Here is a 144,179-nt window from a genome sequence, read left to right on the forward strand (position 1 = left end):
CTGGCTGCTCTCTTGGGTCCAAAGAGTCATCAAATTCAGACCCATCAGGAATTTCCAGAACATTCCATATCTCTTTGCTGTCCTTGTCCTTTTGTGATGCTGTGAAAAATTAGGCATGTGTATGAAACTACATGAGATAGCATTTGAGCATTTTCAAATGTATAATATATGATAATAATAATTAATAATGTATATTGTCTTATCTCTGTATTGCCTAACTTTACCTTAAAGGGACCCTATCAGTTAGACACAATTTTTTCTAGGTACCATGTCGGCATAGCCTTCAGAAAGGCTATTCTTCTCCTACCTTTTGTCGTCTTCTCCGCGCCACCATTCACCTATAATCCTGTTTTTTGTCGGTATGCAAATTAGCTCTCTCGCAGCACTGAGGGCGGGCCCTAGCGCTCAAACAGCACTGGGGGCGTTACCCAATGCTGTGATAGAGCTATCTCCAGTGCCACCTTCATCTTCGTCAGCAGTGTCCTCTTCAGCCTCTTCTTCCAGCGTTGGCTTGTAACTTCTAGGCCTTGGGCAGAGCAGAATGCGCATGCCCACAGGCCACAAGAAAATGGCCGCTTGCACAGTATTGTAAGCGGCCATTTTCTTGTGGCCTGTGGGCATGCGCAGTCTGCTCTGCCCAAGGCCAAGAAATCATATAGAAAAGGAGCTTCTATCTGACACATATGCAAACCCCAAGAATATATACTCAGCACCCACAACAAAAGAACATGGGGTCCAAAGAAATGCAAGTTAAATAAATCAACAATAGAAAATACAAGGCCTAGAAGTTACAAGCCACCGCTGGAAGAAGAGGCTGAAGAGGACACTGTTGACGAAGATGGAGGCAGCGCTGGAGAGAGCTCTCTCGCAGCATTGAGGACGCTCCCAGTGCTGCGAGAGAGCTAATTTGCATACAGAGAAAAAACGGGCAAACAGCGGTGCGGAGAAGACGACGAAAGGTAGGAGAAGAATAGCCTTTCTTAAGGCTATTCCGACATGGTACCTAGAAAAAAATGTGTCTGACTGATACGATCCCTTTAAAAAAAGGTTGTCCCATTACAAAGACCTAGCCCCTATTCCACAGGATATATGTCTCACATTATTGCCAGTCTGAGTGCTGGGTCCCCCTGCATTCTGCCTATGAATGAAACACCAGTGCGCTTGCTTAACTTGCGCTCCATTCACTGCTATGGGGCTGCCGACACTGGTTAAGCAGAAATGTGGGAGGTCTGAGAACTGCAGTCCTGGAAAGAGTATTAAAATACACATCTGTTCTAGGTGTTCATTTATGTGTAAAAAACCAAACAAACCTGAAAGCTAACAGAAGGAGCCTTCTATTTTTATATTAGCATTGCTGTCAATGACAACACATACAAACAGAAAGTTTTCCATTGGAATCTTCCTCTGTTTAAATGTCTGTTGTCCTGATCCCTTGATAAATCTGAACATTGGGTAAATACATCAGAATAAAACCAATCTAATACTAAAATTACTTTCTTTGGCTAAATTATCAGTACTTACAAGTGCTAACTTTTTTTTCTGGCCTTAAAGGTCCAATATCTCCTGGATTGATCGCTGAGGATAAGGACTGTCCCTAAATGGTAAATTCATTAGAAAACACTACATTAAAGAAAAGGGAAGCAAATACATTAATTCTGTACAAACGAATGAAGGATAACTACTCTTTCCTTAAGCAAGTTAGGATGTTATACAGAACATATTTAATTGTACAAGTTATATGACGCCATGAGTTATGTACTATAGTTTTCACTGTTTGGTAGACACTAGGAAGTACCTCAGTAAATATAGACAATTTACTATGCCTTCATCAGAAAACTGCAATTAGCTTACCTCATTGCTTGGGATCCAAGAGCAGGAGATAACAGCTCTGAAAGCAAGAGTAATCCAGAGAACTCAGCCCCCCTTCCCTCCAGAGAGAAGTGGGTCAAGTCTTTCGACCCAAAATCAGATAACAGGCCGGGTCCCATAACAACATTGTATAAACAATCGGAAGAATAATTTCACATAGCAGGGAAAAGATGCAACATTTCAAAAGCAATGTGTTGAGGAAACCTCTTTAATTTACATAGGCTAGCAGTTTAGATATAAAAATACACAAAATATATTGGATAGATAGATGGCAAAGAGATGTAAAAGCATGTGCAACCTGTATTTAATAGATTTAGATAGCTTTGATTTCCATTCAAAAGAACAACAGTAGTGGCACTCTTATCCAGACTCCACAAACTATTCATGCAGCAGTAAAACAAGCATAGCCAAGTACAGAGCACAACAGCAATGGGCCACTTCGCGCTACACACGCTTCTATGCGCTAGTTCGGTCTGTTACTGTAGAATAACGTCTTTTGTGATATGGCCAGTTGCTGATGTGCGCTGTACCTGGCTATGCCTGTTTTACTGCTGCACGAATAGAGTTTTTGGAGTCTGGATAAGAGTGACGCTGCTGTTGTTCTTTTGAATAGACATTTCTTGCACTGAACAGTGTGCCCCTGGACTGACTCGCAGAGTCTGTGAGATAACTACTCCTATGAACATGTTTTTGTATTGGACATAAAAGTGAGCAGTGCCTGCCATATTTTCTTTTTGTGGTGCTATATACCTTTGATGCTTCATTCACATGACCGAGTGTGCCGTCTAAGCAGGGCACCCGATACTCTGTTCCGATCTGAACAGAATGACATCGGAGTGTGATCCAAAGGCCCTCAGCTAAAAAAAAAAATCATCCCCTCTTGATATGTACGCTCAATTGTGTCCATGAGGTCTAACTATCTTTTGCGAATCAGTAAAGCCAGACTGACACTCTAGACCACACAGTGTAAACCAGAGGTGGCAAAATTTAAAGACATATTCCCATTCCTAACATGTCAGTTCCTTATAATACCACTGCAGTCCCTAAATCCATTACACATCGTATGGAGAGTGAGTAGTGTGACTCATCATTGCCTCTATACAGAATAATGGCACCCATCACTGTCACCTCACAGTACAATGATCCCTATGAATGCCTCCATACAATATAATGGTCATGCACTAAGAGCACCACTTCATTTACCTTTATGTCAAACTACATTAAATTTCTTTCTAATTATTCATTTAGCATTTCAGCAGTTTTCAACCTCTATACCTACTTCATTTTCCTCCTCTTCTTCGGCATTGTTAAGCAAGGCAGACAAAGCTTCAATAGATGATATTGAGGAAAATTCACTCAGAGACTGCTCCATAACCAAATGATATCCTACAATGATAAAGCAATACATAAATAATATGATACACAACTTAAAGACATATTCCCATTCCTAACATGTCAGTTCCTTATAATATAAGGTTTGGAAGCATCTTTTCTTACAATTCTCTGTTTCTATCTAAAAAAGTGTGAATAAATGAACAGCTGGGTGTTACTAGCTGGGGGTGTTCCTGTCTGATGTTGTACATTCAGTGCCAGACTATACCGGGTCAAGGGGAATGGTAACTCCCAGTTCAACCCTTCTTCATTTTCAGCAGCAATAAAATAGGAAATGGCAAAAGGCGGAACTCTAAGAAAATTAATTATTTCATAGGCCTGGTTCACATCTACATTTGCAATTCCGTTTGGAGAGTCTGCTTGGGGACTCCCGAACAGAAACATATATGCATAAAAAAACCAGTTACCTAGAAAAACACGCGGAACCCCATAGACTATAATGAGGTCCGTGTGGTTTCCGTTCGCTTCCCGCATGAAACATGTGGAGAGAAAAGTGCTGCTTGAAGGACTTTTCTTTCCACATGTTTTGTGTGGAAACCACACAGACCCCATTATACCCTACTAGCATGAGGACCCGGCTTCACGTGGGTATATTTCATTTTTTGTTTTGTGTAGGGGCGCAAGAGGACTCCCCGAATGGAATACCAAATGTGAATATAAACCAGGCCATAGGGACATTAAGTATTTACTAAAAGAAAGATATGTCAAAAGAGGGGACAGATCTTATGTAAACAATCAATATGTTGATATATGCAGAAGCAGTGACATTCAATTCCTAAAACATATGAGTCAGATGCAGAGTCTTATAGTTACTTTCTATTAGTACAATATATTATACAGGCTATTGTGCCCCCTAGTGTTCATGCCCCAGTATGGGACTAAGAAAGAAAAATACAATAAGCTCTCACTCAACTCCAATGATGGAAATATAAAACCACTATTGCGATTTTTCAGATTTACACGAAAATTTCCGAAACTAATTTTTTATGAGCAATTTCAGTTCTGAAGGGGATTATTTAGGCCTATTAGAAACCCCCATAAATCACCCCACTGCACCTCTCAATTTAAAACAGCATATCAGAAGTTTAATAACCCTTTAAGCATTTCAAAAAACAATATAGAGGTGAAATTTAGACATTTCATTTTTTTCAATAATAAATTCATTTAGCCCTAAAATTACCACATTCACAAAGGGTTAAAGGAGAAAATACATCTCACAATTTGTTATGAAATTTCTCCTAAGCACAGAAATATCCCACATGTGGGTGTAAAGTGATGTTTGGGCACAAGGCAGTGCACAGACGGGAAGGAGCATCACTGGTGTCTGTAAAGCAGATTTGCTGGAATAATTTTCAGGCACCATGTCCCATTTGCAGAGTCCCTGGAGTACAAATACAATGGAAACCCTCCAAAAGTGACCCCATTTTGGAAACTACACCCCTTGCAGAATTTATCATGGATACAGTGAAGCGGGGAAATTAAAGGGATCCTATCACTCAGACTTGATTGTTTTCTAAGTACCACATTGGAATAGCCTTAAGAAAGGCTATTCGTCTCCTACCTTTCGTCATCTTCTCCGCGCCGCCGTTCGCCTACAATCCCGGTTCTTGTCGGTATGCTAATAAGCTCTATCGCAGCACTGGGGGCGGGCCCCAGCGCTCAGACAGCACTGGGGTCGTCCCCAATGCTGCGAGAGAACTCTCTCCAGTGCCACCTCCTCTTCTTCAGCAGCGTCATCTTCAGCCTCTTCTTCCAGCCTTGGCTTGTAACTTCTAAGGCCTTGCGCAGAGAAGACTGTGAATGCCCACAGACCACGAGAAATTGGCCGCTTCCAATACTGTGCGAGGTAGGAGACGAATAGCCTTTCTTAAGGCTATTCCGACGTAGTACTTAGGAAAAAATCATGTCTGAGTGATAGGATCCCTTTAAGCTGGTGGCAAATGGTGGAGTGGACATTAACTTGGGGGGGCAGATGGAGGGTGAAATTAAACTGGAGAAGAGGACATTAAACTGTGGTGGTAGCTGGAGGGGGACAAGTCTGCCTCTAGGTGCCCCCAGTTTAATATCCCCGTCTAGCTGCTCCAGTTTAATGTCCCCCTCTAGTTGCCCCCAGTTTAAACTGGGGCACAAGGAGAGGGACTTCTTATTGTGGGGCAATTGGAGGGGAACATTATAATTTAGGGGATATAATGTTAGGGTAGGTGTAAGAGCGTTATACTGTGTAGGGGGCACAAAGAAAATGAATGAGAATGGGCGGAGTCAATGTAGAAGTGGGTGGAGGTAAAGTTACCATGGTGAACATAGCGCGCCACACATTTTGTCCTTCTTTCTGTCCTTTGAAAGGTGTGACGTGTACAATTTGTTCCAGAAAAACGCTCTCGTATGACTCTGTTAGTTCACACGTAAATAACGTGTGGCTTATTTTGGCACTGTAAAAAAAAAGCTTCCTAATTAGAAATCTTTTTTTGGACCTTGCCAAGCTTTTTTTTTGTAAAAACAGCTTAAAGAGGACCTTTCACCATTTTTCCCAAAGGCAGTGTTATATACTGCCGGAAAGCTGACAGTGCGCTGAGTGCAGCACACTGTCGGCTTTCCCGATCTGTGCCCGGTGTGAAGAGCTTACGGTCTGGTACCGTAGCTCTTCTATGGTCATATGGTCTGACCATTAGCCAGGAACGTCCTTCTGCCTCGCGGCGCCTATCGCGGTGTGCTGTGGAGCGGGGAGGAACGCCCCCCTCCCTCTGCTCACACAGCTCGTCTATAGACGAGTATTATCAGGAGAGGGAGGGGGCGTTCCTCCCGGCTCCACAGCACAGCGCGATAGGCGCCGCGAGGCAGAAGGACGTTCCTGGCTAATGGTCAGAAACGCCCTTCTGACCATAGAAGAGCTACGGTACCGGGCCGTAAGCTCTTCACACCGGGCACAGATCGGGAAAGCCGACAGTGCGCTGAGCTCAGCGCACTGTCAGCTTTCTGGCAGTATATAACACTGCCTTTGGGAAAAATGGTGAAAGGTCCTCTTTAAAAATCGGTCTTCCCCTCACTAAACTCTCCCCTCTATAATCTATTCTGAATGCAGCAGCCAGGCTCATCTATCAGGCTAGACGCTACAGCGATGCCTCTGGTCTGTGCCAGTCACTACATTGGCTGCCTATTCAATATAGAATAAAATATAAAGTTATCACCCTCATCCACAAGGCTCTCCATAATGCCGCACCTCCATACATTTCTTCCCTCATCTCTGTCTACCGCCCAACCCATGTTCTCCGTTCACTCAATGACCTAACACTTACATCCTCTATTATCAGAACCTCCCACGCTCGTATACAAGACTTCTCCCGAGCTGCACCACTTCTCTGGAATGCTCTACCCCGGACAATCAGATTAACTACTAATTTCTACAGTTTCAAACGCAAACTAAAGACGCATCTTATCAGACAGCCCTATCACAATGTCTAACGTAAACCCTTAACCCTCCTCTGTCTCCGCTCCCACATTTCCCCACAGGATATGATGTCATCTCAGGATAACTTTATCTGTCCAAGCTCCATCCACATGCTAAAGGACACGACTGTCGACGGCTCATAAAGTTTTATGTTTGTGTAATGACAATAACCTCTATTACAAAAGTGTCTGACCTCTGTATAAGCAATGCCGCCCCTGCTACCTCTTGTGTCACCCCCTCTACCTCATAGATTGTAAGCTCTTGTGAGCAGGGCCCTCAGTCCCATTGTGTGAAATGACTTTCTTTGTAATGTATCTCTCTGTCTGTATTCGAACCCTACAATTTGTACAGCGCTGCGGAATATGTTGTCGCTATAGAAATAAAATTTATTATTATATTTATTATTATTTTTTTAAAAAAAAGCCAGGCTGTTTTCCCCTCCTGTAAAGTGAATAGGCTGAAAAAACTGCGTTGCGTTTTTTTCCGCGTGGTTTTTTACAAAAAAAAAAAGGCGTCGCTTATTTTTGCAAAAAACTGCGCAGAAAAAAAACGCACGGTTTTTGCCTCCCATTCACTTCTATTGCTTTCTTCAGGCGGAAAACGCCTGAATAAAGGTCATGTCGCTTCTTTTTGATCCCGCTGTCAAAATCCTCCTCCATGTCCCGTGTGAACTAGCCCAGAGCTGATGAATGAAATTTTTTTTTAAAAAAGTAGTGGCTTTTAGGGTCAGTTCACACGTGAAAACCGCCTAGCTTATTTGTGCGAGGTAAAAAACCTCGAGGAGTTTTTTCGACGCTGTTTTTTGCATTCCACGCGGTTTTTGACGAGGTTTTTGACGCGGTTTTCGCTAGCGGTTTTCGCTAGGGTTTTTTTTTCCTATATGTGCTATAGAAACTGCAGGCGAAAACCGCGCGGTTTTTTACCGTGCGGTTTTTGCCTCCCATTCACTTCTATGCAATTCTTCAGGCGTTTTCCGCCTGAAGAAAGGTCATGTCGCTTCTTCAGGCGGAAAACGCTAGGAGGAAAAAAAAAGCTAGTGGTCTACATAGACCACCATGTTAAAGGAGAGGTTTTTGAAGCGAATTCCGCTGTCAAAAACCTCCCCTTTGCCCACGTGTGAACTAGCCCTAAGAAGGCATGAAAACCGCATAATCCCTATGGTATATTAGAGAATGTAGTCCTATAGCCTATCCTATGAGCAGCTGAATACATTGTACAATACTTACCTCAGGTAATTGTGCGGTCAGCGGTCTGAAAAGAGTTTGTTTCTACCGCGACATCGTTACTAAGGTAACCATCAGCTTCCGGTCCTGTCTCAGAGGCGGCTACAGAATATGCCTGTATGTTCTTTACAGACTGGTAATACAAATGATAAGGATACAACAATAGAAACATCCATAACTCCCCTTATAGCAGCTAAATTCAAGTCCAAGTTCTTGCATCCAAAAACGGCGAATCACTATACGAACAGGCACTAGCTAAGACACCTTACCATATTTGATTCAGGCCCTTCCGGATTCACGTGCGTCTCTGACGTGTGGGACGTCTGCGCGCTGTTTCTTTAGCGCCAGGAGCCGTGGGTACCGTTCACGCGTAGCCGCCGGTGGCTTCCGCCTTGGGTACGTATCGCTTTGTTGGACTCTTCGTAGTCTCCTAGTGACCATGTTTCCGGCTCATATCCGTCATGTGGGAAAAGTGCTGTCAGCCTAAGGTGGAAGGCAGGAGACATCTAGCTGGTTACTTGTCAGACTGCTTGTGGCTGCAGACTGCTGGGTTTTCTTGTCGCCTCGTGTCCCTATGCTTGGACTCAGTTCACATTATTTGTGTGTGCAAGTAAATGTCACATTTTGTCCTCGGGTGCTGTTTGTCATTGTGGAGCCTTCATGGCAGATCCCATCAAAAATGTCAGACTCCATTGTAGTCAGTGGGGTCTGTCATGTGACCGGCTGCGGTACCTCTGTACCATAGGGATAGCACTGGTGGGATCAGTCTGGATACATTGGATTTAGGGTAATGGCAAGCCTGGATTGCTAGAAAATGGATCGGAATAACTTACTGAGCTGTCAGAAAATCTATTTAGTTGGTATCTGCGTCTATCCGTATTATTAGATCCCCAATGGACGATCTTCCTATTTACTCTCGGTTACCAGGAGGATCTGTTCGTGGTCGTGTAGTCACTTACCTTCGTTTAGTTCATTTTTATGTTCTGTTTGACTAAACATTAAAATTATTATTTATTTATATAGCACCATTAATTCCATGGTGCTTTACATTTGGGGGTTACACACAATACACATAATATACAGGTAGATATAATACTAAGGGCTAGTTCAGACATGGGGCACCCGCGCGGGTTTTGACACAGAGAGAGACGCGGCGAGCCTGCCCTAAAATCACATCTGTTCAGTCAGGCTTATCACATGACCTGTACATAGTATAGATGTGGACGTATAGAATAACTCTTTTTATCCTTCCTACTCTGTTCCTCAGATCCTGTCCTCTCCATCTAGAAATTACACTGCACTCCTTACATTTAGTTTCTGTTTATTCACAGATTCTGGCTGATGACGGGTTCATACATCTTCAGTTACACAACCTTTTCTATTAAAAGATGGCTGGACCATTGTAGCAAACAAGCCCTTTGACCTCTTGTATCCCTTACCTCTTCATAGAATTTAACCACTTCAGTACCGGGCCAATTTGTGGTCCAGGACCAGACACATTTTAGGTTTATTATGTATGTGCGGTTTTGAGGTCTGTAAAATTTTTCTCGTATGTCTTAGTCAACTAATTTTTGCGTCTTTTTTTCGGGGACACATAGGGCTTTATTTTTATGTTATTTTTATTTTCAAATGTGTTTTAATTTTTTTTATATCCAGGAAAATATAAACAAAATAGGAGGGAAATTGTGTCTGGTTTTCAATTTATAATTTTTTTAAAATTTAATAACACAAAGTGTCACTGAAAAACTTTATAATATAGTTTTTCCTCTCCGATACGGTAATTTTTATTTTGTATGGTGTTGTCGGGGGTGGGGCTATAACCTTTAATAACGGCGTTTTATTAGTGTATTATTTATTTATTTTTTTATTTTATTTACATTTTTTTAAAACTTTTTTATTATATTTTTATTTTATTTTTTTCCCAGATTGTGTCCCCATAAGGTGATAAGAGACCTTTGGGGACATCTGATCACTTTTTTTTTTTTTGTACTTGAGGCTGATTTCTCCTATAACTGAGGCTGCTACATTTAATCTCAGTTACAGGAGAAATCCAACCTCTTGCACACTGCTACATGGTATACAGAGCTGATCTGAGTCCTGTAGGACCCAGAACCTCTGGCAGGACACTGCTCCCGGCAGATCACATGTCTGCCGGGTCAGAGGGCAGCTGATTTATGGCTGCATCCATAGCCATGTATACAGCCTCATTGAGTGCTGTATACACAGCGATCCAGATAGCAGAGCAGGTAATAAACCTTCCCTGTTATCTCTCTGGGAGCTCCGGCTGAAGTTACAGCCGGCTCCTAGTGAAAGCAGCTACACGATCTCCGTGCAGCTGCTGTGTTCTGGTGGACGTACAGGTACGTCCTGGCAGAACTAGACAACCACTATCCGGACGTATAGAGTCTATGGCGGTCCGGAAGTGGTTAAGCTTTTGCCAGTTTGATGTTTATTTTTGTGTCGCATTGTAATGTCTCATATTGTCTGTCCATGTGTCCTCTGATTTGTAAAGCATTACGGAATATGTTGGCGCTTTATAAATTTATTATTATTTCTATAGTAAACTAGTAGAATACCTGCGGTTTCGCTCACAGAAAATATGTTAAGTTGTTGGTTATGCTGGCTAAAGTAAAATTTTCAGTGTCACACTGTAATTGACATTTTCAGAGTGCTACAGTAAATCTTTTTTTACACTTAAACATACCTCCAAACTTTTGAAGTAAAATAAGAGGGACAAAATGTGTGCCGCACTATGCGCGACATGGCAAATTTAGATCCTCCCACTTTTTTGTTGACCCCGCCCATTCTCCCATTCTTTTTTCATGTGCCCTCACACAGTATAATCCTCTTACCGTCACCTGTAAATTATATGCCTCCCTCCATCTCCATCACCCAGTTTCATGTCCCCCCTTCATCTGCCCCCTAGTTTCATGTCCCCCCCCCCCATCTCTGCCCCCAGTTTCATGTCCCCCATCTCTGCCCCTGTTTCATGTCTCCCCTCCATCTCTAACCTCCCCTTCATCTCTAAACTTTTGGAACGCCTGGTTTATTCTCGGTTAATCCGTTAACTCTCTGCTTGACCCCTTACAATCTGGCTTCCGCGCTCTGCACTCTACTGAAACGGCTCTCACAAAAGTCTCTAATGATCTACTAAAGGCTAAATCCAATGGCGACTTCTCTCTTCTTATTCTTCTGGACCTCTCTGCAGCTTTTGACACTGTTGACCATCAACTTCTCCTCACTATGCTCCGCTCAGTCGGCCTCAATGACTGAACTCTCCTGGTTCTCCTCTTATCTCTCAGACCGCACTTTCAGTGTATCATTCGCGGGCTCTGTTTCCTCCCCTCTTTCCCTTGCTGTTGGGGTTCCTCAGGGCTCGGTCCTCGGCCCCCTGCTCTTTTCTCTCTACACAGCCCCCATTGGACAAACCATCACCAGATTTGGCTTCCGGTACCATCTTTATGCTGATGACACCCAATTATACACATCTTCCCGTGACATCACCCCTGCACTCATACAAAACACCAGTGACTGTCTCTCTGCTGTCTCAAATATCATGTTCTCGCTGTATCTGAAACTAAATCTCTCCAAGACTGAACTACTACTGTTTCCACCATCTAATAGATCTGTCCCTGATATATCCATTGCAGTCTCAGGCCTTACTATAACTCCTAGGCAGCATACCCGCTGCCTCGGGGTCATATTTGACGCAGACCTTTCCTTCACCCCTCATATTGAATCACTCGCACGTTCATGTCACCTCCACCTCAAAAACATCTCCAGAATACACCCTTTCCTTACCAGAGATACACTAAAGACACTTATTGTCTCTCTGATTCATTCTCACCTTGATTACTGTAACTCCTTACTAATCGGTCTTCCCCTCACTAAACTCTTCCCTCTACAATCTATTCTGAATGCAGCGGCTAGGCTCATCTATCAGGCTAGACGCTACAGCGATGCCTCTGGTCTGTGCCAGTCACTACATTGGCTGCCTATTCATTATAGAATAAAATATAAAGTTATTACTCTCATCCACAAGGCTCTCCATAATGCCGCACCTCCCTACATTTCTTCCCTTCATCTCTGTCTACTGCCCAACCCGTGCTCTCCGCTCACTCAATGACCTAACACTTACATCCTCTATTATCAGAACCTCCCGCGCTCGTATACAAGACTTCTCCCGAGCTGCACCACTTCTCTGGAATGCTCTACCCCGGACAATAAGATTAACTCCCAACTTCTACAGTTTCAAACGCAAACTAAAGACGCATCTTTTCAGACAGGCCTATCACAATTCCTAATGCACAAAATTGTCTGAACACTGTATAAGCAATGCCGCCCCTGCTACCTCTTGTGTCACCCCCTCTACCTCATAGATTGTAAGCTCTTTTGAGCAGGGCCCTCAGTCCCATTGTGTGAAATGACGTTCTTTGTTATGTATGTCTGTATCTGAACCCTATAAATTGTACAGTGCTGCGGAATATGTTGGCGCTATATAAATAAAATGTATTATTATTATTATTATTATTATCTCTGCCCTAGTTTCATTCCCCCTCCATCTCTGCCCCAGTTTCTTGTCCCCCCTCCATCTCTGCCTCAGTTTAATGTACCCCCTTCCATCTCTACCCTAATTTAATGTACCCCCTTCCATTTCTTCCCCAGTTCATGTCCCCCCCCCCCTCCATTTCTTCCCCAGTTTCATGTCCTCCCCCCTCCATCTCTGCCTGCAAAATTCACAGCTTTGTGCACAAAGTCTATGGAACTGCCAAATCCATAGCTTGGAGGCCCGTGAAAAATACTGCAGTGTGCAAGCAGCCACGAAGGATACCACACAGGTTTTATCAGTGCATGTACATACATATGATCCATGTGTATGTATGCGTGTGTGCATGCACGTGTGTGGTCCGTGTATATATGTTTGTGTGTGGGAGCATGCGTGTGATCCATGTTTATGTATGAATGTGTGCATGTACGTGTGTTCCATGTATATGTATGCGTGTGTGTGCATGTGCGTGGGTGTATACACTAGTGATCATGTGTATGTATGCGTGTGATCCATGTGTATGTATGCGTGTGTGCATGCACGTGTGTGGTTCATGTGTATGTGCGCGTGTGATCCATATGTTTCTGCGTGCACAGAGCAAGTGTCCATTTGTGCGTTGTGTGAGTACGCATGTACTCTGTTCATCCGTGTGTGGTGGTGCGGTCCCTTTAGCAGCGACTCTTTGGCTCAACTGTTGTTTTCCTCTCAGCGCTTTCACTTTTCCCCATTATATGTATTGGGCCTAAATTTAGAGGTCCCAATCTCATGACAGGGGGACGCTAGCAAGATGTAACATGTGCAGTATTCTGCTCCTGTGGGTGGTGAGGGGGCGTGCCAAATTTCACCCAAATCGGACGAGAACTGTGGATTTGTATAGAGCAGACTACTACAGGATTTGAGTTTTATAGATAGATAGAGAACTTAAAACTTTCCTATCTCTTCCATTGCAGAATCAAAATGAGTGGCTTTAACTTTGGGACAAGTTCATCTAGTGGTGGTTTCTCTTTTGGAACAACACCAAAAACCACAGCATCAGCAGGACCTACTGGCTTTTCCTTTGGTGGTGCTGCCGCCGCTGCTCCATCTACAGGCTTTAGCTTTGGCACACCGACACAGACTCCTGCTTCGACGGCAGCACAGGCAAACCAGCCCAGTGGACTCTTTTCTTTTCCCACACAAGCTGCTTCAGCCGCACCAACGTCTGCATTTTCTTTTGGCGCGCAGCCAGCAACTACTACATCTGCCGGAGGCTTGGTGTTAGGGTAAGACAAGTATACAACTTTTATTGCTTTCATATAACTTTAGAGTCTGTGCCTTGGTTTATAACAGGTCCATTTTAAAGGACTATTCTCTTCTTGGGCATTTGTGACACTTCCACAGGTTATGTGTTCATCTCTGGAACTTTCACACCCATTTCAGTGGGTAGAGATGGCGTTGAAAGGAGAAGTATTTGTACATTTGCAGTTCTCTCCATTCATTTAATAGCTGTATTCTTTATTCCTCCTTACCTTTCTTGCCTTTTGCTCCCAATAGCAAACTTGACACTGTCTCGGTGATCATTTTTATTAACCCCATTAGTACTGATTGCAGAACTGAGAAGAACTGAGAAGATGCACTTAGCTTGTCTCCCACTTGGAAAAAAAATGGAAACCTGCTTAAAAAGCGGTTACATGTAGAAACCCATGGACCCCATAGACTATGGAGAGAATCAGCGGAGAGAAAAGTCATCCTTCCATGGCTTTTCTGTCTGCCGATTTAAGCAGAATCTAGGACAGAGATAAGCGAAGGCTACTGTGAACATTGCTATGTCATTTTCCAAAATGTTTAAAAGTAAAAGTCCACCAATAGGATTAAAAAAAAAAAATGGTGGACTGTAATGCACACCACCACTTGAGTGATTTTAATGAGAACAGCCGGATAGAAATCATTTGTTAGTATTCTTTATTTTTATGTATGCATGCAGGGATGCAGTTGTAGATCCAAAATCGCATGAGTGCAGGGTCCCAACCCGTTCACATCAGTGTAATGATGGACTTCACATAAAGTAACGTGCAAATAAATATCCCTTTATTCATCACAAGTGCATATATAGTAGAGCTGTAAAACGTTTTTCGGTCTGTACAATCAAGACCTTCTTCAGACTCTCTGTGATTGTCCCAAATAGGGCCTGCAAAACAAGTAGTAAGGGTTAGTCGCCCAGCAGGATGGCGTAGAGCTCGTGTGGTATGCGTAGTGCCAGAAAGAATAGCGCTATTCTTTCTGGCACTACGCATACCACATGAGCACTACACCGTCCTGCTGGGCGACTAACCCTTACTACTTGTTTTGAGACGATTGGTGTTGTTTTTTGTTGTTCTTACAAGTCTACATCTGACTTGTACATAGCACCCATTTCATGCAATGAGTATCCTTTTAGCACATGTAGGGCCAATATGTATTGGCTTACCTTTTTATTTGAAAGTATATGCTAGGTTCATACTAGCTTTCAGGTCTCATTTTTGGGGTCCAAAAAACGGAAACTATCCGCTTGAAAAGCGGTTACATGTGGAAACTAGATGGACTATAATGTGGGCAAGAGAAAAAATATAATAACAATATATAATTATATATTAATATAATATAATAACAATATAATGTGGGCAACCCAGTTTCCAGCTGAAATCGGCAGAGCTAAAAATCCTGCTTGCAGGACTTTTCTCTCTGCCTATTCTAAGCAGAATGGGGATAGAATCCCCGAACGCTAGTGTGAACCAACCCTTAGTTTATTGTGTTTACCTATGTAGAGTAAAAAAAAAAAAAAAAAATATATATATATATATATATATATATATATATATATATATATATATATATAGTTTTTTTTTTTTTTTTTCTGCTAATGACAACCCTTTTCATGTCTTTATTAGGGTATAGAAAGTAAAACTATGCCACACACGAATAGTTATATTGTGGCTGACATAGTATAGTTTGTTTTCTATCCATCTATCTATCTATCTCTCTATCTCTCTATTTTTTTGTTGTAATTGTATTAGGACTAAACAGTTTGTCTTTATTGTCAGGAACACTGGACCTAAATTGGGGCTAGGAGGAGCAACACAGCCAGCTACTGGGAGCAGTGCGCCCAGTGGAACCACTCAGACTTCTGGTTTCTCCTTTGGTACTGCAGTTGCTCAGCCCCTCTCAGCACCTTCAAATACTGGTGGTGGCATTGGTGTTGGTGGAATTGGCGTTGGTGGCATTGGCGGTGGTGGCGGCGGCTTCAGTTTTACTGGTGCTGTGACAACAACTATAGCTCCCACTACTGTAACTGCTACAACTCAAGCGGCAAGCAATGAAGGGCAAACACCAGGTATTCTGTATTTTCTATTTTTTTTTTTTTTTTTTTTTTTTCAGACACCATTTCAAAGAACATTTCAAGAAACTTTACACAAACAAATAGAACAGACAATTGTAAGAAATTGTATGTCTTATCTTATAGCGAAATGACTCTGCCCTTATCACGTTGTTTTCCTATGGCCCCCTCACTCTGATAAATTAATTTTGACTCTGAGTTTTTGGTCAGTCAATGAATGCAGGTCACATGACTCATGTCTGTATAAGGCTATGCGGGGGGAGGAATGAGCGGGAAGTGCAAGTAATAAGAGAAGAAACTTTGTCTACAACAGATGTTGTAGCTGAGTACTAGTCCATCACAAGCAAAGCAGCCTAAGGACAAGGAAAGTCACAGGTAGTGTCCTTTGCTGAGGCTGCTGATCGGTGCGTTGGGGACTTCCGCAGGAAGAAAATACTGGAGTAGTAGGACCAAATTGCTCTGGGAGGCACGGGGACCAGTTCAGTATGGTGGTGGTGGTGGGGTTTCTTGATTTTGTTGAGCTCAGCAGCCTGCGGCCCTGCGGGCTGTGTTTTGTAGAACTTGGCAAACAAATATGTAGAGGAGAATGAAAGGAGCCAGGCTCAGGGCTCAAGAAGCCACTGTAACATTGCTCAGCTACCTCAGGAAGAGGTGTACTGAGAAACTGCATTCTGGCTTGTCTCTCCTGTAGGTAGCAGAGTGCTGTGTACAGTAGCTGCTGTATAGTGAGCCCTGAGCCTGACTCCTTTCATTCATCTTCAAATCTCCCTGCCTGGACACTAGAGACTGGAATCTGCAGCTGCAGAGCCCTTTAAACAGAGTGACTTGAGCTCTGCGTGCTGCATATAACAAACAAGGGGACATGTGCACTATATACACTATGCCCAATTCATAAACACCACCAGCCCGTACACCATGTCCCCATACGCCCAACAGTGTAGTCATAGATTACGGATTTCTGTTAGTAACTGAAAGAGCTGCCAAGGATAGAAGCAAAGGAAGAAAGACCAGAGAACCAGATTCAGGCACAATTTTATACCATAAGGAGGCAAAAGAAAACTCTTATAGACTTGATTAACTTTCCAAGTGCTGAAAGAAAATGGAAAGTAGTTTAAACATGTAGTTGCGCTTTAACGAATACGCTGCCCAAATAGTTTGTGTGGGTCAAGAACCGATCTACGTTTTTAAAGTAAGCAGGACAAATACCTGCTCTTTTCTGTAACTGAAAGTGCCAGGCTAAAAAAAAACCTTTACAGTAACTGGCCTACCCTGATTGATAGATGAAGGGAATCAACTGTTGTTCTCCCACTATTTTACTTGTGTAAGGGAGAACTTGTCCACATGTTCAAAAATGTACTCTTAATAAGAATTAGTTTGACTCCAGTTCTCTGTACTGCCTTTCTGTATCATTGTCTGATTCTTTTCATGTGTTTAGCTTTTTGTATGGGAACATCTCTCGCTTCAAATATTTCGACTCCTGCCACTGCACCAGTGCAGCCTACATCAGGTCAGCCAACTTCAAACCTATTCGGAAAGCCATCTGAGCCGGCACAAGGTAACTTTGCTGCTCATCAATCATGTTGTATGTAGTAAATCTGTGTCTGAACACACCCGCAGTTTTTCCTGACATCCTGTTTTGTAAATTGAAAATTGAATAACCTCCGCCACCCCGATTAGCATTTGGAAAATATGTTTAATATGTACATGTATTTAAAGAAATAATCTTGAACTAGGGAATTCTAAGGCTGCCATCGTATTGATCATAGTCCTTATCTGTTGTACAGTTAGAAGCGGCTACTAAAATGTTGACAGATGCAGATGGCGCAACTTTAAAGGGCTTGAATGGGAAATTTAGATTAGCTTACTGAATCCAGTGGACTCTTGGTCATGGTCCTGGAGGTTCCAGCCTGGTTCTGACTCCTGGGTCATGTGACCGGAATCAAGGAAATCAAAGTCCACCAGTTCAAGTAAATTAATCTAAAATCCACGCTTGCACTGGGTACTCTGCCATTCAGGTCCCCCAGCGGACCCAAACTACAGAGAACCCGTCCCCTAAAACAGCGGTTACCCATGGACCCCATAAAATTCATGGGTTCCGAACCTTTTATACTGAAACAGGCAGAGATAAAAGTCCTCCATGCAGGACTTGCCTCTCCACCGATTCTGAATGGTTTTTGTGGCAGATTCTCTAATGGAAACTCTGATGCAGACGTGCATTTTAGTTTTTTTTTGTCTTACGTGCAGGACTTCATCTTCTGTTAAAAACAGTAAGTGTTCTGTCTGCATCCAGTCGTTCTGTTAACATTTAATTCCACCCATTGTTCTGATCCCGTATACAATTTGAATGTAGCCTGACAAATATTTCACACTTTATAAAAAGTTCAGTTAATCCTAAAGAAAATGACAATTGCAGCGTGGATGTTCCCATCTCCAAAGTTATACTGTACTTGCTATATACAGAGAGGGAGAAATTGGCCAATTTTGGGAAGAAGTACATCTTGATTGTGCGCAGAAAGAGTAATCAATAAATAAATGTTTGTTTGATACAGTTGGGACAGTCTTAGGATCAACAACATCATCTGCACCGAGCACTCTGGGACTTGGCTCCAGTCTAACTACAGCTGCATCATCACTTTTCTCAATTACAACCACAGCAGCGGCTTCAGGTATGACTGCTTTCACTGTCAATGTGTCAGTCCAACTTCTATCTTATTTATATAGCACCAACATATGCCGCATACTTTGAAGACTCACTATTGATCTGTGACTCACTATTCCAATGAGGGATCACACTCTAACACTCCTATCTTGTGTGTCTTCAGAAGATAGCCGGAGAACAGGCAAAAGAAGAAACTTTGTAATATATGTTATTTAAGAAATATGTATATTTCTCCCTTATCAAGCGAAGTTCCTTGTTTATAGATTTCGGGGGAGGGGGGGGGGCGAGTCACAAAATAGCTGTAGCTGATACACCCTGCTACATAAGACTTTACCACTGCTCAGAAGGAGGCAATAAATCTCCTCTCTATAGAATTGTGTTTCTGAGCTGGATACAGAGACTTTGAGTCCAGTCTTATTTTGGCACTCTGAGCATCATGAACTGCGAATATCTAATTAACAGGGGTGCCAAGTGTCTGTGATTTCAGAACCCCTAATCTAATATATATATTTGTAGTATGTCGAAGTAATAGGTTTATTAACCGGTTAAGGACCAGGCCCAAAAGTATGTTAAAGACCAGGCCTCTTTTTTCAAAACTGACATGTGTCACTTTAAATGGCAATAACTTTGAGACGCTTTAACTTACACAAATGAATTTGAGATTGTTTTCTTGTAACACATTATACTTCATGTTAGTGGTAAACACTAATCAATATTTTTGCATTTATTTATAAAAAAAACTAGGAAATTTGATGGAAATTTGAAAAAAATTGCAATTTTCAAAATGTGAAATTATCTGCTTTTCAGGCAGATAGTCATACCATCCAAATACATGAATAAATATTATCTCCCATATCTCTGCTTTATATTGGCATCATATTTTGATTGTCTTTTAATTTATTTTGGACGTCACAAGGCTTACAAGTGTAACAGCAATTTTCCAGATTTACAAGAAAATTCTCCAAACCAATTTTTTAGGGACCACTTCAGTTCTGAAAGTAATTATAAAGGCCTGTATAATAGAAACCCCCATAAATTACCCCATTTTCAAAACTGCACCCCTCAAATTATTCAAAACAGCATTTGGGATGTTTGTTAACCCTTTAAGCATTTCATAAGAATAAAAATAATATGGCAGTGAAATTTAGACATTTCATTTTTTTTCACTAATACATTCATTTAGACCCAAAATTAACACATTCACAAAGGGTTGAAGGAGAAAATGCATCTGACAGTTTATTGTGCAATTTCTCATGTACACAGAAATACCCCACATGTGGGTGTAAACTGATTTTTGGGCACACGGCAGTGCATGGAAGGGAAGGAGCGACACTGGGTGTTTGAACAGCAGATTTTGCTGGAATAATTTTCAGCGCCATGCCTTATTTGCAGAGACCCTAGAGTACCAAAACAATGGAAACCCCCCCAAAAGTGACCCCATTTTAGAATCCACACCCCTCACAGAATTCATCAAGGGGTATAGTCAGCATTTAGACCCTACAGTTGTTTCACAGATTTTACTAACATTGGGATGTGTAAATGAAAAATTACTAAAATGTCACTTTATCTCCAAAGTTTTCATTTTCACAAGGGGTTAAAGGAGTAAAAGCCCCCCACAGTTTGTTAAACAATTTCTCCTGAACACGGCAATACCCCATATGTGGCTATAATCTGCTGTATGGGAACATGGCGGGGCTCAGAATGGAAGGAGCGCTATTTTGCTTTTGGATGGCAGATTTTGCTGGAATTATTTTTAGGTGCCATGTCGCATTAGCAGAGCCCCTAGAGGACCAATACAGTGGAAACCCCCTAAAAGTGACCCCATTTGGGAAACTACACCCCCCACAGAACATATTAAAGGGTAGAGTGAGCATTTTGACCCTACAGCTGTTTCACAGATTTTATTAACATTGGGCCATGAAAAAGAAAAATTACTTTTTTTCCAACAAACTGTCAATTTAGCCCCAAATTTTTCATTTTCACAAGAGGATAAAGGAGAAAAAGCTCCCTAAAGTTCGTTACACAAATTCTCCTGAACACAGAAATGCCCCATATGTGGTCATAATCTGCTGTATGGGAACATGGCGGGGCTCAGAATGGAAAGAGGGCTATTTGGCTTTTGGAGGGCAGATTTTGCTGGAATATTTTTCAGGTCCCATGTTGCATTTGCAGAGCCCCTAAAGTACCAATACAGTGGAAACCCCCTATAAGTGACCCCATTTTGGAAACTACACCCCTCATAGAATTTGTCTAGGGGTAGAGTGAGTATTTTGGCCTCACAGGTGTTTCACAGATTTTATTAACATTGGGACGTGAAAATGAAAAATTACTTTTTTTCCCAATAAATCGTCCATTTAGCGCCATAGTTTTAATTTTGCAAATAGTTTAAGAATTAAAAGCCCCCCACAGTTTGTTACACAATTTCTTCTGAACACGGCAATACCCCATATGTGGCCATAATCTGCTGTATGGGTACATGGTGGGGCTCAGAATGGAAAGAGCGCTATTTGGATTTTGGAGGGCAGATGTTGCTGGAATAGTTTTCAGGGGCCATGTCGCATTTGCAGAGCCCCTAAAGTATCAATACAATGGAAACCCCTCAAAAGTGACCCCATTTTAGAAACTACACCTGTCAAGGAATGTATCAAGAGGTATTATCATTTTGAGCCTAAAATGCTTCCCAAAAATTTAATGTACAAAATGAAAATTGAAATTTTTAAAAATATGCCATTTCGGTGCCCAATACGTTGCACCCACTTTGTGTTGTCAGAGACCTGCACTCCTAAAACTATTAAGGGGCCATCCCGGGGGTCAAAAAATTATATATGTGGGTGTAAACTGCTGCTTGGGCACACAGCAGGGCTCAGAAGGGAAGGACCACTGTGCGTTTTAGCTTTTGGGGTACAGATTTAGAGGGACTTTCTGGGTGCCATGTTGTTTTTGCAGAGCCCTGGAGGTGCCAGTAAACTGGAATTCACCAAGAAGTGACCCCATTTTGTAGGGGCAATTTTAGGGTCTCTGCAAATGTGACATGGTGTCCAAAAACGAAGAATCTAAATCTGCACTCCAAAAGCACATATTGCTCCTTCACATCTGCGCCCTGCTGGGTACCCAAATAGCAGTGTATGCCCACATGTATGACACTGGTGTACCCCGGATAACGGACTTAATACCAATATGTGGGTAGAATCGGCTGTTTGGGCACAGCCGGGGACAGAAGGGAAGGAGCGCTATTTTGGTTTTTGGAGCACAGTTTGGTTTTTGGACGTCATGCCACTTTTGCAAAGCCCCTGAATTGCCAATAAAGTGGAATCCGCAGACATGTCACCCTATTTTGGACACTACCCCACTGATGGGATTTATCAAGTGGTGTAGCGAGAATTTTTAACCCTTGAGTGTTGCATTTATTTAGTTTCCAGAAATGAAATCGCAACTGATAGAGAAGTTAAAAATGAAAATTTTACAGATTTGCCATTTCAGCGTGCAACATGTTGTGCCCGACTTATGTCAGCAGAGACACTCCAAAAACTGTTAAACGGGTATCCCAGGCACAACAGCTTTTAGAGCGTTCATCTCTGATACAAGGTGGACACAACATATTACGCACTGAAAGGACGTATTCCTGGAAAAATGGTCATTTTCACCTCTCACAATCCGCTTCGTATTCATTTATGGATAATAAGTTATAGCAACACTTGGGGGTTAAAAATGCTCTCTGTACCCCTGGAGAAATCCTTCAGGGGTGTAGTTTCCAAAATAACGTCTCATATCAGGGGATTCCACTTTACTAGCGTTTCAGCTCTACAAAAGTGTCATGGCATCCAAAAACCAAACCGTCTGTGCTCCAAAAACCAAATGACCCTTCTTCCCTTCTGTGTCCGGCTGTGCCCTAATATCAGTTTATACCCACATATGACATTACGTGCATTATCCGGGGTACACCAGTGTCATACATGTGTCATAAACTGCAGTTTGGACGTACAGCAGGGCGCAGAAGGGAAGGAGCGCTATGCGGCTTTTGGAGTACAGATTCAGATGTTTGGTATCTGGACGCCATGTCATGTTTGTAGAGCCTGTAAGGTACCAGAAAAGTGGATTCCATGGGGTACCAGGAGTGACCCCATTTTGAAAACTGCACCCCTCAAAGAATTTATCAGGGGGTGTAGTGAGTATTAGTATCCCGGACGTGACTGCACAGCGGATGGCGAAGAGGGAATATATAAGCTCTGCGGAGGACATTGCAAACACCAAATTCCCTACTATGTCCCAGTAGCTCCTATGATTGGGGGAGTCACTCTGGGGGTCACTTTGGGGGTCATTTCTGGTGTCCGTTCCCTCATAAGCTGTAAATCTGGGGTGTCCCCTGATATTCGCTTGCACAGCTTATATATTCCCTTCCTGACGCCGCCAGTTGTATTCTAATAATTTGGCGATTTTTGAGGGTTTTTGTCTTCACATTGTGAGATGCTATATTTTCTTTTTCTGGTGACGCGGCCATATAAGGGCTTATTCTTTGCGGGATGAGATGCATTTCGTAATGACACCATTTTTGGGTGTCTACATCTTTATGAATACATTTTATTAACCCTTTTTTGCTGGATTTAAAAAAAAAAAAAAAATCAATCCTGGCATTGAGTTTTACTTTTTTAATTTTGCGCCATGCAGCGTACAGTATAAGTAACATGTTCCCTTTATTCTGCGGGTCGGTACGGTTACGGCGATACCTCATTTATATTATTTTTTTATGTGTTACTAGTTCTGCAGAGGAAAAACACATTTGGGGACATAAATCAATGTTTTTTGCATCGCATCTTCTAAGAGGCGTAACATTTTTATTTTTCGGTTGACAGTGTTGGTTGAGGGCTTATTTTTTGCGGGACAACCTGTGCTTTTTATTGGTACTGTTGTCGGATGCATATGACTTTTTGATCACTTTTTATAGCATATTTTGTATGGTGAGATGGCGAAAAATCATTACTTCCGGCGAGTTTTTTTCCGTTTTTTTTTCCCGACGTTCACCGTGTACATTAAATATTATTTCAGTTTTATTGTACAGGTTGTTACGGACGCGGCGATACCAAATATGCATTGCTTTTTTTAATTTTTAGTGCTTTTTTTTATAGAATTCATTTTGTATAGAAAAAAGGGATTTTTGGACTTTAGAACTTTATTACTTTTTTCATACACTTTTTTTTTTTTTTTTAAACTTTTTTTTTTTACTTTTTCATGTGTCCCTTTAGGACACTTGAATCAGTTGATGCTTTGATGAAAGCATCAGCTGATTCAGCACAGTAGCAGACAGGACACGAGCAGGACATGAGCCTGCTCGTGTCCTGTAAGCTGCAGAGGAAGTGAGACACATCGCTCACTTCCTCCACCGCCTGGCAGGATCACCAGGTATGTGGGGGCTCCGGTAGTCTGGGGTCACTGGCCAGACCCCAGACTACCTTCTACTGACATCGGCACCCCCCGATCTCGCCGCGGGGGGTGCCGATCACTTTCAAATATCGGCGGATCCCTTTCGATCGCGCCGTGATGTTTGACGGCGCGATCGAAAGGGTTAACACGTCCAGTCGGACTCAGTTCCGACTGGACGTTATGGAGGAAGGGGTTAGGTGTTAGTAACACCTAACCCCTGTCCCCCCCGCACCCCTCCCCCCGCCAGAAAGGTACCTAAAGGCCGGACGTATTTCGGCAATAGTCCGGTCTTTAGGTACCAGCACATGAGGCCGTAAATTTACGTACGGCGGTCCTCATGTGGTTAAGTCTACCATTTCTTATGCACAAGATAAATTTGAATTAAGAAGCTCAAACTTCAGGTATAGCACAACCCAACTTTCTGCCGAGACTTAAAGAGGACCTTTCATCAGGTTGGGCACAGGCAGTTCTATATACTGCTGGAAAGCTGACAGTGCGCTGAATTCAGCGCACTATCGGCTTTCCCGATCTGTGCCCCGGGTAAAGCGCTATCGGTCTCGCTCGGTTCCTCCCCGCTCACACTGTACAGCGCGATAGGCGCTGCTGTGGAGAAGGACGTTCCAGACAGACTGTTAGAAATGCCCTTCTGACTGTAAAGCGCTACGGTACCAGGACGATAGCGCTTTACCTAATAGAGATGAGCGAGTACTGTTCGGATCAGCCAATCAGAACAGCACGCTCCATAGAAATGAATGGATGCACCTGGTACTTTCCGCTTTAACCCCCCGCGTGCCGGCTACGTCCATTCATTTCTATGCGAGTGTGCTGTTCGGATCGGCTGATCTGAACAGTACTTGCTCATCTCTAATCGGGAAAGCCAATTTCAGCGCACTGTCGGCTTTCCAGCAGTATATGGAACTGCCTGTGCCCAATCTGATGAAAGGTCCTCTTTAAGAGTAAATTTGTTGGGCCAAGGCATCCCTGGCTAGGTCTTCTTTTTGTCCTATTTATGTTTGCAAGAAGTAGTGAAGTAAAGAAAGAACCATGTGGTTACTCTTTGTGTAAAAATTGTATGTGTGCTTCATGTTTACACCCCTTTTCCGCAGGAAACCAGCATATATAGATAAATAAATTCTCCCATATGTGCTTTATTTTGCAGCCGCCTTGACTAGTAAGCCACAGACTACTGTAACAGGGCAGACTATTACTACTGGACCAACACCTGTAAGGTAACCGAGAGACCAGGCTAGAGCCTAACCCACCGACCCCTCACACTTTTTACATGGGGAAGTTTTAAATATTAATGCACCCAAGCGATTAGTTTGTCCTCTATTAATGATGTAATTGTAGGCTTAGTGCCATATTAATATTTTGAGCAGTTACTATGTAGCAGCCTGCCATTACTACTGTGGGGTTTTATGGAAATATAACTGGACAAAACACATTGCCTTCTCAGCATTTATAGCCCATATTATTGTCTTTAACTGTTAACAGAAAACCTGTATGGACTACATAGACAAATTGCTTATGTCGTCATTAACAAGGAGTAGAAAGGTAAAAAGAGAATTTTTGAAAGATAAAAGTAAGGGATAATTCCTAGTCACTTTACTTTTAATTTGTATAACCTGCAGTTGGGTAACTTCTGCCTATACCTTTTGAGTCTCTTCATGGAGATGTATTTGGGTGCTTCCTGGCTTCCCGTCACTGCACTATGTTTTCCTTCATAATTGCTGTGCTACTGGGCATTAAAGGGGCTCGATCAGCAAAATTATGCTGTATGAGCCCCACACATTCAAGCACCGCTAATTATTTTAAACCCCCGCAAGCATGGTGGGCGGTCTTGCACTGTCAGACGTCATCTTGCTGTCAGGACAGGAGGGTGTCGCTGGAAGAAGAAAGAAGAGGAAGGCGTGACGGCAAGATGACATGGGACAGTGCACGACCGCCCACCATGCACGGTAAGTATCATTTGAATAATCGTTTTTAGGGTATTATTTTAAAACGGGGAGGGGGGGTTAAAATAAGATTAGCGGTGCCCGAATAGCCTTTTTAAAGGCTATTCAGGCATATGTGGGGCTCATACAGCATAATTTTGCTGATAGAGCCCCTTTAAAGAGAGCCCAAAATCAAGTCCAAAATTGCTCTCAAATTAATAGTACCACCTTATAGGGGCTATGACTAGGGACGTACCTCTGTAGCTATCAACCAGTGAAACAATGCAGAGAGTCATCTTTTTATGAGTTTGCAAATCATGCGGAAGTTTATTGGGTGCAGAGCTTGATTTGCTTACACATAGCTGTGATGAGGGCAGAGGCTCTAAAATGTCATTCACTGCTAAGAAGCGACATCAGGCAGCAATTTTAGAGGACAGTTGGAGCACTTTTGGCAATCTGTAGACAGATGTGGCAAATCAGGCCACCAGTGCAATTACAGGCTGAATTGTATACACGTAAAAAGGTGATTATTTCTGTATTGTTTCGTTGCTTTGTGGGCATAAACAGGTTGTTGTTAACTTGGCACTTACTGGTTTGGGAGGCATTCAGACATGACAGACTCTTTAAGTTCCATTCAGACAAGTGGGGGTGTGTATGATGACTGTCATTATTATTATTTATTATATTGTTTATTTATATATATAATATTTTATTGTTTATATTATATAATATATTTATATATTATAAAATATACAGGTAGCTATAATACTAACAGTGGCCGACTGGCACAGTGGGGTAGAGGGCCCTGCCCGCGAGGGCTTACAATCTATGAGGGAAGGAGGTAGAGACAGAAGGAGAAGGGGAGACTGTACAGATGGCGGTGCAGTGATAGTGTTATTGGAGGTTGTAGGCCTTCCTGAATAGGTGAGTCTTCAGGGCCTTCTTGAGTCCTGTGATTGTGGGGGTCAGTCTTATGTGTCTTGGTAAGGAGTTCCAGAGTATGGGGGATGCACGGGAGAAATCTTGGAGACGGTTGTGTGAGGAGTGGATGGGAGTAGAGCAGAGTATGAGGTCTTTGGAGGATCTAAGGTTACGTGTAGGCAGGTAGCGGGAGATGAGGTCAGAGATATATGGAGGGGGGGACAGGTTGTGGATGGCTTTGTATATTAACGTAAGTAGCTTGAACTCAATTCACTGGGCTATAGGTAGCCAGTGGAGGGACTGGCAGAGGGGAGCAGCCGACGAAGATCAGGGGGTGAGGCGAATTAAGCGAGCAGCACAGTTTAAGGTGGACTGAAGGGGGTGAGGGTGTTTGCTGGGAGTCCAGGGAGAAGGGTGTTGCAGTAATCTAAGTGGGAGATTATGAGGGCCTGGATGAGTGTCTTAGTAGTTTCAGGGGTGAGGAAGGAGCGGATTCGGTGGATGTTCTTGAGTTGAAGGCGGCAGGAAGTGTTGAGGGTTTGAATGTGTGACTTGAAGGGTAGGTCGGGGTCCAGTGTCATCCCAAGACAACGGACCCGTAGGACAGGGGTAAGTGTGTTCCATTAACTTCCATAGATGGGTCAGGTGGAGGGGCCATACAGGGTGGGGCGAAGGAGAAAGCTGGAGCAGAGGAAGGAGGCTACGGCCACTAAACATTTTGGAACTCTGGCCAGCAGGGAGGTAATGTCTGGTCCAGAGATGTATATTTGGGTGTCATCGGCATAGCAATGGTATTGAAAACCATGAGATTCTATGAGTTGGCCCAGGCCAAGGGTGTAGATGGAGAACAAGAGGGGTCCTAGGACGGAGCCTTGGGGTCTGTCATGCAGACCTGATGTCCTTAACTGGAATATTCGATGCGCTTAACCCCTTGGTGTTCGGCCGCTTACATGGAAACCTATGGCGGGGAGGTATTCGATCGAATACTACTTGCTCATCTCTAGTACAGACCCATGCTCCCTTTTACAGAACAGTGGCTATGCAACTTTCTCTCATTCAGTGAACACATTGCTATAAACTCTGTAGTGCAGACCTACCTTTATTTTAATTTACACTTTCAAAGCTTAAAACTCAATTTTAATATTTTGATAATGTGTTGACTTTCTTTTTTTTTTTTTTATAAATTCTTTATTTTTGAACCAGAAAAACAAAGCAACAAAACAAACAAATAACAGTAAAGGACTCAGGAACTGAGTTCGCAAAATACACATACAATAAATCCTATCCCACCAAGAGTAATAGAAGGCAAATCGTCGGCAGAGGAGGAAAGAGAGAAAAATAAAAGGGGGCAGGGAGGGAGAAGATCAGACGGGAAGGGGGGGGAGGAGAGGTAGGCGCCCCAACCACCAGAAGCAGGGACAGGGCCCACGCCGCCTGGCAGGGAAGGAAGATCCTGGTCTGAGAGGAGCTCACTGTGAGAGTGCCATCTGCCTCCGTTGCGAAAATGCAAGGCCCTCTGTCTGCCCGCCTCGCGCCATTGCTGGAACAGACCAGGAGATAGACCAGGAGGGAAATCCGGGTTACCGGGAACAGAGGAGACTGGGAGGGCGAGACCTGCTCTTTGCGAAAGAGCAACTGACAAACCCTGAGTGTTGGGCCAATAGTAGGATTAGATCTCAGGGATACAGTGGGAGCAGATGGAGAGGAGGACCGGAGAAAGCATGTTCCAGAGAGATCCATTGCTTGAAGCGGGAGTAGCGACACCAATCAAGCACTCTTTGAAGCATAGAAGCTTCATAGTACTTGCGGGGATCAGGAAGGCCCAGACCCCCCATTGCTTCGGCAAAGTGAGAACGGACCGTGCCAATCTGGCACTTTTGCCCTGCCAGGCGAAGTGCAGGAGGTCGCTGTACAACAGTTTGAAGAAGCTGGGGGGAATCTGAATCAGGAGAGTCTGTGTTGACCATTTTTATGTTTTTATTTTGCTTCACACTTTATTTAGGTGAACGTTAGTTGATGTTTTAGCAGGAATTTCCCCATTGCTACTTTCATGTTTGTTATATATGATCTGTGGTCACAGCCTAATGTAATTTTTTTTTTTTTTTTTGCTTACAGTAATACTCCTGCAGTTATGACTTATGGCCAACTGGAGAACCTTATTAACAAATGGAGTTTGGAGCTAGAGGATCAAGAAAAACATTTTTTACAACAGGCTACACAAGTCAATGCCTGGGACCGGACACTGATCCACAATGGCGAGAGGGTGAGCGATGAACGCTTAAGAGTCTATTGTGAATATTGATAAACTTCATTGCCATCTAATATCTAATTTCTTTGTTGTCAGATCACCGCATTGCATAGAGAGATGGAGAAGGTAAAATTGGATCAGAAGAGGTAAGTCAATGAAATTGTACAGCTTTCAGTAACTAGACATCCTGCATGTAAAATGCTATTGATTGTTCATAGAGGGGTGAAGTCGTCGTCTTCTGGGAATGAAGGGAAAGTTGGGTAAGGACATAATAGGGCCATGATGGCTGGAGGCTCCCACTGTGGTGGTTGAGCACCCTGATATCTATCTGGTCGTCCCCATTGGATGTGTGATTAGTACCCAAGAGGACATTACTCTCCTGTCCCAGATGTCCACCCTGCATGTCCCAGCTCCTCTGCTCCGGCCGCTTCTCCCAGGTCTCTTCCGGATTGACCCAAGTTGTCCAAATTTAGAAGCGTATCTATAAATCAGTCCCTACTGTGTGTAGAATCAATAAAGCCCGGGTTTAATTATTTCTTGCTTGTATACAAGACATTTATGTACAATGGGTTAGATTTATATGTGGCGTTTGTTTTTCTATCCTTCAGTCAATATTTTGTGCCATGTTTTTACTTAGAAATGAATAGAAGGGTTTTATCGACCAATTCTATTTTATGTAGGTTGGATCAAGAGTTGGACTTTATACTTTCTCAGCAGAAAGAGTTAGAGGATCTTTTAACACCACTGGAAGAATCAGTCAAGGAACAGAGCGGAACTATCTATCTACAACATGCAGATGAGGAGCGAGAAAAAACGTGAGTTGTTAAGGTTTGAATAAAGAGCCTGGTATTTTCTAGACATTTAGTAATGAGAGCAGAATCTGTAGGGATTTTGCAGCAAACTGTCAAAACAAAGGTCACATACGGGTTTTTGTTAGATTTACTGCAGATTTTACCCTATACTTTTTGAAGGGGTAAAAATCTGTAACATAATTGACATGCTGACAGTTTTAATTTATTAATAAATGGCCAATATTGCATATTGTTTCACGTCTTAAACAAGAACTTGATCAGTTGCCTGTCAGAAATGTGTTAAACACAATGGGGCAGATTAGGCTCAGTGGTTAGGCTTGCAGCGCTGGAGTCCTGGTGTTCAAATCCCACCAAGGGCATAAAACCATCTGCAAGGAGTTTGTATGTTCTCCCTGTGTTTGCATGGATTTCCATCCCATATTCCAAAAAAAAAAACATACTGATAGGGAAAAATGTACATTGTGAGCTCTATGTGGGGCTCACAATCTACATAAAAAATAAAAAAAACCACAATAGGGCAGATTAAACATGAAAAAAAAGCATCAGAATTCCAGTGTAATTGGCAACTTTACACTTGTATGTGTTTTTATTATTTACTATTTTTTTTATCTTTTATTTTTTTTGTTTTTGAATGTAGATTGTGAGCCCCATATAGAGATCACAATGTACATTTTTTTTGTATCAGTATGTCTTTGTAGAATGGGAGGAAATCCACGCAAACACGGGGAGAACAAACAAACTCCTTACAGATGTTGTTCCTGGCGGGATTTGAACCCAGGAGTCCAGCGCTGCAAGGCTGCAGTGCTAACCACTGAGCCACCGTGTTGCCCCCTTATTATTTACTATTTTCTATGTCCCATTGTGGTCCCTCCACAAACTATAATGCCTGATAGTGGCCACACCACAGTATAATGCCCTATAGTGACCCCTTTACACCACACCGTATAATGCCCTATAGAGGCCCCTCTACACCACACCGTATAATGCCCTATAGAGGCCCCTCTACACCACACCGTATAATGCCCTATAGAGGCCCCTCTACACCACACAGTATAGTGCCCCCACCACCACCAGGCAATATATTGCCTTTTGTGGCCCATATGGGTTTGTATTTTGTGTTCAGCAATTGTGAAATATTGCCAGCATGATTTTCATTGCTTTATAAAATTCACTAACTTAAAACTTTTTTGGATGGGGGGAAAAAAGGGTAAATCTTAGAGTGAAAAGTACAGTATGTTGCGTTAGTAAACAGTGGGAAAATAGTTACCAGAAAGTTGAGTATAATAATAATTTATTTAACTGTACTGTTTTTTTTTTTTTTTTTTTTTTTTTTTTTTAAAATCCCTTTAATTTCTCTTTCATTAACAGATACAAGCTAGCAGAGAACATAGATGCTCAACTGAAGCGTATGGCACAAGATTTGAAGGATGTTATAGAACATCTCAATACAACTGCAGGTCCTGGAGATGCCAGTAATCCAGTGAGTAGCTGCATACAGAACTATCTCATTCTAAAGACATGGCAGAAAAATTATCATGTGCTTCAATCGCTAATTGCTAATTTGACAATTTAAACGCCACACTTCCTAAATGTGGCATGCACCTTCTTGCCTAGTTTAACCTCACTCCTTTTCACCTACAAACTTGTGACAAGCAGAGCACATGTAACACAGTAATGCTAGGATCACACTAGCATTCAAGCCTCTCTGTCCCAGATATCGCTTAAAACCGGCAAAGAGAAAAGTCCTGCAAGGACCTGGCGGACCATATTATAGTCTATTGGACCTGTGGGTTTCTGCATGTAACTACTTTTTAAGTAGACAGTTTTTTTTTAAATTTAGGGTCCACAAGTTGACCCGGAGAACGAAAACCCAAATGCTAGTGTGAACCTAGCGTGAAAAGGCACAGGAATGCTATGACAATGGGGCAGGGGCAAAGCCATAGGGGGAGCAGAAATGGCAGTCTCTACTGGCGCTGGACCCTGAAGGGGCCCTAAGGGTCTCTCTGCCACATAATATGTACCATTATTCTAAACGGCACACAGTAAGTAGAAGCCACAATACAGATTTTGCACTGGGGCCCAGAAGCTTCAAGTTTCACCTATGACAGTAGATAATATTTGCGATTGACAAGCTTGGAACTTACGTAAGCCTCATTCACACAATAGATGTTATATGGCCCTCTTACAATTAATTGATTTCAGCGGGGTTATTCACATGACTGTTTTGACAGTCCGTTAAAATAGCCAATTGAAACATAGGACACGTCTTATTTTTGCCAGTTTTCGACGATTTCTCAATAGACCCCTGTCTAGGAGGGTCCTTTAAAACATTTACTCCACGGATTTGAATCTGCCATGAAATGGGCTGATATGCATCACAGTCGACTGAATAAAAATGTAATGTTTAGCTTCGTTTCTCTTCTACTTCCTATAATTCAGTAAAATTAAATAAGTGTAAGATTAGGACATATAGCTTGATTCTATTCTGTTAAATATGATGACGAATCGACCATGACACTTTCTCTGTATTTTGCATTCAAAGCTCCAGCAGATCTGTAAAATCCTGAATGCTCATGTGGATTCATTGCAGTGGATTGACCAGAATTCAGGTGAGTGCTTACAATAATTTGTCCTGACCCTCTGGGTAGTGCAGATGTATTAAAATGTCTTAGTTGCCTATAACAGCCAGTCCCAGCAAATCTTTAATTTTGTAGTAAGATGAAACACTGCACTAGTGGTTCAATATTTCAAATGCTCACACAGTGTAAGATCCATTCATAATGAGAGATGGTGATCAGATTAAGCAACCAAAACAGCTGTTTTTCGGTTCTCCTGGACCTTTTTAAGCAAGTATTGTGGATGGAATATGGAAAGGCATCCGAGGACCATGGAGACTGGATTTGTGTGATAGATTGCTGTGTTCCTTCCTACTATAATTTTGGGCACTAATCACTTCAGGGGCACCACTGATGCCACTCCAAATACCCATTTATATCATAAAGTGTGATTGGTGGGGGTCGAACACCAGGGATTATCTTTAAGAGATGCATTCAGGTGAGTTCAGCAGCCTTTTCACTAAGACCAGTGCTACACATTGTATAGGGGCCGTACTTGGTATTGCAGCTCAGCCCTATTTGTGTAAATGCGACTGAACTGCAGACAGGCCAAATGATGACTGAACTAGTCACTAGCCTGTGAAGTTTAAATGGCGCTCACCCAAGCATCTGATCTATGTGGGTTCCTAGATGTCAAACCCACATGATCAGATTTTGATGATCTATCCTAAGGATAGTTGTCTGTAGGTAAGGTAGTTTTATCTGTGCTATGGAGCAGAGTCTACTATTGTCTGCCAGCCTCCATAGTACAGGAAAGTACCTGTGGAGTAACCTAAGGGATGGGTGTTGGTTCTGGGTTTGGAACCAGCCACGAACCCCCTGAGGTCTAGCTTAAATTTGTGGTCACGTGATATACAGTCCATGTGATGAAAACACAGGAGCACATCTTGTTACCGGGCAGATTTTATATTACTGTGCTGTGACTGTAACTAGTTTTGGACCGTGGACTGACTTTTATCCACTGGAGGCAAGCAGAATAAGTGATAGCAAGCAGAAATCTGGAAAACTGAGGAATTGATACAAAAAATATATTGGACAATTGTACAACTTTTTTTATTTTTTATTTTATAGAAACTGTTAATATTGGTCTGAAATTGGTCAACCCCTTTAAGAATGGAATTGTACTGTACTATACTACTCTGTCCAAGTATCAAATTTGATTAATAATAAAGAAGTGTTCAAGGGTGTCTAGCTCCATGGTGAAACATATTAAACCAGCAACACATTTAGGCCAGGTTCACCTGACTGTAATGTCATTTCCCCATGAAAATTTGTCCTTCTGTTCTGGAGATATTTCTCTATATGGAGCTGCAGTGTTACAATCTGCTGTGCCCCCATACTGCCTTCTTTGTGTGATAGGGCCAGGTAGTTAAGCTGAAATCCTGCCTGGCCGTCAAAGGTCGTCCATTTAGGTGAGCCTGACCTGTGTTGCTGGTTTAATATGCTTTGATCCTGGTGACAGACTCCCATTACAACTATACTGGGAACAAAGGCATTTTCTCTAATTTAACGACTGTCCTTAACTTTATCCCTGTAGCTCTTCTTCATAGGAAAGTGGAGCAAGTGGCAAAGGAATGTGAGAGTCGGAGGAAGGAACAAGAAAGAGGATTCTCCATTACATTTGATTAAATAAAATATAGCAGATTTGTTAGTATCTGTGTGATTTTTCTGCTGTTAATAAAGTTGTTTTTTTTCTTACTTGTGATGTTTTCTCCCAGTTGAAATAATATATAAATATACAGTGTAAGTTTTTGTGTAATTTGCTGTTTTACATAATCCTACATTTACTATATGTTAAGTTCAAAAACTATCTAATTTTTGAAAATAAACTTGCCACAAAGTGAGCCTGTCATGATCCAAGTATGAGTGGCTGCTGTAAACTGGGCAGTCTATCTGCAGATCTACTCCATCTAGGGCCACACAATCTATGGTCTTTTTATAGGCATAGTTCATAATCATATTAGAGACTAGCATTTGCCCACGTGTAGTTGTTGGCAACGAATCGCCTGCGTGTTGGCTGTGGTATATCTCTGTCTATGCGCAGTATGGCCAGGTGCGTTGGCCCCCCTAACCTGTGGTGGGTGACTTACTATATAGTTGTTAGTGAACTGTATTGCTGATGTGTGTGTATATATGGTAATATATACTATCTATGGGCATAGGATAAACCTATGTGGTTTTGTCACCTCTGACCTTAAATCTGTGAATGGCATCCCCCCTTTTTTTTTTTTCTTCTTTTAAATGTAGATTGTGAGCCCCATGTAGGGCTCAAAATGTAAATTTTTCCCTGTCAGTATGTCTTTATAACATGGGAGGAAATCCACGCAAACACGGGGAGATTATACAAACTGCTTGCAGATGATGTTCCTGGTGGGATTCGAACCCAGGACTCCAGCGCTGCACAGCTGCAGTGCTAACCACTGAGCCACCATGTTGCCCCAATGGCATCCCTTTTTGAAACGTGGCTGTTACCAGAGAATAAACAGGGTTGTAAACGCAAGACACAAAAACTTCTTTCTGGACATGAGAGAGTAGGAAAGGTCTGAGGAGAGGCAACTTACCCAAATTCAGTTATGACAAACATTTCCACCCTATCCCATACTGAACTGACAGAACAGGAATCATGAACAATGGGGAACCTCAAACATGAGAGAAGGCCAAATGTTTTATAAAAACGGATACCATACATAAATTTGTCACACCTTTGGATCTGGGTGGTGTCCATCTTGAGTCTTACAATGTGACATGGGGTCAGAAGTAGAGATGAGCGAACAGCAAAATATTCGTTTTGAATAGCGAACCCCATTATAGTCTATGGGGAAAAATGCTTTGTTTCAGGGGAACCCACCATTCGACTCAGGAGGGTCACCAAGTCCACTATGACTCACCAGGAAATGAGGCCAATACCTCAGCAATGCAACTGGGACAGCAGGGGGAGCATGTCTGGGGGCATCTAACACGCCCAAGTCACAGTTTTACCCCACCAACTACACACTTTCCACACTCAAAAAAAAAAAAAAACCTATCAAAGTGGGAAAATACCTGGAAACCTTCTTTCTTCCCCAATTGGATGGACAGAAACCCAAATTTAAGCTAAAGAATCATTAACAAGCACCCCTTTAAATATCATTGCTCATGGCAACCACAGATGGAATAGGCAATGGGAAATCCAACAGTACCCACCCTGAACTGCCATTGTGTGTGTGTGTGTGTGTGTGTGTGTGTGTGTGTGTGAGTGAGTGAGTGATGTGGTAAGACCTTCCAAAATTCACTTTTATGGCCCTTAACGCGAGTCCTTCAAAATTAAGCTACAGGCCCTTAAGCTGAGCTGCCAGCAGAGATTGAGGCCCTTCAGATGACTTCAGCCTTCTACCTGCAGAGTTTTAGGCCCTTTGGGTGAGTTGAGCCTTGCACCAGCAGAGTATTAGCCCCTAAAATGGTGGTTCCAGAATAATCACTCATTGTGTGGGATTGATGCAGTGGATTGGACTGAGGACCCAGACATTGACCTTGATTTTGATTGTCAAATTTATAACATTTTGGCATCAAGTCCTGGGGGTAACTTTTATTTAGAGGACCGCAAAGGGGGAGAATTGGCTGCAACCACTGCTAGCGGTAATGGTCCTCTAACATTAGACTCTACATTACCGCCACAGTGGTCTGATCAGGTGTTAATAGTCCAAAACAACATGCTCCATGTTTTTTTAATTTTTTTTAACTGCCTCTGTTGTCGTAGTTCCTGTCCCCCCGCCCCCCTGCACAGTTATTGGTGCAAAAAATGCGCCAGGGAAGGTGGGAGGGGATAGGAATACTGCGTTTGCCTCGTGGTATTCGATCGGAATAGAATACCTCGAACGGCCTGATATTCGATCAAATGTGTATCTCTAGTCAGAAGGACTATAATTTAAGATTTTTGTATTTTTCTCGTTTTATTTTATAAATGTCACTTTTGTTCTCTTTTTGTATTAAACCATTCATTTTAATAGTAGTCCTGGTATGCACTATGGATCCATTGCCTGTTAAATTGTTTCCCATCTGACTATTAGAGAGATGTGTGCGTATGTGAATTGTGTTCATACTATCCACATCAATAGATGGTGGCAGTATGTGTGTGAATTATGCTCAAATTGCAGCCTGAGTGTAAGGGTAAATGAGTGGAGTGAATTAACCCCTGACGGCCGCACACACATTACTTGTAAGGCTGGTACATAAGTGACAAATACAGATACGAATTTTGTGTGTTTTATTGCTAGACTCTTAATTACTTTATATATTTTTAATACTAGTTATAAAAGTAAATCCTATTATAGAACATTACATAACATTAGCATTCTCCAGAAAATTATAAAATAGACATTGTAGCCAGCTTTTGTCTTTAAAGAACAGTTGTAATTTCATACATTGTGTCAGACCCTTCCTGGTGGTGTCCAACCAACCAGTGATTTTTCCAAATGCTGGGCAAGTGCCAGTGTTAGATGGTCATTGTGCTGAGAAGCAATGATTTGTATGCCTAAAGGCAACCCAGCCTCACTGAGTCCTAATGGGCACTGAGTAACTGGAAGTCCCAACACGTTAAATATCCCTGAGGGAGAAAAGAAGAAAACATTCGGTTATTCCAATTCTATGCCTTATCAGAAATGCAACAAAAAAACTAAATGGCACGTTCATCATACACTTAAGGATAGGAAGGCAGATCCTTATTGGTATAAGGGGATATTGTCACTTCTTGGGGAGAGACCACCATATAGCCTTTAGCACTCCACTTCGCAAAGGACCATGGGAAGAATATGCAAATCTGTCTTCCATGATGTAATTAGGAAGTCAGCTGCTGCCTCAGTATTGCAAACCAATAGAGGGCGCTCACTGGAATGTGCAAGCCTGTCTTCCCTGATGTAGGAAGACAGAATTCCAGTGAAACAACCCAATAAAGGTTGCTCCCTTTTGCATCATGCTCGACCTGCCAAGAGGCCTTTGTTTTGCAATGACTCTGGGATTATTACCAGGTATAGTCTCTCAATCGAGGACGGCCATTTCGATGTACTTGCATCTCATCAGCTCGATGTAGAGAGGACTATAACCTGGTAGAGGTGAGAGGCTTAGACAGGGTTAAGGGGATATTGTCACTCCTTGGGGAGAGACCACCATATAGGTGTGTGGAGACTTATTAAGCCTGGAATTCTGTCTTCCTAACTACATCAGGGAAGACAGGCTTGCACATTCCAGTGAGCACCCTCTATTGGTTTGCAATACTGAGGCAGCAGCTGACTTCCTAATTACATCATGGAAGACAGATTTGCATATTCTTCCTATGGTCCTTATCGGTATGTAATAGGATGGGAATTGTTTCAAGTACAGAAACTTCTGTGACTGCCTAATAATTCGGCACTTAGTCTAACGTGAACAGCACAATAAGTTACTGTCTATAGGTTCCTATTTAAGGGTGCTTTCACACTAAGTATACGCTGAGCTGATTCTGAACGTAAAACACGTTCAGAATCAGCGCGTACAAAGCAGATCCCATTCATTTTAATGGGAGCCGGCATATGAGCGCTCCCCATTGAAATGAATGGGCTGCTTTTTTCCCTATTGGTTTCAATGTGATACGTTGCTCAGTGTTATCAATTGGTTTTATTGCACAATATACACCACTCTCTTATATAGGGCTACTTTTTCTAAAAAATTTTTTTTAACTGTTTAACAATAAAGGTTAATGCTTTTAATACATGCCCTAGTGGTGGTTCTCAGACTTTTCCACCTTTTTTCTTTTGGTTTAATTTATTAGGGCTTATACGGGAACTATTTATTTTAGTTTTTTTTCCCCCATGTACGCCAATAGTGCGATATATCCATCTCTACACCAACACTATCACCACCATGTTACAGAGCACATTACAATGATAAACAAGCTTTTTGTTATGTATGGTAATTTTGTAGATTTGGACAGGAAACCCTTGAAGTATTATGTAAATTAGGTTGTTTGTGTATTGGGGGAGGTCTGGAGTGCGGCTTTTGCCACTGAGAACTCCACCATCTCCTGCCTACACCACAACATCACCCTAACTGATTTAAACATTTAAAGGGTTGTCCATTTTTGCCTGGTCAATCCCTTTAAGGTCTGCACCAACTGTCTAATTTGTATAAAACGGAAGAGGCTTTTCTCGAAATCTACAAAATGTTTTTATCACTACAATGTGCCATGTAACAGATGAAGCCCAGTTATGTGAACTCCTTCCTGCATCTTTGCTGCTAGTATCTAAAAATTGCAGATCTGAATTTCAGAAAAATTGTAGCTTCAATTTCAGGTAAAGAATAGAGATGAGCGAACAGTAAAATGTTTGAGGTTTGATATTCGTTTCGAGTAGCCCCTCAATATTCGACTACTCGAATCGAATATCGAACCCTATTATAATCTATGGGGGGGAAAATGCTCGTTTCAGGGGTAGGCAACGTTCAGTCAAATTATACCTACCAAGTCCACGAGCGAGGGTCGGGCTGAATCCTCCGTGCAGTCTTCTCCTTACAGCGTCCCCGCAGCGTCTTCCGGCTCTTCATTCACTCTGACAGGCATCGGGCCTGGGCAGAGCCGACTACGCATGCCCGCACTACAAGCAGACATGCGCAGTCGGCTCTGCCCAGGCCCGATGCCTGGCAGAGTGAATGAAGAGCCGGAAGACGCTGCGGGGAAGCTGCACGGAGAAGACTTCTAAAGGTAGGAGAAGAACCAGCGTTGATTGGCTGACTGTATAGCATTCGGCCAATCAATGCTGGTTCTGCATCAAACTTTTACATTCGAACAGTGAGTGGTACTCGATCGAGTACGAGTATTTCGAATACTGTAGTATTTGATCGAATACCTACTCGATCGAGTACTACTCGCTCATGTCTAGTAAAGAATTCAGGTCAAAGGTTCAGTAAAGTAGCTATAGCCAAGGAGATGAAACAGGGACTTATGTAGCATACTCTTCCATAGCAGTTTTTAGATCCACTGGAGCAATGTACAATTTTGCAGACACTCTCCACTTACCATACTTTCTAATCCTCCAGCTTACATCAAATTCACAACTTTAGTAGGAACTATTTTACCCCTTTTACCCATCTTCGGGTATGGTCATTGGCAAGAAAGGAATCTTTGCATTTACCAAAGGCCATTTTCATAGTCTGTATTTTCCATCAGTATTTGTTAAGCCAAGTTCAAATCTGCGCTTGGATTTCCATTTTTCTAGTCTGCTTGGGGACTCTGAAAAATGGAAACCCAATCCAGCTAAAAAATAGTTACCCACATAAACCTGCAGACCCCATACACTATAATGGGGTCTGTCGGGTTTCACTCCGCGTTTTTCAAGCGGAATGGTGGACGGAATCCTTGAATGGAACATCGCAGATGTGAATCCAGCCTAAGCCAAAAGTCCATACACTATATATACACTCTACAATACTGACCATGTGGAAATGGCCCTGCTCCTGTCTAACTCCTGTAGTAAAGTTTTAAAAACACAGATGCTTTCTTCCAGGACTATGACTTTTCTCCATTGACAGATAGCTATACCATGGATTGTAAATCAAAGCAACCATATTTACCAAAGTCTACAATGACTGGTCTTCTATTACCCCCTTTGTTCTCTTGTATAGTGATATTACCTGTAAGTTACTACACGTGATAGATCAGTAGCCATATAAATACTAACCACAATATGAAAAGTTAAAAGGCATTGCAAGAGGCTCATTGTGTTTTGGGGCTATCTTAGGGTGTGAAGGGTACAGAAGAATTCCATCATCTCCCAGTAGTGAATTTATTTCATCCTTCAGGTTTTTGGCTTTCTGGATCATTTTTGCATTTCCTTCAGGATTTAGGTTAGCAAATTTCTCGGTGAGAGCCAGACCTGCACAAACAAGAAATTTCACATGTTTATAACTGTACATAAATTCTGATATGTACACATATGAATATACACACGTTTAGGAAACTTCTGTGAAACTCTTCTCCATACATCTATGTCTTTCCACCTGCAGTTAAAGAGATTTATATAGACCCTATTCAGATGAATGGAACAGCTGCAGAATCTACTGACTAATCTGCATGTACATTTATTGATTTGTTATATTTTTACATTTATTATATAAGCATGTATATGGCACATTTACAACAAAGCCACACAATCAAATCAAGCAAGCTTTATCGGCACGTCCGAATAGATATTTGGCATTGCCAAAGCTAGTAAGGTGGGGGGGGGTGTTAATTCGGGGTATAACAGTCCATGGGGTCTCATCTTCTTCTTAGTTGGTGATGGCTGTATGGGGGGGGGGGGGGGCGTGATTTGGGGTATAACAGTCTGTGGGGTCTCATCATCTTAATTGGTAACAGCTGGACAGCGATCTCCACAGTAGACTCCTCTTCTCCCAATAGGATGTAGAGTTTCCTCCTCTCATCTGCAGATATGAAGTCTGGGATGTGGGCAGAGAATCTTTGGTAGTAGACGGCCCTGCTGGGTCTGCGTCTAATGGCATAGTCCACCACGCTGTTGCCCACGTGGGAGTTTAGTGTGAAGCGTCCTTTTAGAGTCCCCTCTGGAACGCCTTTCCACACTCACGTTTGTTGGATTTATATATTTGTGTCTTACAATGATTTATATTATTGTGGCAATGTATTGTGATTCCTCCAGGTACAGTTTTGGTGGTGTGTGCCCCGTGTGTAACCTTAGTTGGGAACACAGCTAATAGCATTACATTATATTCTACCAATTAATTTTATGTTTTAGGGTTGTGCTGTTTTCTATATATATTCTGTCTTATAATGATTTATGTTTTTGTTGTGATTATAGATCTTGGTAGTCCAAATACAGTTTTAGGCTGAAGACCCACATTGCGGAAACGCAGCTTTTTTGTTGCAGATTTTGCTGTGTTTTTTTGAGACATAGCCAAGAATGGCTACAAAAGGAATGGGAAATGTATAGGAAGTTCTTAGGGTCAATACACACAGAGTTTTTTGGCGAGGATTTTGACACAATCCGCCTCCAAAAAAAGCCTTACCATAGAGTTCTATGTATTCTGCTAGGTTTGGTTTTTTTCCCGGTAGTAGAAAAAAAAAAAATAAGCGATATGACCTTTCTTCAGGCGGATTCAGCCTGAAAAAGACCAAACGGGAGTCAATGGGAGGCGGAAAAACCGCTAGCGGTTTTTTCAAGGTCCATACACTGTCCTGGAGCAAAAAAAAAAAACATTTCCTAATTCCTGAAGCGGATTTTTTCCTCGCCAAATAACTCCATGTGCATTGACCCTTAGAGTGCATTCACACAGAGGAAAATGGTGAGGAATTTGTTGTGGAATTTCAGATTCAGTGTCAAAATCCTGACCAAAAAAACATGTCTGAACTCAGCCTTAGGGCCCCTTCACACAGCGCAAGCCCGCCGCTCATTTGGACATGTATACACGTGTCCGAGCGCGGCGCTTCAAAACAGAGCCCATTGATGTCAATGGGAAGCGTGTGTATATGCCGATATACGTGCTCTTTCCATTGAAATCAATGGGCTCTGTTTTGAAGTGCCGCGCTCGGACACGTGTATAAATGAGCGGCGCGCTTACGCCCTGTGAAGGGGCCCTTATACTGCTCCCTTCTGCTCAATCCTCATGGCTTTGGCTCAAAAAACCGCAGCAAAATCTGCAAAAAAAAAAAAAAAAAAGCTGTGGTTCTGCAACATGAGGCCTCAGCCTTAGTGTTCTAGTTGGGTGTGGTGTTGTTCTCTTCTTACATTTATCATCTATTATATTAACATTACATGCTTTTATATAATGTGTTGAATCCCTTCTTCTATAATCACCTACAGACAGCACCATAATTCTTTACCACCTCTGGAATGTTTTTCTTTTTCTTTTTTTTATTCCCTTCAAGAGGAGGAATTTTTCTGTCAACATAGCCATATGAGGGTTTACTTTTTACTAGACAGATTGTATTTTGGAATGGCACAATTTAATTTTATATAATGTGGGGCTGGGCAATTATGATCAAAACCAAAATAAAGATATTGAACATTTTACCTCGATTATAACTAATGATTTTCAGGCCATTCTCCTTTTCACATACCAGGACTCCAATAAAAACTACTTTGCATTAACATATACTGGCCCTCATTTGTTCACATGGGTTTGTTTGTTTTTTTTTAAATGCCATATAGGGATCACAATGTACTTTTTTTTTTCTATCAGTATGTCTTTGTAGAATGGGAGGAAATCTACATAAACACGGGGAGAACAAACTCCTTGCAGATGTTGTTCCTGGTGGGATTCGAACCCAGGACTCCAGTGCTGCAAGGCTGCAGTGCTACCCACTGAGCCACCGTGTTGCCCCCTCATGAGAACTAACTTGTCCCCCCTGCAGTACATCAGTAAAAGCCACAGTCAGATGCCTGGCATACAACCTCTTAGGGTTAGTTCAAACATGAGTTTTTTTGGACCGGAATTTGACGCAGAGACTGCCTCAGATTCTGGTCCACAAAAAGTCTAGCCACGACTGGATGCCAGTGCAGTACATCGGCATCCAGTTGCGACATTCCACCCCGGATTAGGCCCAAATGAATGGGCCTAGTCGGGAGGGAGGTGTTGTGAGGCGCATGTCGGTGAGGCGGAATCCGCCTGAAGAAACAGCATGTCCCTTCTTTTTTCTGCGAGCGGGAACAAACTGCTCACGGAAAAAGGAAATGAGGAGATCAAGAAAATCAACAAATCAAGAAATTGATTTCAATGGGAGGCAGTTTTTTGAGCTGCTTTCTGTCATGGATTCCGCTTCAAAATTCGGCCCAAAAAACTCTGTGTGAACTAGTCCTTAGAAGCCATAGTCACAACTGAGGCACAACACAGCTAGCACCCGAGTATGTCCAAGCTGCAGTGTGGTTGACTGTTATCGGCAACGAAGTGTTGTCCCCACATCATTTCCCCCTTGTTAATATGACACATTAGTACAATGTTGGTAATTCTAGTGATATGGCTCTTGCCTCCTCATTGTCTTCTGATGCTGTCTGCTGTACCGGTCACACCAGAGGGCTGTCCTGCTGTTTATCTTTAAATAGTGACAGACCAACTCTGCACTAAGGCTAGGCTCACATCTGCTTTGGAGTCTCTGCTGCAGATTCCGTCTATAATCCATGGAGAGAATAGTCCTGTATGGAGGACGTTCCTGCCCGTATCCGTTTAAAACCCGCGAAAACCCAACAGACCCCATTTTAGTCTATGGGGTCCATTGGTGACTGTTTTTTAGTGGACAGGTTCTGTGTCTTTTGGATCCCCATGCTGGCTGAACGACGGAGAGCCACCGCCAGTGTGAACCTAGCGTTACAGATGGTCTATCACTATTTAAAAGTTGAGTAAAATGCAAAAGAAATAGGTTTTATTCTCACCAATAGCCGGCAGGGTATGCTTTGACAAGCCAAACATCCACTTTAAGAGTTCCAAACTTGGCCACATAGAACCTCCATCTGCCATCAAGTCTGTGAAGCTCTGATGTAAAAGGAAAAAAAAAGACTGTTTTAATACATAGTTAAAATATATTATAATATGAATAGTAAAATATATTACAAAAAAGTAGAGATGAGCGAACACTGTTCGGATCAGCCGTTCCGAACAGCACGCTCCTATAGAAATGAATGGAAGCAGCTGGCACGTACACTTTGCCGGCGGCCGGTCGCTTAACCCCCCGCGTGCCGGCTACGTCCATTCATTTCTATGGGAGCGTGCTGTTCGGTGTTCGCTCATCTCTACAAAAAAGGCTTTTGGACAAATCGGTTAACTCAGTTTCATACAACAGTTTGTATAAACACTGCACACATTGAAGTATAGTGTATACCGTATTTTTCGGACTATAAGACGCACTGGACTATAAGGTTTTAGAGGAGGAAAATAGGGAAAAAAAAAATTTTGAAGCAAAAACTGGTAAAATATTTAATGTATGGGAGTTGTAGTTTTGCAACAGCTGCAAGGCCACATTGACAGGTGACCCTGCAGCTGTACGGGGACGCATAGAGTGTTTTTTTTTGCGGGTCCAGAAGTACTTTTTAGTTATACCATTTTGGGGAATATCTATTGCTTAGATCACCCTACCGGTGGTTTATGATATATGATTTTCTACTTTTATATATATATATTCTAGGGACAGGAGGTGATTTAGAACTTTTATTTATTTCATATTTTTATAGCTTTTTTTTTTTTTTTTTACTATTTTATTCCCCCCCCCGGGGCTTGAACCTGCGGTCACTTGATTGCAAGTCCCATAGACGGCAATACAACTGTATTGCCGTCTATGGGACATTCTGTCTATTAGTATTACGGCTGGTCATAGAGACCAGCCGCAATACTAATATAGCCGTGACAGGCCTGGGAGCCTCATTAGGCTCCCTGCTGTCACCCGAACAGGTCGGCTCCTGCGATATCGCCGCGCAGGAGCCGGCCTGCAACTTTACAGGTACCCGGGGGAGAAGGGGCCGCTGATACTGACCCGGCATCCGCTGTACTAGAGAGGCGGATGCCGGGGAGGGATAGACGCCGGGGCCTGAGACATCGCTGCCCTGCCCTGTATGAAGCCGGGGGACGGAGGAGCGGAATAGCATCACTCCTCCCGCTGCTGGCTTCATGCAGGGCAGAGGAGCGCAGCGATGTCGCAGGCCCCGGCACCTGTAATGGCATCTATCACTTGCTGGCTTCCGCCTCTCTATTACAGCGGATGCCAGGCGCCACATTCGGCCTATGAGACGCACCCATCTTTTGCCCCCAAATTTGGGGGGAAAAAAGTGTGTCTTATAGTCCGAAAAATACGGTATATGCCTCAAGACGCTGAACAGCACCACGTACCAGGCCCACTGGTGGAATCGATTGTAGGGTCAAACCCTACTGACTATATTTCTATATTTCCTACTCTGAGGTATCATAGTCTGGATTGAGTGCTGTCCAGAGATAGTTCATGTATCCGGGAAGGTTTAAGACGAGACTCCAACTCGCTATCCCCTAATTCTGTACCTCATCTGGGGTCACCCTCCCACCAATCTACCCTCACTATAGTGAGGAAGTTATAGCCTGTAAGTCTATTTTATTTGGGGGGGGGGAGGAGTACGTTCTACTGTGTTCTTCTGAATAAAATTGGAAGTCAAAGGCAACGCTTGTCCTTGAAATTCCAATTCATTTACACAATAACTAGATTTACTAATAGGCATACTTAGGCAGCCTGAGAATACACCAAATTTATAACACTGGATGATCAGGCATAACTTTAGATTGTGTAGTCTAAGTTTATAACACCTGTTTGGCACATCCACATTCGCTTCTTGCAAGTTGAAATTTTTTCAGCCCAAACTAGATGCACCAATATTTGCCATGTTTACATCAGTGTCTAGCTGTAACCACAATAGTAAAATTCTATCTATCTATCTATCTATCTATCTATCTATCTATCTATCTATCTATCTATCTATCTGTGTGTGGGTTTCCTCCCACACTCCAAAGATATACTGCTAGGGAATGTAGATATATATCTTATAAAAATGAATTTCTATCTGTCTGTCTGTCCTTTATGCGCGACCAAACGACTGGACCGATCTTCACCAAATTTGGCACACAGATACTTCAGGTGTCCGGGAAGGTTTAAGACGAGAACCCAACTCACTCGGACGTACCGTTCTGGAGATACAGCTTTCCCAAGACCCTGACCCCCCATTAGCCAAAACAAACCTGCAAGTCTTTCACTCATATTCCAACTGCCATACACACGGTCACTGCACATGTACAATCCAACACTGATAACCAAGCTGAGATACACGCATCAGAGGATTAGATACACAGATCAGCACACAATATCATATGTCAGAGGATTAGATACGCGCGTCTGCACAGTTCCACAAGCCGAAAGATTAGATACGCGCATTTGCACACAGTTCCACATGCCAGAGGATTATGCGCCAAAAGATTAGATACGCGTGTCTGCACAAAGTACCACATGCTGGAGGATTAGATACACAGGTCAGCACACAGTATCACATGCCAGAGGATTAGATAGACGTATCTGCCCACAGTTCCACATGCCAAAGAATTAGATACGCGTGTCTGCACACAGTTCTACACACCAGAGGATTAGATACACGCGTCTGCACAAAGAACCACACGCCAGAGGATTAGATACACAAGTCAGCAAATAGTATCACACACCAGAGGATTAGATACGCACGTCTGCACACAGTACCACACGCTGACCAGAGGATTACATATGTACGTCTGCACACAGCACCACACGCTGGAGAATTAGATACGCACGTCTTTACACACTACCACATGCCAGAGGATTAGATACGCACCACTGCACACAATACCACTTGCAGGAGAATTAGATACGCACATCTGCACACAGTTCCACACGCCACAGGATTAGATATGTGCTACTGCACACAATACCACACGCCGGAGGGTTGGATACGCACCAATGCACAGTTACACACGCCGCAGGATTAGATACACGCATCTACACACAATTCCACATGCCGGAGGATTAGATACAGGAGTCTGCACACAGTTCCACATGCCAGAGGATTAGATACGCACCTCAACGCATTGTACCACATGCCAGAGGATTACATACGCGCGTCTTCACATGCCGGAGGATTAGATGCGTACGTAGATACACAATACCACATGCTGCAGGATTTGATACACGTCTGCACACAGTTCCACATGCCACAGAATTTGATACGCACATCTGTGCACAGTTCCATACGCTGGAGGATTACACAATACTACAAAATGGAGGATTAGATACGCGCCACTGTAAACAATACCACATGGTGGAGGATTAGATACGCAGTACTGCACACAATATAACACGGGGAGGGTTAGATACATGTGTCTGCACACAGTACCACATGCCAGATGATTAGATACGCATGTCAGCCCACAGCACCACACGCTGGAGGTTTAGATACGTACGTCTATACAGAGTTACACATGCCGCAGGATTAGATACGCACGTCTTTACACAATACCACACGATGGAAGAATAGATACGCGCCACTGCACACAATACCACACGCCAAAGGATTAGATACACGATATTGCGCACAATACTACACAGGGAAGGTTAGATACACGCGTCCGCACACAGTACCACACACCAAAGGATTAGATACGTGTGTCTGCAGACAGTACTACTCACTGGAGGATTAGATACACGCATCTATACACAATACCTCATGCTGGAGGATTAGATACACAAGTCAGCACACAGTACCACACGCCGGAGGATTAGATACGCGCATATGCACACAATACCTCACGCTGGAGAATTAGATACACAAGTAAGCACACAGTACCACACGCTGGAGGATTAGATACGCGCATATGCACAAAGTACCAAGCGCCAGAGGATTAGATACACGCGTCTTCACACAATTCAACACGCCAGAGGATTAGCTACGCACCACTGCACACACTACCACATGCCAGAAGATTAGATACACGGCTCTGCACAGAGTACCACATATTGGAATTTTACTCCAGGTTTCCATAGCAACCCAGCCATTTTTCTTCACTGCTTTAAGTTAGCATTAAAGGGGCAGGGCGCTGTGGATGACTCAAGGTCACATACACACAGAGTTACTTCGGGTCTCCATAACAACCGATCGCAGGTTTTTCACTGATATCCGAAATGAGATTCTTATGGACACAAACACAAACAATATGCAAAATACACCAGTGCAAAACTGGACAATTCTTATGGGGCCACTACACAAACATTATATACATGTATATATAAATAAATACACACACACACACACTCACAATCCTTAGCAGCATACACACAGTCACTGCACATGTACACTCCAACACTGATAACCAAGCTGAGATACACGCATCAGAGGATTAGATACACAGATCAGCACACAATATCATATGTCAGAGGATTAGATATGCACGTCTGCACACAGTTCCACAAGCCGAAGGATTAGATTCGCGCATCTGCACACAATACCACATGCTGGAGGATTAGATATGCACATGTGCACACAGTTCCACACGCCACAGGATTAGATATGCACTACTGCACACAATACCACACGCCGAAGGATTGGATACGCACCAATGCACAGTTACACATGCCGCAGGATTAGATATACGCATCTACACAAAATTCCACATGCCGGAGGATTAGATACGCGAGACTGCACACCGTTCCACACGCCAGAGGATTAGAGACACACCTCAACACATTGTACCACACGCTGGAGGATTAGATACGTACGTCTATACACAGTTATACAAGCCGCAGGATTATATACGCACATCTGTGCACACTTCCACATGCCGGAGGATTATATACATACGTCTTTACACAATACCACACGATGGAAGATTAGATACGCGCCACTGCACACAATACTACATGCCAAAGGATTAGATACACGCTATTGCGAACAATACCACACAGGGAAGGTTAGATACACGCGTCTGCACACAGTACCACACACCAAAGGATTAGATACGCATGTCTGCAGACAGTACTACTCACTGGAGGATTAGATACGCATGACTGCACACAACACACGCTGGAGGATTAGATACACAAGTCAGCACACAGTATCACACGCCAGAGGATTAGATACGCGCATATGCACAAAGTACCAAGCGCCAGAGAATTAGATACACGCGTCTTCACACAATTCAATATGCCAGAGAATTAGATACGCACCACTGCACACACTACCACATGCCAGAAGATTAGATACACGGCTCTGCACAGAGTACCACATATTGGAATTTTACTCCAGGTTTCCATAGCAACCCAGCCATTTTTCTTCACTGCTTTAAGTCAGCATTAAAAGGGGCAGGGCGTTGTGGATGACACTGTTACTCAAGGTCACATACACACAGCTTTACTCCGAGTCTCCATAACATGCGATCGCAGGTTTTTCACTGATATCCGAAATGAGATGCTTATGGACACACACACAAACGATATGCAAAATACACCAGTGCAAAACTGGACAATTCTTATGGGGCCATTACACAAACATTATATACATGTGTATATATATATATATATATATATATATATATATATATATATATATACACATATACATACACACACACACACACACACACACACACTCACAATCCCTTGCAGTATATCTTTGGCGTGTGGGAGGAAACCCATGCATACGGGGAGAACATACAAACTCCTTGAGATGTTGTCCTTGGCAGGATTTGAACCGGATAAGAACAAATAGTATTTACCTCTCCTTTATTCCCATCAGAAGACATGGACGCCGACCATATCTGAAAAGAGTAACGCAAGTTGTATATGTTGATGGGCTGAATGCTAACTCCAAGTTCAGCTTCTAAATGTTTCACTACCTGAAGAAACACAAGTTTTAAATTTTATTTTCAAGGCAGATTAAAAACAACATTTATTTTTTAAAGTTCCTTTGGATCAACACTGTAGGGTTATAGATTGGACTTGATGAAGCTGTGTCTTCATACAATCTCATCTACTACATAGCTACGTAACAAACACAAGCAAACAATACATCTGTAGACAATTACAAATGTAACCTTTCTCCAAATATAATTTAATATTTTGCTGAGTTTTTAATATTTTCTCTAATCAAATTAGTGGTGACAGATTTTTGTCTTTATCAGTTGCCAATAGAGACAACCATGAATGCAGGAACTTTCTATGGTCTGGCACTTGTCAGAAACTCAGGAATGATGTCCATATTGTGGTCCGGTTATCAGGTAGGGACATGACATGTATTCTGGTACAACAAGTAAATCATGGCTTGCTTTCTGAGTACAGATTGTTCCTGCATCCATGGTTGTATCCATTGGCATCAGATCAAGACAAAAGTCTATCATACCTAAACTCTGTAACATTCTGAATTATTTGCAAAAATGATTTAATTGTCTTGAAATTTAAATAAATAAAGTTATATTCATAGGAAAAGTATTTGGTAAGTGATATGAAGTTAAACAGGACCTCTCAGGTCCTCGGGACCTACGGTTTTATATACTGCTAGAAAACAGACAGGCTCTCCCGTTATGTGCCCCTGGTGAAGAGCTATTGGCACCGTTACCGTAGCTCTTCAGTGTCAAAAGTGCGTTTCTGATAGTCTGTGAGGAACGCCCCTCCTGACAGTAGAGCCCATAGCGCTGTACTGTGAGAGGGGGTGTTCCTTACCGCCCTGCGATGACGCTGAACGGAGCGGAACGCCTTCCTAGTCTATGGACGAGTACTGTCAGTTTTCCGTACGCTGTGCTGATGAGATCCAACAGATAGAAACAGCGCTGTCCACAGCTGGGATTCTGTTCCTTTTGGAATAGATTTACTGGTTTGGCTAAACCTCGCATCATGGCATAAGACTTGTTGAAAAAATCATGCATGATGTTTAAGGGGGCTGTCCCTAGAGGGCAGCAAGCAGAGGCATTGCTTTCCTAATTACATCCTGGAAAACAGATTTGCATATTTCCCATAGAAGATAGTTGTTAAATGTACGACTGTTGGGGGTCTGATGGTGGGATCTCAGATTATGACAAGGGTTCAGGGTTCCCCAAGTCCCACCTCTATTATGCTGTTATGGAGTGGGTCTTCAAGCTGTTATATCAAATCTCTCACCTTCCTTTGTGCTTCCACCAACTCTTTATCCATTGGAGATACAAACAGGCAACCCCCATCATTCTCCATGGAGAAAAACTTCAAATTGCGCAAAGATACTTCTTTATCAAGAAAAAGCCTAAAAAAACCCCCCATAAATGAATAAATAAAATGAAAGGATTTCTTCATAAAAGAATAAACACAGATTATTGGTACGGATTACAAGAGACCATATAAAATATTATATTAGACTAGAGATCCAGTTCAGACAAATGTATCATATACAGTCTATACTCGAATATAAGCCGAGGCCCCTAATTTCACCACAAAAAACTGGGAAAACTTATTGACTCGAGTATAAGCCCGGGGGGAAGGAGGGGGGGGGGGGGGGGAAGGGGGCGAATGCTGCAGCTACTGGAAAAATTTTAAAAATTTAAATGGCCGGAGTTTTTGGGTGCTGTAGATGTTCGAGAAGGGGAGGGGGTGTTTTAGTTGTCTGTCTGCCCCTTCCCTGAGCTTGAGGACTGGTTTTTTTTTTCCCCCACTTGGAATTCAGCCTGGCTGAATATGGGGTATCTGCAGTGCTCCTACTGACCTCTTCCCGACGGAATAGGAGCACTGCAGATACCCTATATTCAACCTGGCTGTAGTCAGGCTGAATTCCAAGTTGGGGGGGGGGGGGACCAGTCTCAGGGAAGGGGCAGTTAGACAACTTTTTTTCCCGCTACGGCGTTTACCGTACAGAAAAAATATTTTTATAGATTTGTAGAGCGAGTGTTTTCGGACACAGGGATACCTAATGTGTATGTCTTTCACAGTATTAACAGTATTAGTTTTAGATGTGTTCTAGGGAAGGGGGTGATTTGAATTTTTAATACTTTATTTTTTATTTATTTTTTAAAAAAAATTACATTTTTTTTTTTTGCATTTATTAGACCCCCTAGGGGTCTTGAACCCCAGAGGGTCTGATCACTAATGCAATGCATTACAATGCTAATGCATTGCAAAAATCGTCATTTCTTTTGTAGGCTGCATAGAGCAGCTTGCAAAAGAAAAGCACTGCAAGCCGGGGAACATTTACAGAAGCGCTGAGGCGAATCCCCGGCAGGAGCGCTGAGGGGCGGACCTGAAGGAGAACCTCGGCTGGCCGGACCTGAAGGGGAACTGCAGCCGGCCGCCGGCAGAAGAGCTGAGTGTCTGTGTTCCGGCCCTGCTAGCAGAAGTACCGTAAGTGGAACGTGGCGATGCTGCAGGCCCGGCACCCACCCTGGTGTCAGTATGCCGTTCTGTAGCCGTAATATTGCTGAATTACCCTAATGACTCGAATATAAGCTGAGGCGAACTTTTTCAGCACAAAAACTGTGCTGAAAAACTCGGCTTATACTCGAGTATATATGGTAGCTGGTTTCCCAACCATTATCTGGAGAGGCTCTTCGTTTTCACTAAAGGACAGAGAACTTTAGAGAAGAATCTAGAAAAGCTTTTTCGATTTTCGTTTTTGACTCTCCGCCTTCCAAACCACATACAATTTTTTTTTTTCTGAGGGCTTAATATTAGTTATTATTTTGTACAATGTACTGGAAGGCTGGGGGGAAGAAAAAGAAAAAAAAAAAAAAAAGCAGAATTGGGAGGAATTGGAGAAAGTGCATTTGTGCTACATTCTTAAAGGCTTTGCAAAATACCAACTTTTGTATAACAGGGTGCATAAAGCAGCCTGTCATATAAATGAATGCCAGACAAGTCTGGGAGCCTTCAATAGGCTACCAGTTATCATGGCAATGGATCACCAACCCCAAATCTCATTCCAGGTGCTGGCAATCTTCTGCAAAATGGCTATGCCCAAGTGCTGCCGACAAAATGGTGCCTTGGTCAGCCTTGAGTGATTAGTGTAATACAGCGTACCCAGTGGCTGTGGTGTCTGCTCAGTTCTTGAGCGGCTGCCATATTTATATATCAGACATAATAGTATGACTCATGTCTGAAAGGGGTTAAATGTATTTGAAAAGGAATTATCACACTATATTAAATGGGCTATGGAATCACAGGACATGGATGTAATATCGTTTTATTGTCATTGGTGTGGCCTTAAATATGGAATATGCAGTTAAGTTCTGGGCACCAGCTCAAGAGTTGGAAATGGTACACTGGAGGGCCACAGAGCTGATAAGGGACATGGAGGACCTCGGTTATAAGTAAAATTAAAATAATTAAGTCAATTTAGTTTTAAGAGGAGGCGTTTAAGGCGAGATATGATAAACCTGTATAAATACTGTGGCAGTGTGACTCCTGGAGTGGCATATTCTCATCTTTAAAATGAATCTTAAAACATCAAGATAGCTGCATCCAGTCCTGAGATATCGCCATTAGTAGGGAGGATGTATTCGCTATATCCTCCGCTACAGAAGTGCCACCCTGGGAGGACGTAGAGACGACGTCCTTGGCAAGAAAAAAAAAGTTAAACCCTAGAGGCAGCAAGGCTTCTTCACTGCAAGGACTATAAATCTGTGGAATAGCCTACCCCAGGAACTGATCGCAGCAGCAACACCTGACAGCTTCAAAAACCTGTTTAAATGTTTTTTTTTTTTGTTTTTTTTTCTCCTTCCCGGCAGAAGACGGAAAGAGGTCAGAGCGGGTCCGGCCGTGAGCGTATTATGCTCTCCGCCGTGAAACCGTTTTTTTAAAACCGGACACAGAGTACTGCATGTCCGACTCTGTGTCCGATTTTAAAAAACCGGTTTCGCGGCGGAGAGCATAAAACGCTCACCAATGCTCACGGCCGGACAGCTTTCAAACCCAGTCAAATGAATGGGTTTGAAAGAGTCCTGCAGGTTTCCGTCTCCTGCCTCTGTTTTGTGCAGGAAACGGAAACCAGCAGAACGGAGACCGGGCGCAGATGTGAACGGGCCCTAAATAGCATGAATGCTTATGGACATATAGATGTAGCAGCAGTGGCGTAACTAGGAATGGCAGGGCACCGAAGACCCCCCGACACCGAAGACCTCGACCGACCCCCTCCTATGCATTCCTGCGCATTCTATTATGCCCCAATAGTGTCCCCTGCACGCAGTATTGTGCCCCAATAAGTGTCCCCTGCACGCAGTATTGTGCCCCAATAGTGTCCCCTGCACGCAGTATTGTGCCCCAATAGTGTCCCCTGCACGCAGTATTGTGCCCCAATAGTGTCCCCTGCACGCAGTATTGTACCCCAATAGTGTCCCCTGCACGCAGTATTGTACCCCAATAGTGTCCCCTGCACGCACTATTGTACCCCAATAGTGTCCCCTGCACGCACTATTGTACCCCAATAGTGTCCCCTGCACGCAGTATTGTACCCCAATAGTGTCCCCTGCACGCAGTATTGTACCCCAATAGTGTCCCCTGCACGCAGTATTGTACCCCAATAGTGTCCCCTGCACAGTATTGTACCCCAATAATGTCCCCTGCACACAGTATTGTACCCCAATAGTGTCCCCTGCACACAGTATTGTACCCCAATAGTGTCCCCTGCACACAGTATTGTACCCCAATAGTGTCCCCTGCACACAGTATTGTACCCCAATAGTGTCCCCTGCACACAGTATTGTACCCCAATAGTGTCCCCTGCACACAGTATTGTACCCCAATAGTGTCCCCTGCACAGTATTGTACCCCAATAGTGTCCCCTGCACAGTATTGTACCCCAATAGTGTCCCCTGCACAGTATTGTACCCCAATAATGTCCCCTGCACACAGTATTGTACCCCAATAGTGTCCCCTGCACACAGTATTGTACCCCAAGTGTCCCCTGCACACAGTATTGTACCCCAAGTGTCCCCTGCACACAGTATTGTACCCCAATAGTGTCCCCTGCACACAGTATTGTACCCCAATAGTGTCCCCTGCACACAGTATTGTACCCCAATAGTGGCCCCTGCACACAGTATTATCCCCCATAGTGGACACCCATAACCAATTATTATACTCTGGGGTCTTTTCAGACCCCAGAGTATAATAATCGGAGACCCGGGGGAATAAAAACATAAACACTGTTACTTACCTATCCCCCGGCTCCTATGCGGTCTTCTCTGCTGCCGTCCTTCTGCTATGACGTCGGATGTCACATGACCCGGGACGCAGGCCAGGTTCATGTGACGTCAGAAAGGACGACAAGAAGGAGGCCTAGCAGGATCGTGGAGAGTTAAGTAACATGTTTTTTATGTTCCCTTACCTCTCCCGGTCCACCAATCATTATACTCGGGGGTCCGAAAAGACCCCTTAGTATAATGAAAGCAGCGGTAGCGGCTGTCACCAGGCCCCTAATGTCCCGGGCCCTGTGGCAGCTGCCTCCGCTGCTATGGTGGTAGTTATGCCACTGCGTAGCAGAGTTAACCCAAAGTTCTACAATTGGTTAAACTGCTGCAGCGTGAAATCTCGCCACACAACAAAGCCATTAAAATGTATTTCCAATGATTTTTTTGTGATATTTTGTGATAAGATTTCATGCTGCAGTAGCTTAAACAATTGCAGAAGGTCGAGTTAACTCGGCTACATCTGTAAGTCTTTATTCATCCGTACTACCTAAGAATAGGACTGATATATTGTCAAAAATGTAGACCAAGTTTGTTTCTACTGTAGTTCTTGCATAATCATAAAGTGTTGAACCATAAGAATGCAGAGAATACAGCCTCCTATGAGAAGATTGCCTCAAGTAAAGGAAAGAAATCCATCATGATTCTAAAAAACAGAGGTTAGCTGAATATAACCATAAGTTACCTAAATCAGATGCTTTCAAATAAGCATTCACACACGGCAGCCATTAGAGTGCCCACGCTTAGTTATCACTCAGTTTTCCACAAATACATTGTTGCAGGATATCAATGTTCCCACAGCTCTTATTGGAGTCACCATGGTTCTAGGAAACAGCCATTGTCTTGATATAGACAACAATAAAACATTTTGCTAAGACTTTTGTGTCGGAAAGCATAGGGGTTTGTTCATAAAGGGCTCTGTGGCCTTCACTGTAAATTTAGATTATCATAAGAAATTGACTGATATACGGTAAAGTATCTTTTTTGTCACAGATATAGAGGCATCCAACTATAATTTGAAAGTTCATAGAGTGAAAGTGTACCTCACTCACTTTTCAACATTCTTTCCAGCCATCACTTTGAGGACAAGTGGGAGATCTACTGCATATCTACACATAGGACCAGTACACAAAAGTTCAGTACGGCAGCCATGAGCATCAGGAAACTGGCCTTGATTCGGCACGATACCTGTTAACAAAAAGGAGAAAAAAAAACCTTTATGTAAATGCCCTACAAGTAGTAGCTGCATGCATGGGGATCCTGCAGGGGGATTCTGGATCTTGGTGTACACTGCCCATTCAGATTTTCCAATAGGTAGCTTTGTCTACACTCTACAGGCTTCCTGACTAAGTTCTATCTAGAAGGTAATGTGATTAAGTATATGTCGAATTTACTGATGACAGACTCCCTAGAGGATAATTTTTCAATGTTTGATTGTTAGGGGTAGAATGGTGGAACCTCATAGATTATGAGAAGGGATCCCGGAGTCCTTTGGGTGAATAAAACGATACGGTGCATGTATTATGAACATCTGTCCATTCACTTCTACTGACCTGGCATGATGCTTTACTCAACCATCTCTCAGTTTCATTGAATTGAATGGAGCAGAAATCACATTTACACCACATTGCTCCATTCACAAAGGAGTCTCAGAGATACCATTTCTCATTTATGACCCAAATTAAAATTGAGATTAATCTGGTATTTTACCTTGACTATTATTAATAGCGATTATTTAGGCCATGCCCCTTTTACATTAAGAGTATGTGTTGGGGGAACCTCGGAAGATTCGCCTGGTGCTTTTATTTGAACCTAACAAGTAAGTGTTACTCACCTCTTCTGGGCTCCGGCATGACTCTCTGTTGTCTTCTGACATCAGGGACTGCTGAGGCCTGTGATTGGGCCTTAGCGGTCACATATCTCATGAAGCTTACATCATAATGCCACCTGAACCACTAAGGGAAGTCCCAAAAACAGTAGGGAGTCGCACCAGAGCCCAGGAAACGTAAGAAACACTGTTTGATCACCTCTCATGGGCCTTAGCTAATTATACGCTGGAGTCTGAAGAGATTTGTGCACTGAACTCCTGCCTCCTTGGCACAGTAATTTCAGGATTTAGACACACAGTTAACAGAAACATTGCAAAAGAAACATTTGTAGCTCTTATCAGTGCTGATGAAAATGAGAGGGAAGAGAATATAGATAACCAGGACTGTGACCTAGGCAACCAGCCATAAACAACAAGTTGAGAAATATATCTGTATCTTGCAAACAGAGAAAGATAGATAAAACAATGTATTTGGTAAAAGACTTCAGAAAGCTTCAACAAATCTAAATATGATCCGTGAGATGGGAATACAACTTTCACAATGTAACAATTCAACATTTTTCTGTTACTCCATTAAATCCTACCTGTGAAAGGCAGATAAATCTTGACTATTAATAGTAATTAATCTGATTTGTTTATACAGTAAAAGTTGTTTATAACTGGAGGTTTGTTTTAAAGCCCTCAGCAGTTCTCCATTCCTGTTTTCCCACCACATATTGCCTGACGTACTACACTTTTCTCTTGTTAAGTAGACTGCAAACTGAATGTCATATAAACAAACCCTTCCTGCTTTCCCCCCTTTCCACAATTTCTAAACACGATAAAGTGTATTTTACTAAAACCTCATAAGTGACATGTCCACTTCATCCACTTGGCTCTAAACAGCACATAGGGAGCAGGTTCTGACTCCTTATGTGCCCCTTATTGTACCAGTACTGTACTTACAGCCATATATATTGTAATGGAAGAGATTAGAAAGACAGCTGGCCTTTGCCCTGAACTCTTGATACAACCTGATCAAGGTTAAAATACATACAGGATGCTGAACAGGATTGTTTGCTCGATATCTAAAGAACAGGCAGTCCATAGTCCACTAGAATACCCCAAGGCCAAGTACTGGGACAATAAAGAAAACCTGTGGATGAACCTAGAACACAGGAGGCTCCAAACAAGCTGCAAAGAAAGTGGTGAAAAATGTTATTAATAAGGGAGTCGAGTTGACAACATATTAATACAGAAAGTGCACCCATGCTGTCAAGAGAGGGAGTCAGAGTCAATAACAGCCCCCTTCTCCTGTAAGCAGGGAAACCTCCACTGCTTAACTAATTATATGCTGCAGCCAATATAAATAAGGGATGTTCCATAGTAAGACTCCATCGCTGCACACCTGACATCGGAGAAGAGCCAGGGTCCACTGAAGGATCTCAAAACTGTTTGGTTTAGAATAGAAATGTGATTTATTATTAAATTATATCTATCTATATATATTGATCATGATGTGTGTGTATACGGTAGGTAGACTCCCATCATCAATGGTGTAAGCCTGCCTGTAAAATAATTTATGGAAGGGCTCGAGATTCCAGAATATGGAGACACTATGGCAACAAGTGGGAGTGAAATGAATAATAAATAAGGAGGTATATTTGCGCTACATTTACTAACCACATTTGCCTTCTCTAAAAAGAAAATACAAATTTGTTTGTTGTATTCATTTTTTGGCCATATTGAACAGCCTTAATGGGGTTGTCTGGGATAACTATAAAACTCTACACTAATCTAAACACCCTCCCCCAACTTAAAATTACATAATCAAAACTGTATAGTTAGCCACATTTTCTGATTATCCAGTGATAATCTGTTTCTACATTTCCAGAAACGGATGATCACTACTACTCTTCCCCCTCCCTCCATCCACTCCATCATATTTGCCTATCTTCTTCCTGTGTTGACTTCTTCGGGGAACAGCTCTTCCTCCCTCCTTTATGTCGGCAAGCATATGTGCTACAGAGCCAGAGTCTTAGCTTAGCACTGAAGCCAACAGTATATCTCTATTGCATAAGCTGGGGGCATGCACAGTAGAGATGTATTGAAGGCTATGGCACAGTGCTGCATGTTCCCTGCACAAGGAAGACAGGTAAAGTATAATAGGGTAGGGTGGTGAGCTGAGTGAGTTGGGAAGGGCTAGCAGTGGGAAGAATAGCTAGGAAGACAGGGAGAGGAGATTTGAGGGAAGAAGGGGAGGTGAGAGAGGGAGATAGTGTGAGAGCCTACAACTACCAGATTGCATTGCAGCAGGAAGCTACACCTGTAAACAAATGCAGAAGATGCTATGTGATCCCAGAGATACCCAGAAATCACTGAAAACATTGCTAAAGTTATATGGTGCACTTATTAACCCATTAATAGCACTAACAGACCTTTTTAAAGAAAAAAAAATTGTCTGGAAAATCCCTTTAATGACAAAAGACAAGATACAATGTCAGAGAGGTATTTCCATCTCCAGGATCATAACAGAATTTGTAGCTTGAGTTAGCTAAAGTGTTTTCCCCATACACATTTCTTTATCCTATATAGGTCTCCTCAGCATTTACTGCTCATTGCCTAAGTTTTAGACCACCTCACCTATCTAGCATCACTGCCAAGGTTGGTGACATCAGACTAGCTGAAAAAAAAAGCTAGTGGCACCCATTGAAGTCAATGGGAGGCTTTTTTTTCAGCGCTGAAAATTCAGAGCCAAATAAAGCTCCATTTTCCTCCATGTGAATGGACCCCAATTCTGTTCACTGGAGTCTCCATCAGCGATGCAAAGTGATCTCAGTGCTCTCTTCATCCTTATAGGGGCTACAACAATGCTTATGTCATCTCCATTTGTAAATTCTGTAAATTCAGAGATAACAGTGTGCTGGTGTTTCTCAGAATACAGTACTAGCATGAGATGTGCATCACACAAGACTTTGCCCACCCAACATCTTGTCACTGAAACCAGAAAATGGGGGGGGGGGGGGGGACACACATCTTAGTGGAGAAAACCCCTTTAATGTTTATAGTCATTCACATTTTCTTCATAAGTACACAGAAACTTTGTAATAGATCTTAGAAAAAAAAAACGCTTTTCCACTTCTCAAAACTCAACTCCACTGTGTCTCCTAATCAATTTAATTCACTGCTTAAAGAGAAGATAAGTAAGGAACTGCTAGCTGAAGTTTAACCTCTGTAATATTGTCTTTCTGATTCTCTATAGATTGTCCAGGTTAAATTTTTAAAGTTTAAATACGTTGGGGACAGAAAAAAAAAAAGTTACACATTCACCATCGCCATCCCACGACTCCAGGTTTGTGTGCTCTCCACTGATTGGCCTCAGTGGTTACATGAACTCAGCAAGAGGACCCGTGACGTCACCGGTAGTGACATTCAGGCCCTTCGCTGATTGGCCTCAGTGGTCACATGACTGCTAAACCAATCAGCGGCTTCAACATAACGCTAACAGAGCACATGACAGAGGAGGTGCAGGAAGACACCGGAGTAACAGGGACAGGTGAGTATACATTCCCTCCCACACACACTGTCCCCAACAGTATTTAAACTTTAAAAGGGTTGTCCATGTTTGCCTGGACAATCCCTTTAATGGTTTGCAGCCTGCCTTCACTAATTTGTTAAATTTTTTCATGAAGATTTGATGAATGATCTAAGCAGTTTAAGAGTTAGAGGAGGAAGAATGGCGTCTGATGAGTGGAGAAAGAAGCATTTTTCTCCAATAAGCTTTATTAAAAAGTTTATTCGCTTCATCTGTACTTTTGATTTCCAAAAAATAACATGAAAAAAAATATATATAATCTTACCCGAAGTTGGTTTGTGTCCATATATTCCATTAAAATAGGCTGGCATTCTTATGCTGCCTCCAATATCTGAGCCTACCCCGATCACAGATCCTCCTGCAGCAATGATGCAGCCTTCTCCTCCTGAAACAAACGGTACAGAAATATAAGTACAAAAAACATCTAGATAGACTGTTTTAGAAATTTCTGGCATTAATAAAATGTACAATATAATTCCTGTAACCTGACAGGAATGCAGAAAGTCTAGCAATCTGGCATTTGTTTTAGCTCAAATATACAATATAAAAATAAGGAATTGTTATAAAACCAGCAGTGATCCAACTAAGAATTTTCTCTCATTTTAGAAATAAAACAAAAAATGTCCCTGGTCACAACATAGGGCGGGTTCACACCTGCACCCGGTCTCCGCTTTGCAAGTTTCGGTCTACTGCCCGAGAAACTGGACAGGAGACTGAAACCGGCAGTCAGTTTTCAGAACCCATTCACTTGTATGGATTTGAAAAGTGTCCGGCTATGAGTGTCTTGTGCATCTCCGTGGTGAAACAGTTTTTTTTTAACCGGACACAAAGTCCTGCATGCCCGACTTTGTGTCCGATTTAAAAAAAAAAAAAAAAAAAAAAAAAAAACAAGTTTAGCTATGGAGACCAGAAGACGCTCTCGGGCAGATGCTGACAGCCGGGTTTCCTTCTCCTGTCCAGTTTCTCGGGCAGAAGACGGAAACCCTCAAAGCAGAGACCGGATGCAGTTGTGAACCCACTCTAAATTATTTATTTTTTCCTTCAAGTTTCCGTTGCTTTGTCAGACTCAACTACTTATCTATTAAAATTAGAATGCAATAATCAGCAGACTCAGGCCTGGTTCATATCTGCGTTCGGGGGAGTCCGAATGCATTGGCAAGTGGTGAGCAGTGAAAGCACTATAGTCTATGGGGTCCGTGTGCTTCCTGCACGCGCAGTGTCTGCACAAATCATGCGGATAGGAAGGTAGATCATGAAGTACAGTACTTTTCTGTCCGTGTGTTCTGTGCGGCCACCACATGGAAAGCATACGGAATCCATTATAGTCTATGGGTCTGTGTGCTTTCATAAGCTCACCGCTTGCCAATGCGTTTGGTATTCTGTTCTGAAGATCAGGGGGATGTGGACTCCCTGAACGGATTAATGAACGCAGATGTGAACTAGGCCTCAGGATAAGGCTATATACCCAGTACGAGTCAATGAAAAACATAGTAAACTGGACACAGATGGCTTTCAGGTAGTGTTGGTGTTCTCCAAAAAATCTTATATCTCAGTGAGTGAGCCCGAAGCGCAAAACAGATAGAAATACTAGTGCATCTCAATAAATTAGAATATCGGCAAAAAGTTCTGGACAGTTGCTCAGTGGTCAAAGGAGTTTTCAGATTAAAGTAAATTTTGCAATTTGGAAGTCAAGGTCCCAGAGTCTGGAGGAAGAGTGGAGAGGCTGCTGTACACAATCCAAGTTACTTGAAGTCTTGTGTGAAGCTTCCACAATCTGTGATGGTTTGTATGGCCGTGTCATCTGCTGTGTACTACTAAGACCAAAGTCAGTACCAGATTATTCTAGAGCACTTCATGCTTCCCTCTCCCAAGAAGCTTTTTGTAGATGGAGTTTTCATTTTCCAACAGGACTTGCTCCTGTCCACACTGCCAAAAGTAACAAGACCTGGTTTAATAACCTCAGTATCACTGTGCTGGACTGGCCAGCAAACTCGCCTGACCTTAACCATGGGGTATTGCAAGAGGAAGATTAGAGACACCAGACCCAACAATGCAGACGAGCTGAAGGCTGCTATCATACAACCTGGGCTTCCATAACACGTCTGCAATGCCACAGGCTGATCCCTCCAGGCCACATCGACGCATTGATGCAGTCATTCATACAGAAGGAGCCCTGACCAAGTATTGAGGGCATTTACTGGACATACTTTTCATTTGCTCAACTTTTCTGTGTTGAATAATTTTTTATATGGTCTTATATAATATTCTAATTTTCTGAGATAATGACCCTTGGGTTTCCTTGGCTGTAAGCCATAATCATCAACATTAACAGAAATAAACACTTGAAAAAGTTCTCTCTGTTTGTAATGACTCAATATAATATATGGGGTTCACTTTTACAATTGAATTACTTAAAAACAAATAAATAATAACTTTTTGAGGCTATTCTAATTTATTGAGATGCACTAGTAGGACCTGCCCAGAACTTTGCATCCCTGTTCACAACCCACTACCACATGGTTCTATGAAACAAACAGGTCAACTTGATATCAGAAAAAAAAAAAGAAAAGAAAAAGATAGCTCGTTGACCAAAACAACGGTTGTGGGCATGGAGCCTATGTTAATGGAATAGGTGGAAGGATCACATCCGGATCTGTTACACACATGGTACAGATCTTTTTCTTCATTGAGTTCAATGGAGAACGGGACACTTGCTGGCAGAAGTGTGTGTGTGTGTGTGTGGGGGGGTAATACTGGTCTCACCAAGTAAGCCGTCTATAATACACAGCGCTGCAAGGCTGCAGTGCTAACCACTGAGCCACCGTGTTGCCCCCTTTGTCGGCGGTTTCTATGGAAGTCACGCGCATGCGCAGTAGCGCACCCTCAGCGCACTACTGCGCATGCTCCAGCACTAGCTTGCAACGTTCTCTACGGGAAAATGGCGCTGGAACGTGCGCAGTAGGGAGCACTACAAAAACCGCCGAAGATGAAAGCAGTGAATAAGCAGGAGGAGGGGGGCTTGGAGGCAGTGGTGGGCGTCCAGAAGGTATGATGCAAAGGGGTGCATGGAACACCCACCGTGCACGGTGGAGCTGTTTTGCATATCTTGTGTCTTGGGTCTTTCTACAAACGATTAGCAGCACCTGAATAGCCTTTTTAAAGGCAATTCAGGCATATCTTTAGCTAAAAATACGAAAATCTAGTGAGAGCCCCCTTAAGCAAGCTTTATGTAAATTGACATGGGTTGGGCCCACTGATGTTTTCTCATTGCTTAACATTATATTTTTGAACACTGAGAACGTCGCACTTACCAGAACTACCACCTACTATGTGCTGGGGGTCATATGGGTTCCTTGATTGGCCATATACGTTGTTACTGGACTCATACCACATGCACAATTCACTGCAGTTAGTAACACCAAGAGGTATTGCTCCAGCTCTCTTCAACCTTGAGACTACAGCTGCATCATATTCTGAGCGTAATGAACGGCGAGATATAAGTCCAGAACTCTGCGGCATGCCTAAGTATACAAAATATCGCAAGTCAGATATCAAAAGTCTGGAAAAAAAGTATGAACAATACAGACAAAGAAGCAAGCTCACCTTGCAGGGCAAATGCTTCTTTAACTGTTAATGGCACTCCCAGGAGAGGATAATTTTCTTTAAGGGTTGCCTCATCCTGTGTTCCTGAGGCCACCAAATCATCAACTGCCTTGGCTTCACGTAAGGCTTCATCAAATCGATCATATACTAAAGCATTGATTGTGGGATTCACCTCTCGGATCCTGGATATATAAGCCTGCACAACGACACTACTCTTAACCTGAAAGACAAGAGAATCTAAATGAAGGAAACAAATACCTAAACATGAGTGTGGCTGCACGTGTTCTCAATGGAGAGAGGGGAAGGCAATGGCAGACACCACTGGTGGTGGCTTATCACCAATTGAGAAGAAAGGATCAGACGTGTTAAAAATAAAACATGGTGGCACATGTTAGGGAAAAGATGGATCCAACAAGTGAGAGTTGAGACACCCAGCTGACCCTAAAATATTTTGCCCTTGACTTCTGAGTCCCTACATGTTTTCTCACCCATAGAGTGAGACTCCTCAGGGGACTCATAGTGCATATAACATGATATCGTCCAAGCCAAGTTTTCATTCATTTTGCCGTTTATGCATGTAAATAGGAAATTGCACGGGGGTCTCTTGAAGGATCAACATGATAAAGCTGGTGGTAGCAAAGTGTTCGGCTTTTCAACATGTATGTTCAACTGCCATTACAGGGGGCAAGGGATGTCTGTTCTTGTCAACCAGGACTGTAGACCCTTAACCAAATATGGCTGGAAAAAGGTTACCAATCGTGACTTCAGCTTCAAAATGAAATGTTTTATTATTTGTACTGTATTACGATATACAGTTATCGATATTGTAATATGTATGATTTGTTACATAATTCATAGTAATTCACTGAATGACTTCTGACCGACTGATAATGGCCATCATCCATTTGTGATGGAATCAAAGTCGATCTGTGGAAAAATGGAGGACTCCAAGTCGCTGGCCTACTGCCCCCACAGCTCCAGTCAGACCCCCACAATCAGATACATGTCACCTAACCATTGCAGCACCCTACACCATCTCCAGTTCTTTGCATCTTTAGGTTCCACTCCACTGATCCCGCAGTAGTTTAGGTTTCTTTAGCCCCTACAATTCCTTAGTTTCAGTACCCAAAATTAGGTTCTCTACTGTCAGATCGGTAATGTCAGACAGACAGACAGACTGCCCATCTGACAGTAGCAAGCCTTATAGTGGTGAAAGGAACAGAAATGATTACTCAAGAACATTAGGGGCTAGAGAAAGAATTCTGCGCTGGAATCAATGGAGAGGCATCTAATACAGAATTCAAAGAGTTGGAGTTGGTGAAAGATCCTCTATAAATACAATGGAGCCTATTCTCCTCAGTTCTCATGATTGGTGAAAAAACCTACCTCTTGCCTGGAGTCTAAGCAATGAAAATGGTATAAATTATTTTAATGGGAGACCCTTTTACATGAATCTTAATCTCTCTCATTATATATATATATTGTAAAGGGATTAGCTCAGGGATCGCTGTCTTTAGCACTTTTTGGCACAAAATTAAAGTCCAAACCTGCCAAGTATGGTGCAACTGGCCGCAACCAGTTTTTATTTAAAGTTGTGCAGGAACAAACTAAATGCAATGCAACGCAATGCAAAATAATTTCTAGCCGTCCGGCTTCTACCTACAACACAGGTTACCTAACTATGAGAGCTGGGCCTTCTGCACAGCTCCCTGAACACAAAATACAGCAGTATTACTCACAACAAGAGGTTTTCCAGAAGCAGAGAGAGCCATATACCTGTGGGCTTTCTGTCTCTTTATACACAACCTTTAGGAACACAGGAATTAACCCCACATATCTCAAAACCTGGAGTGGCTGAGTGGAGTATAGACACACCCAATACTCCTACTCCAGCAGCCAGAACTTTTCCAGGGTTTTGGTAAGACCCACCAGCCAGGAGCACAGCTTTGCTCAGCTGCACCTAGATTGTGTATGACAGAAACCTGGGAGAAATGTATACTCCTTCTACCACTTTGCCCCTGGTCCTGTCACAACACACACACATATATATATATATATATATATATATATATATATACACACACACACACACACACACACACACACAAAACAAATCTGAGAAGAAAATCCACTTAAAATCTAGGACGTAATAAGCATGCCATGGATTAGAGAAATCCACTACATTGTGAAAGGAGTTTTGAAACCCCATTCACATGTCTTGTATTATGTAGCAGATTTGCAAAATGCATTGCAAAATCACTAATGAAAGTGCTCAACATATGTTCACACCTAAACATATCCAAACAAGTACCAACCTGCACACTTTGCCCTGCTGCTTGAGTTTATGTAACCGCCTGGCCTTGAAAACAGTTCAATATTCTGATGTGTTATAAGATAATAGAGGCAAAAATGATAAGAAGCATACCAATATTTTGTGGGGTCGGAATCACACATGCAGTTTTTCCTGCAGTTTTAATAGGCAAAGCCAGGAATGGATCCAAAAAGTACAAAGGTATAAAGGAAAGACCAATACAGTATTTAGTATCCTCTCCTGTGTTTGGTTCAAAAAACGCCAAAAAAATTACATGTGTCATTCCAGCCTGATAGGAATAAACTAGAAATTCAAGTACAATAGGTCACAAAGGTGTTTGGTTTATGGGGCTGGATTATCCCAACAAGTAAATACTAGAAAAATCAGATATAAAGTGGAAATGCAGGCTTAAGGTGAAGTATTATGAGGGGGGGGGGGGGGATATCTGGGTAATAAGTCCCATGCATAGAAGATAAGTATTAGATTACTAAAAATGCAACTGCTATGATCCCCACAAATCATAAGAATGGGGTCCTATGTTACCCATTATATGTGTGCCCAGCAACAAGAAACCCGCACTGATAATCACATGCACATTTCTTATATCACAGGGGAATGTACGGTCATTAACCTAAATATTCTAGCTTAAGGGATTTTTAAAGGAATTTGATGCTGAATTTATTAAGCAGAAAATTACTGCTTCAGGAATCTGAACCAGATTTTTTTCTGCTTGACAAGAACCAATGGAGATTTTAATACTGAATTTGAAATCGATCTTGATGTGGAATTTGGAGAGGAGTGCCACTGTATTTTATCGGTAATGGAAGGGCCAAATTCCACAAGTAGACTTCGAAAAATTCTGCGTCTGACGGAAAAGGTGTATTTTCCGCCTTTCATTCATTTCAACCGGAATTCTGGGGCGGAATCCGTAATATAATAAATATGTCCTACTAATATTATAAATGTGAAAGTATGTGTGTTTGGATGTTTGTTCCTCAATCACGCAAAAAACGCTCAACCGATTTGGCTCAAATTTTCAACAAACATAGTTCCTAGGCAGGATTGAACGATAGGCTACTTTTTGTCACAATCACAGACATACGTTTTTGGCAAGACCCCCACAAAACCACAACTCATACCACCAGCTCTACAATCCCACACACTTTTTAGCATAGCAAGCCACAAACTCCCTATTGCCCTCTCGGGCCTAGCTCCTAACCCGAGGCAAGGGAGGAGGCCGGGGGTGGGTGGGGGTTGGAAAGGGGACACAATGACACCTAGACGGGTGAACGGATTTGGCTGAAATTGCGCACATACATACCTTGGGTCCCGGATTGAACAATAGGCTACATGGAATTCCCGTACACCATCGCAATTCACTCCCGTGACCGATGCTTTTCACTTTTGAATTCGCTGCAGGATCTGGGACGCTGTAGGACCTGGGATGATGTCATCCCAGCCCCATCAGCAGCTCACCTGGATAGGTGCCGCTTCTCTATGTGGGCGGAGTTATCGTCCAGCCGCCGTCCACATCAACATGGCGTCTCTGAGAGATCCGGAGCGTCCTGCACAAGGTCCTCTACTCTGGGCCAGCGACAAGTCCATACGCTGCCCCACCTGTGCGGCCTCACCACGGGACCGCAGTACTCTGCCGCGGCCGGACAGGGGGTCGCCTACGCCGCGCTCTGGAACACCGGTTTGGCCAGCTGTCCCGCAGCGTCTGCCGTCTCTGAACACTACAAGTCGAAACATTGGTGCACGGGAAGCTCAGGGTGTGGTGAGGCCGGGCCCAAAGGTTGGTAGGAGGAAAGGGGACACACGGTCGGCAGGGTCTGGTGGGGGGAAAAGGGGGCATGTGGTAGGAGGAAGGAGTGACCACATGGGGAAGCGGCTAGGGACAAACGGGGGTGGCGGGCGTCAGGAGGGAGAGGAGGTAAAGAATTCCAGCGGGCCGCAGGGTGGGGGGGCACGGGGTAGGTAAGACGGGGGAAGGGGGCATGGGGTAGGTTACACGGGAGAAGGGGGCACGTTCCTGGGGGGCAAAGGGGCACAGGGTAGGAGTGACCACATGGGAAAGCGGGTAGGGAGAAAGGGGGTGGCAGGCGCCAGGAGGGAGAGGAGGTAAACAGTTTCAGTGGGCCGCAGTGTGGGCCCCCGAGGGTCCATGGACCCACAGGTGTAGGAAGGGCCTGCTGCGGACACAAGGAAAAGGAACAAGCCTGCGCACTGCTCCAGGTGGGTCCTGCAGAAGGTCAGGGTTCCGCAGGTGAAGTCGCAGGTAAAAGCTAGTTTTTATATAAATTTAGTTATAGAGTCATTCTCTGATGAAATAGGCATTTGTAACCTACATATTTTAGACAGGACTTTGGCCATGTGCCCTACAAGAATGCTGAGGCAGGGAAATCAGCACTCCAAATCCCTGTGTAACTCAGAGGCAGATTGGCAGTGTGGGCTACCAGGAAAATCTGAGTTGGCTCACTGGAATATGGGCTGCTGGGCCAGCAGGCTACATGCTCCGAAGTCCCTTACCCTGACTATTGCTGAAGAGTGCAGGCCACCGGCCTCTGCTCTGAAAGGTTGACAGAGTATTTGCTGGACGAATGTCGTGAGATATGACGAACATTACAGGCCTCAGCAGTATCTGATGCCATTCATGACATCTCTAAGACAAGTTGAGGCCCAAGGACCAGTGCTGGGGTCCAGGGGAGGTGAGTAACACTGTTTATTATGTTTAATCATCTCCCCCTGGGCCTCCACTTATTATACTCTGGGGTCTGTAGAGACATTAAAATATAATAGTAGTTTGTGGTTGCATACCCCTAAAATTTCCAGTTCTTCTGAACCCAAAATCTTTCACAAATTCGTAAAGAAAACATTACAGTGCCTGGACATTATACTGCGTGGAGGGGCCACAATAGGACATTATAGCGTGTGAAGGGAAGTGGCCATTATACTGAGTGGAGGGGCTACTGTGATACATTATACTATGTGGAGGATAGTTTATGGGACATTATGCTATGTGAAGTGGCCACTATGGGACATTATACTGTGCGAGGGCCACTGAGAGAAATTATACCATGTGCACAATGGGACATTATTCTTAAAAATGTTATCCAGATATTAGACAAACTCTGGAGAAGCCTTGGTAGGTGTAACATTTAACTAACAAATAGAGATGAGCAAGTAACTTTTGATCGAATACCTTGCTCCCATAGGAATGTGTGTAAGTGTCCGAACACCAAGAGGTTAAGCGCAGTGAATATTCGATGCGCTTAACCTCTTGGTGTTCGGCCACTTACACGCATTCCTATGGGAGCAAGGTATTCGATCAAATACTACTCGCTCATCTCTACAAACAGGGGCGTAACTACCATAGAGGCAGCGGAGGCGGCTGCCACCGGGCCCGGGCCATTAGGGGGCCCGATGACAGCCGCTGCGGGTTTTTTTTTTTTATAGGCCGTTAGGGCCCCTATTCACTTGCCGATCAAGGCTGGCCCGGGATCAGTAAGTGACACAGCGGGCCCCACAAATACTATCATTATTCTCGGGGGGTCTTTGCAGACCCCCGAGTATATTGATCGGCGGCTCGGGAGAGGTAAGGGTGTCAAGTCTGAGAACATGAATCAAGATTCTTATACTTTGTATTGCATGTTTGTTATAGAAATACTATTTTTTCCTTGGTGAGGTTGCATGGATCTGAGACAAAGGATCTTGAAGCCCAGATGGAGCTTGTTTCTTTACCATGCCTCGCGGCAGAAGTCTTCAGGTTACAGCAAGGAGGTGTCTGGCTGGACATTGAAGTTTGGAGCCAATGGGAGATGGACAGCAGCTCAGGAATGCCAAGGGGGCAGTAACCCCTCCTTTTTTTGTCTTTAAGTGTGTGTACTTTCAATAAAGAGTCAGTAATGCTGAGGTGGGCGAAGAGCATGGCTGGTTTGATACGGAACTCTGTCTGTCTCATTATTAGCGATTTGTGCACAAACATGCTCATTTAATTTGGACTGACTGATTGATCCAAGATATAGTCAATTCGACTCTGATAAGGGAACATAACAAACAGTGTTACTTACCTCTACACGATCCTGCCGGGCCTCCTTTCTGACGTCACATGAACCCGGCCTGCGTCCCGGGTCATGTGACGTCTGACGTCATTTCATAAGGACGCCAGCGGAGAAGACAGCGTGGGAGCCGGAGACAGGTAAGAAACAGTATTTTTTTATGTTACTCCCCCAGGTCGGTCTCCGATTATTATACTCTGGGGTCTGAAAAGACCCCAGAGTATAATAATTGTATATGGGTGTCCACAGTGGGACATAATACTGTGTGCATGGACCACTAAGGGACATAATACTGTGTGCAGGGGCCACTAAGGGACATAATACTGTGTGCAGGGCTTACTAAGGGACATAATAGAGTGCGGAGGAGGGAGGGGTCGGTCGAGGTCTTCAACGTCGGTGTCGGTTGGGGGAGGGCCCATGTCAAAAGTTCGCCATGGGACCCCGCCATTCCTAGTTATGCCACTGTCTGCAAACAAACAAAAAAACATTTCAGCTGTCCCGAGCGTTCCAGTGTCTGACTCCAGAGCCCATCCAAGAGTGCACCTTACCTCACTCCCCATGAGACCACTGAGGCCAATTAGTGGCCTCAATGATTGCTGGAGAGAGACTTGGTAAAATCACCGGCCCCTCTCCTGCGATCACTGAAGCTGCTGATTGGCCTCAGCAGTCAGTGAGGTGCAAGAGTCCCGAGGACCAAATGGGTTGCAGCAGTGGATACCAGAGTGCCAAGAAGTATGTTTTTCTTATTTTATGTTACACCTGCCATCAGCCTGTCCGGAATTTGTCGAAATCCTGAGAGCCTCTAGACCAGGGGTGCCCAATACGTCGATTGCGATATACCGGTCGATTGCGAAGGACGTATGGGTCGATCGCGGGATGCAGCCAGGGATCCCCGGTGTCTGCTTGTTCACATCGCAGACTGATAATCATCTCTGGACACTGGCAGGCCGGGGCCTTGCACTCGTTCACAGTCAGGGCTGCGGCGGCTCCGCCTGCAAGTGCCCGGAGATGACTCAGCCTGCGCTGTGAATAAGCACTCTGGACACTTGCAGGCTGGGCAGCAGCAGCTCCCCGCTCTTAGGGATGAAGGGAGCCGGGGTGCTGCTTGTTCACAGCGCAGGCTGAGAGTCATCTCCGGACACTTGCAGGCAGGGCCGCTGCAGCCCTGACTGCGAACGAGTGCAAGGCCCCGGCCTGCCAGTGTCCAGAGATGATTCTCAGCCTGCGCTGTAAACAAGCAGACACCATAGAGCTGTCTCCTGCTCTCACGCTCCGTCCCGCCCACAAGTAGTGAGTAGTAGATCTTATCCCTTGGTCAGTTTATAAAGTAGCTCACATGCTGAAAAAGTGTGAGCACCCCTGCTCTAGACTGAGGAGTCAATGGACTGTGAACGTTGTAGCGGCTGCATCTACAGTTTAATTGCCATCCTAACCCCACTACTTACATAGGACTGCTGCCTTGTGTCTCAGTACCTTGCAGCGCTGGAGTCCTAGTTCTACAAGTTGGTATGTCCTCTCTGTTTGCATGGGTTTCCTCCATGTACTCCGGTTTCCTCACACACTCCAAAGACATACTTAGATTGTGAGCCCTATTTGGCACCAATTGGTGTTTACAATATCTGTAAAGCACTGCGGAATATGATGGCGCTATTTAACCAGGGAGCCGGGTTCAAACTTCTAGGCCTTGGGCAGTGCCGACTGCACATGCCCATAGGCCACAAGAAAATGGTCGCTTACTTACTGCGTAAGCGGCCATTTTTCTTGTGGCCGTGGACAGGCGCAGTCTGCTCTTGGACTGCGCATGCCCGCGATGGAATACAAGTGCTAGTGTGAACCAACCCTAAGACAGTCACATAAACATAGTTTTCCTCTAATTCCAACTCATTCTGAATTTATAATAATAATTATATAGCGCCAACATATTCTGTAGCACTTTCAAATATTTACCAGCTTCCCAGTACATTGCTTGGAATATTAAATGGTTCCATTAAAAGTACAAATTGTCCTTCCAAAATTAAGCCCTTTGTATGGCTCTGTAAACAGAAAACAATTCATGGCTTTTGAAAGGGGTGTGGGGGGAGTAAAAAAAAAAAAAATAAAAAAAAATTAAAGTGTGAAAATAAATAATGAAATAAAAAAATTGTCTTGGTTTGTCCCTTTTCCGTTCCTTGTTTTTATAAAAAAAGGCCTTAATAAAATCTGATCATACATAAATAAAAAAATAGCTGCGACAGGAAGGGCTTTAAGGCCAGAGCCCCACGGGCCGGAAACGCCACGATTTTTCCCCAGGCAAATCGCCGCGTTTCCATCCCGTGGGGTCGTACAGTACTTGCAAAGTGGATGAGATTCATGCGAATCCCATGCACACTTTGCAGAAAAAAATAAATTGCAGCGCGGACACGTCAGATTCTGGACCAAAAACCCCCATGTGAACTTACCCTAAGGACAGATCATCAAAGGAAGATCAGCAGGTTTCCAACACCAGTAATCCCTGCCAATCACCAGTCACAAGTGAATGGGGCCCAGCTGTGAGGCCAAGCCCAGCTACTGACAAATCTGTAAATACTGCAGAGGCCACAGCGTTTATCTGAAGGCTCCTGACTGGCTGCTGTGTCTGAACAGTGCCAACTTTCAGTTGATGACTTGTCCTAGTCAGTAAGGGGCTACTCTGGTGTGCCAAAGATCCAGCACACTTGCCCTGTAGTCACACATTACACAGCACAACAGAAAGGGGGCGCTTTTGTAGCCTCATCTGCAAATATAGAGGGGGGGGGGGGGTCCCATAACTAGGCAGGTCACGTGATGTACAATGAGGGTCCTTCACGTATTAGAGCGCCTCACCTCTCCTTGACGTATCTTCTCTGCCAGTGCGGTGGCGGGGATGAGCAGCAAAGGATCCCGGGGCGGAGACAGGCGGGGAGTCTTCCTGGAGAACAAAGCTATGAGGCGGATAATGGCCAGAAGACACCGGGACGATGTCCGTAGTACGAAGCCGAGGACGCGGAAAAAAATAGACATTGTGAGAGGCTGTGACTGCAGCGGATATACGGCAGCTATAGAGAATAATGGCAGGCTGCAGGAAGAACAAGCGCCCTGTGGTACAGGAAGCCGCGCCGGGCAGGGAGAGCACGAGCACAGCTACGACCTCTGTCCACTTATTACACCATCCTCCATATCTACTACAGGCAGGAAAGCGGCCATAAAGAGCCGGCGGCCACACGGAAGTGGCGGGGATTGTGAAAGGAGGCGGAATGTAGTAAGACCACTAGGTGGCGCCATCAGACAGACACCTGCTGGTCCTAGCGCGGGCAGCCCGGTCTCCTCACACTGTGATAACATAGGAAGAAGCCTCCCCGTAGGCACCCATTATACACTACCCACTATTAAAGGTTAAGGTCACTCCTGAAATTTTTGTTCCTGGTGTTTGTTCCCACTTGAAGAAAAAAAATGCAGCCGTTGTCAGTAAAGAGAATGTGAGGAATTTACATTACGGCTGAGCCCCACGTGGCGTCCTGCAGCAAAAAAAAGTGCAACGCATCGCGATTCTTCCTGCCCACGCTTTTGACAAAAAATTTGCAGTTTTCCTCTGCGGACTTTGTGCTTCAATGTATAATTATACAGAAACCGCTAGCGGTGTAATTGACGTGATGTGATTTCCAAAACTGTAACAGTTTTGGAAGTCTCCATGTGTTTACGCAGCACATATTTTAACGCAAAGTGGGGATGTGATTCGCTAGAAACCCATCCACTTTGCTGTGGCGGTAAAAGTCATGTCATGTCATGTGATGGACACAGAGCTGCACGGCTTGTTACCAGGCAGGGTCTGATGTGCTGTGACGAACTGTGCACCTGTGTGTCCATCACATGACCATGGACTGATTTTTACCCACTGACGCCAGGTTCACACTAGCGCCCGGAGTCCGTTCTGAGCTTTCCGTTTTCTGCATGCAGAAGACGGAAAGCTGTCAGATCGGGTCCGGCCGTGAGCACCAGTGAGCGTTTTATGCTCTCCACCACGAAACCGTTTTTTTTAAACTGGACACAGAGTACTGCATGTCCGACTCTGTGTCCGATTTAAAAAAGACGGTTTCACGGCAGAGAGCATAAAGCGCTCACGGCTGGACATCTTTCAAACCCATTCAAATGAATGGGTATGAAAGAGTCCTGCAGGTTTCTGTCTCCTGCTCAGTTTTGTGCAGGAAATGGAAACCTGCAGAACAGAGACCGGGCGCAGATGTGAACGAGCCCTGATATTAAAGAGGACCTTTCACCACTTTTGGGCACATGCAGTGTTATATACTGCCAGAAAGCTGACAGTGCGCTGAGTTCAGCGCACTGTCGGCTTTCCCGATCTGTGCCCGGTGTAAAGAGCTTACGGTGCTGGTACCGTCGTGCTCTATGGTCAGAAGGGCGTTTCTGACCATTAGCCAGAGACGTCCTTCTGCCTCGCGGCGCCAAACGCGCTGTGCTGTGGAGCGGGGAGGAACTCCCCCCTCCCGCTCCTGATAATGCTCGTCTATGGACAAGCTGTGTGAGCAGAGGGAGGGGGCGTTCCTCCCCGCTCCACAGTACAGCGCGATAGGCGCCGTGAGGCAGAAGGACGTCTCTGGCTAATGGTCAGAAACGCCCTTCTGACCATAGAAGAGCTACGGTACCGGCACCGTAAGCTCTTTACACCGGGCACAGATCGGGAAAGCCGACAGTGCGCTGAACTCAGTATATAACACTGCATGTGCCCAAAAGTGGTGAAAGGTCCTCTTTAAGCAGAATGAATGACAGCAAGCAGAGTTCTAGAAAACATAAGAAATTGATACAGAAAGTATAATGGAAAATTGTACAACTTTTTATTATACAAATAATAACATTGATCTGAAAGTGGACAACCCCTTTAACCCTTACCTAACTACAGCCGGATCTTGTCTAGAGAAGGCAAGGACTGTTTATTACTGTCCCTGCCTTCCCTATTGCTGTATACACAGCTATGGAAGCCTCCCTGATGCGGCTCCCCTCTGACCAGGAGGTCACGTGATCCACCACGGATCAGAGAACGTTAGAGCTACTGGGTCCTAGAGGACCCAGATCAGCTCAGTAGTTATGGGCAGGAGGCTGCATTCCTTCTGTAATGGGGCTAAAGAATCTGCCCCAGGTACAGGGGAAATCACCCTAACCTACCAAGAAAAAGTGTTCAGATGCTCCCAAAGATCTATTATGACCTTATGGAGACACAATGTAGGAAAAAAAAATAGAAAAATGAAAATTTTAAGTAAAAAAAAAAACACACAATACCACACCGAACATCACAGGTTCTAGCCCAACCCCCGACAACACAAGACAAAATAGAAATTACCTTAATAGAGAGGGAAAATTATTTTAGGCCACGTCCCCACGTGACATGAATGTTATGGAGAAAATAAACGTATTTTATAGTCACAGCAAGGTGGATGAGATTTTAGCGAATCCCATCTCAACTTGGCATTAAAATACGCGCTGCGGACACACAGCAATTTACAAAATCACTAGGTATAATGGAAGCAGAAAGTCTGCAGAAGAAAACTGCTTCGCCCAGTACTGAAGTGGTTAAAGAGTGTCTCAGATCCAAAATGCCTCCCAAACCAATAACGGTACTGTGTAGGGGGCCTTTAGGAGCACAAACTTCTTTGTGGCCCCGAACCAATGAAGCAATGTATAATCACTTACTGTATATACTCAAGTATAACCCGAATATAAGCCGAGGCCCCTAATTTTACCACAAAAAACTGGGAAAACTTATCGACTCGAGTATAAGCCTAGGGGGAAATGCTACAGCTACTGGAAAATTTCAAAAATTAAAATGGCCTGAATTTTTGAGTGTAGTAGATGCTGGGTGTTGGGGAGGGGGTGTTTTGGTTGTCTGTTTGCCCCTTCCCTAGGCTTGAGGACTGGGGGGGTGTTTCAGTCTGGCTGAATATAGGGGATCTGCAGTGCTCCTATTAACCCCTTCCCGATGGAACAGGAGCACTGCAGATCCCCTATATTCAGTAGACCGGGCACTTTCAGACACAGGGATACCTATTATGTATGTGTTTCACAGTCATTTTCTACCGCGGAGAGCAGAAGACGCTCACAGGCGCTCACCGGTGGGCAGTGAATGTCGGTTTCTGTCTTCTACCAACAGAAAACGGAAACCTGCATAATGGAGATTGGGTGCTGGTGTGAACCCGCCCTTATATGTATTCTAGGGAAAGGAGATGATTTAGAAATTTTATTTATCTTATTTTTTTTATTATATTTTTTTTAAAACATTTTTTTTTTCACTATTTTATTAGTGAACCTGCAATCATTTGATTGCAAATCCCATTAAAAGTTTTTTTGGGGGAAGGGGACATCTCCGGAGGGCATCTCCGCTGTAACTCGTACAGCGGAGATGCCGGTGCTCATGCCTGCGATCTCTGATTGCAGGCATTAGCTCCAGCATTACCGCTGTAAGAGTTACAGCGGAGGTGCCGGTTAATATGGCCCGAAGGCCAATTTTAAACTTTTTTTGTGGGGGGGAGGGCATCTCCGCTGTAACTCTTACAGCAGGGATGTCAGAGCTCATGCCTGCGAGCTCCGGCATTACCGCTGTAAGAGTTACTGCGGAAATGCTGGTTGCTATGGCGACCACTCTTCAGCAGAGCGGCGCCGTTACACTTACAGACCCGGCATACAGACACCGGGATGGGTGCCGGGGCCCACCACGCTCCTGTCACTGCAGGAAACCAGCGTCAGCAATGCTGTACATTTCAAACTGCAGAAGTACTTACGGTACTCTAGGAAGGCACTCCAGGAAACAGACACACAACGGGTGCGGGCCTGAGCTTACGTGGCCACGTCACCCGGAGTGTGATGCAGCGGGGTGAAAAACTTGGCTTATACTCGAGTATATACGGTAAATCAAATTTTAAAAAGTGAGGTGGAGATAAAGTTAACTAAATTCTCACAATATCCAGGCTTCGGGCTGGGGCTAAAATGAAACCCACCAAACTCACATTTATGTTCAGGTTTCTGAGTGAGCCAAACTTATAGGTGGTGGAGATAGTAACGGGGAGACACACTGCAGGGTGTACCCATTTATCTTCTGCAGGTAAATGCCCAACACTCACCACCACATAAGGTGTATTTAGGCCCCAACCCAGACAGATACAGGGGCAATTGTATTAAAAATGCACTTGTACCTGGTTAGTGCATCAAAAGCACGATCCATATAAAAATACATTAGTTCATACAATACACACACATTAATATAAAGGAACTACATGTGTTGAAAAATATACTTGTGACCTATAAATGCATTAAAAGCACAATAATGTATTGAAAAATACATATGTTGTTTTGCACATAGTATGCACACCTGATGGACAGGTTTCCACTGTGGAATATAATAGCCCCACAGTTTCATCAGAAGTGTATTGAATATTGTGCAAAGCAACCCTAAAATCAGCAACATTGCTTCACTAGTAGCATTTGTATCCCTGACCCCATCAAATAATGCACAGTAAGGGTGAATTCACACTGAGTAAACGCTAGCTTATTCTGAACGTAAAACACGTTCAGAATAAGCGGCGTCTAAAGCAGCTCCATTCATTTCTATGGGAGCGGGGATACGAGCGCTCCCCATAGAAATGAATGGGCTGCTTCTTTCACTCCGTGCAGTCCCATTGAAGTGAATGGGGAGTGCCGGCGTATACGGCAAGCTCTGCTCATGCCGGAGCGTACACGCCGGCACTCCCCATTCACTTCAATGGGACTGCACGGAGTGAAAGAAGCAGCCCATTCATTTCTATGGGGAGCGCTCGTATCCCCACTCCCATAGAAATTAATGGAGCTGCTTTAGACGCCGCTTATTCTGAACGTGTTTTACGTTCAGAATAAGCTAGCGTTTACTCAGTGTGAATGCACCCTAAGGGATGGCGAACAGGCAGCCAGTTATTTAATGACTAAACCCCACCCACCAGAGAGCGGAACTATGTATCTCAGCCACAAAACACACAGCAATGATGTATGCCTACATTACACACTTCCCCATGACACACCTGCCCCTGGGAAGTAACAGCAGAGCAAAAGCATTGTATAAACAAGGGCACACAAGTGGTTTAGTGAGCGTCAGGCAAGAAAACCTAAAATATCAGACAAAAAACCACACAAAAGATCATAGCCAGTGACGTAACCAGGAATGGCGGGGCCCCAAAGCAAACTTTTGACATGACACCCCCCCCCCCCCCCCCGACTGACACCGATGCCGAAGACCTCGTCCGATCCCCTCCTGTGTGCTCCATTATGCCTCATAGTGGCCCCTGCACACACTATGTCCCATAGTGGCACCTGCACACGGTATTATGCCCCATAGTGGCCCCTGCACACAGTATTATCCCCCATAGTGGCCTCTGCACACAGTATTATGTCCCATAGTGGCCCCAGGACACAGTATTATCCCCCATAGTGGCCCCTGCACACACTATTATGTCCCATAGTGGCCCCTGCACACAGTATTATGCCCCATAGTGGCCTCTGCACACAGTAGTATCCCCCATAGTGGCCCCTGCACAGTATTATCCCCCATAGTGGCCCCTGCACACAGTATTATGTCCCATAGTGGCCCCTGCACACAGTATTATGTCCCATAGTGGCCCCTGCACACACTATTATGTCCCATAGTGGCCCCTGCACACAGTATTATGCCCCATAGTGGCCCCTGCACACACTATTCTGCCCCATAGTGGCCCCTGCACACACTATCCTGCCCCATAGTGGCCCCTGCACACACTACTATGTCCCATAGTGGCCCCTGCACACACTACTGTGTCCCATAGTGGCCCCCGCACACACTATTATGTCCCATAGTGGCCCCTGCACACAGTATTATTCCCCATAGTGGAACCTGCACACAGTATCAGACCCCAGAGTATAATAATCGGAGACCCAGGGGGAGAAAAACATAAAAAAAAACACCTCTGTTACTGACCTATCTCCCGTCCCCTACGCTGTTATACTAGATGTGGGGGCACTGACAGGGCCATTATACTACATGTGGGGGCACTGACAGGGCCATTATACTACATGTGGGGGCACTGACTGGGCCATTATACTACATGTGGGGGCACTGACAGGGCCATTATACTACATGTGGGAGCACTGACAGGGCCATTATACTACATGTGGGAGCACTGACAGGGCCATTATACTACATGTGGGGGCACTGACAGGGCCATTATACTACATGTGGGGGCACTGACAGGGCCATTATACTACATGTGGGGGCACTGACAGGGCCATTATACTACATGTGGGGGCACTGACAGGGCCATTATACTACATGTGGGAGCACTGACAGGGCCATTATACTACATGTGGGGGCACTGACAGGGCCATTATACTACATGTGGGGGCACTGACAGGGCCATTATACTACATGTGGGGGCACTGACAGGGCCATTATACTACATGTGGGGGCACTGACAGGGCCATTATACTACATGTGGGGGCACTGACAGGGCCATTATACTACATGTGGGGGCACTGACAGGGCCATTATACTACATGTGGGGGCACTGACAGGGCCATTATACTACATGTGGGGGCACTGACAGGGCCATTATACTACATGTGGGGGCACTGACAGGGCCATTATACTACATGTGGGAGCACTGACAGGGCCATTATACTACATGTGGGGGCACTGACAGGGCCATTATACTACATGTGGGGGCACTGACAGGGCCATTATACTATATGTGGGGGCACTGAGGGGGTTATTACATAATTGTTAATGAGGACTTCAGATTAAGCCTTATTTCATTAACTTAAGTGATCGCTACTTTGGGTGTACTGTGTTGGGACGTTTCTGCTTTTTAAGGCGTTTCAGCCTTCCAAAAGTTATAGATTTTGTATGTTTCCATTCACAGAAACTACTTGGTGTACAAGAGCCCTGTATAATATGCTCTGGAAGCCCCAATCCGCTTCCCCCAGTTTGTTTCCATGCTATTATTATACACTGAGGTCTCTTCAGACTCCTGAGTATAATAAGTGGAGGCCGAGGTGAGGTGAAAAAGAATAACAAACAGTAATACTCACCTTGCCTCACCTCTCCTGGGCATCCTCAATGTGTCCGGCTGTCCCCAGCATCCCCTTTTAGGCTTCCAGCCTGCAACTGATGTCACACATCATGACCTCTGGTTGCGCCAATCACAGGCCCCCACTTGTGACTCCCAGGGCGCTTTATATCAGTGAGAGGCTGGAGAGGTAGTAAAAGAAAGCTGGGAACTGTCAGACACCCAGGAGAGGTGAACATAATTGTTTATTTTACTCTGCTCACCGGGGCTGGCTTCTATTGCAAAGGGGATGTGTATACATCACATAATACTGAGCCTTCTTCCATTAGCAGCACTGCACACAGACACAAGGGATGAGTGATGATCTCTACCGTTTGAGATGTTTAGTGCAGATAATAGTAAGGAAATCAGGCTTTCCCCGACTGCTATCATGGTGCTGCGGGCTTGCAACCCTTTTGGACCTCTTACAGCACTGTTGCTCTGTATATATTTGGAGGTGTACAGTGGAGGGTTTTCATTTATAAAAAGAAGAAACAAAGGGTTGTCGCTTATTGCCTTTCCATTTTAGATACTAACCTGCTCAGGCATCACCAGATTTTGGTGAGTGAAAATCTTCAGCAAATCAAGCTGGTAGTACAACAACTTTTTGACTCCAATTGGAAGCAAGTAAGCAAAACATGGAAACTGAGTTTTTTAATAAGTTATTATTCAAAGCAAATGATAAAAACATAGCAAAAATATGAAGAAGTTTATAAACATTGTGAAGAAATAAAATGCCATTTTTCTTTGGCCTCATGTACATGAGTGTACTCGGAATCCCTATCACATGGATAGAGAATACAGCCGCTAAGCATCTTAGTACGGGTGCATAAAATTCTGCTATTTGAACTGCAATTCCAAATGGAACTATAACACCCACAACACTGAGCAATATGGTCCAGTCTTTGCACCTGGGAAGGAATTCATCAAATGCATTTAAAAGTAACTTAAAGGGGTCTTTCCATCTCCTTCTGTCTGCAGTTCGCCTGCTCTCTCTTCTCTCACTTCCTGTATTCTTCAGACAGCTGGTGAGAGGCGGCTTTGACTTGTTTGATGGACAGGACATTATGACGTACCTCGGTAGACACGGACATTGATAATCAAATATATTACTAGACAGATGAAAATCTGTCAGAAAGTTTGATGAACAAGGCTAATAGTACATAAAAATGAAATTAGGCGCAAATTATATAATTTTCTTGTGGAAACATTAGATGAATTCCTCCCACTGTGTTATAGACCATAGTGTTCACTATCGTGAAATAAACCTCTTCGCTTAAGCTTAATATTAGAAATTAGTGAATGAGCTCACTACACGTTTCCCAAAAATTTTGAGTTTGGCTGAGCATGAAATTTTAGGGGTTAACCTTATTATAAATTATTATAAATTATTATACTCTGGTGTCTCTTCAGACCCCATAGCAAAGGCCCAGGGGAGATGTGAATAAAAAAAAAAAAAAACTGATCCTCACCTTTTCTAACCTCTCCTGGATGTCCAGACTTCTTTACTAACATCTGGGCATCACCCACAGTCTCTTGTGACCTCTTTCAGTGTGTTCTCCTATGTCACACACCACAGGGTCAATTCTGAGGCCTGTGATTGGGCCTCAACTATAAAGGGTCATGACATCTGCCCAACTCATGTGACCGCTGAGGCCCCCATGTCTCTAGGGTGCACAAGAACCGGCCACAAGAACCCACAAATGAAGAATGGACAGAAGACTGTATGACCAGGAAAGGTTAAATGAAAGAAATTTTTTGAGAGAAGTCCTCAGTAGTTGATACCTTTTTAAATGGCTGACTTTAAAAAAAATTTGATGACATATCGAGCTTTCGAGACTCTATAGAGGTCTCTTCATCAGGATGGTATAACACAATTTCTGAAGTTAGGCATATATATACACAGAGAAATGGAGTGTTAGGTGCAAAATAGATGGAAAACAGAGCATGTAAAGAAACAGTTTAAAAAAACATATATATCAGTTCACAGGAAAGTTCTCTGGGTTTATGGCTTCTTTTGATCAGTGACGTGGTGTCTAGTAGAGATGAGCGAACACTAAAATGTTCGAGGTTCGAAATTCGATTCGAACAGCCGCTCAATGTTCGTGTGTTCGAACGGGTTTCGAACCCCATTATAGTCTATGGGGAACAGATACTCGTTAAGGGGGAAACCCAAATCCGTGTCTGGAGGGTCACCAAGTCCACTATGACACCCCAGGAAATGATGCCAACACCTCTGGAATGACACTGGGACAGCAGGGGAAGCATGTCTGGGGGCATCTAACACACCAAAGACCCTCTATTACCCCAACATCACAGCCTAACAACTACACACTTTACACACTCAATACCACCTCTCTGACAGTAGGAAAACACCTTGAAACATGTGTATTTGGCACTTGCAGTGAGGAGAGCTTGTCACCAGCAGTGAATTTGGCCCTTGTAGTAAGTTGAGGTTGGCACCAACATTTGTTTTGAAAAATCAGGGTGGATTGAGCCTCTAACCAGCAGAGTTTGGGCAAATTCATGGTGGAGGGAGCCTCTAAACACCCCAGTTTGGGCAAATTCATGGTGGAGGGAGCCTCTAAAAACCCCAGTTTGGACCAATTCATGGTGGAGGGAGCCTCTAACCAGCCCAGTGTGGGCAAATTCATGGTGGAGGGAGCCTCTAAAAAACCCAGTTTGGACCAATTCATGGTGGAGGGAGCCTCTAACCAGCCCAGTTTGGGCAAATTCATGGTGGAGGGAGCCTCTAAACAGCCCAGTTTGGGCAAATTCATGGTGGAGGGAGCCTCTAAACAGCCCAGTTTGGGCAAATTCATGGTGGAGGGAGCCTCTAACCAGCCCAGTTTGGACCAATTAATGGTGGAGGGAGCCTCTAACCAGCCCAGTTTGGACCAATTAATGGTGGAGGGAGCCTCTAACCAGCCCAGTTTGGACCAATTAATGGTGGAGGGAGCCTCTAACCAGCCCAGTTTGGACCAATTAATGGTGGAGGGAGCCTCTAACCAGCCCAGTTTGGACCAATTAATGGTGGAGGGAGCCTCTAACCACCCCAGTTTGGACCAATTCATGGTGGAGGGAGCCTCTAAACAGCCAAGTTTGGACCAATTCATGGTGGAGGGAGCCTCTAAAAACCCCAGTTTGGACCAATTCATGGTGGAGGGAGCCTCTAACCAGCCCAGTTTGGGCAAATTCATGGTGGAGGGAACCTCTAAACAGCCCAGTTTGGGCAAATTCATGGTGGAGGGAGCCTCTAACCAGCCCAGTTTGGACCAATTAATGGTGGAGGGAGCCTCTAAACAGCCCAGTTTGGACCAATTCATGGTGGAGGGAGCCTCTAAAAAACCCAGTTTGGACCAATTCATGGTGGAGGGAGCCTCTAAACAGCCCAGTTTGGGCAAATTCATGGTGGAGGGAGCCTCTAAACAGCCCAGTTTGGGCAAATTCATGGTGGAGGGAGCCTCTAACCAGCCCAGTTTGGACCAATTAATGGTGGAGGGAGCCTCTAAACAGCCAAGTTTTGGGAAATTCATGGTGGAGGGAGCCTCTAACCAGCCCAGTTTGGACCAATTCATGGTGGAGGGAGCCTCTAAACAGCCCAGTTTGGGCAAATTCATGGTGGAGGGAGCCTCTAAAAAACCCAGTTTGGACCAATTCATGGTGGAGGGAGCCTCTAACCAGCCCAGTTTGGACCAATTAATGGTGGAGGGAGCCTCTAAACAGCCAAGTTTGGACCAATTCATGGTGGAGGGAGCCTCTAAAAACCCCAGTTTGGACCAATTCATGGTGGAGGGAGCCTCTAACCAGCCCAGTTTGGGCAAATTCATGGTGGAGGGAGCCTCTAAACAGCCCAGTTTGGGCAAATTCATGGTGGAGGGAGCCTCTAACCAGCCCAGTTTGGACCAATTAATGGTGGAGGGAGCCTCTAAACAGCCAAGTTTTGGGAAATTCATAGTGGAGGAAGCCTCTAACCAGCCCAGTTTGGACCAATTAATGGTGGAGGGAGCCTCTAAACAGCCCAGTTTGGACCAATTCATGGTGGAGGGAGCCTCTAAACAGCCCAGTTTGGGCAAATTCATGGTGGAGGGAGCCTCTAAACAGCCCAGTTTGGGCAAATTCATGGTGGAGGGAGCCTCTAACCAGCCCAGTTTGGACCAATTAATGGTGGAGGGAGCCGCTAAACAGCCCAGTTTGGACCAATTCATGGTGGAGGGAGCCTCTAAAAACCCCAGTTTGGACCAATTCATGGTGGAGAAAGCCTCTAAAAAACCCAGTTTGGACCAATTCATGGTGGAGGGAGCCTCTAACCAGCCCAGTTTGGACCAATTAATGGTGGAGGGAGCCTCTAAACAGCCAAGTTTGGACCAATTCATGGTGGAGGGAGCCTCTAAAAACCCCAGTTTGGACCAATTCATGGTGGAGGGAGCCTCTAAAAAACCCAGTTTGGACCAATTCATGGTGGAGGGAGCCTCTAACCAGCCCAGTTTGGACCAATTAATGGTGGAGGGAGCCTCTAAACAGCCAAGTTTGGACCAATTAATGGTGGAGGGAGCCTCTAAACAGCCAAGTTTGGACCAATTAATGGTGGAGGGAGCCTCTAAACAGCCCAGTTTGGACCAATTCATGGTGGAGGGAGCCTCTAAAAAACCCAGTTTGGACCAATTCATGGTGGAGGGAGCCTCTAAACAGCCCAGTTTGGGCAAATTCATGGTGGAGGGAGCCTCTAAACAGCCCAGTTTGGGCAAATTCATGGTGGAGGGAGCCTCTAACCAGCCCAGTTTGGACCAATTAATGGTGGAGGGAGCCTCTAAACAGCCAAGTTTTGGGAAATTCATGGTGGAGGGAGCCTCTAACCAGCCCAGTTTGGACCAATTCATGGTGGAGGGAGCCTCTAAACAGCCCAGTTTGGGCAAATTCATGGTGGAGGGAGCCTCTAAAAAACCCAGTTTGGACCAATTCATGGTGGAGGGAGCCTCTAACCAGCCCAGTTTGGACCAATTAATGGTGGAGGGAGCCTCTAAACAGCCAAGTTTGGACCAATTCATGATGGAGGGAGCCTCTAAAAACCCCAGTTTGGACCAATTCATGGTGGAGGGAGCCTCTAACCAGCCCAGTTTGGGCAAATTCATGGTGGAGGGAGCCTCTAAACAGCCCAGTTTGGGCAAATTCATGGTGGAGGGAGCCTCTAACCAGCCCAGTTTGGACCAATTAATGGTGGAGGGAGCCTCTAAACAGCCAAGTTTTGGGAAATTCATGGTGGAGGGAGCCTCTAACCAGCCCAGTTTGGACCAATTAATGGTGGAGGGAGCCTCTAAACAGCCCAGTTTGGACCAATTCATGGTGGAGGGAGCCTCTAAACAGCCCAGTTTGGGCAAATTCATGGTGGAGGGAGCCTCTAACCAGCCCAGTTTGGACCAATTAATGGTGGAGGGAGCCGCTAAACAGCCCAGTTTGGACCAATTCATGGTGGAGGGAGCCTCTAAAAACCCCAGTTTGGACCAATTCATGGTGGAGGGAGCCTCTAAAAAACCCAGTTTGGACCAATTCATGGTGGAGGGAGCCTCTAACCAGCCCAGTTTGGACCAATTAATGGTGGAGGGAGCCTCTAAACAGCCAAGTTTGGACCAATTCATGGTGGAGGGAGCCTCTAAAAACCCCAGTTTGGACCAATTCATGGTGGAGGGAGCCTCTAAAAAACCCAGTTTGGACCAATTCATGGTGGAGGGAGCCTCTAACCAGCCCAGTTTGGACCAATTAATGGTGGAGGGAGCCTCTAAACAGCCAAGTTTGGACCAATTCATGGTGGAGGGAGCCTCTAAAAACCCCAGTTTTGGACCAATTCATGGTGGAGGGAGCCTCTAACCAGCCCAGTTTGGACCAATTAATGGTGGAGGGAGCCTCTAACCAGCCCAGTTTGGACCAATTAATGGTGGAGGGAGCCTCTAACCACCCCAGTTTGGACCAATTCATGGTGGAGGGAGCCTCTAAACAGCCAAGTTTGGACCAATTCATGGTGGAGGGAGCCTCTAAAAACCCCAGTTTGGACCAATTCATGGTGGAGGGAGCCTCTAACCAGCCCAGTTTGGGCAAATTCATGGTGGAGGGAGCCTCTAAACAGCCCAGTTTGGGCAAATTCATGGTGGAGGGAGCCTCTAACCAGCCCAGTTTGGACCAATTAATGGTGGAGGGAGCCGCTAAACAGCCCAGTTTGGGCAAATTCATGGTGGAGGGAGCCTCTAAACAGCCCAGTTTGGACCAATTCATGGTGGAGGGAGCCTCTAAAAAACCCAGTTTGGACCAATTCATGGTGGAGGGAGCCTCTAAACAGCCCAGTTTGGGCAAATTCATGGTGGAGGGAGCCTCTAACCAGCCCAGTTTGGACCAATTAATGGTGGAGGGAGCCTCTAAACAGCCAAGTTTTGGGAAATTCATGGTGGAGGGAGCCTCTAACCAGCCCAGTTTGGACCAATTAATGGTGGAGGGAGCCTCTAAACAGCCCAGTTTGGACCAATTCATGGTGGAGGGAGCCTCTAAACAGCCCAGTTTGGGCAAATTCATGGTGGAGGGAGCCTCTAAAAAACCCAGTTTGGACCAATTCATGGTGGAGGGAGCCTCTAACCAGCCCAGTTTGGGCAAATTCATGGTGGAGGGAGCCTCTAAACAGCCCAGTTTGGGCAAATTCATGGTGGAGGGAGCCTCTAACCAGCCCAGTTTGGACCAATTAATGGTGGAGGGAGCCGCTAAACAGCCAAGTTTGGACCAATTCATGGTGGAGGGAGCCTCTAAAAACCCCAGTTTGGACCAATTCATGGTGGAGGGAGCCTCTAACCAGCCCAGTTTGGGCAAATTCATGGTGGAGGGAGCCTCTAAACAGCCCAGTTTGGGCAAATTCATGGTGGAGGGAGCCTCTAACCAGCAGAGTTGTGGGAAAGCAGGGTGGAGGGAGCCTCTAACCAGCAGAGTTGGTGGAAATCAGGGTGGAGGGAGCCTCTAACCAGCAGAGTTGGGGGAAATCATGTTGGAGGGAGCCTAGTATTAGCAGAATTGTGCAACGCTTATGGTGGATGAGTATGAGGATGCGGAGGAATTGGAGAGGTTGAGTACAGACATGGAGTTTCATGTTGGGGTGCTTTACACAGGTGGGCACAAAAATGAAGGCTCTATCCAGTGGTGGTTCATTTTTATCAAAGTGAGCCGGTCGGCACTCTCAGCTGACAGACGGGTGCGCTTGTCAGTGATGATGCCACCGGCTGCACTGAACACCCTCTCAGATAGGACGCTGGCGGCAGGACAGGACAGCACCTCCAAGGCATATAGGGCAAGTTCAAGCCACAGGTCCAACTTCGACACCCAATACGTGTAGGGCGCAGAGGGGTCGGAGAGGACAGGGCTGTGGTCGGAAAGGTATTCCCGCAACATGCGCCTATACTTCTCACGCCTGGTGACACTAGGACCCTCCGTGGCGGCACTTTGGCGAGGGGGTGCCATCAAGGTGTCCCAGACCTTAGACAGTGTGCCCCTCGTTTGTGTGGACCGGTGAGAACTTGGTTGCCTACTGGAGGAACTGCCCTCCCTGCCGCCAACGTCACATGCTGGAAACATCTCCATCATATTCTGCACCAATTGCCTGTGGCAAGCATTGATGCGATTGGCCCTCCCCTCTACCGGAATAAAAGACGAGATGTTGTTTTTATACCGGGGGTCAAGGATAGCAAAGATCCAGTACTGGTTGTCCTCCATGATTTTGACAATACGCTTGTCGGTTGTAAAGCACCCCAACATGAACTCAGCCATGTCTGCCACAGTGTTAGTTGGCATGACTCCTCTGGCCCCACCGGAAAGTTCAATCTCCATTTCCTCCTCATCCTCCATGTCTACCCATCCGCGCTGCAACAATGGGACGATTCGAAGTTGCCCGGAAGCCTCCTGTATCACCATCACATCATCGGACAACTCTTCTTCCTCCTCCTCCTCCTCCTCCTCCTCCATTAAACGCAGTGAAGCGGACAGATGTGTGGACCTACTCTCCAGCTGTGACGGATCGGATGCTATCCCTAACTCCTCTGTGTGATCTGAGTTATCCCTGATGTCAATCAGGGATTCTCTCAGAACACACAAGAGCGGGATTGTAAGGCTCACCATCGCATCCTCAGAGCTCACCCTCCTTGTGGACTCCTCAAAGACCCGTAGGATGTCACAAAGGTCTCTCATCCATGGCCACTCATGGATGTGAAACTGAGGCAGCTGACTTTGTGGCACCCTAGGGTTTTGTAGCTGGTATTCCATCAAAGGTCTCTGCTGCTCAACCACTCTATTCAACATCTGAAACGTTGAGTTCCAGCGTGTGGGGACGTCGCACAAAAGCCGGTGTTGTGGCACATGCAGGCGTTGCTGGAGAGATTTTAAGCTAGCAGCGGCTACTGTCGACTTGCGAAAGTGGGCGCACATGCGCCGCACTTTCACCAGTAGCTCTGGAACATTGGGGTAGCTCTTTAGGAAACGTTGCACCACTAGGTTGAAGACGTGGGCCAGGCATGGAACATGTTGGAGTCCGGCAAGCTCCAGAGCTGCTACCAGGTTCCGGCCGTTATCACAAACGACCATGCCTGGGCCCAGGTGCAGCGGCTCAAACCATATTGCCGTCTCATCGAGGAGGGCATTCCTCACCTCGGAGGCAGTGTGCTGTCTGTCCCCCAAGCTGATCAGCTTCAGCACAGCCTGCTGACGTCTACCAACGCCAGTGCTGCAACGTTTCCAACTCGTAGCTGGGGTCAATCTAACAGCGGAGGAGGAGGCGGTGGCGGAGGAGGAGGCGGTGGCGGAGGAGGAGGCGGTAGAGGAGGAGGAGGAGGGGGGTGTTCTTCTCGTGTCCCTGCCAGGAATGTTAGGCGGGGAGACGAGGTACACCGGGCCAGTTTGGGAAGCAGTCCCAGCCTCAACTACATTCACCCAGTGTGCCGTCAGTGAAATGTAGCGTCCCTGTCCGCATGCACTTGTCCACGCGTCGGTGGTCAAGTGGACCTTTGTGCAAAGCGCGGAACTAAGGGCCCGCCTGATGTTGAGTGACACGTGCTGGTGCAAGGCGGGGACGGCACACCGGGAGAAGTAGTGACGGCTAGGGACGGCATAGCGAGGTGCCGCAGTTGCCATCAGGTCCAGGAAGGCGGGAGTTTCAACAAGCCGGAACGCCAACATCTCCTGGGCCAGCAGTTTAGCGATGTTGGCGTTCAAGGCTTGCGCGTGTGGGTGGTTAGCAGTGTATTTCTGCCGCCGCTCCAATGTCTGAGAGATGGTGGGTTGTTGTAAAGAAACGCCTGATGGTGCCTTTGATGGTGCAGGAGAAGGAGATAAGACAGGACCAGGGGAGGATGAGGTAGAAGTCAACAAAGTGGCGGAGGCAGATGAAGTGGTGTCCTGGCTCGTCCTCTGGAGTGCATCGCCAGCACAGTCAGCAGTGGCAGTGGCAGAGGCAGTGGCAGAGGCAGTGGCGTGAACGGCAGGCGGCCTTTGTCCTGCAGTTGCTGCCTGCCACTGATTCCAGTGCTTGGATTCCAAATGACGGCGCATTGAAGTGGTGGACAGGTTGCTCTTCTCAGAGCCCCTAATCAATTTCGAGAGGCAAATTGTGCAGACAACACTATATCTGTCCTCGGCGCATTCCTTGAAAAAACTCCACACCTTCGAGAAACGTGCCCTCGAGGTGGGAGTTTTTCGGGGCTGGGTACGAACTGGAACATCTTGGGAGATTCCGGGTGTGGCCTGGCTTCGCCTAAGCTGCTGACCTCTGCCTCTGCCTCTAGCTACCCTTTTTGGTGCTGCACCTGCCTCAACATCCACACTACTTTCCCCGCTTGACATCCCCCCTGTCCAGGTCGGGTCAGTGTCCTCATCATCCACCACTTCCTCTTCCAACTCCTGTCTCATCTCCTCCTCCCGCACAATGCGCCGGTCAACTGGATGCCCTGACGGCAACTGCGTCACATCATCGTCGATGAGGGTGGGTTGCTGGTCATCCACCAACAAATCGAACGGAGATGGAGGAGACTCTAGTGTTTGAGCATCTGGACACAGATGCTCCTCTGTTAGGTTCGTGGAATCGTGACGTGGAGAGGCAGGTTGAGGGACAATGAAAGGAGCGGAGAACAGCTCTGGGGAGCAGGGACAGTTTGGGTTATTGTTCTGTAAAGCTTCGGAATTTTGGGAGGAAGGAAGACAAGACTGTTGGGTAATAGGAGGAGAGGAGGCAGAGTCTGACTGGCTGCTGGACAATGTGCTGTAAGCGTTCTCTGACAGCCATTGCAAGACCTGTTCCTGGTTCTCGGGCCTACTAAGGTTTGTACCCTGCAGTTTAGTTAATGTGGCAAGCAACCCTGGCACTGTGGAATGCTTGCTGCCCCACAGGAGTAGGCACGGGACGCCCTGTGGCTTCACTGCTACCTTGCTCCCCAGAACCATTCCCCCGACCTCGCCCACGGCCTCGTCCACGTCCCTTTCCGGGAGCCTTGCGCATTTTGAATTCCTAGTTAGAAATTGGCACTGTATACCAGTAGTAAAAATTGTGGGTGCACGTAACCCCAATATATTCTTTGAATTCCCAGTCAGACACTGGCACTATATGGCAGTAGCAAGAAATGAGGGTATTTGTATTCCCAATATATTCTTTGAATTCCCAGTCAGACAATGGCACTGTATACCAGTAGTAAAAATTGTGGGTGCACGTAACCCCAATATATTCTTTGAATTACCAGTCAGAAACTGGCACTATATGGCAGTAGCAAGAAATGAGGGTATTTATAACCCCAATATATTCTTTGAATTCCCAGTCAGACACTGGCACTATATGGCAGTAGCAAGAAATGAGGGTATTTGTATTCCCAATATATTCTTTGAATTCCCAGTCAGACACTGGCACTATATGGCAGTAGCAAGAAATGAGGGTATTTGTATTCCCAATATATTCTTTGAATTCCCAGTCAGACAATGGCACTGTATACCAGTAGTAAAAATTGTGGGTGCACGTAACCCCAATATATTCTTTGAATTACCAGTCAGAAACTGGCACTATATGGCAGTAGCAAGAAATGAGGGTATTTATAACCCCAATATATTCTTTGAATTCCCAGTCAAACAATGGCACTGTATACCAGTAGTAAAAATTGTGGGTGCACGTAACCACAATATATTCTTTGAATTACCAGTCAGAAACTGGCACTATATGGCAGTAGCAAGAAATGAGGGTATTTATAACCCCAATATATTCTTTGAATTCCCAGTCAGACAATGGCACTGTATACCAGTAGTAAAAATTGTGGGTGCACGTAACCACAATATATTCTTTGAATTACCAGTCAGAAACTGGCACTATATGGCAGTAGCAAGAAATGAGGGTATTTGTATTCCCAATATATTCTTTGAATTCCCAGTCAGACAATGGCACTGTATACCAGTAGTAAAAATTGTGGGTGCACGTAACCCCAATATATTCTTTGAATTACCAGTCAGAAACTGGCACTATATGGCAGTAGCAAGAAATGAGGGTATTTGTATTCCCAATATATTCTTTGAATTCCCAGTCAGACACTGGCACTATATGGCAGTAGCAAGAAATGAGGGTATTTGTATTCCCAATATATTCTTTGAATTCCCAGTCAGACAATGGCACTGTATACCAGTAGTAAAAATTGTGGGTGCACGTAACCCCAATATATTCTTTGAATTACCAGTCAGAAACTGGCACTATATGGCAGTAGCAAGAAATGAGGGTATTTGTATTCCCAATATATTCTTTGAATTCCCAGTCAGACACTGGCACTATATGGCAGTAGCAAGAAATGAGGGTATTTGTATTCCCAATATATTCTTTGAATTCCCAGTCAGACAATGGCACTGTATACCAGTAGTAAAAATTGTGGGTGCACGTAACCCCAATATATTCTTTGAATTCCCAGTCAGACAATGGCACTGTATACCAGTAGTAAAAATTGTGGGTGCACGTAACCCCAATATATTCTTTGAATTACCAGTCAGAAACTGGCACTATATGGCAGTAGCAAGAAATGAGGGTATTTATAACCCCAATATATTCTTTGAATTCCCAGTCAGACAATGGCACTGTATACCAGTAGTAAAAATTGTGGGTGCACGTAACCACAATATATTCTTTGAATTACCAGTCAGAAACTGGCACTATATGGCAGTAGCAAGAAATGAGGGTATTTATAACCCCAATATATTCTTTGAATTCCCAGTCAGACAATGGCACTGTATACCAGTAGTAAAAATTGTGGGTGCACGTAACCACAATATATTCTTTGAATTACCAGTCAGAAACTGGCACTATATGGCAGTAGCAAGAAATGAGGGTATTTGTATTCCCAATATATTCTTTGAATTCCCAGTCAGACAATGGCACTGTATACCAGTAGTAAAAATTGTGGGTGCACATAACCCCAATATATTCTTTGAATTACCAGTCAGAAACTGGCACTATATGGCAGTAGCAAGAAATGAGGGTATTTGTATTCCCAATATATTCTTTGAATTCCCAGTCAGACACTGGCACTATATGGCAGTAGCAAGAAATGAGGGTATTTGTATTCCCAATATATTCTTTGAATTCCCAGTCAGACAATGGCACTGTATACCAGTAGTAAAAATTGTGGGTGCACGTAACCCCAATATATTCTTTGAATTACCAGTCAGAAACTGGCACTATATGGCAGTAGCAAGAAATGAGGGTATTTGTATTCCCAATATATTCTTTGAATTCCCAGTCAGACAATGGCACTGTATACCAGTAGTAAAAATTGTGGGTGCACGTAACCCCAATATATTCTTTGAATTACCAGTCAGAAACTGGCACTATATGGCAGTAGCAAGAAATGAGGGTATTTATAACCCCAATATATTCTTTGAATTCCCAGTCAGACAATGGCACTGTATACCAGTAGTAAAAATTGTGGGTGCACGTAACCCCAATATATTCTTTGAATTCCCAGTCAGACACTGGCACTATATGGCAGTAGCAAGAAATGAGGGTATTTGTATTCCCAATATATTCTTTGAATTCCCAGTCAGACAATGGCACTGTATACCAGTAGTAAAAATTGTGGGTGCACGTAACCCCAATATATTCTTTGAATTACCAGTCAGAAACTGGCACTATATGGCAGTAGCAAGAAATGAGGGTATTTGTATTCCCAATATATTCTTTGAATTCCCAGTCAGACACTGGCACTATATGGCAGTAGCAAGAAATGAGGGTATTTGTATTCCCAATATATTCTTTGAATTCCCAGTCAGACACTGGCACTATATGGCAGTAGCAAGAAATGAGGGTATTTGTATTCCCAATATATTCTTTGAATTCCCAGTCAGACAATGGCACTGTATACCAGTAGTAAAAATTGTGGGTGCACGTAACCCCAATATATTCTTTGAATTACCAGTCAGAAACTGGCACTATATGGCAGTAGCAAGAAATGAGGGTATTTGTATTCCCAATATATTCTTTGAATTCCCAGTCAGACACTGGCACTATATGGCAGTAGCAAGAAATGAGGGTATTTGTATTCCCAATATATTCTTTGAATTCCCAGTCAGACAATGGCACTGTATACCAGTAGTAAAAATTGTGGGTGCACGTAACCCCAATATATTCTTTGAATTACCAGTCAGAAACTGGCACTATATGGCAGTAGCAAGAAATGAGGGTATTTATAACCCCAATATATTCTTTGAATTCCCAGTCAGACAATGGCACTGTATACCAGTAGTAAAAATTGTGGGTGCACGTAACCCCAATATATTCTTTGAATTCCCAGTCAGACACTGGCACTATATGGCAGTAGCAAGAAATGAGGGTATTTGTATTCCCAATATATTCTTTGAATTCCCAGTCAGACAATGGCACTGTATACCAGTAGTAAAAATTGTGGGTGTATATAGCCCCAATTCTATTGCTAGGGGACTTGCAGGGTATTTCTGGGGTGAAGGTGGGGGGGCACACCGTTGGAACGGGTATCGGGGTATATATCGGGTATACGGGAATACACTGACAGTGTATTCCATTCAGGATCCTGGGAAAGCTGGGTTGCGGCGATTGAGCCCGTCAGTGCCACGTTACACTGACAAGCTTCTCCCTGGAATTTAGCTCTTATAAGAGCTGTTGGTTGTCTTCTCCTTCCTATCCTAGCCTGTCCCTGCCTACCCAGAATCTAAGCCCTAGCTAGCTGGACGGAAACCTCCGTCCTCGGTGAATTGCAAGCTCAGAATGACGCGAAGCTGGGCGGCGCTGTTCTTTTAAATTAGAGGTCACATGTTTTCGGCAGCCAATGGGTTTTGCCTACTTTTCTCAACGTCACCGGTGTCGTAGTTCCTGTCCCACCTACCCTGCGCTGTTATTGGAGCAAAAAAGGCGCCAGGGAAGGTGGGAGGGGAATCGAGTAATGGCGCACTTTACCACGCGGTGTTCGATTCGATTCGAACATGCCGAACAGCCTAATATCCGATCGAACATGAGTTCGATAGAACACTGTTCGCTCATCTCTAGTGTCTAGTGGTTATAAAAGGTCATAAAACCCTTTGCCTGATTTAACCCCTCTTGGAGAGTGTTGAAGGTCATCATGAGTTTAATCTCCCATAAGCGGCGATCTTTTTTGTTTCTAAAATTCCCTCTTAGTACCAGGATCTTCATATCCTGGGTCATATTATGATTTTCATTGCAGAAGTGTTTTGGCACAGGGAGGTCCAGTCTCTGTTCTCTAATCGTATGTCTGTGTGAGTTCATCCTCATCCTCAGTGTCTGTCCTGTCTCACCTACATACAGGCCCCCAGGACACTTAGTACACAATATCAAATACACTACATTAGGTGTGCTGCAGGTGAAGTTACCTGGGATCTTGTAGTGTTGATCTGTGAGGGCAGGTTTTGCACCTTTTCTGTCCACATGGAAATGTTCCTTTGTTAGTTGGAGGTGACAGTGAGCTGCTAATAATCATATTCCTGAGGTTTGGTGGCTGTCTGTAGCACAGGAGAGGGGGGGGTCTGGGAATATGGATTTTAGACGGTTGTCTTTTTGCAGTAGTGGATGTAATTTGCGTGTAATTCCTCTCAGCGTCTCCAGGTGGGGGTTATATGTGACCACCAGGGGCAGCCGATTGTTCTCTTGTTTGGTATTGTATTTTAATAACTCCGATCTTGGTATTCTCGTGGCCCTGTTAATTTGGTTTTCAACTGTTCTTGGATGGTAACCCTGCCTCAAGAATGTGTTTTTGAGGCCTCCAATGTGCTTGTCTCTGTCCACCAAACCAAATTTACATATTGTTTTCCATCTATTTTACATCTAACACTCCATTTCTCTGTGTATATATATGTCTAACTTTAGAAATTGTGTTATACCATCCTGATGAAGAGACCTCTATAGAGTCTCGAAAGCTTGATATGTCATCAAAAAATTTTTTAAGTTAGCCGTTAAAAAAGGCATCAACCACTGAGGACTTCTCTCAAAAAATTTCTTTCATTTCATATCCAGTGGCTAACACGGTACAAAGACATTTTTTCTTATACAGGAAAGGTGAGTATGAGTGTTTTTTTATTTTGTACGCACCTACCCTAGACCTTATAGGTATAATACCAACACTTCCTGTTTGGACCATGCAAGTTTGGTCCAAAACTGAAACTTGTGGGTGAACCTCACAAATACACGCATAACAGATCTCACGAGGTTTGCACATCAATACTTAGTACCATAGAGTAGGTATTATTCATAATAAGGAAAGTATTGTTATGGTGCAGGACAAGATGATCCTCAAGTGAATATTGGCAAGAAACAAGGCAAAACTGGCAGAGAGCTTTTCGGAGGTGTGTCAGCCGGAAGTAGAGTCAGATCCTCCTGGGAACGGGAAGGGCGGCGTTTGCATAGAGGCACAGAACTGTCTAGAAATCCTGTAAAGCAACATCATTAGAAAGGTAAAATATGAGAGATATAGGCTAAGACAAACTAAATATCACAGCAAATAAAGCAATCGTAGTCTTGGCTATTGGTTTCACTTTACATTTGCTATATCTCACCTGATCGTTCTCTCAGGAAGTGCATTACAGATGAAATGGGATTATGAGGACCCAATGACGTACCATGCATTCTATACTGCTGCTTATCTTCACTTGTACCAACCTTGTCCCTATACAATATATAAAGTAGAGACAGATTAATAAATTACACGCTATCACATTTCTGTAGTAATGCCCAGGCCGGCAGAGTCCTCTATCCAAATATGCCAGTTGTTAGTCTGTTGTACTTGTGTATTTTGTGTTTTGTAAACCCCTTTTCAACTCTAAAGCCCCATGAAATTAATAGTGCTCTAAAAATAATAATACCGTATATACTCGAGTATAAGTCCTTTCCCTAGAATACATATAAAAGTAGAAAATTACTGTGAAACACATACACATTATGGCGGGTTCACAGCAGTGTCCAATCTCCGTTTTGCAGGTTTCCATTTCCTGCCCGAGAAACTGGACAGGAGACGGAAACCAGCAGGCAGTTTTCAAACCCATTCATTTGAATGCCTGTGTCTGAGAGTGCCCGGTCTACTGAATATAGGGTATCTGCAGTGCTCCTATTCCGTCAGGAAGGGGTTAATAGGAGCACTGCAGATACGCTATATTCAGCCAGACTGAATTCCAAGTGGGGGGAAAAAAACAGTCCTCAAGCTCAGGGAAGGGGCAGACAGACAAACAAAACACCCCCTCCCCTTCCCCAGCAACTACTGCACCCAAAAACTCAGGCCATTTTAATTTTTGAAATTTTCCAGTAGCTGCTGTATTCCCCCCCCCCTTGGCTTATTTTTTTTTGGTAAAATTAGGGACCTCGGCTTATATTCAGGTCGGTTCATACTTGAGTATATACGGTAATAATTCTCATGGTGATCCCCTCAAAATATCATGCCATTCTGTTTTCTCTGTGTTGAAGACTGACATTCTTGCCAGGAAGTCGTTGCTTTGACAACTGAATGTAAAATGTAAGGGCGCGGGTGTGACACACTGTACCTGGATGTTATCAGTGCTCTCAATTCTAGGGCCACAGATGCTGTCACTAGTAAATAAACTTCAGCTAATTCAACTAATATTAGAACTGCAGGGGTCCAACACTCAGGACCCACACAGTTCTATGGGGCGGCGCTGCAGTACCTACACTCGCCACTAAAATGTGTACTGGAAACAAGGAGCGTTACAAGTAAAAGGAGGATTCCAGGAATTATAAATTAATATATTTTTTTTGTTAAGACCTATATAATATTAATTTTTGCACTATGCAATACATATGCATTAAAATACTACCTCTACACTAATTTAGATCCTCAGTAGCCAGAATGCTGTTTTGTTTTTGTTTGTTTTTTAACCATAGTCCCATTGCACAGGGTTATTTTAAGAATTTATCTATCTCTATCCATTAAGAAAAAAAAGTACTCCACCAGCACGTGAAAAAGGCTCTGGCGCAGAGCACTACTTACTCCATACATCCATGGTGGGAGTGGTTTTCTGCCTTACAGCTTGGAGAAGGTCTTCCCATGGTTGATACTGGGCTTAGGCTGGATTCACACCTGTACTCAGTTTCCATTCCTATGCTTGAAAAATGCAAGCAGGACTATTCTCTCCGCATTTTTCAGGCAGAAAGCCAGCGGACCCCATTATAGTCTAAGGTCGGGGCCCCACGGACCGGAAATGCCGCAATTTGCCCACAGCGGAGACGCTGCGGGAAAAATCGCGGCGTTTATACAGTGCAGGCAAAGTGGATGGGCTTCATGCGAATCTCATCCCCACTTTGCGGAAAAGATCACAGCGCGGATTTGCCAATCGCAGAATGTCAATTATATCCCATAGATATAATGTTAAGAGAAAGTACACAGAGGGAAACTCTGTGAACTTTCTCTTAAAAGCGCTGCGGAAAGAACCGCAATGTGTTCACGCAACGGTTATTCCCGCAGCGCTTTAGTTCTAAGGCTGGATTCACACAGGGTTTTTTGGACCGGATTTTGACGCGGGAAGCCACCTCAGAATCTGGTCCAAAAAACCTCTACCGCGGCTAAACACGACCAGATGCCGGTGCAGTGCACTCAGAGTTTTCCGGCATCCAGTTGCAGCATACCGCTCTGGATTAGACCCAAATAAAAGGGCCTAGTTGGGAGGGAGTCTCGCTCCGTGAAATCTGTGTGAAGAAAGGGCAGGTTGCTTCTTTTTTCCACAAACAGGAACAAACCGCTTGCGGAAAAAGGAACCCATTGAATTTGGAGCCAGCTTTTGAGGCAGATTCTACGTCAAAACCGTACCGCAAAAACCTGTGTGAACCTGGCTTAAGGGTAACCGTTTTTTAAGCGGAAAGTGTTTTAGAATATTCAAGTTAAATTCCTGACCTTGACCCTGTTGAGATGCTGTGGCATGACACGATGAATGCTGTGTCCACAAGACATCTTAGAAATATTAAATAACTGAAACAGATCTCCAGATAATTCCAAAGGGTTACTTTACATTTTCTTGCAATGAAACCCGTCTGTCTCATATCTAATGTTTTTATTTTTGTTATATTCCTATGGTTGCACACGCATTGCAGTTTTGTTTTAGAATGTGCATATATCTATATATTGCTCTATCTGTCTTTCAGAAATGTTTTTCCACTTACTCAAAGGCTACAGATTTTTGGCGTAACAAATAGTCTACCACTTCTGGATCTGTCTTCAGCAAACTTATTATAATATCAGCATGTATTTGAGAAGGAATCTGCAAAAACAATAGGTAAAATAGTAAGAAAAAATTATTTAAAAAAACATGTTTAAAAAATATCTAAATTGGTACATAGTATCATAAGTAAAATACACATTATACAGTTATCAAAAGTGGTAAAAAAAAACTTCACATGACCACTTAGTTTGGTGACTCTTGACTGCATACAGTAGGTTCACATCTGCATCAGAGTCTCCGTTGCAGGATCTTGCAGTTAAAATTATGGGGTCACCTATCCTAGTGATTTCTATTGGTTCCAGCAGCTGGACCGGTCTGACATTTTTCACTTATCTAGTGGGTAAGTTTTAATGTGTCACTGTATTTCTGGGAGCCTAGATAAAGCAGGAATGGAACAGTATACACACAGATCAGGTTCTAGATGCATCAGATTTTCTCCTGCCTCTCCCATTACATTTATGAGCTTAGAAAACTAAACAAAACAACTCTAGTAGCAAATATACAAAGAAAATCATAACCCAGTAGTGGCTAAACAATATTGTACCCCTTTAACTTCCCCCTCCATGTTTATCATAGCATGTACGTTGCATAAATACAGTGGAACATGACTCAGTCTCTCAGAGGTAAAATAGTCAAGAAATCAAACATATCCAGCAAAAGTAGGCCTACCGTCAAGTACTAGGGAGTAAGTAAGATGTATGTGAGACACACAATAGGGCTAGAGCTTGCTCAGGTAACCCTGGAGTAATCAGCCATCTCCCCCATAAGGTCTCAAGCTTAGACGGAGCTTTAAAGGGGCGTTTTAAAAAGTTCTTTTAGTGCTATTAATTGGTTAAAAGTACACCCAAATACTTTTGGCACTGTTTTGAGTGATTTCTGGGTTTCTCTGGGAGCTCCTGGTATTTTCTGCATTTATTTACATGGTGTTAGCTTCCTACTATGTAAGTTCATGTGTACTTTCCTCACTACATCCATGTCACTGCTCCCCCCTCCTCTCTCACTCCGTTACACTCCCCTCCCAGTCTGCCTAGTTAAGATACACTAAACTATCCTGCACACTACTAGGCTCTCCCCGTCCCCCATCTACCTAGCTAATCTATGCTAAGCTATCCAGACCCACTGCAAGCACGTCTCAAGTAACTAACTAAGCCCACCCCCAAGCATAAGCATTTGAAATCATTTGAATTTGAAGCCACTTGCGTGGTGAAACGCGCGTCAGGGTGCGTACTGGTGTATGATATACATGCAAGGTAATGTCCAATGATTTCAAATGCTTATTCATGTGTCTGTAATACTGCATGAAGATGCAGTTGTCTTGTAGCAATCATTAGTCATGTTTGATTTTTTCCATGTAATAATTTAAAGATATAAAATGATAATCCTTTTCAGCTCATGGTAAAAAATTCCCCCCCCTCTTTTTGCATTTGACTCAGTATTAAGCATAGTATTTTCATGAAAGCCTAATTGCATGTATTTCATTGCACTTATTGTGGGTACACCACTTATCTCTGAATTTATATTTATTATTTATTAATATATTCTTCAATAAATTTATATTTTTTAGAATATTGTTTTCTCTTGTGTGGTAGTTGGCCTGTTCAGGCTGATGAAGTTTATAATTGACATGCTGCGATTTGCAAATCCGCAGCGGCTTTGCAAATCGCGGCGTATCCGCACTGCATTTTTTTCCGCAAAGTGGGCATGGGATTCACATGAATCCCATCCCCTTTGCTTGCACTGTAAAACGCTGCGATTTTTCCTGCAGCGTCTCCGCTGTGGGCAAATCGCGGCGTTTACGTCCCATGGGGCCCCGGCCTTAGGCTGGGTCCTACGTTGCAAAAATGCAGAGTTTTGTCCACACCAGCAAAAATACTGTGTTTTAAAGTGGATGGGATTATGGCTAATCCCACCCAAACATTGCAGTAAAAAATCTGCCTGCATTTTTAAAAATCTCGATATTTCAATTATACCTGCGGATACACTAGTGTTTTCCATATAGTTATAATAGGGGCAGAAAGTCATCAGAGGAAAACTATGCAAAAATGCAATGAAAGGGAGCCTTCACACGGAGTAAACGCTCCGCTCATTCTGAACGTAAACTCGTTCAAAATGAGCGGTGTTAAAACAGATCCCTTTGATTTCTATGGGTGCCGGCATACGCGCGCTACCCATTGAAATCAATGGGAGGTTTTTTTACCTGTTGCTTTCAGTGTGATACACGCGTATGCCGGCACCCATAGAAATCAATGGAATCTGTTTTAACGCTGCTAATTTTGAACGAGTTTACGTTCAGAATGAGCGGAGCGTTTACTCCGTGTGAAGACTCTCAAAAACGATGTGGAAAAAAACGTGATGTGTTTCCACCGCTTTTTTTCTGCAGCATCTTATTTATTGACTTTTTTTTTTGCTGTGACTTGTTATGTGGGGCCCCAGTTTTAAGGAACAGGAGAACAGCGTAATAGACGTTGAAAGGAAGAGATCTCCATAATAAGACCTAATACAAAGTTTGTTATATTTAATACACTATTCATTTGTGAACAGTTGTATAACTGAAGGTACATTGTAAATCATCAAAAACAGCCTCACAAGTCGCTGTATAGCTTATAGTAAACTAATATATACCCACTGTGTATATTTCTTGGTAATGCTGTATCAGTGTCTCTGTCACTTTAATTTGAGCTGCGCTGTCCTGGAAGTTTTGCATTTCATTGTCCAAACTTTTCTCATTTTGCAGCAAGTTTGGGCCAAATATAGTTGCAAGGTTAGCAACAGACATTTTATTTCCAGGGACCTGTGAAAATCAATATACAATACATTTGTATGTTCATAAGGAGTGTTAAATACACAGAGAAACTGGAATGCATGGCAGGAGAAAAGTTTGAATAAATTGTAGATGAAGCACCAATGCAAGCAAAACAGAAACCCACACAAGTTTAATATTCTGTGTGGATTTATTTTTTATATTTATATTTGTTAGAACTATTCCCGTCCGCAATCAGAGATTTAAAGCTGACTACCTGCATCTACCATAAGAGGGCGCTCAGGAGTTAACTATAGAAGACCTCTTGTGCAGGCTAGCATGTTATCTTACTCATGTCTAAATAGGGAGCTCAAGACCTCTATTCAATTGGTCTCTCGATACTAAAAAACTAGGGGCACACTGGGTGCTCACTGGTTACCCTGAAATAACAATAGATCACAGGATTCCTAGTAATCAGACTCTTCAGTGTTAACCAGAAGTCTTGCTGTACATCAAATAAAGATAATTATATTGTCTAGTAATACAATGACTGCTACAATATACCCACCTGCTCTCCTGTATGGCTAATAGTGTCTTTTTCATACAAAGAAACCTTGTGGAGAAGTTGTAAGATCCGGAGTAGTGTGTCAGCATTACATGGGGGCAGGGTACATACCAGAAGCTGCAGAATATGCAACCGTTTGTCAGGATTCATATCTGCCAAAAAAAAATATAAATATTGCAATAATAAATATTACATGAAATATTTTATTCTTCTAGATACTCATTTTAAGTACACTCACAGTATATGCTGATGTAGTGGGTGCATATGTTACATACTGTATGTTAAAGAGGTTCTATATACAAACAGCTGATTTGTATACAAAGTTGATTTTCTCGCAGCAAGACTTCACTTTGACACAGAAGGGGATGTTTGCTATACCACTAACCATTCCTACAATAAAGCCTGATTCACATCTGCCTTTGGTATTCCGTTTGGGGAGTCCGCTTGGGGACCCCCGAACGGAATACCGAACACATTAAAAAGCGGTGAGCAATGAAAGCACATGGACTCCATAGACTATAATGGGGTCCGAGTGTTTTCCGCGTGGTCTCCGCACGAATCATATGGAGAGGAAAGTAGTTCTTGAAGTATTTTTCTCTCCTCATATTCGCTCCAGATCTGTGAGGAATATCAACATTAAAATGGGTCCAAGGTCTTCTTAGTAGATAGTTCTTATGGATTCAGAAATATTGGGCTTTAAAGTTCCCTTCCCACTATGAAAAACTGGTGTTTCACATGCTGGTCTTAATGTTAAATGAACTGGCGTAAGATGTGCCAAATTTATTAAGAGATGCATGCCTCTTGATAAATTTGACGCAACTTTTGGCTGTCCGAACATCACAAAATCTATGGTAGCTATGAGCTGGAGCAGGTTTGTGCAATAATTTGCACCAATTTCTATATCTGACAGGCTGCGAGAGGTCTGACTCCCTCCTGTTAAACTAAACTCACTATTAATATCACTTTTAAAATGTGCCAAAGATAGTAGCAAGGGAAAAAAGGTTTTTTTTTAAAGTCCTTGATAAATTCACAGCTAGTTTTAAATAGATGTATTTATTCATGACAGGGACCAGGGAGCGCTGCTCTTATCACACTACACATGTCTTGCCTTGTAAAACTCACTTCCCTTTACAACCTTATTTTTTCTGTTCAGTGATTCAGCTAGTTCTAGTCTCCAAACTGGTGGTGTGAAAATACTGACCAGACAGCAAATACATGCCTATCTTTACATTCATTTACTCTCTCTCACTCATGGTAAGCTTGCAAACTGTATATTTACAGAGGGTTATGTACAAAAGCAGCAAAAAGTAGCCGTGGCGGATATATATAGAAAGTATATCGAAATATGGATGGCCCTCCTAATTATAATAGCATTTGTAGTAGCTAATAACCTTGAATGAATAAGACCTGACACATAAATTAGCCTGCTACTACTGGTGCTCAGTGTCCAAAGGAATCTGAATGAAATAATAAAGAAAAACTGGGACTAATAGTAAGCACTGAAAATGGTCATTCATTGTAAAATCAGAATCCATTTATTAACCTTTTCGCTGCCAAGGGTCTCTGGAAATTTTGCACCTCCAGTAGCCAGAGCAATTTTCACAGTTTTGAGATGGACAAATCAAACCTAAATTGCAACATTAAAAAAGCATCCAACCCCCCCCATACCTATATATTTTCTTAAAGTAGACACCTGCAGCATTGTCAGAATGCCACTTGGTACTGTATACGAACAGGCACCTTCATGCAATTTTGATTTAAAGTGAATGTTTTATGAAAAAATGCAAATAAATGTATATTAGTTGTTAAAAGCGGAACCAAATAAAAAATTAAATGCACCAAACCTCCTAAAAATAAGAGTTCAACATGTGCAGAGTTCATACATATCACTATGGCCTGAACCCGCATGCACGTGTCTTCAGAAAATCGCTAGAACTGGAAGGAACAAAATTCTGCTTTGAAGCTGGAAATGTTAAAAAAGTATCATCCTATAAAATGTAGGGATTACACACTATGAAAAGTAAATGAACCCCTAAACCCTATATATTTTTTGAAAGTAGACAATCTGAAGATTACAAATGTCTTAATGGGTCATCGATAGCCACATCGACCTTCATGCAACTTTGCGACCAACACAAATAATTTTTTGAAAAAATACGCTAAAACACATATTTGCACCTAAAACTCCTGTTTAATCTCACATTCATATACAAAATACTTTTAAAATAATAGCTTATGGTGTATACAATGTGTATATATACTATATGTACCACAAACATCAACTACAACAAGAGCTCGGACTCCCAAAAACACGAATACAGAAGACAAGCAGGATTTTGCTGTTGTTCACTAATATGTTAAAAAGCTATACTGCACCTACCAAACTGTGACTGTGATATCAAAATCTAACTTTTTTCAGAGTACACAGCATAGCGTATATAAAAACACAATTTAATAGTTTATATATACAACCACCTTCATTCAACTTTGCGCAAACAGTGATTGCTAGCAAAAATTGCGCAAAAATTCAAATTTGCCACTAAAGTGCGGCTCAAGAAATCCCTTTCTGCAAACAAAATGTACTGTCCATAAAACTGCAATATGTGAGGAGTTCATACATACCACACATGTATATATTTACAGGGGCCGGTGTTAAAGAATCGCCAAAATCGCAGAAATGTGCCATCCCATTTTGTGCATGAAAATTAAATAGGACTTTACATAAAAATGTTATTTTCCATCCCCCTATAATAATTTTAGCAATCTATACGTTCATCTCTAGTGATAATCATTATTACTATTATTTTAGTGTGTAACGGACATCACTAGAGACGTATTTTACTGTAGAAAGCTCAGGTATAGACAGGACAGGGATTGGGTGAAATGTAAACTTTATTTGCGACTTTATGTATATGTTGTGTAAGTGTTTGGTGCGACTTTTTTTGGGGGGGCTGTGACCTGGACAATGGTAAACATCTGGGTCACAGTGCCAATAAAGTTCCTGGTTATGTTCAGGAGGTATAACATAAGAATACCCCACTAGAAAAGCTCAGGGGGGAATTACATTATAACTGTATGTGACAATCAGAGACAAATGTATAGTATACGCTCTGATTGGCAGGAGAAGGGTTAATAGGGACAATAGAGTCCCTGCCACCCCCCTCCTGCTGTCACATACAAGTTATGCAGAGAGAGATTGTTTCTGTGTCTCTGTCTCTCTCTCTCTCTGCTGGGCTGCTCCGTGTCCCTCTTCCTTTCTTGTTAGAGATCGCAAATTGCTTGTTTAGACAGGAGGGGGGGACACTTTGGAGCTCTATATCTTTGGACTGCATCAACATATCTTGATGCTTTCAATTGCATTTTAAAGAGGAGAATCTCATCTTTAAAATGATATCAAACACTCGATGATTGGATGTACAGTTTTGGAGCAATTCACTGTTGAAACGCTGTCGGGAATTGAGATCTGCAGTTGGATCTCAATGCCAAATAGTGTTTTCAACAGTGAATCGTTCCAAGACTGTAAGTAAAATCATCAAGTCCCTGGTATCATTTTAAAGATGAGAGTCTCTTCTTTAAAATGCATTTTAAAGCATCAAGATATGTTGATGCAGTCCAGAGATATCTGCATTAGTAGGGAGGACGTACTAAGTACGTCCTCGGCTACTGAAGTGCCACCTTGGGAGCACGTACAGTGTACGTGCCTGGCAGCGAAAGGGTTAATACCATTGATGCTAGGTTCACACTAGCGCCCGGAGTCCGTTCTGAGCTTTCGGAAAGCTGTCAGACCGGGTCCAGCCGTGAGCGCCGGTGAGCGTTTTATGCTCTCCACCACGAAACCGTTTTTTTTAAACCGGACACAGAGTACTGCATGCCTGACTCTGTGTCCAATTTTTAAAAAACGGTTTTGCGGCGGAGAGCATAAAACGCTCAGCAGCGCTCACGGCCGGACATCTTTCAAACCCACCCTGTTTTGTGCAGGAAACCTGCATGAACAGAGACCGGGCGCAGATGTGAACGAGCCCTTACAATAGAAATATTTAAAGTGCATACATCTCCTATAACAAGTGTAACAGGGGAAGAAGGAATGTGACTCCCAATTTAAATAGCCAGCGTATTCAAGTAAGGGCGGGTTTACACCAACGCCCGATCTCCGTTATGCAGGTTTCCGGCTTAAGATGGAAACCTGCATTCACTGTCTGGCAGTGAGCGTCTTTGCTCTCCGCGGCGACTCTGTTTTTTTTTAACCGGACACAAAGTCCTGCATGTCCGACTTTGTGTGTCCGGTTAAAAAAAAACGGTTTCGCAGCAGAGAGCAGAAGTCGCTCACGGCCAGACACTTTTCAAACCCATTCAAATGAATGTGTTTGAAAACTGCCTGCCGCTTTCCATCTCCTGTCCAGTTTCTCGGGCAGGAAACCTGCATAACGGAGATCGGGCGCTGGTGTGAACCCGCCCTAATGCTCTATATATGCGTAAAATCTCTCATCTAAAAACATCACATGTTTTCTGATCTATAATAACATCAACATGGGCCACAAGACAATTTACTGACCCTGATAATGTGACACTACCAACATACAGAAGACGATTCCCTGTATTACATTCAGTTATGTCCTCTGTTTCTGGGCATAAAAAACAGATATCAAGGTGGGCAAAATGACACTTTTTACTGATTTCAATAAGTAACTAATGTTTTTAAAGAGGACCTTTCACGTTCTCAGGGCACATGTGGTGTAATACACCGGTAGAAAGCCGACAGTGTGCTGAATTCAGCGCACTATCAGCTTTCCTGTTTTGTGCCCCCGCTGTAGAGCTATCAGTGCCAGTTCTGTAGCTCTTGAGTGTCAGAAGGGTGTTTTAGACAGTTTGGCAGGAACGCCCTTCCTCACAGTAGCGTCTATTGCACTGTACTGTGAGAGAGGGCATTCATTACCGCCCAGCCAAGACGTTGAGCATTGAGGAATGCCCCCTTCCCTCCTGATAGTACTCGTCTATGGATGAGTACTGGGGAGGCGTTCCTCACCGCTCAGCTTCATGGCTGGGTGGTAAGGAGCACCTAACATGTAACATGTAGTTTGGAGCCTGTCTTGTTCCTGGTAGCTGTAACAATGTTGCTGATGTTCTTTCTCGCTTCCAATAGCATAATTTCAGGGGCACGAATCATTGGGTGGACAAGGAGAGGTTTGCTTGTCCCTTCTTCCAGTGAATTCTACCAGAGAATTGCTGTCCATATTATTTGGTTGAAAGACATCGACTCGATAGTGCTCAATACTATTCCCTTTTCACCCTCATAGTGACTATCATATTTGTCTAGGCTGCGTGAACACGTAGTATCAGTACACATTCTGTTAGGAGTGGTGCCACAACTACCAATGGTGCTGATTTAGGGAAATCAGACATTTCTAGGTGCTATGTTTGCCTTCATTTATTGACTTGATAACTAATTTTGTCTCTAATTTTCAGGTTTTTGAAGACTGTGTATCTGGCTGATCGGCCATTCATACAATGGGCATCTCAGAGAGCTTCTTGTCATCCAGGAGGTTAAAATCTGGGTTTTACATATAGGTATTATACAGCAGAGACACGGTGCTAATGCCCAAAATCAGTGCCCGTACTACTTGCGGGCATTACAGAGAACCTTTCATGTCCTCATCAATGTGCAGAATTATATACAACTAAAAAGCTGTCCGTCTGCTGAATTCAGTGCACTGTGAGCTTTCCTGGTATGTGCCCCAGTTCTGGAGATATATTGGTTCCATTAATTTTGCCACCAATATCTCCCCACTGTCAGGAGGGCCTTACAGCCAAGCTGACCAAGGCTCCATTTTGCCATGGATTGCTGGCCCCAGGAGTGAGATCTGGGGCCTATTGAAGGCTCCAAGCCTTGTCTGCCATTCATTTGTATGGCAGGCTACTTTACACAGCCTATCATACAAATGCTGATATTTTGCAATGCATTTGCATTGTAATGCATTGCAATTCATTAGCATTATAACAATATTCAATTAACCCTATAATATTCAAGAACCGCTAGGGTATCTAAATAAATGCAATTAAAATAAATAGCTCAAATCAGCCCCTTTTCGCTAAAATAAATATAAAAGTTAAAAATTACTGGCAAACATATACACATTAGGTATCCCTGTGTCAGAAAATGCCCAGTGTACAAGCTTATAAAAATATTTTTCCTGTATAGTAAATGCCATAAAAATCACTGTTTCACCTCTGATAAAAAAAAACTGAATAAAAAGTGATCAAAGCAATACACATTCACCAAAATGGTATAACTAAACAGTACAACTGGTCCCGCCAAAAAGACGCCCTATGCATCCGCCTCCATAAAAGTATTCCCAAACATAGAATACAGATGACATGTCATTTAGGCTGCAGAGTGAAATAAAAACCATGAAAAAGAAGCCCGTAACACAGTCGCACAAATGTCCTTCAAACATTAAGACCTCATATGGCTCTAAGGCTGCCTTCACGCAGAGTAACGCCGGGCTCAATTTGAGCTTATTTTTTACAGGCGTAGAAATCCGAGGGTCGCGTTAACGTTGCATTTACGTGGCTTTTTTTACTATGAGTGCATACGCGGCGTTTTTTTGCACGCGAGCAAAAAACGCCACGTATGCGCGCATAGTAAAAAAACGCCGCGTGAATGCAACGTTAACGCGACCCTCAGATTTCTACGCCTGTAAAAATAAGCTCAAATTGAGCCCGGCGTTACTCCACGTGAAGGCAGCCTTTAAGAGCGGAAGGGAGAAGTCAGAAACGAAAATTGAAAAATGCCTGCTGCAGGAAGGGGTTAATATTTAGAGAACTTACTCGTCTTCTTACAACATCTTTGCAGTCGGACCACCAATATTTTAAAATACCCTAAAATTTAGTTTGCCAACAGTTTTGGAATTATGAATATGGTTATTGCTTATTTACTGTGTGTTGAATTTATATTGTATAGCATAAAATAACTTCTTGTCTTTATTTATTTATTTTTTTAATATAGTAACTTCTCCGACATTTTTGAGAAACAGTATACTTATTGTAGTATGACACCTGTGCCAGAAAAGACACAAAAGTTTCAAGAAGAGGTAAATATCAAGCAGCGGGATACGGCATGTAAAATAATAAAGTAGAGAAATAAATGGCTTTGATTATGCATAGGTGCTTTGTTTCTTCTGGTATTTGCCACCCAGCCTTAAAATTTCTAATATAGTAATATATTACTATGGTTTAAAATAATGATACAAGAATTTGCATACACATGTAGATACATATTTACCAGCAGTTTGTATAAATGCTGTGTACAGCTGCCAAGGTAGAAGGGGCTCCTTTAAGTCTCTTAGAAATGCCTTGAATACTGCAGAAACATCATGAACACAGGTATCTTCCCCAAGAAGCATATCTCCAGAAATGGCAAATTCTTCCCGCAGCTATAACAGAAATACTACAGATAGTTTATTATGAAAAAAAAAAAACATTTCTGTGACATCTACAGTTCCATCCTTGGCAAACTATGAATTTAGTTAAAGAGGACTTTTCATCAGATTGGGCACAGGCAGTTCTATATACTGCTGGAAAGCTGACAGTGCGCTGAATTCAGCGCACTGTTGGCTTTCCCGATCTGTGCCCTGGGTAAAGCGCTATCGGTCCCGGTACCGTAGCGCTTTACAGTCAGAAGGGCGTTTCTGACAGTTAGCCAGGGTTGCCCTTCTGCCCAGCAGCGCCTATCGCGCTGTACTATGTGAGCGGGGAGGAACGCCCCCTCCCTCTGCTCACACAGCTCGTCCATAGATGAGTATTATCAGGAGCGGGAGGGGGCGTTCCTCCCCGCTCACACAGCACAGCACGATAGGCGCTGCTGGGCAGAAAGGCGTCCCTGGCTAACTGTCAGAAACGCCCTTCTGACTGTAAAGCGCTACGGTACCGGGACCGATAGCGCTTTACCCAGGGCACAGATCGGGAAAGCCGACAGTGCGCTGAATTCAGCGCACTGTCAGCTTTCCAGCAGTATATAGAACTGCCTGTTCCCAATCTGATGAAAGGTCCTCTTTAAGAACTACAATTTCTCATAAAATCAATACAATTTGGTGACATGCTAACAATACCCTTGTCTGGCTGCAACTCATGTCACAACCACTTGTTGGCTGTACATATCATTGTATCACATGAATGAATTTTATTTATATAGCGCCAACATATTCCGCAGCGCTGTACAATTTGTAGGGTTCAAATACAGACAGAGAGATACATTACAAAGAAAGTTATTTCACACAATGGGACTGAGGGCCCTGCTCGCAAGAGCTTACAATCTATGAGGTAGAGGGGGTGACACAAGGGGTAGCAGGGGCGGCATTGCTTATAAAGTGGTCAGACCATTTTGTAATAGAGGTGACTGTCATTACACAAACATAAAACTTTATGAGCCGTCACCAGTCATGTCCTTTAACATGTGGGTGCTTGGACATATAAAGTTAGCCTGAAATTGCATCATATCATGTGGGGTAATGTGGGAGCAGGGACAGAGGAAGGTTAAATTTTGGGGATTCTAATTACGGTACGGAAGGGTTTACATTAGGAATTGTGATTAATTGTGGCCTTCCTGAAAAGATGCGTCTTTAGTTTGCGTTTGAAACTGTAGAAATTGGGAGTTAATCTGATTGTTCAGGATAGAGCATTCCAGAGAAGTGGTGCAGCTCGGGAGAAGTCTTGAATACGAGCGTGGGAGGTTCTGATAATAGATCAGTGTATGACACAATGGGCCAGATTTACTATTGTGGTTCCAACTAGACTCTTTTGTAAAAGGTGCCAAACTGTTTAATTTCATTATATCTAGTTTGGTTGGTGTAGTTTGATAGAAAAAAAAAAAAAAAAAAGAGCATGGCTTACAAGCACCAAATTGTGCCAAAATTTCTATTACAAAATAAGCTTACTAAAAGGTGCTATAAACAGGTATAGACAGTCTAAACCAGTATCAGACACTGGTTACTCTGGCGGATTTTAAAACTGCCTAAGGTTTTGTCTATTGTCTATTATTAAATGTGCCCTGAGACTCTAGTTAGCTAAAAGAAACATATCTGGACATATGTAGAGAAGTGGAACGTGTAGGAGGGACAAATGTGTACATACATTTCATTATTACTCAATCCCATATACAGATGTGATTTATACAATATGCTGTATAATTTGCCGCATTATGCTGTTCACTGTGTTTATGTTTGATATAAATAAATCCATGATTAAAACCACATATAAAGAAAGGCTGCAGAGTGGAGAATATAATAGGCTTTTCTATATGTTTTGTAGTCATTATAAGTCAATACTGGTATGATATCCGCATAAAAGTTCTATCACTTTTGTGTTCTTAAAAAAATCCATAAATGTCCCATTGGGTTCCCATGACCTAGATGAGGCCTCTCAACGTTTCCAATGTCTGCCAGACAGTTCTTGTTTTTCTGGACCCAAAAAGATGTGGTTTCCCACGGAGGAGGGGTGGGGTGGGATTAGGGTCTCTGGAGGTTGCTGTGTAAAATAACTTTCAAAACTTAGTTGACTTTATAAATTACAGTAGATGTGTTATTATCATCATACGATTGGTATTAACATGGCAACAAAGATACAGTACATCGAGGCGGAAAAGGGAAAAAACACAGAACTGTGCTTAGTAGAGATGAGCGAACAGCGTTCGATCGAGTACATGTTCGATCGTATATCAGGCTGTTCGAGATGTTCGAGTTGAACACCAGTTGGCAAACTCACTAAAAATTCGATTCCCCTCCCACCTTCCCTGGCGCTTTTTTTGCACCAATAACTGCGCAGGGGAGTTGGGACAGGAACTACGACAATGGAGGCATCAAAAAAAAATCGGAAAAGTAATTGGCTGGCTAATTCAGGTGACCTCCAATTTATACGAACAGTGGATTTAATATCCGGTTCATATGAGACTGAACTATGTGACTGTGAGGCAGGGATAGATGTACTGGCAGGGTTAGCTAGGGATTACCTTTAGTTAGGTGGGATTGTCACTCACCCAGCTCTTTGGGGCTCTATTTGGTTGGGATCCCTGTCAGCTTGTAATATGCGGGAGCTGACTTTTTCCCATAGGAATGCATTGACCAGCGTTGATTGGCCAAATGCCATACAGAGTACAGCATTCGGCCAATCAACGCTGGTTCTGTCGGAGGCTCGTCTGTCAGGAGGTGGAGTCTAAGATCGGACCAGAATGGAGACTGCTGTAGACCGATCTTAGACTCCGGCAGAACCAGCATTGATTGGCCGAATGCTGTACTCTGTATGGCATTTGGCCAATCAACGCTGGTCAATGCATTCCTATGCCTAGATGAAGCAGAGCTGAGTGTGCGCTGATCTCTGCTGCACACTCAGCCCAGCAGGGATCAGCGCACACTCAGCTCTGCTACATCTCTGATGCAGCAGAGCTGAGTGTGCAGCAGGGTTCAGCGCATCTCTGATGCAGCAGAGCCGAGTTTGCAGCAGGATTTACATCTCCGGTGTAGCAGTGCTGGTCGTGCGCTCAGCTCGGCTGCATCTCCGGTGTAGCCGAGCTGAGCGCACGGCCAGTACTGCTACATCTCGGCATAGGAATGCATTGACCAGCATTGCTTGGCCAAATGCCATACAGAGTACAGCATTTGGCCAATCAACGCTGGTTCTGCTGGAGGAGGCGGAGTCTAAGTCCACAGCAGTTCCATTCTGGTCCGATCTTAGACTCCGCCTCCTCACAGACGAGCCTCTGGCAGAACCAGCGTTGATTGGCCGAATGCTGTATTCTGTATGGCATTCGGCCAATCAACCCTGGTCAATGCATTCCTATGGGGAAAAGCTCCCGCATATCGCAAGCTGACAGGGATCCCGATGTAATACAGTGACTTGGGCATGTTAGATGCCCCCAGGCATGCTTCCCCTGCTGTCCCAGTTGCATTCCAGGGTGTTGTCATCATTTCCTGGGGTGTCATAGTGGACTTGGTGACTCTCCTGAGTCGAATAGTGGTTTCCCCCTAAACGAGTATTTATTCCCCATAGACTATAATGGGGTTCGATATTCGATCGAACAGTCGAGTATTGAGTGGCTACTCGAATCGAACTTCGAACATTTCACTGTTCGCTCATCTCTAGTGCTTAGTCTATTCTAATGTCTTAAAAATAACAAAAAGGTGGTCTTGGATTTTAAAAAATTACCAAAAAGTAGAAAATGTCATAAAATTTAAAAACTCCTTACTTGTTTAATCCACTTTATTTCAGTCACCCTGGCGAATCCCTGCTAGTTTAATGGTAATGCAGGCATACACAGCACTTCAGCACTGAAGCCAGTAATTGATGCCTGTTTTCAAATACAACTGTATAAGTTATGGAGTTTATTAATGCTCTTTGGCTGCTTTTAAGTCCTGGACAACCCCTTTAAATACTTAGCAAACAAAGAGGAACGTTTCAATGCCTAAAATATGCCTATTACAATATTTCACTCCACTTGAACTTTCTCATTCTTTACTAAGAAACAGCAAAATTTACTATGCTAAATGTAACAGAATACCAATATTTGTGCCAAAAACTGGCATACACCCCTAGTGCCAGACTGAGTGTTTTAGACAGAAACTTTGAAAAGTGTCCCTAAAAGATGGATGGCTTAGAGAATTCGGGATGTAGCTTGAAATGTGCACACAGGGATTCTTCAAAAATATATGTCATGCTATATACTTTTGTTACAGTGGCAGATGGCCAATGATCTATTGCGGTCACGACTAGACACTGGTGTAAACATGGCATAACTGGTATAGGCCTAAATTTTTTGATTTCCTAGACATATGGCACATCCATATGTCTAGCAAGTCAAAAATTGTAAGATTCTCAGAAAAGAGGGGCATGGCTTAAAAGCACCAATTATGTAGACAAACACTTGCTCAAAGCAAGTTACCGTATATACTCGAGTATAAGCCGGATTTTTCAGCACAGTTTTTGTGCTGAAAAAGTCCCCCTGGCTTATACTCGAATCAGCAAAAAAAAAAAAAAAAAAAAAAGTATTTTTTTTAGGGAGGGAATGGCTTAGAGAATTCGGGATGTAGCTTGAAATGTGCACACAGGGATTCTTCAAAAATATATGTCATGCTATATACTTTTGTTACAGTGGCAAATGGCCAATGATCTATTGCGGTCACGACTAGACACTGGTGTAAACATGACCAGCTGCAATATCAAGATAGTGAAAAAAAAAAAGAAGCTTTAAGAAAAATGAAAAAATTAAAAGTTCTAAATCACTCCTTTCCCTAGAATACATACAAAAGTAGAAAATTACTGTGAAACACAAACACATTAGGTATCCCTGTGTCTGAGAGTGCCCGGTCTACTGAATATAGGGGATCTGCAGTGCTCCTGTTCCAGCAGATACCCTATATTCAGCCAGACTGAATTCCAAGTGGGGGAAAAAAGAAACAGTCCTCAAGCTCAGGGAAGGGGCAGACAGACAACCAAAACACCCCCTCCCCTTCCCCAGCAACTACTGTACCCAAAAACTCTGACCATTTTAATTTTTGAAATTTTCCAGTAGCTGCTGCATTTCCCCGCCATCGGCTTATACTCGAGTCAATAGGTTTTCCCAGTTTTTTGTGGTAAAATTAGGGGCCTCGGCTTATATTTGGGTCGGCTTATACTCGAGTATATACGGTAACTAAAAAGTAGCATAAATAGACTAGATGGTCTAAAAGTACACCAGATTTATCATCCAGCATCAGCCGCAGCCATCTTACATCTGGGATATTTTCAAACTCGTAGTCTAAGTTATATATCTTGGACATTAGTTTGACACCACACACTGCAAGTGTACATACTGAATGTATATCACATATGTAATAAGAACTCTAATAATAGTAAGTTGTCAGAGACCACCTCATATCTCTTTCACTTACAACCTCTTATTTTGTGCTCAGTTTTTTTCTGTAATATTATGTAATATTTTTAACAAATGTATTACCAATACTATTCTCAGTTCTGTAGCATTTAGACACAGACCTGAGAGTATATCACCGAACTTACAAATTACTTCTCACTGAGTTATCAGATATAGAATAAACATAACACTCAGGTTTTAAGTTCCCCATATAAGCATGCTGTAATGTAAAGCAGCTCGTGATGATGTGTATGTCATGTGTTATGTTTGAGGAGCAAACCTGCTTCTATTTCTTTTCTCCCCTGTAGTTTAACCCCTTCCCGCCATCTTTCAATTTTCTTTTTATATCCCCGCCTTCCAAAAGTCATAACCTTTTCATTTTTCCATTCACAGAGTTCATGAATATAGGCTAAATATAGCTAATTGATTAACATATTTCTATTTCTCCCCAGAAAGAGTTAATAAAACAGCAATTTTGCTATGTCCTTTCTGTGCTATAAATTATGTGCCATTCACTATGCAGTTTAGACGACCAGCTAAATTTATCCATTTCCTCTTACTTCTAATCGAGTCTGAAGAAGGTCCGATTCGGGTTAAAATGTCACTCTACTCTAAATTTGTTCATGGATTTCTTTGAATAAACAATTAACCATTATGCCTCCACAAAATCCAACGGGAGTGCTGAGTTCCTTTTAGTATACATCAATCTGTTGGTAGTCCTACTAGTAGGACAGCTGTTTGTCTTGTCTAGCTTTGTTGCCCTATTTTTTTAGGGTGCTAGCTATTAGTATCTCATGGATGGCACTGACAGTAAAGTCCCACAATGAATTCTGGGAGGAAATAGGCATAGGGACATGCTAAGGCTCACAAATGTAGAGCATATATAAGCCCTAGATTTACTACTATTATTTACTGATGTATATTTGGCCCGGTTTTATGCAGTAAATACTTACTGTGGTTAGCGATATATTGTCATAGACTGGATTGCATCTATAGCAACATCCTAGTTGTATGCGTTCTTATTTTGTCTTGTCCCAGGTGCTGTTGCCCTATATTTTGTCTGCTTTGCACCTTTAGGCTAAGATAAAATAAGATAATCCTTTAATAGTCCCACAGTGGCCCCACAAGTTGCAAAAATGTTGCAGATTTTGCTTTGGCTTTTTGAACCAAAGCCAGGAGTAGATTGAGATTCCTTTTGTAGCCATTGTGTGTTTGATGAACATGCGATTGTATATAACTCTTTTTTTCCTAGCACTTCTTCCCTTCTGCCATTTTTATTTCCCAAAGTAATACATTTTAAGAAGAAGAATCATAAATTGCCGTTCCATGCTCCTATACTTACGTTACCTTTCAGGTTACAAAGTATCATGTTTGCAATTGTGCACAAATAGTTGTGTTCATAGTTGTGTCCTACAATCAGATGTTTGTTGCTATATATATTAAAATCCTATTTTGACCAAAACTATATAGATAGATAGATAGATAGATAGATAGATAGATAGATAGATAGATTCAACCACTGGGATTTCCACCTATCTTCAGAATGGGGGTCCCGTAGCTCTTTACTTGAATGCAATAGCATTTCATTTAGTTCATTTTCGCATTTCATTTAGGACTGATGAAGTCCTAGATATACAGTATTATTCATCTATCTCTGATAGTCTTATACTCTCAAATATAGCACAATGGACCCATACATACTATATTTAAGCTGAAAATGAAGAGGGGGCCCCTGCAGTTGTACGTCCTGTAAAATATAAATTCGATAAAGGAGTTTCCAGGATTCGGTTTATTTTAGTGGCCTTTCATTAGGGTAGGCCATACATGTTTGATCAGTGAACCAACAACTAGTCTCTACATTGTATAATATGGAGCCCTGGAGGGCACCGCACAGCTGATCAAAGTACAGAGCTGGAAGCAAAATGCTTCATGTCCTGTATCATGGCCAGTGCCACTACTGCAGCTCAGCTGCTACTGACATCAAAGGGAGCTGAGCTGCAGTAATGGTGCTTGGCCAATGGTATAGGGCACTGAACTATCTGCTTCCAGCTCCATGTGATGTACAGTGTGGAGACCAACCATAACCCCTAACATCTAATGGATCCATGCTAATTTGTTGTACATTGTCTAGAAGATCCAGCTAGTTAAATTTTCTAAATTCTAATTCACTGGTAAAATGTGTCTGACAGCTTCATGTTGGGGTCAAGTAGAGCCAATCACCTGGTGCTGTATTACTTAAGAGTAGAGATGAGCGAGTACTGTTCGGATCAGCCGATCCGAACAGCACGCTCCATAGAAATGAATGGATGCACCTGGTACTTCCACTTTTACGGCGGCCGGCTGCTTAACCCCCGCGTGCCGGCTACGTCCATTCATTTCTATGCATGCGTGCTGTTCGGATCGGCTGATCCGAACAGTACTCGCTCATCTCTACTTAAGAGCACTGTGAAGGATGCCAGCTTGTGCCCGTCTCTATCTTATATTCTTTCCCAGGGCATACCTGTAGCCATCTTAAATTTCTGTCTTTTGTACTGGCCAGAGAGCTCATAGTCCTCTTAGAAGCCATAATAGGATGTGTTTCCTACTGTGTCTTATCCAATAGCTAGGTGCCAGAACTATGTTACAACTTTATAGCCTACGTTATACTATGTTATTGTACCAAATCAATTCTCTCTAGGCTGCGCTGATGAAGTACAACCAGACAGAAACAGTGCCGTCCATAGCTGAGAAATTGATTTGGTTATAACCCCGCATTATGCAGTAAAGACTTCTGGGAAAGTCAGGCATGATGTTCAGGGTGCTTCCAATAGAGGGCGGCATAACAGAGGCACTGTCTCCCTGTTTACATCTTGGGAGACAGATTTGCATATTCTTCCTATGTTATACTAATTATACTAATCCCAACTTTTCTTTGCCTATATAAGCCCCCACAACATGCCCTTATTGCCCATTTAATACCAATTGTAGCTATTTGAGGCACAGTGCTACATGTACTTCATGGACGCTGTCTGTACAGAATGGTGAAGACTTTTTGTCTCGGAATCTGTTAAAAATCACACATCAAAAAAGCTCTTCTTGCAAGACTCTCTCTTTCAAACAAAATGACAGATGCCAAAATAGAAGCCTAAGGAATCTCATTATAGAAAAAGTAATCTTCTGGCTCTGTAATTTTAAAACTCCTTCATTTTTGTTGTTACTTCTATAATTGAATACTAATGTGAAAGGAGCCTTACCAGTTTGGCATAGCGTTCTGCACTCACGTTACAATATTTTCAAGTTTCAGTGGTCACCCCAGAGCCATTGTGTTAATGTGCATGTATACCACTGACTAAACTGAAAAACTCTTAAAACATACCTGTTCAACTCTTTTCTTTGAACTTCCAATACGAAAGATACCAACTGTCTGAAGCCCTGAGGAAATGAAAGACAAGTAATGTTTTACAGTTTACATTTTATTTTAAACATTTCAGTGCTATACTGAAAGGCTACTTGGTAACTGACAGCGTCTCACATCGCATGCTAAAGATCATAGTGTTGTGATGTCTGAAAGCGAACGTTGGCTTTTAATACCATTTATCTGTCCACCCAAATGTAAGTTAGTAAAAAGTAGGTCTATAGTCTCTCACTCTGCCAAATCAGTATCCCTACGCTATGCTGAGGAGGCCCAATAGGCCGAAACAGCGCTGTCCATAGCTGGGAATCTGTTCCTTTTGGAATAGAAATACTAATTTGGCAATTAAATCCACATCATGATAGAAGACTTTTTAACTGAGTCATGCATGATGTTAAGGATGTTGCCCTCTAGAGGGCGGCGTACAGAGTGCACTGTTCTCCTAATTACATCCTGGAGAATAGATTTGCATATTCTTTACCTAAAAAGTAAAAGTCAGATAGAAGGAACTGCAGGAACAGAGTACAAAGGATTGGATTGATGTCTGCTAATCATGGAGTCACATACACTGTATGTACAAGAGTACTGGGAAATGCAATTCTTGAATTCCTTTGTTTCATTCAATCCAATTGGCACAAGTCTCTAGCTATGCAGTCTGATTTCATACAGGTTTGTGTAAGCATCAATTGTTCTAAAGATGTCACTGAAATCGTAGTACAGTAATAGGATGCCACTGTTGCAAAATGTCAGTTTATAAAATCTCTTCCCTCCTAGATATTCAATCAGCTGTTAATGGTATTATTAAAAAAACAACTCAGCAGTGACATGTTCATGCACAGCGCCATGATGCTCGGTGTGCCCATGTGACTGCTAGTGCCCCAATCACATGCCTCAGCGGTGACCCTGGACCCATGATGTCACAGAAAAGTTCTGGAAGTCACCAACAGAGTGATGGACATCACAAGGAGGCCCAAAAGAGTTAATGGAAGCTCAGCATGAATGTGGTTTATTTTTTACACCTCCCATAGGCCTACACCAATTATACTCTGTGACCTGAAGAGACCAAACTCTAAACAATGCGGATCCTGAGGGGTTTTTCCATCTTTAATCATACTTCTCTTTCAGGCAATCTGATAGATGAGTCTGGGTTTGACAAATGGAAGAACATTACCCGCCTGATTGCATTGTACAAACTGTAAAGTTTGGTGGAGAAGGAATGATGCTATAGAGTTGTTTTCAGGGGATGGCTTAGCCCCATTAGTTCCAATAAAGGGGCCATTTTTTTATGGGCTTTGTTTTCACAGCCGTGCAGCCAAAGTGACATGTTAACTATTTTCTGATACGGCAATACCACATATATATAGTTTTTGTTATGTTTCAATGCCTTTGCAAAAATCTAAAACTTTGAAAAAAAAAAGATTCTTGGAGTTGCCATATTCTGACACCTGGAACTTTTTAATATTTTCGAATACAGGCATATTTTTTGTGGGGTCAGATGTACTTTTTACTAATATCATTTTAGGGAATGTCCGACAATGATTAATAGTTATTAATTAAAAATAAATAAATAAATAAAAAATGAGAGTTTGCCCATTTTGAGACACTTGTAAATGATTTTCTTCTTACTCTATACTTTTTGCGCTGATGTGCCAGCATGGTGCTTATTGTTTTCAGTGTTTTGTGTTTTGGGAAAAGGTTTATGGCTTTCTTGAATTAAAATGGTCTGATTGATTTATTTATAAAAAAAAAAAATAAAAAATAAAAAAAAGATTAATAAGAAGAATTGTATAGCATCCTTTCACAGCAGGTTAAATCACGCATTTTCCCACAAAACTCCTACCTGCATAAAATATTACTATTTTAATGATAAGGAAAAAGTATATTTGTTTTTAACGATACCTGAGGAAGGGATCTGATATATCCCGAAAGCTTGTAATCTGTCATCATTATTAGTTATTAGCGTTGAGCGATCGTGTTCGGAAAAGATCGGATTCCGATCGGCGATCGAGAAAATTTCACGACTGCGATTGGAATTACAAACACGATCTTTTTAGGTGGGATCGAGATCGGTGATTATTTCCCACAATGCTTTGCTAATGGCCAAGCATTGTGGGAAAAGCTAACAATGTTAGCCTTCACACTGAGTATACGCTCCGCTCACTCTGAGCGGAGTGTATACTCAGTGTGAAGGCTCCGCTGCGCGTCCATAGGAATGAATGGAAGCAGCCGGCACACAGCCATAACCCCTTGAGCGCCGGCTGCGTCCATTCATTCTAATGGGAGACTAGCTAACATCTCTACTAGCTACTTTAGCTGCAGAGATGGCTGGTCCAGTGCCCGGTGTTCTCGATCTTCTTCACCTTGCTACCCCCGCCTCCAAAGTTAGTGTTAAAGAGCTAGGAAGAAGGTGGGGCTTGTGGCTTAGGAGAGTGTGGACGGGTACAGGACGGGGAGATGTGACGTCTCCCCTCGTCTCCCCTCCCACACTCTCCCAACCCACTCACACTCTCCTAACCTGGGAGGCAGGGGGCAGCGAAGCGAAGAAGAACGAAAACACCGGGCACTGGACCAGCCATCTCTGCAGGTAAGTGGACACCAGGGGGGAATAAGTAGCCAGAGGATTAAAAAAAATCCTCTGGCTACTTAGTGATTAATAAAAATCACTACACAGCGTGGATTCTAACAATTAAAGCTTTCAATTGTTAGATTCCATGCTGTATAGTGAATAGGATTGTTTTTAAAATCCGATCTCCGATTAGTAAAAAAAAAACCATTGACTTGCATTGGGATCGGAATTGAGATCGAGATCGGGTTCGAATGACAAATGATCAGAAATCGGATTTCAAAATCGATCCTGAAAAGTCAAGATCAGCTCAACCCTATTAGTTAGCCATTAAAATGTATCAACTACTGAAGACTCACAAGTTTTTTGTTCTTTATATTTTAATGATATCAGGTTCATCTAAGCTCAGTCTTATAAACTTGTATAAAGCATCTTACCATGCTTCTCAATGTGAGAGCAACATCTCTCTACAATCCGGGGCACTTGCTTGTAAATTGGATTCAAGCTTAGACGAAGTTTATTGTCTTCCAGTTGGGACTGTAGTTCTGCAGGATGTGACAATTGTAGTGCTTCAAGAAGACGATCATCTCCATCACCCAGCTCTGCTACAGAATCAACACAGAGCGCCCCCTAAAAAGAGAAAATTTGTGTATTGAATGTAATAAGCAGTCTATTAAACGAATAGCAAATAGACAGCAAAATGTTTGTGGCGTTTCCTTTCAGTAGGAAGCGTCTTGCTTAATATTTGAATGGATTCCACCAAGACCTCCTATTAAAGTGAATGGGAGTCAAAAATCTTTCTGCTGGTGGTGGATTCGGCTACGAAATCCGCCCTCATTCACCGTCATTTTGAATATGCTTCCTATTTCTCCTGCTTTTATAATTGTAATAAGGGACTGCTCCATCCAGTTGCTGTCACAAACACTCAGTGATTTATATATGTAACCCTCGAATAACCTATTAGCTATATGACTGTACATTGCATGCAATGTGAACACTGGATGCCTGTCATATGTTATAAGCCTCAATGTAAATACTGCATACAGATAACCCTGATGTCAGAAGTTTAACCCTCATGGTGAATAGAGACGCGGCATCTGAAAGTTTAGACAACCTCCTTAACAATATACAAAAAAAAAACTGAATTTCTCTACTACAGGCCCTTTTATACATCACAATATTCAGAACAGTTGAAGCCTTCCTAATGATCCTGCCTTACAACTGACCTCACTACATTCAAATAACAAGTAAATACTGGGAGCTTAATGCCACTTTGTACTCTTCTCTATAACTAGCTGCTTCAGCTTGCCTTTCCTGGACCCATCGGTGGTGATGAGTGATGAATTCCAGATGATCCAGATTGGAATTTAATTGTTTTATAGGGGCAAATCCATTGGTGTAACATCCTGATGAAGAGACTGGTACGGTAATACATGGATACCAAGTGGCAGCAACAAAGTTATTTAATTCATGTCTGGATCATCTGGAACATATAGATTTGTGGAAATCCTTCAATTTTCCTGCATCTTCACTAAGCTTTTGTAACACTTATGATTGTCCCTGCTTATACAGATGACTGAACTACGTAATAATTAGAGCTGAGCGAGTAGTATTTGATCGAGTAGGTATTCGATCGAATTATACGGTATTCAAAATACTCGTACTCGATCGAGTACCACTCGCTATTCGAATGGAAAAGTTTGATGCAGAACCAGCATTGATTGGCCGAATGCTATACAGTCGGCCAATCAACGCTGGTTCTTCTTCTACCTTTAGAAGTCTTCTCCGTGCAGCGTCCCCGCGGCGTCTTCTGGCTCTGAATTCACTCTGCCAGGCATCGGGCCTGGGCAGAGCCGACTGGGCATGCCCACTTGTAGTGCAAACATGCGCAGTCGGCTCTGCCCAGGCCCGATGCCTGGCAGAGTGAATTCAGAGCCGGAAGACGCCGTGGGGACGCTGCACGGAGAAGACTTTTCGGAGGATCCAGCCCGACCCTCACTCGTGGACTTGGTAAGTATAATTTGATTGAACGTTGCCTACCCCTGAAATGAGCATTTTCCCCCCATAGACTATAATAGGGTTTGATATTCGATTCGAGTAGTCGAATATTGAGGGGCTACTCGAAACAAATATCGAACCTAGAACATTTTACTGTTCGCTCATCTCTAGTAATAATTTCTATGAGTTACAGTAGTTACCTGCAGTCCTATGAAAACCTAGGTAAGAAAATGTGATTTTTACCATTGACACCTAGTTCAGTTCAGTTACAAATACAGTAAACTTCACGGCAAATGAGCAAAATGACAGTATTTCATTCTTGCTGTGCTAACGGGCTACACGGCATACATACAAGTTACTCTTACTTCCAACTGAAGATACATCTGTCAGACATTTGGGACTCATTATTGAAAAGTGATATCCTTTAGTATACATAAACTGGAATCAAACTATGCAGGGCTCTGCAGACAATGGCATGTTTCCAAGAATTCTAGAATATAATGTATACAATATAGGACAAAGGCACGCCAAAAATATCTTTAACTGTATGCTAACTTAAGTCTTTCCAAGGCACACTGATGAGAAAAATGCAGATAGAAAGATTTCATACCGAAAGCATAACATCTGTTTGCTTATATACATGCTGTTACCAATCTTCTGTGTACACAGGGATAGAACTAGAATTTATGGCACCTCATTTTATTGTCAGGAATTCCCTCTCCATTGTTAACAGTAAACATAACTGGAGTAATGGCCAAAATTCTGTGCGGCTTTATTTTATAATATATGTATCATGTATCATGTTAGTGTTTTCTGTTCCAAATCTTCACACTCATTACTATGGTATCATTCACATTACTGTAGCAATAGAGATGAGCAATAATTTTTTTCTGCTTCCAGCTATTTCATGGATTTCCTGTTTATAACATAAATGTCTAAAGCTATTTTTCCAATGGAGACGCCATTACAGTGTCTGCTGAAAATAAAGGACTTTTTCTGACGCTGTGTTCAATTTAAAAACGACGGAGACCTGAACACCATTATAGTTAATATCTATTCTATGTGTAACCAGTAGAGATGAGCGAGTACTGTTCGGATCAGCCGATCCGAACAGCACGCTCCATAGAAAAGAATGGATGCACCTGGTACTTCCGCTTTGACGGCGGCCGGCCGCTTAGCCCCCCGCGTGCCGGCTACGTCCATTCATTTCTATGCGAGTGTGCTGTTCGGATCGGCTGATCCGAACAGTACTCGCTCATCTCTAGTAACCACTGTTTTAGCAGTCCACCTCTCCATTGTTCAGGTCTAGTGACGGAACCGAAAAACAGTAAAGCAACACTAGTGAGAAATTGGTTTAAGATTGAAAAACCCCTTTAGGTTAAAGCTCCACATAGTGAAAAAAACATAGCGGAAAAGGCAGTGGCGGAAACGCATTACATTTTTTTCCGCAGAACTTTTCCTCTGAGGACTTTCTGCACTAATTATACTTATATGGAAAATGCCAGCGTTTCTGTAGGTATAATTGACATGTTGCGATTTTTTAAATTTTTTTTTAAAGTGATCCTATCATAGAAACCTTAAGAAAGGCTATTCTTCTACCTATCGTTATCTTCTCCGTGCCGCCGTTCTGTAGGAATCCCAGTTATTGTCGGTATGCAAATGAGTTCTCTCGCAGCACTGGGGGTGTCCCCAATGCTGCCAGAGAACTCTCTCCAGCGACGCCTCCATCTTCATCAGCAGCGTCCTCTTCATCTTCTTCTTCCAGCGCAGGTTTCCGACTTCTAGGCCTTGGGCAGAGCAGACTGTGTATGCCCACAGGCCACGAGAAAATGTCCGCTTGCACAGTATTTTACGTGGCCATTTTCTCGTGGCCGAGGCCTAGAAGTTGGAAACCTGCGCTGGAACAAGAAGATGAAGAGGACGCTGCTGACGAAGATGGAGGCTGCGCTGGAGAGAGTTCTCTGGCAGCATTGGGGACGCCTCCAGTGCTGTTTGAGCGCTGGGGCCCACCCCCAGTGCTGTGAGAGAACTCATTTGCATACCGACAAGAACCGGGATTCCTACAGAATGGTGGCGCAGAGAAGACAACGAAAGGTAGGAGAAGAATAGCTTTTCTTAAAGCTATTCCGACGTGTAAAAAAGGGTTTCTATGATAGGATCCGTTTAAAAGGTCTGTTAGTGCTATTAATGGGTTAATAAGTACACCCTATATACCTTTAGCAGTGTTTTAAGTGATTTCTGGGTGCCTGTGAGAGGTCCTGGCATCGTCTGCATTTGGAGTGCCATCTCTACTGCGCATGTGATACAGACACCCACATGACTGCACAAGAGGTTGCAGAGAGGAAGAGTGGAGGAGATGTTCTCGGAAAGGAAGATGCCTAAGTATTGATGGGGTTGGGGGGTACTGATGACGTTCCGTTTAGGAAGCGATGAAATAGAACGTCAACGGATTATCAGAAAGTGTCGCTGACTGCCCCAGGGATTTGGGTAATTATAGATTTTTTTTAATATAAATAAATTAGAAGTTATTGTGGGGAGGGGGTTTAATTTAGGAGTTAATTCTTATTTTATCCGGACAACCCCTTTATTCCTTTTTCATCTTGCACCTGTTGCGGTAAGCCTGATGCTCCTGTAAAAAAAAAAAGACCATAATTTTGCAGTGGTAGTAATGTGGATAAGTGATGTTAATGTAAATCTTAACTGTGGGAAAATCTCCTATTTATATGTCAAAAGGCCATTTCTCGATAGATAAGCAACTAGCCCCTTCTTTGAATGTGGCTGTTTTACACTTCTAAACCAATGTTTTGGGGGTAGGGCATTCCATAGTTCAACTACTATTTTAATTAACATGTTTCTCATACACAAATATCAGCTTTTAAAATCGTCATAATATATCTGATAGAACCAAAAAAAGAGGTACTTTAAAGGGAGTCTATCATTAGAAAAACACCTTTTGCTTCAAGCATCCCCCTCCTCACAACACTCCACTGCCTCTTAGCTGCTTATGTTCGTTCCCCTTCTCCTCTTCACCAGAACTTCTGCCTTTTCCAACGCATCGGACGCAGCGCTGTACGTATATCAAATCTTGTGCCTGCGCAATCAGCTCTGCCACTTCGGGCTCACAGTACGCTTGTAGTAAGCTCCTGTAGCAGAGCACTGGAAAATGGCCGGCCAGACATGTGCAGTCGACTCTGCCCCAACCCGTAGAGGCAGAGATAATCGCGCACACGTGAGATTTGATATACATACAGCGCTGCGTCCGATGCTTGCGAAAGGCAGAAGTTCGAGTGAAGAGGAGGAGGGGAGTGAATTTAAATAGCTAAGAGGCAGTGGGGAGGTGGGGGGTGCTCAACGCACTTGGGAACGCCCTGGTGCTCCGTGATCGTTATTTGCATAACAGAAGAAACCGATTTTATCAGAAATGGTGGGGATAAGCTTAGAATGACCAGGCAGTGTATTTGTCAATTATAGCATGGAGGGACAGAGGGGCTGGGGCATTGTAAAGCATAGTTTTTTGGTGAAATGAGAGCAACAGAGATGCCCCCATTACACCACACAGGTTATTAGCATAACAGAAAATAGAGTTTTATTCCTGTTAACCTGGCTATATGACTGTGGTTATAGTTTACTAGACACTGTTCTGGTGACAGACTTCCTTTAACTTTGGTAATGTAAAGTAACGTGGTATGTGATTCTGCACATGATAAAACACTTATAAATGCAATAAACGTACATATCATTAGTATGTATATTTGCAAAAGTATTAACAATATTCAGATTATGTAATCTTATTATATGTGGGATTCAACCACATATATCTTCCAATATTTAGCAGATTTCAATCTAATTGCCATCAGTGAATGAGTAGTCACCTTTTGGAATCAGTGGCAGCAAGTATCCAATAGCCTTTGGGCTTATTCACATTTCAGTTGTTAATGGACCTGTTTATAATTGACTTTTAATAGGCAAAGCACATATAGTTTGTTTGTTTCTACAAACCATTTAACCAAAGAAAGATACAGGACATATCCTTTATTTTTACGTCCGTTTGCCATCCATGTCTGTTTTTAATGGATCCAAAGACATTTAAAAACATAGAAGTTACTTTGAAAAAATGTCTGATATGTCTGTTGCTGATGTGAAAAATGGATCAACCATAGTTAGTAACTTAACTCAAAATTCAAGGGATCATGTGCTGTCGTAATCGGCAGGAATAGCAAACACTTTTTCTCCAACTCCTCCTACATTCACTGCTTACTCCTTGATATAGGTGTTCTAGTTTCTGAGGGATATAACAACATCTATAGGCTAATTTCCATATCCTTGAACTCTCTGAGTGATAACTGCACCTAGTATAGGGGCCAGTATCCTTGACATTAATTCACTGCACAATTTTCGAGTTCTGATGTTATTCTAGGTCATATTGTGCAAATTTGTTATTCCAACGATGCTGCATTGGAAAATTTGTTGCAAATTTCGCAAAAGTTATTTGGAAAGCCAAAAGGTTAACCATGTTTCCACAAAATACTGTGGAAATATAGGAACTCCGACCTCATGCACATGACTGAGTGTGCAGACCTAGTGGTGACTGTTTTTAAAGCGGAATGCACTCAGATGATATCAATGGGCGGGTTCTGTTCCAATATCACAGATCAGTATAGAACTTGCTCTATTATCGGAAAGAAGCGGAGTATCAGACTCTCCATTGGAAGAGGCTAGGCTTGCACCCTCGGTCGTGTGCAGGAGTACTAGGGGATAAAGCGGGGTCCGCCCCATGCCAGGGGAGAAAAAAATTCTTCTAGGAATTTAAGCACAAAAGGATACGTCAGGTTGTTCAAGGTTATCCTCATTACCAAGAAATATATTTCTGTCTTCGGATCTTGGTGGCTGGAATAAATTCCCTCCACTTATTTATGGTTGCTACAGATGGATCTTAAAAAGAAATCTCATTTTATTCTTTAGAAGAAATTTGCGGGTGGACACTGCTTTCATAACCTTAATAACACTTTCCTTTATATGTATGAAAATAGTTTTACTATCATGTGTCTAGGCGCATCCTGTGGTGCAATTTTCTGTTTTGGAATTCGGTTTCATAAATTCCTTTGTTCAAAGTCAACAAGTCAATTAAAGCATACTTATTCAATGACTCAAGAGTGATCCCCAGATCTGCTATACTCAGTATTAATGCAGTACTAACTTCCACTATAATTTTATGCATCTACCTGCTGGTTATGGTCAGAGACAGGAATCAGTGAGGATCTGCAGATGTATAAAAGAAGCCGAAGGTCAAAAGTAGCAGAGACATAAAAGATGGTTGAAGGCAACAGGTAGCGCAGATGCAAACATGGCAGAAGGACTATGTATCCACACAGCAAAAACTAACAGAGGGACAATGTGTCCAAATGGGAACAGATGCATATATGGCATAATCCCAAAGGCCAATCACACAGAACAGACAGCAGGCAGAGACTAGTGAATAACTCAGACATAACAGATGAAAAGATTTACATCCAAATAGGGAAGACAGAGACTAAGGCTCAGTTCAGATATAGCAGATGAAAGAACAAGTATCCACAGACTTACACACCTGACTCCAGCATCTGACAGAAACATTCAGACATGCAGAAAGACAGATCGTATCTTAACAGGTAAGTCAATGTGTAGCTACAGAAACAGATTTTTATACACACAGGGAGACAGGGATTGACAGAATGAAGTTTAGCAGGTGAACACACTAAGGGTCCATTCACACGGAGTAAATGTGCGCTCATTGCTTGTCGCATTTTCTGGCACGTGTAAAAAAATGTAAAAATGTAAAAAAATGTCATTGAAGTCAATGGGAGTCTTATTTTTACACGTGTATTCTTTACACGTGTATTCTGCCAAAATGAGCACACGTTTACTCTGTGTGAATGGACCCTAATCCTTAAAAAACAGGATCAGGAGGGCTAGGGTTCTAGAGCTTAAAATGTGCATTGCACAAATAACATACACCCCAAGTATCCACGAACTAATCAATCCAATCTGGGATTTTTTTACCAGACTGACTAACCTACTCCTGAAATAGCAACATTTTAAACTTATTTTGGGAGGGAACTTCAATACAACGCAATTTTCAGCTACAGACAAGTCTGTCGTTTCACCTGTATAGATTTATTTCATATCTCTCTTTATTTTTTTATTATTATTATTATCTATAGAGCTCCAACATATTTCTGATTGCAACTTCAGACCACACTCCCACACAGCTGATTCTCAAGCGCTTTGAACTTCAAACCAAGATTATGGTGATTTCTGCAATATATGGTGAATTCTGATGACTTTAAAACTTATCTGAAAATGCTAATTATCTCATCAATAACCTGACAAATAGATGACACCATTCTATTTTGGGCAACTTCCAAAGTGGTCCTCCAGGAGCACATAATGAGCTACACCTCCCACAAATATAAGCATGCAGAATTGTGCTTCCACACTCTACAGACCACGCTATTTTCGACACAACACTCCTTCACCTGTCAACCAATACTCATGACTAGGCAGGAACACGAAGCGGCTAGAAGCACTCTGCAGTGTTATGTACAGGAGCAGGTGATGGTGTTTGGCTTATACAGTGGACTGTAATTTCTAACAGGCAAATAGGCCCAGGTGACTCCTGGCAAGGGTGGCCCACTCCCAATCTAAAATGAATCCCATTCTTGAACTGGTCGATCCCAGCACTGCCAAGATATGTAAGAAATAAGCATAACTAGAGGAACTCTTGTTTAATTATTTTGAGGACCTCTACAAAGCAGACTTGGCTCATCCAGACCTTATTGATTCCTTCTTTAATTCAATTTCTTTCCCTTGCCTTATGACAGAGAAAAAAGAGCTATTGGATGCAACATTCACCAAACAGGAGACCCTGTCCATCGTTAGCACAAATAAGACCCTGGAATTGGATGGTCCATGCAACAAATACTGTAAAAAGTGTAAATAATGACATTTGCTCTACTAATTGCAATGCAGAATCTTTCCTAAATTCCTGCACTATTCTTCTACATAAACCAAACAAGGACCAAAGTGTGACACAGTCTTATTGACTGATATCATTGCTGAACAGCGACAATACCCCAACAGACTACAATCATTTATTCATTCAGAGGGGCTTCACAATCACGTGACTGGCAGCTTCTAATGTGCGGCGGCGGTGGAGGTGATTCACTCTGGTGGTGAGAACCTGAAGCTTTTGCTGAACCTGAACGTAGAGAAGGCATTCAACAAGGTTTCAGGAGGTCTTTCTTTCAGGACATGCTGAGATGGAGGGGCTTTAGCTCTGCTTTCCAGGACCTTGTTAGATGCCTTCAAACCTCAGCCTAGACAGTGATCATGACATGGTCTTGACATTCCTCTGATGTTTTTCACATCCCCCTTTCTCCCTAGCTTTTCTCAACCCTCTTCTTTATTTTCTTTTTTTGTTTCAATAATTTTTATTAAGGGATTATTTAATTTTTTTATAGTACAACAATCATACATTAACAAACAAGCAGTAATTAAGTTACATTAATTATCAAATTAGTAGATATTAAGGGGAAAACATAAGACAAGACAAGAAACAAAAAGGAAAGGGAAAAACAGAGGAAGGTCACAGTAAATTAAAGCAAGTTAGAAAATATGGATCACATAACCCTAGTGTTGTGCTCAAGTCACCCCAATAACTATGGTGGTAATAATCGAGCAATAACTACAGTACCATATAGTGTATTAATGGGCGGTACAATATGAGCTTTCTCTCCAAACTCTCCAGATATTATTGTATTTGGCAAAGGACAAATTTCCCAATGCTATTGTTCGCTCATAGTTATGAGTATTGTAAATAAGCGTTAAAGGGGTTGTCCCATCACAAGGATCCTATCTATACTGCTTGTTAATGTGGATGTAAGACTTTTCCTAAATACATTGCTTCAGCAAAACTGCTTTGTTTGTCCACTATATCACTTTATTCATTTTTTATTTTTTTTTGACACATCCCTTGACTTATCTGGTCATAAGTCAAGTGATGTATCTGCTGCTCTGAGGGGGGAGGGAGGAGGGGCTAAGTGCACGGGAGTGAGCCTGGGGGGGGGGTTGTTTACCCTTTGGGGGGAAGGGGCCGCCAATACAGACCCGGCATCCGCTGTAATAGAGAGGCAGATGCCAGGGAGGGTTAGACGCCGGCACAGATGCCTGCAACATCGCTATGCTCCTGCCCTGCATGAAGCCAGCAGCGGCAGGAGCAATGCTGGGGGGGGGGGGCAGAGGAGCGGAATAACAGCATCGCTTCTGCCGCTGCTGGCTTCATGCAGGGCAGGAGCATAGCGATGTTGGAGGCACCTGTGCATCTGTGCCGGCGTCTAACACTCCCCGGCATCCGCCTCTCTATTACAGAGGATGCCGGGTCTGCATTGGCATTGTGAAGGCTAGACTGGTCTCACCATCTATGAGCGTGTATCTCGCCGCTGGCTTTGCATATGTAACCCCGCCCACCAATGACGCAACAAAGCAGTAAGACAGAAGATTTTACAGCAATGAAGACTGGTGAGTATGCGATGTGGGAATACCCCTTTAAGAGTTCTCGAATAGAAGGAGCAGAAGGTTGTTTCCAACTCCTAACAATTACTAGTTTAGCGATAACTAAAATCTTACATCTTAATTTTTGATGTGGAGATGGAATCGAACCCAGTTCTAAATGGAGAAAAGCTGTCTGTGGAGTTCGAGGCACAGAACCATCCGTTCTTTCCAGTATTCAGTTACCCTGGGGCAGTCTCAAAGGATTATGAAGTAAAGAACCAATTTCTCCACATAACCTCCAACATAGCGGAGGAAAACTGGGGAACATCTGATGTAAACAGGCCAGAGAAAAATACCATCCCAGGGTAACCTTATATGCAGTCTCTATATGCCAGTGGCCAGTCTTTCACTCCAACAATAGCTATCCCAAACTTCTTACACCTCTCATATGCATTTATCTATCTTGAAACCATGTAGGGACAACTCCTTGCTTATTTCCACTTAGCAGCCCTGGCAGAAGATGAGACTCTTGAAGCAATTACACCCCACTTCTTACTATTATTTTTTTCTTTTTTTAAATGTAGATTGTGAGCCCTACATAGAGCTCACAATGTACATTTTTTCCCTATCAGTATGTCTTTTTTTTTGGAATATGGGAAGGAAATCCATGCAAACACGGGGAGAACATACAAACTCCTTGCAGTTGGTATTTTTGCCCTTGGTGGGATTTGAACACCAGGACTCCACCGCTGCAAGGCTGCAGTGCTAACCACTGAGCCACCGTGTGGCCCCTCCTCACTTCTTACTATTGTTCATTAATCTCTACTGGTCAATCCAGACTTTCAGTTGGCATGACCTCATAGGGAATTTTATAATTGGTATAGGGACAGGATTGTGAGTATTGAGAAGACAACATATAAGATACTTTCCCAGGCATAATACCCCTCAATTTTCTATATTTTTTTCTGTACCTCCAGGCAAAGAGATACAATTTCAAAGTGATAGTGTCTATGTCTCCGCTGGTTTGGAATATGTTTTATACTTCCTGCTGCTACACATTAATTCACGCACCACTGCACTATACTTATATCAATTGGGTTAGGGCAATTTGGGTGCCTGCCATCCCCTTGCTAAAGGTATCCATCTTGTTGAAAGCGCTAAAGGGTAGTGAGGTACCTTTCAAACTAGTCATTTCACAGAAATGGTTCTACAGATATACCACAGGGCATATATCACACCAGTGGAGGGTTATAAAATTGTTATATACCCTAATAGCATATGCTTTTAATGTCAAATGTGGTCCTGTAGATGGGTGTTGTCATTTTGTTATAGGGTTAACACATTCTCCACTACTCATCTTAGGTCATTTTTTGATTTATAGACAAAGCATGCATCCATGCATCCCAGGCAGGAGGAAACTGTTACACGTGATAGCAGCTGCAGAGGTCCAAAGCATTCTACATACCTGGATACATCCAGAACCTCCCGCCTTTAAATTGTTTTTGGAGACGCAATCTCACAGTATGAAAATAGACTGGAAGGAGGCTTCCGGTAAAGAGGCAGCCCATGTTGGACAGTTCTTTGCGTTGGTAGAGTATTATTGACAAGAGGCCCCCTACAAACAAAGAGGTCAATCCAAGATCTCTTTCACCTGACCTCCTGGTATCTAGAGTGTCTTTTAGTGAATGGTCCTCCAATCCTTTGTTAATTGGTGACATATTTGCTACTTTACCAGAGTGACTAGGGGTTCCCCACTTCCATGGTGCTGTTTTCTTCTCCCTTCCTTTCATTTTGTGTGTTGGTGGGGGGCGTTTGGGGTGTGCCATTCACTTGACCAACTGTACAGACAAGTTGACTCTACAGTGTAGTAGAGGGGTGCTGCTCTGGCCTCATCCCGTCCCGCCCTATTCCACTGGCACATGGCCTCCCATGTTATTATTCCATGCTTTACTCTGTGTCCTTAACCAGATACCATCATTTAGCCTATACATTTTCCTTTTCATTGCATTACTATGTGCTTTAAAAGTCTTATATGGGATGATGTGCCTCCTCTTCATTGTGGTTGTAATTGTTTATTTTATTACACTGGAAAATGTTACTAAAAACATTTAAATATTAAAAAAACAGAAGCACACACGGAGGTATCCAGACAGCCATGTTGGACAGGCACTGGGTTGATGGACTCTTGTACAGTATATATAAGATCCCAAACCTTGGCAAAAGACCAACCTTCACTAAACATAAGAGGTATTTTCATTTATACCTTTACACCTTACTTAACCACACACAAACACACTATTCTGCTATACAAGGTGAAAATATGAATAATATGTTAGATGTGAGCTGTAAACTTTACCAAGGAATGCCACTCCAATGCAGCTATGTGTTCAACCTAGAAAAAAATGCCATTCTCTATAGTAGAAGGACAGTATAACACATTATTACTGCTGTACCCTTCACTTAACTGAGGAAAATATTGCATTTAGTGTCCAAATTTCCATGAATTTGACAATTGACAAACAGTCCTCTTACACTGCAACATCTGGAACCTATTTCCTGCCACGTCCCCTTTCCTTTCCTCAACTGTCGCATATAAATAACATTCCACTAAAACTAGTGGGAAACAATTTTATCATTGCTTTCTGAAAAATGCAAAGCAAACATAAAAGGGTTAACGTTAAGACAGGCAACATATAGATAACAAGGTTCAGCACCAAAACCAGTAACACTGGGGCAGAAGACTTACCTTACAAAATATATGGAAAAGACCAGCCTGAGTCATGCATTAAACAAAAAGGACCTGCTGCTAATTTTTTTGGTGCTAGATACCATAGGATACCTTCAGAGGTCTTGTGAAGTCCATGCCTCAATGGGTCATAGCTGTTTTGGTACTCAGGCTACCTAAACAATAGTGAGTAGGTTTTAAAATGATGGCTAACCGATGTAATTGTCAGAAATAGTATTAGGACTAGAGATGAGCGAGTAGTACTCGATCGAGTAGGTATTCGATCGAATATTCGAAATACTGATACTCGATTGAGTACCACTCGCTGTTCGAATGTATAAGTTCGATGCAGAACCAGCATTGATTGGCCGAATGCTATACAGTCGGCCAATCAACGCTGATTCTTCTCCTACCTTTAGAAGTCTTCTCCGTGCAGCTTCCCAGCGGCGTCTTCCGGCTCTTCATTCACTCTGCCAGGCATCAGGCCTGGGCAGAGCCGATTGCGCATGTCCGCTTGTAGTGCGGGCATTCGCAGTTGGCTCTCCCCAGCCCGACCTTCACTCGTGGACTTGGTAAGTATAATTTGCTTGAACGTTGCCTACCCCTGAAACGAGCATTTTCCCCCCATAGACTATAATAGGGTTCGATATTCGATTCGAATAGTTGAATATTGTGGGGCTACTCGAAACGAATATCGAACCTCGAACATTTTACTGTTCGCTCATCTCTAATTAGGACTCATCTGCGGTAACATAACAGGAATAGGCATAAATATGTAAATCTATGTATGTGTCATAGGTGTAGGTATCATTGACTACAGGTGACCAACAAATGCCTCTAGACCACTCTTATGTTTCATTAATTCTCAGCCATGCATAATGTCCTAAGGATTGGAAAACAAGCATCCATTCTCCCTAGCAAACCTCAAAATTGCCACAATATTGGTGCAGAGAACACGCGTGGAAAAAATTGTTGGTATCCCTCGTTTACTGAAAGAAAAACCCACAATGGACACAGAAATAACTTGAATCTGACAAAAGTAATAATAACCAAACTTCATGTTGACAAGTCACAAAGCTTCTGGGAGAATGCCCTATGGCAGATGAGACAAAAATCTAACTTTTTGTCAGGGCACATCAGCTCTATGTTTACAAATGGGAAAATGAAGCATATCTTGAAAAGAACACCGTTCCTACGGCGAAACATGGAGGAGGCTTTGTTATGTTCTGGGGCGGCTTTGCTGCATCTGGCACAGGGTGTCTTGAATCTGTGCCGGGTACAATGAGCAGTTTGCTCATGAGGAGGGGCCAAAATACCTGTTGAGAGGTGCAGAAGTCTTATTGACAGTTACAGGAATTGTTTGATTGCAGTGATTGCCTCAAAAGGTTGTGCAACAAAATATTAAGTTAAGGGAACATTTCTGTTCAAGCCTGTTTCAAGAGTTTTTTTTTTTTTTTATTCTGTTTAAGCATGGTTGAAAAGCAATGTCTGACTTTCATTTGTTCATTTTCATAGAATTTTTATTTATTACTTTTGTCACATAAAAGCTATGTCTATGACCATTGTGGGTTTTTCTTTCATTAAACGAGGGGTACCAACAAGTTTGTCCACGTGTTTGTCTTGGTGGCAGTGAAGAAGCCACTAATTGAAGCAGGGGAATTGCAGATACTGGTGTGTGGTGATATACACCAAGGACTTGTACGGGCGCAGGCTGGAGCAGACCATGTGGGATCACACCTCTGGCTTCGCTAGGTAAGGGGGCGTTCACACTACCGTCGGTGTCCGACAGGTAGTGTCCGCTCCAAATCTGTCACGGACACTAGGAGCGGACCCGGTGCAACTGCACCCTCTGCACCCCCTCAAGTTACGCCTCTGCTGTCACAACCAGGCCTGAGTGTACATCCCCACATGCCAGTGCCTGCAATGTCCCAGTTTCCATCAGTGGCTTCTTCAATGCCACCAATAATAATATACTTAAGAACAAATGTTTTTATTCTCTGCACCAGTACACCTATACATATATTTAGGTCTACGTATATATACTTATCCCTCAAGAATCCATATGGAGAAGGTGATTAAATACATACAAAGGGATCTTTTCCCTCTCTGTCAGACATAAACATAACAATCTTTGCCCTTGTTCATGGTTTTTATACACACCAGATATTTTTGTTATTTAAACAATGTAATAAAAGTTAAGTTTTATTATTTTTAACCCTCCCTCTACCTTCTTTATGTAATTTCTTTTCATTTCTTCACTTTGGTGGTGTATACTGAGGTACGGGCTACAAGATAGAAAAATATTGCAAAGGAGAAACCTCTATTTGATGAGAAACATGGCACCAGAGTGAAAACCTTACCGGTGGCAATGAATGGAAGCTGAGTCACTTTATTCACTTCATTATTGTATAAACTCTATCCATTCTAATATGGAGTGTGGCCCATCGTCAATGCTGTATATTCTTTGGAAGTGACTCAGATGCTATAAAGCTGCGGTACCGAATCAATGTCTTAAAGATAAAGTACAAACTGGTTTATGTTGAACAGAAGTAATAATCTGGCATTCTGTATATTGTACGTACAAATGTTATGTACATATCAGAACTGAAGCTTTGAGATAAAATACTTATCGGCCAATATTTTCCCACACCTTTCCAATGAATTCTGCTCAGTATTTCCTATGAAAACACAATGAGGTCATCCTGTATACAGACTCTCCTAGTTTGTCTTTCCTGATAACATCATATGAGCTGCGCAAGAAGCTTTCAGCCAAAGTTCATAAAACACGTATATTATTCTCTTTACAACACCTACAGGATACTTACATAGCAAAACCATCGTTTTTTTAGACTTGTCTAAAAATAGAAAAAAGGGTTTTATTGTCTATTTTATAGTTTCATAAGCAGCTTCGCTCGTGTTGATAGACCGGATAAATAGTTTAATAGTTCATGATGATGGAAAAGATAGAGATCAGCTAAATCCTACAGCACGGATTCAGAAAGGCCCAATGAGGAAGATGCCAACAAATCTTTTCACACACTGAATATGGTAATCTGAATACATTCCTTTGATTAACTTCCCTTATCTGGAAATCTGAAATTCATAACTTTTATTAGAATTTTCATAAAAAGAATTCAGACCCCTCTTGAACTTGTTTAATGGGATTCTATTTAGCTATCACCACCGCACTGCAGAGCACATTACAGTGATAAACAACATGCCTTCTTATAGATGTCACTTTTGTAGATTTGCAGAACTTGGAAATGATTCAGTTGGTGCACGGGGGGAGGATTCAGCCCTGGACGCGCAGGTCTTGCTACTCAAGGATAGGTTATGTCCCACTGCTCAAGGTGTTTTAGGCATGAGGTGGTGCAATGGGGACGTTCCTTACCACCCAGCCATGATGCTGAGCAGTGGGGAACACCCCCCCCCCCCCCCAGTACTAGTTTATGGATGAGTACAGTCAGGAAGGGGAAGGAGACGGTCCACTCCACTTAGCGTCATGGATGGATGTTAAGGAACGCCCCCTCACAGTGTAGCGATGATATTTAGTAAAGTAGAAGTTGTATGCAGTATATTGTTAGATTTTTACTGTACTTAAATCTCCATATACTATTCTGTTCATGCCAGGATTGACAAACTAATCAAGAGGGAAAGGACGGTGGTGGGGCAAAAGCATGAAAGATGGTGTACTATACTGTGGCAGAAGACCTTAAGGAAACTCAAAGTAACCCCTGTGCCCCCTTCATCAAATCCTCCTGAGTCAACTTAGTTTGTTTAGCAGAAGGCTGCACTGTGGTAGGGAAAGGTTTGGGAAATCATTTATCATTCCACCAATCTCACGCTAAAAACTCAAATGAATAGTGTTCAAATGGGGCGTGCCAACCATTAACTATATGTCCTGGACTAGTGCCCCCCCTCCACTGTATATCTTCTGACTTGCTATAATGCAACTGTGATTATGTTATATAAGTTACGTTATGCTATGTGTTTTATCGAGCCAATGAATCACTAACTTCCCTTTGGAAAGTATTTTGTGTCATTCTATTTTATTCCATTTATTTTTTTTAATGAGGCTATTTAACATGCAAAAAATAAAAAATATCCTGTAACCACAATATTTTCATGTCAGGGAATGTAGTGGGGGTGGTTCATACTTGGAAATTTTAAACCCACTGCACCCAGAATACAATCCCATGAATAAATATAGTAGCTGCCAATAGAGTGCTGGCGTGAAATTATTTGACCTGGCTTTGACATATACAGTGCTCAGTCTGACCATATTGTCATTTACACATAGTGTAAGTGCCATGATTTGGCTGTGTCGTTTGACATTAACTGCAATTGCAATTTTTAATCCGCTACCTGTGATCTTATCTTCAAACAGGGAACAACTTGTTGAATCCTAATTACATAATTGTATGTTCAGAGGCTTAACGTAAACAACAAGATACAATGTTACATTGTTCCAATCTATACATTTGTGACATTTGTATTACAGATATCATTACCCATATATGTATCAGTATATCTATTCTATCTAACTTAATGTACCGCAACAGAACTTTTACTTACACAAGATAAATTTGTTGAAAAAATTTCTGTAACTGAAAATTAGTTCCATTTACACACGTGGACAAAATTGTCTGTACCCTCATTTAATGAACGAAAAACCCACAATGGTCCCAGAAATAACTTGATTCTGACAAAAGTAATAGTAAAAATTGTTGACAAGCCACAAAGCTTCTGGGAGAATGTCCTATGAACAGATGAGACAAAAATCGAACTTTTTTGACAAGGCACATCAGCTTGACAGACACATTAAGCATATCTTGAAACACTGTCCCTACTGTGAAACATGGAGGGGGCTCTGTTATGTTCTGGGGCTGCTTTGCTGTATCTGGCACAAGGTGTCTTGAATCTATGCAGGGTACAATGAAATCTCAAGACTATCAAGGGATTCTAGAGAGAAATGTGCTGCCCAGTGTCAGAAAGCTTGGTCTTAGTTGTAGGTCATGGGTCTTGCAACAGGATAATGGCCCAAAAGACACAGCTAAAAACACCCAAGAATGGCTAAGAGGAAAACTAATCTGAAGTAGCCTTCTATGAGCCCTCACCTAAATCCTATTGAGCATCTTTGGAAGGATCTGAAACATGGCGTCTGGAAAAGGTCCCCTTCAAACCCGAGACAACTGGAGAAGTTTGCTCATGAGGAGGGGCCAAATACCTGTTTGGAGGGGCAGATGTCTTATTGACAGTTACAGGAATTGTGTGATTGCAGGGATTGCCTCAAAAGGTTGTGCAACAAAATATTAAGTAAAGGGAACCAGTTTTGCCTGCTTCATCAGTTTTATGTTTAAAAAAATTCTGTTGATGCGAAAAGCAATGTCTGACTTTTATTTGTTCATTTCCATAGAATTTTTATTTATTCAGATTCAGGTTATTTCTGTGACCATTTTGGATTTAGATTTCTCTTTGGTGCTTTCATTTTTTCATTGTCAGTTGACAAAAATAAACTATTAACACTTCCATTTTTGTCTTAGATACACGTCCACATTTTGTGGACCAGTGAGGTCTGTGATAATCACGGACTGCATGCGAAACTCATTTCCATAAGGTTGGTTATGGAGGACCGTGCTGCAACCAGCCTGCTGTGAGTTAAAAGCACAGGCGGCACACAGGGGACACGGGGATGTCCCATTTAATTAAATGAATAGAAGCCACAAAGCACGGGCTGCAAAATAGGCCAGGAATAGGACCCGTTTTATATTTTGTGGCCTGGACTGTCAGCCCGCACACAAGACCGTGAAATTCACAGTCATGTGTACGGGCCCATAGAAAAGAATGGCTCCGTATGCTATCCGTGAAATACATGGAATGGTAAATATATAGGAAGTTCTTATACGTCTCGCTTCTGCTCAATCCACTCCTAGCTTTGGCTCAAAAAAACGCAAAAAAAAAAGCTGCGTTTCCACAATGTGGCACCTTAGCTTAAGATCGGGGCCCCACGTGCTGTACATGCCGTGATTTGGCCGTGGCGGAAAGCCATGGAAAAAATCACGGCATTTTACAGTCAGAGCAAAGAGGATGGGGTTCTAGCGAATCCCATGCCCACTTTGCAGTGAAAAACTGTGCTGCAGACACGCCACGATTTCCAAAACCAGTGTGGTTTTGGAAATCACAGCATGTCAATTACACCTACGGAAATGCCGGCGGTTTCCGCATAGGTATAATTGTTCTGCGCAGTGTCCACACGATTCATGCAGAGAGAAAAGTACTACAAGCAGCATTATTTGTGCGGACAGTGCGCAGAAAGCACACAGACCCTATTATAATCTATGGTGTCTGTGTAGATTTTTAGGTAACCACTTTTTAATGCATTCGGTATTCCGTTTGGGGGGGGGGGGGTTCGCCTAGTGGGCTCCCCAAATGGAGTACCAAAAGCTGATGTGAACCAGGCCTAATAGGTCGGTACTGTATATCAAGGCTGTAGCAAATTGTCTTAACTTGTTTCAATCTTTGTTTAATTATTTGCTTATGCTACTAAGACTAGTGAGTAATTAAACACAGATTGATAGGCTTTGCAACATAAACTAAATATTTGTTTTATCTGGACTGGGAGTATTACTGTTAACGTTTCTAAAGTAAGTTAACCTAATTTAAATTAAATGAAAGGGGTTGTCCAGGATATATATGTATTGTTCTTTTAGGACAGGTGAATAAAATAAATAAAATACATACTCATTAGTGCTGCAGTGCCTCCCGTATCTACAGTACTCTCTTCCGGTGGAAGTCTCCACCGCACGTGACCACCGAGGCCAATCGGGGCCTTAGTGAAGGATTACTACCTGTGATGTATCGGGAGAAAGGTGAGTGGGTTTTTTTTGTTTTTTTTGTTTTTTTTTAAACTTTTTTCACCTTCTGTAATCTATAAAAATAAAAAATATAAACAACGAAAACAACCACCCATTTAATTTATCATATATGCTCGAGTATAAGCTGAGTTTTTCAGCAAAGTTTTTGTGCTGAAAAAGCCCCCCTCGGCTTATACTTTTTTTTTTTTTTTGAGGGGGGTGGGGGGGGGGTGTCTATGACCAGCCACAATCGTAATGTATAGAATCTCCCATAAAATAGTGGGGAAAAAAAGCTTTAAAAAATATAATAAAAAAATAAAATAAATAAAAGTTGTAAATCCCTCCTTTCCCTAGAATACATATAAAAGTAGGAAATGATTGTGAAACACATACGCATTAGGTATCCCTGTGTCTGAAATTGCCTGGTCTACTGAAAATAGGGGATCTGCAGTATTCCTATTCTGTCAGGAAGGGGTTAATAGGAGCACTGCAGATACCGTATAGTCAGCCAGGCTGAATTCCAAGTGGGGGAAAAAAAAAACCAGTCCTCAAGCTCAGGGAAGGGGCAGACAGACAACCAAAACACCCCCTCCCCTTCCCCAGCACCCAGCAACTACTGCACCCAAAAACTCCGAACATTTTAATTTTTGAAATTTTCCAGTAGCTGCTGCATTCCCCCCCCCCCCCCCCCCCGGGCTTATACTCGAGTCAATAAGTTTTCACAGTTTTTGTGGTAAAATTAGGGGCCTTGGCTTATATTCAGGTCGGCTTATACTCAAGTATATACAGTAATTTATTTTAATTTAATTTGTATACTTCATTTTGCAAAATTACAAAGTAATACCTGAAAGCTATATTTTTCACCTTCCCCTGCCAAATTAAAAAAAAATAATTTTCATCTTGGACCAGTGGCGTAACTAGGAATGGCGGGGCCCCGTGGCAAACTTTTGACATGCCCCCCCAACTGACACCGAAGACCTCGAACAACCCCCTCCTACGCATTCCTGCATTCTCTATTATGCCCCATAGTGGCCCCTGCACACAGTATTATGTCCCTTAGTGGCCGTGCACACACTATTATGTCCCTCAGTGACCCCTCCACACAGTATTATCCCCCATAGTGGCCCCTGCACACAGTATTATCCCCCATAGTGGCCCCTCCACACAGTATTGTACCCTATAGTGGCTCCTGCACACAGTATTATTCCCCATAGTGGACCCTGCACACAGTATTATCCCCCATAGTGGCCCCTGCACACAGTATTATCCCCCATAGTGGCCCCTCCACACAGTATTATCCCCCATAGTGGCCCCTGCACACAGTATTATCCCCCATAGTGGCCCCTGCCACAGTATTATCCCCCATAGTGGCCCCTGCACACAGTATTATGTCCCACTGTGGACACCCATAAACAATTATTATACTCTGGGGTCTAATATTTTTCCCACATGGTCAACCCTTACCTGACATGAAAGTTAAAAAAAAATAAATTAAAAAAATTTAAAGTTAAACCACCCCCCCTTTCCTGAAATCAAATATATAAATAAACTAAATTGCATACACATTAGGTATCTCTGGGTCTGAAAATGCCCAATCTATAAAGTTTTAAAAATTAACCAAAATAATACCAAACAGAGTGTGTATATAAGTATACCTCCTGTGAGGTCTCCTCAATCTAGGAAATGCACTGCTCCCCTGTGGCTGCATCCACAAGCTTGATTTATGATCTATGATTTTTGCATAGTCTATTTTGGTTTGAAACTTTTTTTTTTTTTTAAACTCTTCCTATACAGAGAACTTTAATGGGAAAAAACTATTTTGAATAAAAATAAATAAATTATCAGACATTTCACAAAATGGTATAAATAAAAAGTACATCTGTCCCTGCAACAAAAAAAGACGCTTATACAGCCCCCTAAATGAATATATAAAAACGTTATGGGTGTCAAAATATTTATATTTCAAAGTTTGGGATTTTTCTAAAGGTATTAAATTGAAGAAAAACTCTATAAATTTGATACCAATTATCTCCGTGATCCTGCCGATCCACAGAATATAGGCAACATGTCATTGTAACTGTTCACAGTGAATGAACCATGATTTGTACCCCAAAATAATGCCATTAAACATTACAATTTGTCCCATGAAAAAAACAAGCCCTCACATTAATAGAAAAAAAAAAAATTTACATTTTTTTAAAGTTTTTCACGGAAATATCAAACCAATGAAAGTCTATGGGTTAGTATAAAAAAAAAAAAAAAAAAAAAAAAAAAAAATGAATGGACTCAGACATACAAAATATCGAAAATGAAAGACAAAGAAAAAGTTGATCTGCTTTTAATGGACTAAAAAATTGCATCCACTGGTGGGGTGCTGTTCGTGAAAAGCATGTCTGCAGAAGTGCATGTGTGAATAAGGCCTAAGTCTTGTGGCTTATCATATACAGTAAGTCAATGCAATAAAAAAAAAAAAAAGCAGCAGGTCCTATAAAATTTAGGGTGGAAACATTGTATTGTTTTTCTGGAATTCTGTTTAGTCTGAACCCCGCACTTCAGTAAAATAGTTCCAACAAAGAAATGA

The 144,179-nt window shown here is 43.0% G+C and overlaps 4 protein-coding genes across 5 annotated transcripts in view; 1 reads left to right on the forward strand and 3 right to left on the reverse strand.

Moving 5' to 3' along the window:
* The window catches only part of DNAAF6 (dynein axonemal assembly factor 6), a 5,667-nt gene extending 2,423 nt beyond the window's left edge, over positions 1-3,244 (reverse strand). The window contains exons 1-3 of the mRNA XM_075259078.1: positions 3,149-3,244; positions 1,522-1,594; positions 1-99 (exon numbers count right to left, since the gene is read on the reverse strand). The exon at positions 1-99 is cut by the window's left edge and continues 1 nt beyond it. Coding sequence (XP_075115179.1) covers positions 1-99; positions 1,522-1,594; positions 3,149-3,241 — 265 coding nt within the window. The 5' untranslated portion in view covers positions 3,242-3,244. The remainder of the gene's footprint in view (positions 100-1,521; positions 1,595-3,148) is intronic.
* A 4,991-nt stretch (positions 3,245-8,235) lies between these two features.
* On the forward strand, positions 8,236-34,088 carry NUP62CL (nucleoporin 62 C-terminal like). 2 transcript variants are annotated; one of them, XM_075259377.1, is made up of 12 exons: positions 8,236-8,325; positions 13,426-13,737; positions 15,535-15,824; positions 17,263-17,382; positions 18,377-18,493; positions 25,064-25,133; positions 28,875-29,022; positions 29,104-29,153; positions 29,688-29,822; positions 31,188-31,299; positions 32,362-32,428; positions 33,972-34,088. In XM_075259377.1, exons 2-12 carry the CDS (start codon positions 13,433-13,435, stop codon positions 34,061-34,063), a joined length of 1,506 nt encoding a protein of 501 aa, XP_075115478.1. In that variant the 5' UTR covers positions 8,236-8,325; positions 13,426-13,432; the 3' UTR covers positions 34,064-34,088. The 2 variants fall into 2 exon arrangements, with proteins under 2 accessions (XP_075115478.1, XP_075115479.1); XM_075259378.1 differs by having other exon boundaries at positions 18,392-18,493.
* A 2,588-nt stretch (positions 34,089-36,676) lies between these two features.
* Positions 36,677-73,741, reverse strand: FAAH2 (fatty acid amide hydrolase 2). The gene is made up of 10 exons (XM_075259376.1): positions 73,333-73,741; positions 64,123-64,342; positions 63,831-64,040; positions 60,785-60,904; positions 56,170-56,305; positions 51,072-51,189; positions 49,694-49,813; positions 43,822-43,921; positions 40,120-40,314; positions 36,677-37,016 (listed from the first exon to the last, which is right to left on the reverse strand). The coding sequence occupies exons 1-10, from the start codon at positions 73,507-73,509 to the stop codon at positions 36,841-36,843; spliced, it is 1,572 nt and encodes a 523-aa protein (XP_075115477.1). The 5' UTR covers positions 73,510-73,741; the 3' UTR covers positions 36,677-36,840.
* Positions 73,742-96,272: 22,531 nt separating this feature from the next.
* Positions 96,273-144,179, reverse strand: part of LOC142184490 (rho GTPase-activating protein 6-like) — a 57,028-nt gene continuing 9,121 nt past the window's right edge. Inside the window, exons 5-12 of the mRNA XM_075259380.1 lie at positions 121,930-122,122; positions 118,894-118,949; positions 109,923-110,073; positions 102,647-102,795; positions 101,965-102,129; positions 99,280-99,377; positions 96,672-96,781; positions 96,273-96,545 (exon numbers count right to left, since the gene is read on the reverse strand). Coding sequence (XP_075115481.1) covers positions 96,409-96,545; positions 96,672-96,781; positions 99,280-99,377; positions 101,965-102,129; positions 102,647-102,795; positions 109,923-110,073; positions 118,894-118,949; positions 121,930-122,122 — 1,059 coding nt within the window. The 3' untranslated portion in view covers positions 96,273-96,408. The remainder of the gene's footprint in view (positions 96,546-96,671; positions 96,782-99,279; positions 99,378-101,964; positions 102,130-102,646; positions 102,796-109,922; positions 110,074-118,893; positions 118,950-121,929; positions 122,123-144,179) is intronic.

Source organism: Leptodactylus fuscus, chromosome 11 (genome assembly GCF_031893055.1).
Source record: "Leptodactylus fuscus isolate aLepFus1 chromosome 11, aLepFus1.hap2, whole genome shotgun sequence".
In the NCBI taxonomy this organism is placed as follows: domain Eukaryota; kingdom Metazoa; phylum Chordata; class Amphibia; order Anura; family Leptodactylidae; genus Leptodactylus; species Leptodactylus fuscus.

Bases quoted from the DNA above. Each gene is read 5' to 3' on its own strand.
- NUP62CL (XM_075259377.1), top strand. From the start codon at position 13,433: ATGAGTGGCTTTAACTTTGGGACAAGTTCATCTAGTGGTGGTTTCTCT. The intron at 15,825-17,262 runs GTATTCTGTATT...TCATGTGTTTAG, and splicing joins CAATGAAGGGCAAACACCAG to CTTTTTGTATGGGAACATCT. The intron at 29,023-29,103 runs GTGAGCGATGAA...CTTTGTTGTCAG, and splicing joins TGATCCACAATGGCGAGAGG to ATCACCGCATTGCATAGAGA.
- FAAH2 (XM_075259376.1), bottom strand. From the start codon at position 73,509: ATGTCTATTTTTTTCCGCGTCCTCGGCTTCGTACTACGGACATCGTCC. The intron at 64,041-64,122 runs GTGAGCTTGCTT...TTGTATACTTAG, and splicing joins AGAAGCATTTGCCCTGCAAG to GCATGCCGCAGAGTTCTGGA. The intron at 37,017-40,119 runs GTTAGTATTTAT...TTTCTCCCTCAG, and splicing joins TTTTAACTTTTCATATTGTG to GGATATTTAACGTGTTGGGA.